General features: G+C 42.2%; 1 protein-coding gene and 1 pseudogene across 3 annotated transcripts; one reads left to right on the top strand and one right to left on the bottom strand.

Annotated features, from left to right (window-relative positions):
* Positions 1-27317: 27317 nt before the first annotated feature.
* NIPAL2 (NIPA like domain containing 2) lies at positions 27318-100853 on the bottom strand. Of its 3 annotated transcripts, XM_022584721.3 has the most exons (11): positions 100457-100674; positions 80875-80943; positions 79684-79855; positions 63671-63730; positions 50920-51041; positions 42007-42103; positions 36661-36796; positions 34630-34718; positions 30699-30762; positions 29487-29581; positions 27318-28132 (listed from the first exon to the last, which is right to left on the bottom strand). In XM_022584721.3, exons 1-11 carry the CDS (start codon positions 100589-100591, stop codon positions 28020-28022), a joined length of 1152 nt encoding a protein of 383 aa, XP_022440429.1. In that variant the 5' UTR covers positions 100592-100674; the 3' UTR covers positions 27318-28019. The 3 variants fall into 3 exon arrangements, with proteins under 3 accessions (XP_022440429.1, XP_089754992.1, XP_089754991.1); XM_089898866.1 differs by lacking the exon at positions 29487-29581 and having other exon boundaries at positions 100457-100676; XM_089898865.1 differs by lacking the exons at positions 79684-79855; positions 80875-80943 and having other exon boundaries at positions 100457-100853.
* Positions 100854-101257: 404 nt separating this feature from the next.
* On the top strand, positions 101258-105854 carry LOC149746941 (EF-hand domain-containing protein D1 pseudogene; annotated as a pseudogene).
* Positions 105855-123924: the final 18070 nt, after the last annotated feature.

The raw sequence follows: 123924 nt of genomic DNA, 5'->3' as shown, positions 1-123924 counted from the left end.
TGCAAAACAGTGTGACAGAATTTGCATAAATAGATAAACAGGAAAGTGTCCATTTCTGTTGTGAAAAAGACTGATAGGAATGGTCTTATTCTCTATAGCAATGAAATGAATGGACGTGTTTATGGTGACCCTACTAGGTGTCTGCCGAGCACCCGAATAAGTACAGTGTGGCTCCCGCCCTCTGGTTGAGCAGTAGAGATTTCATTCAGTCAGGAAGTGTCCTGAGACAGCCAAGTTGTGAGCTGAGCACCTGGAGACCAGCTACACGCCTGAATTGTGCATGAAACAGAATTCTGTCTGTGTGATTATGCTCTGCTTTTTAAGAATATTACATAAGTAATGTTTTTATGTTAATAATCCACATTCATCATAAAAACCTAGAAAATGCAGATAAGCAACAACAATCACAAAACTTAAGTCACCTGGATTTTCACCATCCAGGTTGTAGGCACAGTTACCTTTCTGGTGCATATCCTTCTAGGCATTGAGATGTATGTCGGCAGTTTTCTTTTAAGGAAAATAGCATCAGCAATATATAATGTATTAAAAACCCATGCAGGACATGCACCGCTTAAGTGCGTGTTGTCAGTTCCTTATGGAGCTTGATTATCGTGACCCTGATGTTCACTCTCCTTTTATCGGAAGTTAGTACTCAATGTTGCATTGCTGTCTTGGCTGCCACCTGCCCAGGGTGAGTTCTTTCTTCCCGGCCAGTGGCAGGTGATGTTGCCGAAATCTCGGCTTCTCTGTGCACCGATGCCGAACAGAAATAGGGAGACAGAGGTTTTGGAGGATGAGAGAGATGGCTTTATTTTTCTGCCAGGCAGAAGGGAAGACACAGCAGGCTAGAGCCTCAAGAAATGCGCCTCCCTCCTCGGGGAATCGGAGAAGATTTTATACGCGGGGCTTGCAGTCCGGGGTATGTGATAAGGATCAAAGTAGTGAAGGCCTTGTATTCTTTTTCCTTTGCATTATTTCAAAACAGTCATAGCTGGCATCAGGCAGCCCGGTAACTTGGGTCTGGTATTCTGGTAATTGGGTCCGTTTGTCTCTGGTTTATCGGCCGGCAACCTTTTCTCTGAAGTGGTGACCCTACAGGGGGTGATTTGTTAGAAGGGGGTCATTTATTAGAAGGGGGCATAGGGAATGTAAGCACCAGGGTGTAGTAAGGTTAGGGAGTGATATGCACAGGGTGTAACTCACACAGAGTTAGGGGTGATAGGTGCAGAGTGTAATTTACAGTGTCAGGGAGTGAGGTTAGCTTTGTGAAGTACAAATCTAGTTACAGACACGACGGATTATTAACAGTCTGCCTGCCAATGCAGGGGACACAGGTTCGAGCCCTGCCGGGAAGATCCCACATGCCGCGGAGCAGCTAAGCCTGTGCACCACAACTACTGAGCCTGCGCTCTAGAGCACGTGCTCCGTAACAAGAGAAGCCACCGCGATGAGAAGCCCGCGCACCGCAACGAAGAGTAGCCCCCACTTGCCACAACTAGAGAAAGCCTGCGTGCAGCAACAAAGACCTAACTCAGCCACAAATAAATAAATTTATTAAAAAACAAAACAAAACAAAACTAGGAGTGATTAACTCTTTCAGGCCAGGTTATGTTTCTCCCCTGGTCTGTTCGCTGTTCCCTTTTTTTCCCTTGCTCTTAGGAAAAGGAAAATTCATTTCTATTTCTGCTGCAAGAAATTCCCCACTGCTAGTTCATTCCCTCCATATCAATGAAAGAAGGGAAACGGGTGTCATTCTCGTCTGGCTGAGGACAAAACTTCAGTTTTGCTCCACTTGACAAACACCAGCTGTCTGGTCCAGGGGCCTATCTCCTACTTCAGGCCCACCCCCAGGGATGCCGACTTCACGAGTCAGGGGTGTGGCCTGACTTTAGGATTCTTATGAGCTCCAGGTGACTTGCAGCCAGGATTGAGAACCCGTGGTCTAGACTTTAATATGAGGTTCAATGCAATTAGCCAAGGACACAGAAACTTATCAGCTTATCATGCAGGGCAGGAGCAGATAGATGTAGGCTTGTCTTCAGCAGGGCATGCAGCTGTCACTGACGTCCCCGGATGGGGTCCTGCTGCATTGGAGCAAACGGCCAAGTTCACATAATGGCATTTTCCTTCTTTTTTTAAAATTAAAATTCAACCAGGTACTGTTCTGGAAGAACCCACCTTAACCACCCGTGTGCTTTCGCTTAAGGAAGTGTTTACAAACGTGGACCACTCCTAGGTCCTTGCCCCAGCCTCATTGCACCCCGCTTCGTCCTCTTCACTTTGCACTAAACACACTGATCTTTAGGCTCCTTGACCAGCCAGGCTCTTGATGCCACCAGACATGTGCTGTGCTTTGCCTTCATGGAATGTTGTCACCCCTCCCCCATGCTTTCTGCACCCCTGTCCCTCTCATCCCATCCTGCTGAGCTTGGCCTAATGTTTCTCAGGGAGACCCGCTCCTGCCTACGTTATTTTCTTTCACACAATGGATTTATTTCCTGATGACAGCACGATGTGTAATGATTATTTTGTTGTTTACTTGTTTGTTGTCTTTCCATTAGGCCGTGAGCTTCATGAAGGGGACACCATGTCTTTTTGGTTACCTTTGCACCTCAGATTCTAGCAGAGTCCCTCACCCATATCTTTTTTTTTAAAATTCATTCATTCATTTATTTTTGGCGGCGTTGGGTCATTGTTGCGGTGCGCTGTGGCTTCTCTTGTTGTGGAGCACGGGCTGTAGGTGTGTGGGCTTCAGCACGCGGGCTCAGTAGTTGTGGCTCGCGGGCTCTAGAGTGCAGGCTCAGTAGTTGTGGCGCACGGGCTTAGTTGCTCCACGGCACGTGGGATCTTCCCGGACCAGGGATCGAACCTGTGTCCCCTGCATTGGCAGGCGGATTCTTAACCACTTCGTCATCAGGGAATTCCTCACCCATATCTTGTATTTAATATATTTTTGTTGAATCAATGTCTTAATCAAAGAGGGTGTTTGTGTTCAAACTACAATACCATCTACCCCCAGTATATGTTGTAATGGACTAAGGAGCCACTAGGTGGTGCCAAGACCTCATGAGAAAACCGCCTGCTGTGGAATAACATCAGAAGTGGAATACAATTCAGGTGTGTGTGTGTGTGTGTGTGTGTGTGTGTGTGTGTGTTGTCGGACTGGGGGAGTTTATGAGGTTACAGATCAAGCAATGTTCTCTCTTCTGGGGCAGACCCCTACTCCCAAGATCCTACTTTGAAAAGGCTCCGTGATTTTTAAAGAGGGGCCTAGAGAAGAAACAACTTGAAAAGCTCTCATCTAAAAAATAAATCCCATACACATTATCCCCAATAAGTTTGCTGGATGCCTCCCATGACGGGGAGCTCATTACTTCACCTGAAGATGCCAGCTCCCCCTTGGCAGCATGCTGATGGGCGACCTAGCCCTTTAGCCCCAGCTTCAGCCTGTCTCCCTTCCTCCCTGCTTCCGTGGGCTAACATTGAGAACAAGCAGTTTACTTTTAGGAAGTCAGTTATTAACCTTTTTGCTTTCTCTTCTCCAGTCTAAACAAGCCTCATTTCTTTTAGCTTCCCTTCTCTTGTTTCCAGCATCTCACAGAGGACCTTAAATTATTTTTTGGACAAGACATAATTTGTTCTCAGAACACCCCTGCACTGCTGCATGAGCCTCAGGCAGGGGCTGCTGGCTTTAGGGAGCACCTCGAACATTCTGGCTCACTGTGGGTCCTCTCTGAAGTCTCCAGCCTTCTCCTCCCTTGCCCTGCAGGATTTAGCCGCTACTGCTTGAGGCGTGTGTGAGCCTGGTTTTCCTCAAAAGCAGAGCCTGGATGGCTTACGGGCAGGTAGTTTGTTTTAGAAAGTGACCTAAGGGAATGGGAATGCAGAGCCGGGGCAAAGGGAACTGGAGAAGGAGTGAGAGCCGATGAAGCGTGCATTATTCAGCTGGTCACCCGTGGAGACATGCCCTTACAGCTGGACAGTAAGGGCACCCCGCACTGTCCACGTGAGGCCCAGGAGAGGGGAATCTCTGTATCAGCTCTCATTCCTCCTGGGCAAGGGCTACCCCAGGGAGTCTTCATTTCCTTGCACCTCCAGGTTTGCACAGGGGCTAGAACGGCAGAATCTGCTCGTGGGCATCCCAGGGAGGCCTGTGCAAAGCCCCGAGGCAGAAGAGGTGCAGCTAAGGCAAGGTTGCAGCAAGCGCTGAACAAAAGCTGTGTCCCGGGGGTAGAGCCCTCGGAATAGGTGACTCTCTCATGGTGCCACTTTTGAGAAGCCAAGGGGTGTGTGTGTGTGTGTGCGCACGCATGTGCACGCTTGTATGGGGAGGTGCTTGATGAGTTTTCTGGAATAAGTTCCAGCAGTTGGCGTGTAGACTCTGAAGCTGATCTTGCCAAAGTGGGGACAGCTATGGTCCAGCCGCTGCCACCTGTCCTTCCGGGGGTGGGGTGTCTCTGTGGACAGCCTTTCTCCTTCGGTGAGCCCCTCCTGGCATGGTTCTGAATATTGCCCATGGTACGCCTGCAGCCATCGTTAGGAAACAAGTCCCAGGACTCCTGTCTGGTAAGGAAATCCCCCAGTGGAGATGTTCTGCTGGCTCTAGGGCTGACTCTCCCGTCGTTTCTGCCCAACTAGCTTCCAGCTCCCTTTGGCTCGTCCCCACCCACCTCATTGTTTTCCTCCGAACTCAGGGGTTCCTCTCTCAGCCTCCCCCATGCCTGCAGCTCAGTGTATCCGTTTCCTCGGTAATATTGATAGGGACAGAGAAAAGGGCCAAAGTAGGTGATTAAATAATTAATCCCACTGGGGGATTGCGAGTAGACAAAAAAAGTATGGGAGTCCCCTGTAAATGAATGATCACTCAAGAAAGCAGGCTTGCTTAGCAACAAAACATGCAACAGAAGCATGAGACATGCCCCCAAACAACAACACAAGGGTAATGTGAGACCCACATCCTGCCCAGTGAGGTCAGTAAGTTAATGAATCCTAGGACATGCTCTTCTGCGCACACTAAAAACCAAAATACAAGGAAAAGATGAAATTAGACTGAAACCTGAGATGGTTTATCGTATATTAGTATACGTTACTTGCCTTTTTGCTTATTTCCGTTGTGCCATGACAGTCCCAGCTTGACCATGTAGGGACCAAGAAAACTCCCCTGCCCGACGTGCGGGAGGAACCAATGATGAAACGGTGACGTCTACTCAAGAATGAGGAAGAAGGTGGTCTTCCCCTCCCCCCAACTTTTCCTTTGATTATAAAACTGTAGCCCACTAAGTTCTCAGGGCACCACTCCTTTGCCCGCCCGCTTGTATCTCTCACAAGCATCCTGTACTAATAAATTCTTTCCTTACCCATGAATAGTTGAAAGGTACATTTCTACCTCGACATGTCTTTTCTGTCTGAGAAATACACACATTTTATCCAGTCTTGCTACTTAGAATGTGGTCCTGAGACCAGCAGCATGAGCATTAGAAATGCAGGGTCTCAGGCCGTACCCCAGACCTCCTGAAACGAGTTTGCATTTGAAGAAAGTCGCTAGGGGATTCACGTCCACAGGAAAGTTGCAGGTGCAGCAGATCGATTCAGTGGTTTCTAAACCTGGTTGTCATCAGAAGCACCTGGGGAGTTTGATAAAAACACAAATTTCTGAGCATCGGTGGCCCTGAAATCTGTAATTTTTATTAAGCTCCCTTTGTGATTCCAACACAGGCCATTTGTGGGATCATGTCTGAGAATCACCATAACAGGCATCTTTTGGTTTTTTTCCACTTCTAAGATTCTGACATTTTTGCCGCTCACTGACTTTTCACAAATTTGAATGCCGCTCTTTTTGGGTGTTATGAATTAGCAGGACCTAAGGTTTTTGTGTGTATGTGTGTTTGTGTGTGTGTTTTAAACAGGCCTGGTTTCTAATTTCTGAATATTCTGGTCAGGAACTTGTCTTTCTTCCAAGATCTAATGGCCCTGGAGTCCCAGTGTCCTGATGTCCCTTTAAGTAACTCATGGGTACTTTGCCAAGCCCTGCAAGCTCCCACTGGAGACGCTCCAGTGGCGCCTGGGATGGCGTTTTGCCTCAGCCCCTTAGGCGTTAAGCGCTGGATGCCGTGCCTGAGATGCCCGGTCCAGATGCCCGGTCCGGACTCCCTGGTTATGCTATTGAGAGATGGAGCCCAAAGCGTCTACCGAGAGAAGTCAGAGTGTCTGATTGCATTTGGCCTCATCAGGCGTCTCGGATGCCCCGAGTTGGTCCTGTCCACCGACTTCACGCCCACGCAAGCCTGAGCAGCCTTTGAGAAGCAGCTACAATCCTTCACCATGGGCGCCTTGGCGGGGGCATCTGTGGTGGCACCTCATGTGGAGAGGAGCTTGGCTGGCTTGGCACTAACTGGCCCTGGAGCGCAGGGCACTGAAGCGGCTGAAGACCTCCGGGCACCCCAGCCGGGTGGCAGGAGGCACCAAACCGAAAGAAAGATTTCCTTCGAAGGTGCTCCTGGAACTTGGGCTCTCATGCAAAGCCTAATATCTCACCCCATTAAATTCCTTGATGTGTCATTTATGGTTTTCTGCCTCTCTGTGGCAGTCAGAGCTATCCCTTTGGAACAGAGAGGAGAGAAGGTAGGAATTGTTTTTTCCTAAGGGCAGAGCTTGGCTCCCCCCAAAGCTTGCCATTCGTTTAGCTGAACACACTGGGGACGGGGTACCCTGGACGGGGAAGGAAGTGGTAGCCAAGGGGAAGCTGGCCTTCAGCCTGGGGTCAATGCGGGTTTGGGGTCTGGGGTTTGTTTTTCCTGGGCCAGCATCATCACAGACAGCTCTGCCCACCCCACCCTCCCAGAGGCCAGAGTTGAGGGGGGCCGTGGGCTGCGTTGCGTGTCTGCCACGTTTGCAGCCTGAATCGGCGGACACCTCCCCGAGTCTGAGGGGGAGTGCAGAGAGGAAAGAGGGGAACAGGGGTGGCTAGGGAGCCCCAAACCCCAGCATAACACCTCCCTCATCATCGTCACCAGTGCTTCCTCAGCCTGTACCTCCCTGTGGTATGAAAAAACTTAATTTATACCAGCGTGGCATGTGGGATGGATTTTCAGTTTCCAGCTACTTCCTTCAGTCATTAGCAGTAACAAAGAGGCACTGACACTGTGATCACTGTACACTAGGCTTTGTGTGCGATATTCTATTTACTATTTACAACCACACTCTTATTACTGTCTCCATTTTACAGATGAGGAAACTGAGGTTTAGAGAAATTCGGTAATCTGCTAGAAAGATACAGATTTGGGGTCTGGTCGCCAGGCTTTGCTGCCCCCCGTCCTTCACCCATTTGGACCATCAGAGTGTGTTCTGTGCCAGGCACCGGAGGGCCAGACACAAGCGTGAATCAGACGTGGGCACGTCCTGAAGCCATTCAAGGTCAACAACTTGCTCCTTTGGTGCCACGTGAAGAGAGTTCAGAATTCTGGCTCTCGGTCTGACATAGGAATCAAGCCTTTCCCATCCTGATGTTTTCCTAGGAAAGATGGCCCTGGAGTCCCAGTAGATTTATTTCACTTGCTTTTCTCTCTCTTCATTTTGCCCCAATATGCTGCTGTTATTTATGATTCGAGCACCACCCAAACTGTTCATCTTGCCATTGATAGGCATGTATGAAAGGCCCGTGATTACATCTCCCAGTTGGCCTGCTCGTGTTTGAAACATCAGCCAAAAAGCAAGGCAATAAAAAAAAAACAGCCACTCTTCCTCCCAGAGAGGACTGGGTACACAGCACAGCATGGTCTTTCTGAAACCAGAGAGGTGGTCTCCCAGCACTTGCCTCTCCTCCCGCTCTGCCCAGTGCTGGTCTTCGAAGCCTCAGCTCATCCGATTCTTCTCATCTTGCCCCCCAGTCAGCGGGCCTGGCTCCCCCGCCTGCATCCGAGCCCTGCTCCTCCCCCGGCCGCTTGTGTGGGCCTCTTCGGGCCCAGCCCTGCAGTCCCAACGAGAATTAATGTTAACCTCCTGTTCATGAGAGTGAGTTGAGTTATTCTTTCCACCTGTCACCCCCCCAGGCCAGAGCTCTGTGTCCTCCTTTCCTTCCATCCGAGGTCTCTGAGGGCCAACGGTGATGACCCCCGACCCTGGACACATACAGGGTCTCTGCAAGGCAGGCTGTCCAGGGACAGGTTGGGAGCTGAAAGGCCCTGAGAGACGTCTTGGCCAACCCCCTCGCTCATTTTGCCGAGGAGGGGACGTCGCACTTTCACCCAGTCACAGCTGGAACCAGAGCCCAGGTGTTCTGACAGGGCCAGGTGCTTCTCAGGACCATCTCTTCAACTAAAACTTTTTCCGGAAAGAGTCTAACATCCACAAGAGAGTGGAGCAGGCCTATGCTGCGCTCAAGTTCTGCAGCTACTCTTTCTTCCTCTCCTGTGTTGCCCCCAACTTTTCTTTGGCGGCTCTGCCCTCTGCATCTCTTCTTTCAGAAGCTGCCTGGAAAGCTGGCGAGAACAACAAGGCTTGGGTTCAAGTCCTGGCCTTCCCTTTGCCGAAAGGCCCCGGGCAGGTCCCTTAAGCGGTTGGATCCACCATTTCCATTTTATTTCCGTTAAAATGGAAATAATATCAGCGTCCACCTCACCGTCTCGAAGCAAGACTCAAGTGGAGTTATAGAAGCACAAATGCTTGTGTTTATATTTGTCGAGCACTTGCCACGTGCCATTCACAGATCCTTGGCTTCATTTACACGGCTTATGTTCTGTAATCCTCACAGCAATTCTGAGTTATATAATCCGCATTCTATAGAGAGGCAAACTGAGGCCCCGTGAGGTGAGGCAATGCCCAGGGTCACACAGCTAATTAGGATCAAGCCCACATCTGTCCAAGTCCTTAACTGGGTTGTCACAGTGACCTCCCTTTAATAGGCCCTTAGCAAACAGGGGCTTAAGGTATCAAGGACCAAAACAATGGAGGTCAAAGCATTGCCCTGTCCTTTCTCAGAGACTCATAGGGGGAAGGAGGTGGGGCTGAGGCTGACCAGCTCAGGATTCCTATTTCCCTCAAAACCGCGGGAATGAGGATGATCCTACTGGCAAGGTGGTGGCGGTGGTGGGTGGTGGTGGGGGGTGGGCTCCCACAGTCCGAGACGATGAAGTTCCCGGGTCTGGCCGCGGGGTGGCGCCGTGGACCGACACAGGCGCTCCCCCAGGTCCCCGGGAGAGGAACCTCAGTTCAGCCTCTGACACGTCCGCGGATGGAGATTCAGGAAAGCAGGCCCTGGAGGGGCCTTCAGTTTTGTTGTCCAGCGCTGCAGCCCGGGAACCAGGTGAGGTTTACGCTCCTTTGGATTCAACAGGGTTTGAGGAGCTCTGGCCACAGACTAGGACCTGGGCTTTGGGAACCCGGTGGCATACATGACCAGGTCTGTCCCTGTCCCCTAGGAATTCACAGTCCACCTGGGGAGGCAGACACGGATACCGCTGGTCCCTTCAAAGTGAATACAAAAAAAAAAACAAGACAGTTTTTTATGGCCTTAAAAAAAAAAATTAAAACTTGTATTTTCTTTACCACCAGCAAATGAGAACTTCATGCTTTCCCAGACCTCCGCCAGCCCTGCCTGCTCACTGGGAGTGACCCATCCCCATAGGAAGTGGAATCTGGGAATCCCAGGGCTTAGATGAATGTTCTAAGGACCAGTAATGGGCCTTCCTCGCTAAGCACATCCCACCATTCATGACCAAACCCATCTCACCTGGGGCAGGCCTCTGCCTCTTCTAACCTGGCAAGCTCTAGCTCTTCCTCAGATAGCTACCCATCTACCCTTTTGGTGTCACTTTTCCTGAATCCTCCGGAATTAACCACTCCCTCCTGTGTATTGTGTACCCTCCAATGACTGGACATTTGCCACATACTGTAATCTGTCTGTTTACAGGTCTGCCCTGCTAGACTAAAACGTCCCTGAGGGCAGGCTTTTGGGGCTTGAATCTCTAGCATCCAGCACAATTCCAGGTAGGTAGAATGTGCTATTTAGGGACTCGTTGAATTTGAGTTACTTTTCTTTTAACAGTGATTATCTAATTCAGTCCTAACAACACCCTGTACACTTGGTATTATCTGCATTATTTTAGAAGTGAGGTGATGCGAGTTGCTGCAACAGGTCAACCCTGAAATCTAAATGCGTGACACGCCAGAAGTTATACTTCACATCGCAGCCATGGCCTTCTTCTACCTCAAAGCTATTTCATCTAGAATACATCTTTCCAAGACTGCTGCTCTGGCTGCTGTAGTAAAATATCGCAGACTGAGTGGCTTTAACCGTAGACATTTATTCCTCACAGTTCTGGAGGAATGGAAGTCCAGGATCAAGGTGCCAGGAGATTTGGTTCGTGGTGAGGACTCTCTTCCTGACTTGCAGACGGCCACCTTTTTGCTTGTGTCCTCACATAGGAGAGAGAGAGAGAGAGAGAGAGAGAGGGAGAGAATGAGATGTGCTGGTCTCTCTTCCTCTTCTTAGAAGGACACTAATCCCATCATGCGGCCCCCACTCTCATGACCTCATCTAAGCCTAATCACCTCCCAAAGGCCCCACCACCAAATACCATCACACTGGGAGTTTGGGCTTCAACATAGGAATTTTGGGGGAACACAAACATTCATTTAGTAACAGCTTCCACTACACAGACACAGGGGCTGCCCTGGACCAGAAGTGTACCCACCTATGAACTGTGCTCTGATACAAGTCCTAAATATGAAACCACCTCTATAGACACAGAGAGTCTGCAGAACACTGTGTGTCCCAAAAGAAAGGACTTGTGTAAAAGAATCTGCATGTTGGGAAATTAAAAGGGCTGCATTTCTTAAAGAAGCTATTTTTCCCCATTGTTATTTAGCAAAGTGTTATGCTTACGACAGAAGACAAAAATGAGGTTTTGGGAGAAAATTTGCAGAGCAGCAGACAAGCAGGTGAAAGCAAGGATGACACAGAGAGATGAGGATGTTCTCTCTGTTTCTGAAGATAACAGAGTTCTGGAGACAAGCCATTCCTGGGCGGTTTACAGAGGGAGCAGCAAAACATCATCTCTGCAAGATTTAGCTTGAGCACCAGAGACAAAGGTTTTATTTCTGATAATTCTTTTGCATATATATAGAAACAGGAGAGGCAGGAAGAGGGGGTGACTATACCTCCCCCTCCTCGCGGCTTTGTGCTGTGCCCGCCTTGTGGGTGTTGATGGCTGACGTAGAGGTTAAAAGCGACATCTGGGAGGTTACCTGACGACATTTTGACGTTACAGAGAATGGAGGTGACGCGTCTTTGTGGGAATTAAGATACTGGGGCCAATTATAAAAATAAACCTGGCTTAAAGGGAAAAAAAAAGAAAAGCCAAGGTTTTAAACCCTCGGTGTTGATTGATCCCCTGTTCCCTCTCTCAGGAGAGGCCTGAAATTAGTGTCTGGGACACAGAGACATTCCTTCACCCTGGCGTTCCTGGCCCGGATCAGGCGATAATGAGATTCCCTGGGAGCTTTGGATTTCACTCCAACAACTCAATCCAGTTTGATAAACATTCCTGGAGCGAGTGCTGGGGGCCTGGCACGTCTCTGGACACTTAGAACACAATGTTCTCTTGGTTTCTGCCTGCAGGGAGCATGCAGTTTGGTGAGAGAGAGAACGCATGTGCTGTAATAACTGGAAGACAAAGAGGGGTGAGACCCTGTGGAAGGGTGTATGCGTGTGTCTCTGTGCGTGTGTGTAGAGGGTGCATGGGGAGTGATGTGGGGAGTCTTCACACCAGCCCTTGGAACATGGTACTACTTAGCTCTGACGGGGAGGAGCACAGACTAAGGCACACGGGAGCTCGCTCAGCATTGCCCGAGCAGCTGATCCCTGATGGGAAGTGCACAGAAAGGTTGGGAAGGAGGCTGGAACCACGGCCAAGGCCACCCTGCATCAGCAACACCTGACTTCCCTTGGCCACCAGAAGCCCCCATGTAAGCACCAGCTGAGGAAGCTGCATCTTGCAGTTGGGCCATGGCTGATGGGAGTGGGAGAGGGTGGAAAGGCGACACAACAGTTTGCAGTGGTGGGCATGGCTCAGGGATGGGGGCTTGGCCCTGCGGGGTCTCCCACAGCACCCAGGCAACAGTGGCCGGGCAGCTGCCTGAGGGAGAAGGAAACCACGGTGGTCAGCAGTGGCTGCACTATTGTTTGCTCTCCCGTTCAATATCTCTCTGCCTTGTGCTGGAATCACACCAAGTGCTTTCCATGTGGAGCCTAGAGTTGGGGAGCCCAGACTGACAGCCCAGCTCACCCCTCTGGCAAGTGTCTTGTCTTCTTTCATCTCAGTTTCCTTATCCAGAAAGTAAAGCAAATAATGACAAATACTGGTTGGCACATTCTGTATGCCAGGCGGGTAGTTTCTGAGCTGGGCTGTTAGCCATGAAGCTGTGCTGCCTCATGCCACCCTGCTGGGGTGTAAGGAGGGCAGAAGGAGGTCACGAGGGCCAGGGAATTAGTACCTGGCACACAGAGACTCCTCAGTGTACGTTACTGTTATGGACTGAAAGTTTTTGTCCCTGCCCACCACCCTCCCATTTGAATGTTGAAGCCCTAACCCCCAATGTGATGGTATTTGAAGATGGGGCTTTTGGGAGTTAATTAGGGTTAGATGAGGTCATGAGGGTGGGGCCCTTATGATGGGATTAGTGCCCTTCTAAGGAGAGACACCAGAGTGCTTGCTGGCACTCTCTCCACGCTCACACAAAGAGGAGGTCATGTGAGCACACAGCAAGATGGTGCCACCTACACACCAAGAGAAGAGGCCTCAGAATGAAACCTACCTCACTGACATCCTGATCTTGAACTTCCAAGCCTCTAGAACTATGAGAAATAAGTATCTGTTGTTTAAGCAGCCCAGTCAATGATATTTTGTGAGGGCAGCCCAAGCCAACAAAGACAGTTACCTAACTTAATCTTGAATCCCCAGGTCAATATCATTAGACCCACATTCCAGATGAAAAACAGAGGCAAAGGAAGTTTAAGTAATGAGATCTGGGCAACACAGCTACACAAGCTCCAGTTCTAACTCAGGCTTGGAACCAGAGACCCATGTACCCCAACTCGGGGAGATGACTTGATGTCACAAAACGTAATGTGCTAATTAGCTTCCAAGAGAGCTTCCAGTGACCTTTATTCCCAGGTATTCATACCTTGTGTAGCCCCTCTCCACACTGAATCAGGGCTGGCCTGTGTGGTGAACAGACAATGGTAGAAGTGACAATGGATGACTTCCAAGGCTATGTCAAAGAGGCATTGCAGCTTCTGCTTTGGTCCTTGGATCACCTGCTCTGGAGGAGGCCAGATTCCATGCCAGGAGGAGACTCATGCAGTCCTGTGGAGAGGCCTACATGGGCGGGAACAGAGACCCCAGGCCAACAGCCCAGCACCAATTTGCCAGTCATGTGTGTGAACTACTCTGGAAGTCGACCCTCCAATCCCAGCCAAGCCTTCAGATAGTTGCAGCCTTGCCTGGAACCCAACTGTAACTTCATGAGAGACTCTGAGCCAGAATTGTCCAGCCAAGTGGCTCCTAAATTCCCTACGCACAGAAATGATGAGAGAGAATGGATGGCTCTTGGTGTTTAAGTGTCTAAGTTTTAGAGTGATTTGTTATGCAACATTAGCTAACTAATACAGACAGGACTCAAAGGGTAGAATTTCAGACATTAAGACCCTTCCTAGAACTGAGCTGCCCACTCTTGGAGCAAGGCTGATGCCATGCGGTCTGGGAGCATTTTAAAATCACCTTGCGGGCTTCCCTGGTGGCGCAGTGGTTGAGAGTCTGCCTGCCGATGCAGGGGACACGGGTTCGTGCCCCGGTCCGGGAAGATCCCACATGCCGCCGAGCAGCTGGGCCCGTGAGCCATGGCCGCCGAGCCTGCGTGTCCGGAGCCTGTGCTCCGCAACGGGAGAGGCCACAACAGTGAGTGGCCCGCGTACCACAAAAAAAAAAATAAATAAATAAATAAAAAATAAAATCACCTTGCTGCCACATGTGCTCCATATTGTTGCCCCACTGCTAGCCCTCCCCTTCATGGCCTCGGTGTTGCTCTGTGCTCCCCACGCCTGGGTGTTGCCAACATTCCTTGGTGGCTGCTCCAGTGCTCAGCACTGCTAGCACAGTCGGCTCTGCTTGCTGTCAGCATTCTGCCCCCGCCCCCAGGCCAGCTGGTTTGGGTGAGGAACACAAGGCAGCAGATGACTTTCCTCCTGAGTCCCTCAGAGTCTCCATCGTGGGCCACGACTCTTTTGGAATAAAGGACTGAGATCAACGGGATTTTCTGCCTGGAATCTGGAGGGCAGGGCTGCAAATGTTGACACATTTTTAAACATCTTACAAGAGAAATGAGTTTGTGCTCCTCCTAAGATGTTCTAAGCAAAAGAACCTACCCAAGCAGACAGCCAGGGCGTTGGGGCAGGGACCATGTGACATTTCTCCCTTTCTCTCTTTTGTTCATTTGTTCATTCATTCCTTCCACAATGACTTGTAAGTCCTAAGCACTCGTGAGCTGGCGGGAACAAAACAGTAATCCCTGCCCTCGGGGGAGCTTACATTCTGGTTGGGGAAGTGGACAATTACCCAAATAAGTAAAATAGATTCTGTTGAATATTTGCCAGCAAGAGGTTCTGCGAGGGAAATGCAAGAAGAGAAGGGGAGAGCAAATCAGGAGGTGGCTGCAGTTTCAGCCGGCAAGCCAGGAAGGCGTCACTGAGCAGGTGACATCGGGTAAAGGCCTGTGGGAGGCGAGGGCTGAGTCCGGTGACTCCAAGGGGAGGAATGTCCTAGGCAGAGGAGCAGTCAGTACAGGGGCCCTGAGGTGCAAGTGTCAAGAGTTTTCAAGAGACAGCAAGTGGCCTGTATGGCTGGAGCAGCGTGAACAAGCAGGGGAGTCGTGGGGACAGGCCACGGGGGCAGGGGGAGGGCACGCACTGCAGCTCTTGGTCATAGGTGTGTACACTTCTGGTCCTGAGCAGCCCGGGGAGGGGGGCGGGCTGGGGTCTCAAGCACCGGGGCTTTTTATTGCAGAGGCCCCCTGCCTGAGTTTGCTTCCCCTCATGTTCCTGGTGGCTCTAAAGCTCCAGTCCCCATCCACTCAGGCAGGGCCTTCAACTCCTCCCTCCCAAGGGGACATCAGGTGAATATATACACCAGGCCCTTAGCCAGGGTCGCAGGTCACAGGTCCTGTCCCGGACATGCGCTCCCTGAGGGCCACTTGGAGGAGCCTCACCACTGCTCTGTTGCTGCAGCCCCACGTGGGAGCATCATGTAGCAGCCGCTGAGTCCGTGTAACCCTGGGAGCTGGAGCAACACAGGATCCATGCAGGCGAGGGAGAGAGGCCACCTGCCTTTGTCAGTGACAACTTTGGCAACTCTGTGCACAAGCCACGCTGCCGTGGGACCCAGGTAACCTAGTCTCCCGACCCAGCAGCATTCCCGGGGCTTGGTGCTCACCTATCTGAGCATCATAGCCAGAAGCCAGGACCTGCTCACGCTTATCCTTCTTTTGCCCAACGTGAACTCCGTCCTCCTTTTCAATACAAAAAGTCCTGGATTCTGGTGGGGTTGGAGGTGATGGAGTGCTGTCAACACCCGCAGCGTCCGAGGGCCAGCTGGCCAGATGCCCCGGGATCTCTCCCTTGGCCATTGGCGTTACTGCCCTCTGAGATCCTGTCCATTCTCTTTCCTCTTGTCACACTGCATGTCCCCTGACTGGTTTGCACCTCTTGGAAGGTGGCTACTGGGTCCTGTTCTCCTCTGTAGGTCCTTCTTGTTTCTTCAGCGCCTACCAGTGTTTTGGGCCCCGGCGGACCTTCAATTTAATGTTTAATCTTGGAGTCATGTAATAGGTGCTTGGTCACTTCTGGATATAGCCGGAGACAAATTTGTCGGATCATCTTCGACACACTGGGTGTTCTCTTTGTGTACATGTCGTGTGGATGCCGGTGACAACGTGGTCTCCGCGTCCCTTTCCTAAGCAATTTCCAAGCTGGGCTGTTATCCCTGTGGCTCTGGTCTCCTTGCTGTTGTTTTCTTCTTTATTCCTCAGATTTCATCTGAGATAAATCTTCAAGCCCTCCACCCATCCCAGAGCTGGTCTATGACTCACCAAGTCCCATCCTTGAGAACAAACAGGCTGTCCCAGCTCTCCCGTCTCCGCCCTCCATGACCCAGCGCTCTCTCTCCAGCGATGATGGACCTTTACTGCAGCGATGGGTCGGGGTTTGGTCTTGAGTTGGCGACGTTATTAAAAACAGATTTAGTAATGTTCAAAACAGTGAGTCCCCCTGTCCAGTAATGGTTCATCATAGTCATAAAGCTAAACGGGACGATTAGGCTGATCTCTGCTTTTAAAAGGCATGACCGCACCTACGTCATTCCAGAGAGAAGGAATTATCTTTTACTTGTTATTTTTTAAAGACCGCCAGAGAGAGCTCAGCCTCCCGCAGAAAAGCACTCCGGTGATACAGTGTTCCCTGGGCCACGCTGAGCTGAGTGTGCAAGCGATGTGCACACTCCGGGGTTTCTGCGACCGTTCCTGCCCCCACCACTCGCCCTCCGCCCCCTTCTGCAGGCACAGGGTCTGAGACAAGGCGGCAGCCAATAGCAGAGAACAGAGAAGGGGGGGAACAGCTGGGCGTGTGAAAAGGCTGCAGGCTTTGGTGCCTGGATTCGATACCACCTACCATTGACTTGCTCTGTGACCTGAGGCGAGGCTGACTAGAATCCCTGAGACTCAGTCCCCTCGTCTGTGACAGGGGGAGTAATAACTGGTACTTTGCAATGCTGTGAGGCTGGAAGTAATATATATAAAGTGCCTCTTCCCATAGTAGCTGCTCCACAAATGCCTACTAGTATTGGGGATAGAGAAAAACGATGCCTGGGCGAGGCTGTGGAGACATTTGGAATTTGTGGTCTGCATGGACACACTTCAGTCAGGGCTGAATCCTCCTGTGAGTCTCCACTGCTCACAGCATGGGGCTCCCAGGGAAATCCTAAGGCTGTCTGCTGAGCTGGAAGGGGCGCTGGTCCCATGGGCATCCTGGGTACTGCCAGCTGACTGGCCAGTGCATCCTCGCCCCAGGTTGTGGAGGTCATGGGCCCACATCTGTGGGTACTGTGGGGGGTGATACACGTTGCCTGGCTTGACAAGAAGCAACCTGTCCCTGGGCTGTTGGTTTCCATGGCAGCACAGGGGAGAGCAGCCAAGCAACCAGGCAGTTATGCTTGAAAAAAAAAAAAACATGATTTGGGAACCTAGTGACTGTCATTGCTCTGTGTATGCAAAATACAGAGATTCGATTATGAAACAAATGTTTATTCAGAATCTACCACATACCAGGCACATGGGATATATCCGTGAGCATAACTGAGATCCCTGTCCTTAAGGAGCTCACAATGTAGCAGGTAGGGGTGGAGAGGCAGACAATGAACAATAAGCGTGAGAAATACATACGTTGTAGAGTGTTTTAGGAGGTGAGCCATGATATGAAGAGAAAGAGGTATGGGAACTAAGAGTGCTGGGTGGAGGTGGGGTGGGTTGCAATATGAAATAAGGTGGTCTGAGTAGGCCTCCTTAAGGAGGTAACATTTGAGCAAAGACTTAGATGTCAGGAATTAGCCTGGCAGAGAGACAGCAACATGTGCAAAGGCCCTGAGGCAGGAGTGTGCAGGGGGGGATCAAGGAGTAGGGAGGACTCAGGAGGGGGGGCTCTCGGGGCAGAGAGGTTGTGGACATCAGACCACATCAGGTCATCTGACTTGGGCTTTTCTACTGAATGGCCAGTTAGAAGTCTATGGTGATGATCCAGTGGGAGATGATGGTGGAGGCAGTGGAGGTAGAGATGAGTCCAGTGAATAAAGAGCTGTAGTTGAATACGAGAAATGGGACGGTGCACAGATGACTGTGACTCAAAGTGGAATAACCCGAGAGTTGCACACACACACAAATCAAAATCAAATCAAATCAAATATAAAAGGGATTCTAAGGAGGGAAGGAGCACATCTGGCTGATAAAATCATAAAAGTTTTCAAGTATTAAGGATGGGCTTTGAAGCATGGATAGATTCCATCTGGGACCAGGACCCGGAGGGCAATGAGGGCAGGTGTTGCATCTGGGCAAAGCATGAAGGTGGGAAAGGTAGGGACAGAATCAGGCCTTTTTCCATCTATGCTTCCTCTCCTGCCTTCCCCGGCCCACCCCAGAGCAAGCACAGAGCATGCAGGGCAGCAGAGAGAGTGGAGACAACTGGCTGACTAGTGGGGAAGCTGGGGCGGTATTTCAGGTGGGAAGTAGGGAGGATCTAAAGCAAGCGCTGCAGCTGGGGGTCTGGGGAGACGGGAAAGGTGGGATGCTGACTGTCGAGTGACTCGCTGTCGGCCAAGGTTGGAGTCGGAGGTGGCCCTGAGGCCCAGCCGGGAGTAGGCAGCACAGGGGTGCCACTCAAAGGAGTAGTTGGTGGAGAAAAGAGGAGACGAGAGAGGCAAAGGGTTTGCCTTTGAACACACTGACAGCAAGATGTCTGGGGGGCAGTGGTCAGGCAGGGGCTGAAATGTCAGTCAAGGAGTTGTGACCACACTTGGCCCTCTGTTGATTTGCACTGATCTGTTTGTCGGGGGCTCCCAGGATCAGTGGAGAGACTGCAGGATCAGGTTGGGAAAAGAGGCAGCATCCAAGTGAAACCAAATGGCTGGACCTACGGCCAAGGTCAGGCTTCTGGCAAATGCTGGATGGTGTTGCTGGCGCCTTTACAACTAGATGTTGGATGCCGCCCCTGCTGGTGGCGAAAGAATACGTTTTAAACAGGTCCGTGCTCCAGACTCAACATTCTGGGAGGAAGTGTCAACTGCCAGGGCTTGGGGACAAGGGGTCTTGCCTTTCAGCTTCCAGGGTGGATGTGTGGGAAGGGTCTGCTTCCCCGCAAGGTTCTTACCATGGTCGATTCCCCAGTCACAGCACACGGGGCACATGCTGGGGGCTGAGGGAGACAAGAGTCCCTGTGTCAGTTTGCTAGGGCTGCTGTAACAAAGGACCACTGGCGGCATTAAGTCAGAAATGTATTGTCTCATAGTTCTGGAGTCTAGAAGTCCGAGGTCAAGGTGTAGGCAGAGTTGGCTGACTCTGAGGGCCGTGAGGGAGCCTCTGTTGCATGCCTCTCGCCCAGCTCCTGGTTGCCTCAGGCGTTCATTCCTAGACTTGGAGATGGCTGTCTTCTCCCTGTGTCTTCACACTGTCTTCCCTCCGTGTGTCTCTTTGTGTCTAAATTTCCTGTTTTTATAAGGACACCAGTCATACTGGATCAGGGCCCACGCTAATAACCTCATTTTTAACTCGACTACCTCTGTCAAGACCCTATTTCCAAATAAAGTCCCATTCTGAGGTAGCGGGGCTTAGGACGTGTATGTATCTTTTGGGGGGGGGCACAATTCAGCCCATGACAGTCCCCTCCAGTAGCATGTGGGTTTGGCTTTTTGTAACGTCAATTCACTTCTCAAGAACAGGATGGTTTTCATCCTGATGGTTTTAGGAAGATATTTGTGTAATTGTCAATTTTTAAATTATGGAAATTAAATAAATCTGCTTTGCTGTTTCAGTCATTCGTAAGAATCAGTTAACAAGCTTTGGTTTGCTCTCAACAATTTCTGTTGATAGGTTGGAGATTCAATGCGCTGCTTGCGGAGTGTCCCTGGCCGTGGGATAAATGTTTTTTCCATTATTAACTTTATTGTTGTGGTGCAAAAATCAGTCAGGACAGTGGGGCTGTCCTCACTGCTTTTGGACGGAGAAAACATTTTCAGCAAGTGGGCTGCATCAAGGGGCCAAATACCAATTCACAGCAGAGACCCGTCACCCCAGGCCCACCCGGGGGTGGCTGCTTCACCAGTCAGACCTTCTCCCCACACGTATCTGATGTCCCCGTGGTTTCCAGAAAAGACTCAAGTCGCATGTGTGTTCAGCCTGACGTCTGGGCGCTTCTGCTCCAGCCAGCTGGATTAGCTTTTCCCGTCTGGTCACCTGTGCCTTCGCTGTTGACTCCACTGTCTCGGGAGCATTCTTCTGAAGGAGGATGTAGGGCCTTGGTGGCGCCAGATCTCAGATCCCCTCTTTCTGCTGTCCCTTTACATGTGTCATCTGCTCTTTCTTCCACATCTTCCCTCTGGGCCCAGCAGGCCAGGGAAAAAGAGCTCTGCTCTATAAACAGGAAAATGGGGCATCAGAGGCAGACAAGCACCCAGCAATTGGCATCCCTCTAAACAGGGAGAGAAAAGGGAGATTTGGCAATGGACCGGGCAACCCCCCAAAATAAACATACGTGCAACTAAAGGAAGGGAAATGGCAACAGGGGAGGAAAAAACTCCTCACTTTCAGTGTTCTTTGGAGGGGGCTCCGTGCCCAGATGTCCAGCGGGGCCCTTGGCCCGGGCTGAGAGCCGCAGTGCTGAGTAAACAGGAAACGCCAGGAATCTATTTTTATTTGGTGCTGTCTTTACTTTCCCTCGTTTCAGTGGAAAATGAGTCTGCATTCCACAGACTTCTGAGTGCCCAACAAATAGAAGCGGAGACAGTGCCAAGGCTAAGTTTCCTCTGCGCTGGTTTGGACCCGGTTCTCCTTCGCGGCGACCTTGGAAGGCTCGGCCTGGCAGGAAGCAGGTGGTTTGCTTTAGTGAAGGCCCGCGGGAGGCAGCGGAGAGCGCCTGCTCCCGTGACAGATTTCTGTCCTCTCTGCGGCAGCCTGCTTCCCATCCGCCGCTGACAAGGGTCAGCCCCGCTCCTGGCCGGACACCATCTCCGGGGCTGACAGCGGAGGAGGCCACGCCACAGGGAGAGGATGGCCGTGGCCGCGAGGTCTGTGAGGACACGCAAACTGTTCCTGGAGGCAGAGCGAACTTGGCCTAGGGGTGCGGCCAGATACGGGGCTGGGGGTGGGGGCTGGGCGGGGAGCGGGTGGTGCATTGCGGAGTTTTGCCCTAAGGCCCACCTGCTCAGATCTGCAGGCCCTGGAGACAGAGTCGAGGAATGAGGTATTTAAAGGGCTCCTTCGTGGTTGAGCTCCCTGGTTTTTTCCCTGCCTGTGTGACTGGGGGTGACTGATCTCTCTCTCCACGTTGAGACGGCTTCACGTGTGTCTCCAGCTCCCCACGGCATCCCTTTCTTCAGACCCTCTCTCACTCAGCAGATGCCTCGGGCATCCTTAAATCACCACATTTCAGGATTACTACACCTTTAAAAACACAAGGGGAGCTTCCCTGTGGCGCAGTGGTTAAGAATCCGCCTGCCAATGCAGGGGACACGGGTTCGATCCCTGGTCCGGGAAGATCCCACATGCCACGGAACAGCTAAGCCCGTGCGTCACAACTCCTGAGCCTGCGCTCTAGAGCCTGCGAGCCGCAACTACTGAGCCCATATGCCACAACTACTGAAGCCCGTGTGCCTAGAGCCCGTGCTCCGCAACTAGAGAAAAGCCCGCGCGCAGCAACGACGACCCAACGCAGCCAAAAATAGATAGATAAAAACAAAGTTATGATGTCATCAAGCCTGGGATCTACCCGGGACTTCAGGTCATTTTCTTGGGCCCATCTTCTTCTGCCTCCTGTCTGAAGACTCCCATTGAACGGGTCTACATTATAATTTGAATAAGCGAAAGAAAGTCCTCTTGGTTTTCACGAAGCGTTTCTCCAGTGGGCTCATCCTTTCCCTTTCTGTGCCAGCAGCTCCATCTAACGCATGTCTTTTGGAAACTCAATGAGCCCTGGGAAAGTCAGGTTATGGTGGTGGCCGGGCACAGATATGCTCTGCAGCCAGCTGGGAAGGGCTTGGCTGGTGTGTAAGTGTGCTCATGAGCGGAGGTGAGCCTCAACACATCTGGGCTTTCCCGACACAGGCCTGGGCCTTGGCTTTCTCTTGGTCAGCCCCTCTTGGGTCTCTGCTTCTCTTGCAGGATCTGCTTACTTGCCTTCCTCTGCTAGCAGATTTGGCTTTTAGCTCTTTTACTCCACGATTCCCTCTCCCCTATAACTTTAATTTACTAATAACTGGGGCTTGCTCATGGCCCTTAGCTGTCATTCTACCTTCACACCTTTCTAGGGAGCCTTCCAGCTTCAGCTCCCACTCCTAACTCCTTGGCTTTCTCCATGTCTCCCAATTCAGGTTCCGGAGGGTGCAGCTCTGGTTGACCCAGCTCATCCTCCCCTGGGCACAGCTTTTGTGCCCGCAGGCCATCTCAGTGGTCACTGTTCTAGCCTACGACCCTGATGCACTTGGTCATTTCTCATAGGACCTGATGTGCCACAAACGCAAAACTTGAATTCGATCATTATTTCTTGAATGTTTATTATGCCATCTGATATCACTCGTGAATGACTAAGAAAGATACAGGGGAAATGTCTTTAAATTCTGATAGATGAGCTTTTGAAAAGACACCGATGATGTCCTTAGGTCCACCCCACACCCCCAGAAATGAAGTTAGTGCCATCAATTTACTTCCCAAATCAAGTCCAAATTCTCGAGTCTCTATCAGAGCTGGCCACTCAAGGCCTTCTTAGCTGCCTTTCTAGTCCTATCAATCTGTCTTCCTCTTCATGTGACCCGCGTTCCAGATGTTTCCCAAGCTTGCTTTGAGCTATTCAGCTTCTCTTTTGCTCACAGGTTTCCTCTAATGTCCAAATTCTACATGTGCTTCAAAGGCCAGCTCAGTACCTGTGTTCCTTTCCTGTGGTTGTCCCAACAAATTACCAGTGTGTGGCTTGAAACAACAGAAGTATATTCTCTCACAGTTCTAGAGGCCAGAGCTGAAGTCAAGGTGTCAGCAGGGCTGCGCTCCCTTCAAAGGCTCCAGGGGAGAATACTTCCTCACCTCTTCTGGTTTCTGGAGGCTCTGAGCGTTCCTTGGCTTGTGGCTTCTGGCTGTACGCTCTGTCTCTGTCTTCATGTGGCCTTCTCCTTTGGGTGTTTGTGTCTTTTCTGTTTCTTACAAGGATCCTCGTCTTTAGATTTAGGGACCACCCAGGTAATCTGGGATGATATCATCTCAAAATTCTTAATTTAATTACATCTGCAAAGATCGTTTTCCCAAATAAGCTCACATTCATAGGTTCTAGGAGTTAGGAGGTGGACATATCTTTTCAGGGTTGGGGGCCCCATTTGATCCACTATAATCCCCAATTCCCTTGAAGACTGTCACCTAGCCAAAAGTGACCCTTCTCCCTTTTGGGCTCCCATGCCCTTTATTCGAGACTCTTAAGGCCCTTTGACATTCTACTGTGCAGTTTAGATATTTTGGTACTAGTGGTAAGCGTGTGGGTGGCAGAGGCGTCCCGGGTTCAAATCCCAGCTCTGCCACCTGCCACCTGAACGGCACTTGTCAAGTTATCTAACTCCTCTTGCCAGGGTCAGGACGCAGTGAGGCGCCTGGGGTACACAATTTAAAGGGGCCCTTATTCACAGGGCCTGCAAGTGCAGGGTTGGCCCTCTCTCTACCCTGAGGGTGAGATTCCCATGAGCTTCCTTACATTTTGTGCCCTAGGTGCCTCTCTTGTCTTACCCTAGTCCCTGCCCTGCCTCTTGCCCTGGTTTTTAAATCTGTAAAGTAGAGATAGTGACCTCCCTGAGAGAGAGAGAGAGAGAGAGATTATAAGGACTAAATGAACAGCAGAAGTAAAAGACTTACACAGTAAGGGCTCAACAGATGAAAGCTATCGGTTCTCTGACCAGACAGTAAGTTCCTGAAGAGCTAGTCTTCATGTCTAATTTGTTTTTATATTTCTAATAACTTTAAACATATTACACTGAAAATAGTATGTGATCAATTACGTTTGAGTACATGAATGCGTATTTGCTGTTTGAGGCATGTGGTAATTGGGTTAGTGTCTATAACCAGGCAGGCAATTCAAGCTTCAAGTCCCTAGATCAAAAGTTCCTGAACTGATTCATTTCCTTTAGTTTAGTGTTTAGAAGATTTAGGTGAGGTGCGTTGGACAGAAGGAGTAGAGCCCAAGACTCAGAAAATTTTCGAGGCTGGTTTTCAAATTAGAACCATGAAGGAAGAGGCTCCAAAAGCAGGATGCGTGCATGCTGGAAGGATTAGCTTGCGTCTGGATAGCAGCAGCTCAAATGTGCAAAGTGGCTTGTGTCCATGCATGCTGGTCCTTCAGGAATGGATGGGCTCCTTCTCCGTTATGCATTTGCCAGCTCCCTGGGAAGCAGATTCTTTCCTGGAACACGGAGACTATCTTGCATCTTGCCTGGAACTCTGTGAAACTCCAGCTGCGTGCACCCCAAAACACCACATTTATTTGATATTGGGATTGATATTCCTCTTTTACATTGCGGTTGGGACTCATTAACTCTCAATAAGGACCGACACTGAAGGCGGAGTTTCCTCCTTTTGTAGCCAAAAAAAAAAAAAAAAAAAAAATGTTTCCTTGGATGGGCCACAGCTCCTGTAACTGATTTGCTCTCCTGGCACAGGACAGCATGTTGTGTGGTACCCTGAGGCTGGTGAGAAAGGGGAGAGACTCAAGAATTCCTGGGTGGGAAGGTTCTTCCCTGCATTTACCACAATTACTAAAACACTACATTTAATAGCCCAAGACTGGTCTATATTTGCATGGAAACCACATATATGTGGAATTTTATTTTTTTACTTCAAGATGGCCATAATAAGAGCCAGATGGTTGATGAGTCTAACAATTAGAAGCAGCTTCTAAATTCCCCACACAGTCATGTTGGGTTCAATTCTGAGATCTTGTTCTAAAAGTTCAAACTGTGTGGTGTTTATCTAGCAACCTCACTAAAGCACTCATACTGGCTGGTGCCAGACATGTGCATTAGGTTTGCAGTTGCCCAGTTCAAGGACTGCTCTATAACCAGCCTTGGAATTTAAATAAAGCAGTCTGGAAGGGTGTTGGAAAGGTTCATTTTAATAACTGGTTATATTTACGTCCATAATATCACTATTAAATTGGCAAGCAGGAGGCAGCCTTCGGTGTGGCCGAGTGTATATAGTCACCACCCCTGGATGAGCTGTGTGCTTTGAAACAAGGAGCATAAGGAGGTTCTTGGCTTCAGGAATTTGGCTCAATGCTTCTATCCATTTGAGCCATGTCCATCCACCATTGCACCTGCTTCTTCTGGAGCCAGACTTACACATTATCACCATTATTCTTCAATAGCACTGAAATTGCACTAATGTATGAAATCTGTCTCTTCCCTTTCTTTCTCTGCCACAAACTTGAATCTCCAGGAGCTTGTGGGAATGGGTTGGGGGGTTGAAAACTACATTCTGGAATCACTGCTTGAGACATTTTTTTATTATATTGTTTTCAAGTGATTCTGGTGACGAAAGTAGTATAGTTACAGGGTAAGCAAACACTTAAACTGATAACAATCAGATGGTAAGGACCTCTGCTTTAATCTGCTACATGAGAGGTAACTGCTACTCATTTCTGAGGCAATTATCCACTTAAGAGTGTGGGATTGGAGAGGCCCTTCCGATACAGTCAGTGGTGCTCATAAAAGAACTGCTACCTTCAACAGAGAAGAATTTGGGCACCAGTGATGAACTCATTGCTTTCATTTGTATCTTACATAAGCAACAAGATCCTAATGTAAATATCAAGACATGGCTAACACCCCCATTGTATCCAGTTTGTTTTTTAAACTCTTGAATGCCCAAGAAATAAGGAAGAAGCAGCACGGCAAGAGCAGAGGAGTCTAGACCAAGGGTTGGAAAACTATAGCCCACCAACTGGCCACCTCCTGCTGTAAATAAAATTTTACTGACACCAGCCACGCTCATTTGTTTATATACTGTCTATGGCTGCTTGCATGCTACAATGGCAGAGTTGAATGCTTGCCACAGACACTGCATGGCCAACAAACCCCAAAATACTTACTTTCTGTGTCGTTACAGGAAGAGTTTGCAGACCCCCTGGTCTAGACAGTCAGATGAGTCAAGTGTTGGCTAAAGGTCCCCAACTCACAATGCCAAGAGAAGGACAGGGTTGGCTTTGGTTGTTGTCGTGCAGTGTGTAATTTAAAAAATCTTTACAAGTCAGTACAAGTAAATCTCCTATTCACCTTACTTTGGAGACGCAATATGGAAAGTAAAATTAGGTCTGAATATATTTTATATGTTACCTAAACTCCTGAAGCATTGCTGGATTGTGCAAATGTGCATGTCAATGTCATTTCTTACAACTTTTAAAAGATGCAAATGTTGGCGACCACTAAAGTATTGGCATTATGCTTGTCTCTGTGCAAAACTCTACAACGTGCAAAACCACGTGCTATAGCTATAAATATAGTCCCACTTCAAGTAAAACTCTTCTAATTATTTCCCAAATCTTTGAAACCAGTTTTAAGAGTCACCAGAAATCTGTAGTTTAAGACACCAGACACATTTCTTAGCTGAGCCTTCCAATGCCAACATGTTGGACCAAGTTCAGTAAAACATGCCATAAATTATATGACTGTGTTATTTGAATTAATGGGATACTTTCCACAATGGCAGGAATTGTTACCAGGAGTTCAAAAGCCAGACGTGGGCTCTAGGTTATTTTTCATACATTGGTGATGGATTTGAATCTCACCTTTGTGGGCCAGTTTGGTTGGTCTGGTCAGGAATGCAGGTCATGACAAAGAACAAAGACAAAAGACCCAAAGCAGTTAAGACTATAGTTTCAATAGTTCTGAGTTAAACAACCAAACAAATGCAAGACAATTAGCTGGAATAATATTGGACTGGCCTGTCAGAAGTGATCTGAAGGTTTTGAAATGTCATTAAGGATGGGGCCTATTATTTGGTGCTGGTGATAATGAAAGCTAGCTCTTTTCTTCTCATTTAAATATTAGGAGATCATAAATAATAACAGATATGATTATGGACTCTACCTGCAAATGTATCTTAGTAGCTATGTCACTATGGCAGCGGAAGAGCCATTCAGGGCATGGTAGCACCTGGGTTTCCTCCCTTGACTTAGGTTGGACCCCTTGGCTGTGTTCTATGTCTACAGATTTAAAAAGGCTGAAATCCAGTTCTCTAATCATAACTGTTCTTTTACCTAGAAGAATTTTATTCTAAAGCTTGAAGTAATGCCTTGAGGAAGAAACAGAGTGTTAGTGAAAATATCACTAAGAACTTAAATATGATCTTTGAGACGTGTTAAAAGTTAAAACATAAAAACCCACTTGATAAATTATAAGATCTCAACAAATAAAGGCATAGTATATGAAGTTTGTCTTCAGTTTCAATTCAAGTATAATAGGATCGTACAGCTGAAGAAAACGTCACCATTCTATTACATTTTTATTTAAAAAATTGGTACTAATTTTTACATTTTTCCTTTCTTAGGCTTAAAAAAGTCCACCAGTCAAGGTCTTTTGACTTTGGTATACCCCATCATAGAATGGGGTATAGATTCTAATTTAAAGACACCCTTAATTTTCAAAGGATATTTGTGATAGGGCTAGTTTTCAGAAAAGATGATTCACCACTCAATTTGGGAATAGGAAGGTGAAATGTTTTGGGGGAGGTTCATAAAAGATGTCTTAGGAAAAATGAATGCTCTCAAACCTTTGGTTTAGGAGCGAGGTGGTGGGGCTAAAGTGTCCCTTTAAAACAAAGCAACTGGCCTTGCAAGCTGTATGGGAAAAGCAACCGATGTGTTCTGCAGCCAAATCGTGAACGCACATTTTTGTGTGACATTCCTGTTTGGGCAGCCAGGCTCTAATTAAGATCTAGCCAGTTCGATGATCACTAGGGAGAGGTCCAGGGTGTGGGGAACACTTCAAATCACATTCCATGAACACATTAGACTGTCAAAGCTTAGGAAGGCCCTGATAGTCCATAGACATGGAGGTGGGGTAAAGGACTCTGAAACAAATGGGAGCACATGTCAGCATAAAATAGTTGCTGACACAAATTGAACATGTGCAATTTTTTAAAAGGTGGTATCGAATAACAGGCCAGCAGCCATCCCTCTCGGCATTTCAGACCTCTTTCTTCTCTCCACTCGGGCTCTTTGTGGAGTCACTTCCATCAGGCAAAGTTCCATAGGATAAGCCGTTTGAATCTGGCTGTATTTTGTCCAATGTTTGTTTCCCTGTGGAGATAATAATCACAAAGAATCTTTTGAGCTCTTTCAGAAGAATAAGTCTTAATAATTTCTCCTCTATCTAGGCCACATTTTATTCCCTTTAAAAAATACTAGGTGGTCACCCTCTAAGTAGAAGAGATAAATGTCAAGGAAGAAAGGCCCACGGAACTCCACGCCCCTTGATGTGTCATCATTGCTGTCCACATAACCGAGCTGTCTCCCACCCAGGGTCTACCATGCTGAGCACGGAAATCAGGTTGGATCAGTCAGGAGATTAACATGAAGCATGCGCTCATCTCCAAACCTCTCTCCCCAGTGTTCTGTCTCCTTGTTCATGTTTAGTCTAATGCATGTAACAACAGAGAAAAACAGTCTTTCATAGTGGTTTCTAAAGCTGTTACTGATCCTACGTATGGGGCTGTGTGAAATGAAAAATAGAGTTAAAAAGAAGTAAACTTTATTCCCTACCAAAGAACCCCTAACCATACAAGGCATCTCTAACACACACCCGTGCCATGAATGCCAATTCTTGCACTGAACGCTCTTAGCTGATAAGATGGCTGGAATGCAAAAGAGAACACGGAACTCATAGGGCCATATTTTCTCAGTCATAGGGATGAGGCTTTAATGGTGTTTGCTTCAAAGGCTTGGTCCTAGCAGAATGGTGGAGGAAGCTGGGAGAACATCACTGCTGTTTGTCTAGAGACCTATTGGTCACCCCAGATCCCTAGCAAAACTGGAGATTGTTGGGGGTGGTGAGCAGGGGAGGAGGTGGGGACACTGCAGCCCGTTTCCTTTGTTCTGGTTATGGCTTGTGTTGTCTACGTGACAGAAGCTAGTTATTCTCGGTGAGAGTGGAGAGCTGGGACAGCGATGCATCCGCTCTGGATGAATGAGGTAAGGAAGAGGGGAAGAAGCTCACGTTCAGGTGATCGAGAAGAACGTCTCTCTTGGCCCTACAGTGCACAGGCCGCCTCCGTCTGAGCACCTGACTTTCTGGCCTTAGATGTTCCCTCAAAGGCTCTCCAAGCAACAAGGGTCTGTTCTTGCCACTCCTACTCCTTTCCCTACCCTTTTCCAATTTAAAGAAACCTAAAAAGGAGATTTGCAACATCACCCAAATCAAGAAAACAGGATCAGTTCTTTTCTAACCCCAGTGTTCTGTGGAAAGCCAATATTCAAGTAAATGATTATTAACATTTACAGTTAAACTATCACCTCTGGCTTCATCATTAAATGTACATGTTTCTGAGGGTAAGAATTATGTTTTATATTAATTTTACACCCCAAATCATACCAGCAATGATTAATTTAGAAGGATAAAATTTTCTATTCTAAATTAAGGAATATACAGTTTTACCAGGGACATGTCCAATATCAATGTAAGACTGTGGCAGATGTTCCTTTCCTCGATTTCTTGTGACCAAAACCACACCAAGGAATGACAGAAAACACCTGTAAGAATAATGGTAATAAAGAACACAAGATCGCTGAAAGAACTCACAGTGTTAAATAACTGAATTCCATATTCTGCATGATGACATGCATTCCACTGGTTTTATTCTTTCTGTTTCTCATGGTAAGCTGCCTAGAACTTGTCTTAATTGCCACAGCCAATAATATTTGTCCCCAAAACCAAGACCTGGGCAGCTTCCAGTAAGTCTCTGCTTCAGGTTTTTACCATCTGGAGGCTAATTTAGGCTCTAAACCCTTTGGGTAGACACTAGGTCTCATTTTCTATCCATGCATGCCCAGACTCATTACTGGCATGCAACACGAGCAAAAAATAATTTATTCTTTAATTTTCTAAGATATTTTGTTGTCCTTGGCCATAAGAATAGTCATGGTTTCCAGATCCCAGAAGTTTAGCCTCGCCCAAAAATCTTATGAGATTGAATTCTCAAGATAGATGATTTTCTACACTGAAAAGAGTCTGGGCTCAAGTTTGCATAACAATGGTCATGCAGGATACCACATCAAGAAGCAACTAAGCATTCATAGGGTGCCAGCTGGAACCAATGGAAGAACTGATACATTGGCGATATTCTGTCAAAGTTCTGCTCTCTGTTTGCCACAGTGCCAGCAGTGACTGTCCTCCAAATCTCTAGGCAGGGTTAAAGCTGGGCACCCAGACACAGGAGAGGGATGGCACCAATCTGATGTTATTAGGTCCAAAGGTAGGGATCTGCCCCAGTCTCGGCCTTTTGTTCTAGGTGATCCTAGAGGCATCTGTGGTTCCCTGATTGAGATCTAACCTAGGGGTTCCCAAGGGTGGGGTAGGTCTGATAGAGTATAAAGATGTGGAGTAGCTACAAGGGCCAGTGGATTTACCTTGACTTTGGCTGGAACAGAAAATCCCCAATGTTTCAGAATCCTCAGAGAGATACTTAAATCACAAAGACCCTGAGCCCTGGGTAGGGTGTTAAGTTGAAAAATATGTTTCTTTTAGGAACTCGGGGAACTGATGTTTCTTATATAATTTTCCAATTTTCTATGCCTCAGGTACAATGCCAAAAATCTCACATAAAAGTAATAGGATTTCACATACCTTACTTCTGAGACATTTACTCACCCAAAAAGATATATAAATATAGTGAGAAAAGCTGCACCAAGGAATTCCTTATAAAATATGATACCTACCGTAGAAATAGAAGATAACATTAATTTCAGGGTAAGAATATTTACAATAGCTACATATTGTTTTTCAAATTAATATATTATTTTTTCTAAGTACAGTTACCCTTAAAATGCACATCCTGTGGTTTAAAAGTATTTGCATGCCATACTAACATTTTCGGTGATTCCAAAAGAACACAGATTTGTAGACTTTATATCATGTAAGTATCATTATTAAGAAATCAGCACCATTAACATAATTTTGCCAACAGAAATTTCTTATCCAGTCCAAGATTTGTCCCACTGGCATGTGCAAGAAAACAAAACTCGAGTGATATTTTCCACCTACAGTTTTAAGCCTGGGGTCAGCAAGCCTGACCTGTGCATCTGGGTGGACTCTGGGCCTTTGACACAGCGCTCGCACTTCAGGCCAGCTGCTCCCCATGCTGTCAGTCTTGGCAACACCCTGCGGTTTGTGGGTCTGGCATATTCTCATTCAGGCACTGGAGGTTGCAGATGTGCTACCCCAGCTCCATTTCTCACTGCCAACCCCTCTCCCATCTCCTTCATCTGGTCTTTCCTTCTGGGTGAAGAGAAATGTGGATGTGTCCTTTACTCTGATGAGCTTTTCTTCTCTCCTTGTTAGTCTCAATGATTTCCTCTTGGCCTATGGTCCCAAAGCCTTCGTAGACTTTTTACTAAATAAGTTATCTTTAAATTATATATTACTTGGAATCAAATTTTGTGTGTGTGTGGTGTTGGTCTTGCTACCCTGTGGACAAGTATTTATTGAGAGTCCTAAGTGCCAGCCACTGCTTAGGTGCTGCACATACCACAGGGAACAAGACAGGGGCTTTCTCAGTCTGAAGTCTATCTCCTCACCTAGAGGATAAACTTCCTACAGGAATAAGCCATGTCCCATTCTGATGAATATTTGTTGAATGAATCAACACTTCTGAAGCACTTTTCCATGTTATTACACATTTCCTTGTGATCATTTTAATGTTTTCTTGTTATTCTGAGCTGGTGCCCCATAATATTCATTTCTTGAAGGACATTTTAAATTGTTTCAAACGTTTTGCTTTTGTAAAGTGTCAGTAAACTTCTCTACATATTTTTTTCCCAGTATTTTAGGATTTTTTGTTGTTGTCGCTTTAAGAGGAATTTCTGTTAAAACAGAGCAAAAACTAAAAAAAGTGTAGTAAAATACACATAACATTTACCATCCTAAACATTTTAAAGTTTACAGTGCAGTTGTGTTAAGTATACAGTCGTCACTCGGTACCCACAGGATTTGGTTGTAGGACCCCTCCGCGGATACCAAAATCTGAGGATGCTCAAGTCCCTTATATAAAATGGCATAATATTTGCATATAACCTACACACATCCTCCACAAATACTTTAAATCATCTCTAGATTACTTATAATACCTAATACAGCGTAAATGCTATGTGAATAGTTGCTATCATGCGGCATATTAAATTTTTGCTTTTTGGAACTTTCTGGAATTTGGGGGGGAGGGGATATTTTCTATCCACTGTTGGTTATATCCACAGATGCAGAACTGTTGATATAGAGGGCCAGCTATATTCATATTGTTGTGCAACCAATCTTCAGAACTTCTTATCTTGTGAAACTGAAACTCTATACCCATTAAACAACTTCCCCATTCCTGCCTCCCCCCAGCCCCTCGCAATCACCACTCTACTTTCCATTTCTGTAAGTCTGACTACTCTGGATACCTCCTATAAGTGGAATCATACAGTATTTGTCCTTTTGTGACTGGCTTGTTTCACTTAGCATAATGTCCTCAAGGTTCATCCATGTTGTAGCATGTATCAAAAATTCTTTCCTTTTGGATGGTTGAATAACATTCCATTGTATGTATACATCACATATTCTTTACCCATTCGTCTGTCAATTTATGTTGCTTCTGTCATTTGGCTGCTGTGAATAATGCTGCTATGAACCTAGGTGTACAAATATCTGTTTGAGTCCCTGCTTTCAATTCTTTCGGACATATACCCAGGAGTAGAATTGCTGGATCATATGGTAATTCTATGCTTAATTTTTTGAGGAACTGCCATAGTGGCTACACCATTTTACATTCCCACTAACAGTGCACAAGGGTTCCAATTTCTTCATATACTTGCCAACACTTGTTATTTTATTTATTTATTTGCTAGTAGTCATCCTAGTGGGTGTGAAGTGGTTTTGGTTTGCATTTTCCTAATGATTAGTGATGTTGAACGTCTTTTCATGTGCTTGTTGGCCAAGCACAAGTACACCTTCTTTGAAGAAATGTCTTAATCAAGTCCTTTGCCCATTTTTTAATTGGGTTATTTGTTTTTGAGCTGTAGGATCAAAGAGTGGAAACATTTTTAAGGCTCTTGATAAAAACTCTGAAACTCAGTTCTAGGAGGGAGGTACCATGGTACCCGACTCCACGAGAGTGCCCGCAACACTTCAGCCTTGTCAGCATTGATTATTGAGATAAAAAGAGCAAAACAAAAGCTTTACTAATTTAGCAGGCAATATATGGTATCTCATTTTCGTTTTAAGCTATACTTTTTGATGGGGGCAAAGAGGAGAAGTAAGTCAAGAAGCTTCACCTCCATTCCACACTTCAGTAACATCAGGTGAACTATTATCATTCCCAGAAAGTTCCAGCTTCCCTGATTATCAGTTACTTGGTTTGCTAAGTATTCAGATCCAGCCCTGTTGGTCCTCCTATAAAACCTTCTTTTCAGGGGAACTACATGTTTTACACATCTTTAGCACAGTCATCTTAATTATTATGCTGTACGTCACACCTATAAATGTCCTTGGCCTTGCTCTTTTCCTTTTTCAGTATTTCTAGGGCACACAAGTGTACAATCTTTTGTTACTTACTTTTGTCAACAAGCATAAAATGCTAAAAAAAAATTAGATGTTTTCGGATATAATCTTTCTCCTTAAAAGTATGTTTCAATTTTGGGAAACAGAAAATGCATTAATTACATTTAAAAATTGGCCCCCTGGCAGTCACCCTGTTTGCCATGAAATAAAAAAGATGTGTCCATTAGGCAACAGATAATACCTAATTACCTCCCAAATACATAAACTTTGCATTGGGAAATGAAGTCCCAATATGACAAGGTAGTAAATACATCTAATAAGCCAATGAACTAAGGTATACCAGTACCAAACTTACAAATGATATACCTGAATCGACTGTATTTTTGTTTGGACCAAGTTTCAAATTTATACTTTTTTAACACTACTGTGTCTGACACATTTAAAAAGTTGTCCATAGAAAGAAAAGAGGTACAATAGTAGACAAATAGAGGCCAGAACAGTAAAGGTAGTAGTTTCTGTTCTCATCTGTCTGGCCTTCCCTGGAACACTGGATTCACGTTTGGATCCCTCTCTCTGATGCAAGTGGTGAGCACCAGGGAGGGGAGAGTTCATCGAACTGGGGATGTTTGGTCCAGAGACAGGACACAGGAGGACCTGCGCTTTGATTATCAGAAGGGCTGGCAAGGAGAAGACTCCAGAAAGCAGAACTAAGATGAGCATCTGGAATTCACAGGGAGGCTTATTTCAGTTCCAATACAGGGGAATACTTTCTAATAATTAGAGCTCTCCAAATTATTAGAGTGATTCAAACCGGGACTGAACTGTCTCGGGGCACAGAGAGCACTGGGGAACATTCACACAAAGTAGAAGAACCTCTCCTAGAGGATGTTATGGAGGAAGTTCAGACACTGGGCGGTAGCTAGGAGGATGTGGGCTATACATTCCTTATAACCAAAATGTTCCTTGATTTTCTCATTACTCTGAGGGAGACTTCATTTATGCCTTTTATGGGGATAGAATCACCTAAGCATAGAAAGCCAAAACTCACCTGCAATAATGGCACTGATTGTAAAGAAAGTATGGTTAATGGGCACCACCGTCGCTGTATTGTAGAGTTTTGTGGCTTGATTCAGGAGCCTAGAGCAGAAGGCACTTACTGAAGCTCTGTCTTTAAGAGACGCTCAACAATAAGTTAACAATAACATCGAGAAATGCATGTTCTTTAGCTACAACTACAAAGGGAAAGGAAGTGCAGTAAAAGGGCATTTCCAATCAGCAGTCATAGCTTATATGCATCTGATGTATGAGATCAGATGTCAGGTTTTACGGTCTGTTTAAACCAACAACAGTAACAATGAAAAGCAATTAATCATATTTGGAGGCCACAGAAGTTTGAGTTGGAAGCGATTCAAGCTGCTGGACCAGTATCACACTGGGGCTGATTCATTAGGATAGACTTTAGAACCTGTTAAATATCATATCGGGGAATGGTATAGCTATCCCTTGACATGCCACGTGCCAAGAAAGAAGATGGAGAAGTAAAGGAATGTTTAATGTTTCAAAAACAATGCTCAGCCCTCCAGCTGCAGAGCACATGTGGGAGCTCAGCTTCCCACTTTGGCCGCCAACATGGTTCAGGTTCCCACAACTGCACGGTGCAGCCCTGTCAGGGACTAGACCTTTTCTGAAGCAGTGCATTGCATTGACATCACCTGGGCACTTTAAAAAGCACTAGTGTTTAGGTCCTATTCTAGAGCAATTGAAAAAAAAAATTTGTGAGTAGAGCCCAAGTGTTCCTCTATGTGTGTGTGTACATGCATGTACACACACATATGCATGTACACAGGCATGTAAGTATATATGTGCATGTATACATATATGTACAAACAAACCTCCTCAGGTAATGAATTGTAATGGGAAGCCAGGGCTGAGAACCATGGTTCTACAGTTCTAGTGTGGTCACATAGTTCTAGGGTGAGAGGTGCAGGGACTGAAACAAGGGTGATAGGAATGTAGTTTACCTTCAGTTGTATCTGGCTTTTAAATTCGTGAAGCAGAGTTTAAAGATAATGATGCTAATCACTAAATTCTGAAAGCTATTGTAACTGTACTGATTAATTCAGAAGAGAGGTGAAACAAAGCAGTTTCACGATTCAAGTGTTAGATACACACTTGGTCTTATAAACAAACAAAAGAAACAGTTTGTTTATGACAAATGAAACAGTGACAGAACATTGGATTTCTCCGGTAACACACTCCTTGTAACAGGGTCCATATTCAACCCGTAACAATTAGACCTGACTTCTAGCACCTAAGGAAGGAACCACTCTCCTCCAGAATTTGGGCTTTGTTTCCTGGCTGGCACTGGGCTGGCGCTCCTGCATAGCATTTTGGGGTAAACAGAAAACTTTCTGGTGGACTCAGGAGAACCTAGCAGCAAAGGCAAAATCATGATGTGAAATGGAGGGGAAGAGATTGGAGCAGATGGAGGTGGGGGGAGAGAAGAGCAGAAATTAAAAATGTTCCATATCACCACTGTGAGGCCCCAAGAGAAATGTAAAACAATCATTCTGCAATCACGTGGGTGCAAGGAAAATTCTGGCTAAAGATGCAAAGTTTGGGGGAAAGGATTTCCCTCCCGGCCAAACGTCTGGTTTTGTCCATCTCTGGGCAATTAATGAGTATGAGCTAAGAAATGAAGGTGAAGGGTTCATGTATTTCCTATATTTAGAATGAAATCCTGGATGTGGACCTGCCCCTTTGATTTATTGCTAATGACAACCTGTGTGCGATGGATATTAATTACAAGCAGAAGAGCATCAGGAAAGTATCAAAGTGCACTTAGCTGGATTATGGCCACACTTTAGAACTCACAAAACATGAAGGCAATGCTTCGTAAAAGCTTATTATTGGATGTGAAGGATAAAGCCAGGGATATTGGCTGAGGATAAGCATAGACCCCTCACCCTTAGAAATCAGTTACATCTAATTTTAATTATCATCTGAGGCCAATAAAGATTAATGCTCAGAGAAGCACAGGAATGTTGAAAGGGCAGTGAGTATGTAAGAGCTAACTTACTTGACTTGGAAAACACAAGACGCTATCATGATGATAAACATGATATAGAAGATAGGATAAGTTAGCTGCATTTTATCCGTCACAGAAAAAGCGATCATGCCTGAGACGGCTTTTACTGAAATAACAGTCAATGAGGCTGAAAAAGAAAACACAAAACACAAATAAAATACATATCTGAGATAGAATTACAAATAAGTATCTTAACTTTACATGGTAGAGTAGTAAATACCCCTATTATGCTTTAAGAATGAAGGCTGCCCTGAGAGGTGTAGGGTAGGTTGTGATGCCAGCCAAGCAGTAGTCCTGTTGCTCAAGCTGTGGCCTTTCCATTTGCTTAAATCAGCTAAAGATCTGCTGTGTGACTGAGTGCTTATCTTTGGAGCAAGATGCTTATTTTCCAGCCCTCACTGTTGAAAGGATGCTGTGGAGGTTATAATTACTAGTAGACGGGAAAGGAAGAAAACAATGAAGGGAGGAGATAAGAAAAGGCAGATTGCCCATGTGACATTAATGGGAAAAAAACTATACTGAAAAAATTTAAAGCCAAATAGATGAGAAGACTGGAAAGTGAAAAGCAACTCACTCAGTGAGTTTACTAACAGTTGTACTAAGTCTACGTATGAGCCCTTTTGTTAGTAAACGCCTAGAAGTTTTCATTAAAAATATTTTTTGACAAGGACGTTAATAGTAAGCAGGGCAGAGCTGAGTATTCATTTCTCAGAGTCAACCCTAAATCTAAGATTTACATAAGCAATGTCTGTTTATTTTCTATGCTAAAAGAGGAACTTACCACTATGAGAACAAGTTTCTCATATGTTTCAAACAGCAATGAGGAAAAAGTGATTTGATAAGGTTATGGTAGAATGAAAGCAAGGAAGAATTTTCTGGAAACACAGTGTTTCTGTAGGAAGAAGAGGGTGTTTTCTTTTTGTCTTAGGTCTCTTGAAACTACTGTTGCATATAATTCCATAATTTAGCTGAAACCCACAGAAAGTTAAAAAATAATTTTTACATGAAATCAAATATCTGTAAGTCAAAGGCAGTGTGAAGAAGAAATACTATCTTTGATCTACTTGGTCATAATATATCTGAGATTTATTCCTTTTAGCTTTTGAAAAGGATATATATATATATAATGTTTAAAATAGCAGGTGATGGCCAACTAGGAAAAGCCTAGTTTTCTAAAAAATAAAAATATACTTTGACTTGAAGGTTACCAGGGCACACTTCCAAATTAGACATTTTCTTTCTGTTAAAAGTCATAATTAACAGAGGAGACCAGGTGATAAATTCTAAAAACAAACTCCCGATCTGAACAAAGAGGCCCTTACAGCTGGGCCCTTCTTCACCTTAAATGTTTTTTGACTTGGTCATTTTACATATTTTCTATAGATTATGAAAATAGTCCTATTTTAGCTAATCTCGAAATGTAAAACATCTATAGACATGTATGTCACTTGATGGTTTACGTTTATAAGGTTAGCTCTTGAGGGACCCTGATTTCCTCCTAAACACTTGGCTTGAAATTAGAGCACGATGTGGTGATGGGCTTGTGGTCTGAACAGCCAGGTTTCCAAAAGAGATCATTCACAGAGAAAGAGTTGAACACATTGTTCCCTTCGCCTCAGAACCTCAGGGTTGCAAAGCCCACCTAATTCAACCACCATCTGATGTTAAATTTACTTAAATACAAAACAAGAACAAAACTAGAATTCTTTATTAAACAGCTAAACCAACTACCAGTTGCTAGAGTTAATCGCTATATTTTCAAAGCACGCACAATCACCACCTATTAATCACCATTTATTGTATTTCTAAGCTGGTGTTGAGTACTTCTAAGTTTTTCTGAGGGCGGGGGTGGTTAATGAGGATGGGTGGGAATACCAAATTGTGATGCAGTATCATTCTAATGATGTAGATATAAAAGTAGAAAGTACTTACATATGCACAGAAAAAATGGCTAGAAGAAACTACATCAAGATACTATCAGTGGCTATCTCTAGGCAATGGGATTATGAATAAACTTTAAACTCATTTTTTTAAACTATAAAATGTATACATGCCCATTTACAAAAATATGGAAAATGCAGAAAAGTCTGGAAAGAAAAATAAAAATCACCTGTAATCTCAACACTCATCCCCAAATCTTTTTTTTTTTTTTTTTCCCTGCGGTACGCGGCCTCTCACCGCTGTGGCCCCTCCCGCTGTGGAGCACAGGCTCCGGACGCGCAGGCTCAGCGGCCATGGCTCACGGGCCTAGCCGCTCCGCGGCGTGTGGGATCCTCCCGGACCGGGGCACGAACGCGCATTCCCTGCATCGGCAGGCGGACTCTCAACCACTGCGCCACCAGGGAAGTCCCCCAAATCATTTTTAACATTTGAGACTCTTTGTAGTTATTTTTCTATCGCTAAGCACAAATATATTATAACATGTGAATCATACAGTATATACTACTTAGGAACCAATTTTCCATCACCATTAAGTATTTTCTATGCCAGTAATTATTCTTCTAAAGTATGATTTTTATTGGCTGGAGAGTAAGCCTTTGTATGAATGGGAATGCCTTTTGGGAACTCCTTACTCTTAGATATTTTGATTGCATCCATTTTTTTGGTATTAAAAATGAAACTGTGATGAATATCCTTGAATACAAATCTTTGTATATCATTCTGCCAATTTCTGTAGGAAAATCACCTAAAGGGCAACTACTGTGTTGACAGCCACTGTTCTTCTGAAATCTATTGGTAAACTATCTTCTACAGAGGACCAGACACACTCCCGTAATATCATGCGGCAGTGCTCAATTATATGAATTTTTATATTAAAATATTTTATATTTTATAGCTTCTTTTTGTCTTTCTCTGTTTTCTTAATTCTCAGCAGTAGACATGTATTACTGTCATCATTTTAACAGTACGATTTTTGCCCAGCATGAATTATGCTGACCCATGTTTAAAAGTCAGCCTTCTCAGTTTATTCCTAGTTCTTCCTCAGAACTGATTCTTGGGTTTATTTATCGATCCATTGCTTTTCTGCCTTCTATTTCATTAATTTTTGCCTTTATCTTTACTAATTGTTCCTTTCTGCTTGCCTCAGCTTTATTTCTGTGCTTTTTTCCCCTAACTTCTTGAGTTGAGTACTTAATTGACTTACATTTAAAGCAATGAATTTCCTTCTGAATACAGCATTAGTCATAAACTATAGGTTTACTATTAAGTGTTTTCATAATAATTTAAGAAATATATGCTGTGATGAAATGGTGGTTTCTGCTTTGGCCCAGCTGCAGTTTAAGCACAGTGTTTAACATTCCCAGGTGGTACGGTTTTAGTGGTTCTATTTTTGTTATTATTTTCTGTTTTTATTTCACTGTGATCTGAAAATGTGGTCTGTACTATTTCAACTTCCTGGAATTTATCAAAAATTTCTTTGTGGCCAATTATAAGATCAGCTTTTGTAAATGTTACACAGGCACTTGAAAGAAGGTGTATTCTCTGCTTTCTGGATTTAGAGTTCAACCTTAGAGCTGCCAGATCAAAATTAAGCATTCAGTTTCTCTAATTTTACAGATTTTTCTGTCTCCTTATTTCCATGAGCTAAGAGAAGTCTCCTACTCCTCTTATATTTATGCTAATGTAGTTTCTGAAATAGCTGCTGCCCAGTCTACTGAGGGCCCCTGTCCCCTGATGCCGCCTCCTTCCAAGCCCCAGTCCTACCCTGATTAGCAGCTAAATACTAATAGGGGAGCCTCCAGGATCCTCTGTTTCATTTACTGCTTCTGCCTTGATTTTAACTTAGATGGTAATATAATGACCTTCTGCTTTCTTTTACTTTCAATCTGAGTTACCTTGTTTAGATGAAATTGATGTATGAAGTCAAAATATTTCACAACCAGCAGAAGCCAGTCAGAAAGGGTGATGTTTCAATGACCCTTATAGAGCTGAACCAGAGGAAACTGGCTGAATCCAATTTCAGAATCTTTTTCAAAATCAATACGGGAATTTTTCTCAAGTACAATTTGGAAATCTTTCTTTTTCACTTGGTAAACTTACCCCATTTACATTTATGATCAAAGCTGATATGTATGGTCTTAATTCTGTTATCTTACTTTCCTATTTAAAATTTCCTTTATTTTCAATATTTTCCTACATAATGTGCATCTTTTCTCTTAGTTTGCTTTTGTTCTCCCTACCTGGTAATTTGGAAGAAAAAAATATAAAGTTTCTTTTCTGTTCTTTTGATTAACCACATACCTGAACATGTTCTAGAGTAAATTTGTTTCTATAAGTAACTATCACAAATGCAACTCTTCCAATTCAAAGGAGAGTTGATGAAATGAAGAAATGAAACCTCCAGCACCTCATGAACATGGAAGCTGCAGCTGCCTCAAAGGTATAAATACAATGTACAAAGTTAAGAGTTAACAACATGTGATGGATGGGTCATCTTAGGCAAAGAAAGAATTATCAATAAATTTTTGAAAAGGGAATTTCCCAAATGATTAGTGAGATCTCCTAGTGATTTAAAAAGATATAGAGGGCTGGGCTTCCCTGGTGGTGCAGTGGTTGAGAGTCCGCCTGCCGATGCAGGGGACACGGGTTCGTGCTCCAGTCCGGGAGGATCCCACATGCCGCGGAGCAGCTGGGCCCGTGAGCCATGGCCGCTGAGCCTGTGCGTCCGGAACCTGTGCTCTGCAACGGGAGAGGCCACAACAGTGGGAGGCCCGCGTACAGAAAAAAAAAAAAAAAAAAAAAAAAAATATATATATATATATATATGTATATATATATATATATATATATAGAGAGAGAGAGAGAGAGAGAGAGAGAGAGGGCTTATGTAAGCATCAGTGTTCAAATCTTATAAGGTGCCTCTGGAGAAAAAGGAAACGGGTAGTTAAATAATGAATGAAAGAAGTGTATTCAAGAAAAATCATACTGCTTACATTTGTTTCATATTAGCCATGTTTTAAAGTTGTTTTTTTTCTAAATGTAAATAGGATAGGCCTAGATAACTTCTGATACAAAAGTTTCATTTGGGTTTATTCATTTGTTTCTCTTTTAATATTCTTCAATTATTTACTAAGAAGAAAACCCCCAAATTGTCAGAGAGCAAATAAAATTATCAAGAAGTAAAAATCCTTAAATCTATTAAAAATTAAACATATATCAATTGCAGCAATGGACATGCAAAGTATAATTTGCGTAACTGAGACTCAGTTTCTATAGATCAGAATTGAAAGGGAGAAACAATGAGAAAAAATAGAATGCTCAAATATTTTCCTTGAAACTCTTTTAGGACTTAGCATGGCTACATTAGATAATTAGAAAACAAAAAAATATCCTTACCTAGAAGTGCCACCAGGGTTAGCAGAATCACAATGTGTTTCATTCCTTTCCTTTTATGGAAGTATAGGAGAATGCAGAAAATTAGTATTTCTAAAATCTAGAAATGAAAAAGATGAAAAAGAGTAAAGTGTAAATTATTCTATACGAAGTCTTCAGAATGGCACACTTCTTTTTTTGATTTTGCAACAACTATCATATGAGGGTTGAGGATGACTGGAGCTCCTAAGGACAATTATAAATATATGAGAACAGCATAAGGAGCCTTAGTGATCCAGACCCAGAGTTCTAACATCACCTACATGGCAATGATGCCCAAATCTAGATCTCCAGTCCTGACCTCCCAACTCCAGTCTCATTTATCCAGTTGTCTACCAGACATTTTCACATGCTTTTTTTTTTTTTTTTTGGCTGCGTTGGGTCTTTGCTGCGCATGGGCTTTCTCTAGTTGTGGTGCATGGGCTTCTCTTTGTGGTGTCTTCTCTTGTTGCGGAGCATGGGCTCTAGGCACGCAGGCTTCAGTAGTTGTGGCATGTGGGCTCAGTAGTTGTGGCTCACGGGCTCTAGAGCACAGGCTTAGTAGTTGTGGCACACAGGCTTAGTTATTCCACAGCATGTGGGATCTTCCCGGACCAGGGCTCAAACCTGTGTCCCTTGCATTGGCAGGCTCTTAACCACTGTGCCACCAGGGAAGTCTGACATGCATGTTTAACAGCCATAACACACGAATATGGGCAACACTTAACTCTTTTTTTGTTTTTGGCCGCATTGTGTGGCATGCAGGATATTAGTTCCCCGACCAGGGATCGAACCTGTGTCCCCTGCAGTGGAAGCACAGAGTCTTAAACACTGGACTGCCAGGGAAGTCCCAACACTTAACTCTTTATTTTTTGGCTGCGTTGGGTCTTCATTGCTGCACGTGGGCTTTCTCTACTTTTGGTGAGTGGGGGCTACTCTTCCTTGCGGTGCACAGGCTTCTCATTGTGGTGGCTTCTCTTGTTGTGCAGCACAGGCTCTAGGTGCACAGGCTTCAGTAGTTGTGGCCACGGGCTTAGTTGTTCCGTGGCATGTGGGATCTTCCCGGACCAGGGATTGAACCTGTGTCCCCTGCATTGGCAGGCGGATTCTTAACCACTGCGCCACCCGGGAAGTCCCCAACACTTAATTCTTGGTGGCCTACCTTCCCTACCTGTTCCTCCCGGGCCTCCACCCCATCAGAAGATGGCATCACCACATGCCCTGCTGCACAAGCTGAAAACTCCTCCTTTTCCCTCATTCCTCGCCACCCGCTCTGACTAGTGCAACAGCTTCTACTTTGTCTCTGATTTGACTCTTGCCTCTTTACAATCCAGACATTCAGCAGCAAGAGGAGTCATTTAAAAATACAGTTTGGGGGCTTCCCTGGTGGCACAGTGGTTGAGAGTCCGCTTGCCGATGCAGGGGATACGGGTTCGTGCCCTGGACCGGGAAGATCCCACATGCCGCGGAGCGGCTGGGCCCGTGAGCCATGGCCGCTGAGCCTGCGTGTCCAGAGCCTGTGCTCCACAGCGGGAGAGGCCACAACAGTCAGAGGCCTGCGTACCACACACACACAAAAAAAAACAAAAAACGATTTGGATAATGAAATATTTCATTCATAGAGAGTATATATGAATATACATATCAGGTATTTACAGTAATGTGACAACTACCATTGTGCCCTCTACTCAACCTGAGAAACAGAACCCATCAATCCCTGTGAAGTCTCTCGTTCCCAATTGCACTCCCCTCCTCCTGCAACCTCCCCAGGAACCGCTACATTGAGTTTTGTGTTTACCATTCATTTTCTTTATACTTTATCACCTTTCTACGTATCCCCAAATGACGCCGTTTATTTTTGCACACTTGTTCTTTATACAAGTGGAATTATACTTGCTTTCACTCGCTTGCTTTTTTATCACTGTGCATTATGTTTATGAGATTCATCCAGGATGATACATGTAGTAAAAATAGAAATTAGATCTAGTCATCCCTTTGCTTAAACGTCCCAGCACGTTAAGAATAAGCTCCACACTCCCTCCTGGATTACAAAGCCCCAGTTAACTTCTGGGACCTCATCATCTTGTACGGCTGGCTCCTGGATGGTCCAACCTGCACCAGCCACAAATGGCCTACCCCTCCCCGCCAACCCCTGCCACCCCGCTGAGTCCTTTGGGGTCCTCAGATTGCTCAGCTTTGGGACCTTTGCACTAAGAGTTTGCCCTGCCTGGAATGCTCTTTCCCTGAGCTATTGTTTGTACAATGACTCCTAGTCACTCAGCTCCCCGGAGAGATCTTCCCAGATCGTTCTGATCTCACAGAGCCACCCAGTCATCCTATCACAACCCCGACTGCAGGTGGCTACTGTAGAGTATTTTATCATGACCTGTTCGTGTGGTTATGTGTTTCTTGTCTGTTTCCCACTAGCACATCTGCTCTATGAGAACAGGGACCTTTTCTGCCTCCAGTGCCTGAAATACAGTTGGTCACTCAATAAGTATTTTTCGAATTAATGAGTAAATTACACCTCAAATTTATTATGAACCACTTGCCAAAAAAACAAGCCTAATGTCTAATAAATTGAGTGTTCAATAAGTATTAATTGACTGAATGTCTAAAATTTTCCTACCTTTAAGAGAATTAGTATAATTTTGAGTTCTCAATTTTATTTTTGTTTTAGCTTTTTTTTCTTTTTTATAGTCCTTAAGATAACCTGAAGCATAGCTTTTTTTTTCTCCCCCCCCAAAGAGACAGTATCTCTGGACTGAACTCATAAATATGAATGTTTACATTGGACAAGTGAAAACACCAGCATTAATTTTTTTCTTAAAAATGACTAGAGTTAGGGACTTCACTACTTTCAGGGCTGCATTTTACTTATGGAGCCCTAAATAAACATGCCTCTTCTGTTCTAACTCAAGCTTTTGCTTGTTGGTTTGTTTCTCCCTTTAATCCTCTGTGGTCATGGAAAGCAGCAGGACCATATCTTCCTCATTTAAAAACCTTTTCATCTAATATGGAAGATTAACTCATCCCTTAGTCTTTTCTTTTCCTGGCAAATTAAACCAATCGTTTTAACTCTTCCTTATAGCACTTATTTGCCAGACCTTTAATTTAATCAAGTCATGCTACAAAAGCTATTCAACTCCTATCTATTTGCTTTCCTGAAAGCTGCCATCGAAACCGAAACATCCCTCTCGGCTTGGTCTCCCCTCCACCACAGTTGTCCATTTCTCACGTGATACAATTACAGACAGCTCCCAGCAGCTTTCGGGACCACTGTTATTTGTGGCTGGAGGGAAGAAAGCTTTTCCTGCACTAAGGTACAGAGCATGTTAGCTAAATCTGTTAGCATGCCAATTATTAACATGTTTTGGGGGGATGATGGTAGTTATAAGTTTTGAAAATCATGTATGACTTTTTTTACAAACTCTATCTCTGTGGCTTCAGATCTATAAAACATGAGTTCCTATTATTCACAGAATGACTGCAGTTGCCCTGGGTTCTGTCCTGTGGCAAGAGATCACGGAGCTCCCGGGAATAAAATATTCAAGCAGCATGAGTTAATGTTAATTTTTTCTTTTCTAGTAACATTTTCTCTCCTCTCTGAAAAAATCAATATCAAAGAAGCTGTGACCTCTGCAGGTTGTTGCGACCCAGGAAGAGGCTGCTTTGCTGATTGCGATCTCAGAGGCCAGAAATAATAACAGCACCTAGTGCATGCTTGCCACATGCTTTACTTGTACTAATTCATTGAATCCTCACAACAACCTCAGGAGGTGGGCACTATTACTGTCCTCGTTTTACAGATGGGGAAACCAAGGCTCAGAAGGGTTAAGTGGTACAGCTCTGGAAGGCAGAATTATGCCCCCCCTCCCACCCCAAGATGTCCACGTCCTAAACTCTGGAACTTGTGTGTATGTTACTTTACACAGCAAAGGGGCTTTGCAGATGTGATTAAGGCTATGGACCCTGAGATGCGGAGATTATCCTGGATTATCCGAGTGGGCCCAGTGTAGTCACAAGGGTCCTTAAAAGCAGAGAACCTTCCCAGCTGTGGTCAAAGAGAGATGTAACATGAGAAAGACCCAAGTCAAGGAATGCTGGCTGCCTCTAGAAGCTGGAAACGGCAAGGAAACAGATTCTCCCCAAGGGCGCTCTCAAGGAATACAGCTCTGCCAATACCTTGAGTTTAGTCCATGAGACCTGTGTTGGACTTCTGACCTTCAAAACTGTAAGAAAATTAATTTGTGTTGTTTTAAGCCACTAAGTTTGTGACAATTTGTTATGGAAACAATAGGAAACTAATTCAGGTTTGGGTACCTGAAGTCTTTCCAGAGGAACAGAATTTTCAGGATGAGTTTTCTGAATTATTCTGGGTTTTCTGGATTCATTCTCCAATTTGATTTAAAGGCACGCATCATCCTGTTTTCAGTGGTAAAAAGGGCACTGGCAGTCCATGGGATGATGTGACAAAAGAGATACACAAAATTTCATCACTGGAAACCCTAGTCTTACTACCAGAATCTGAGCCTGTGTTCACCTCTTTTTCTCTCACCGAGTTCTTTCTGAAAGTATAGCCTTTGATATAGCTGCCTTGTCCAAAAGAAATGAGCTCTGCAAAGGTTCTCTCTGAGGCCAAGCATGGACAAAGGTCTGATACTCGGAGGTCAGCTTGTATTAATTCTGCTTGGAGAGCTGTGTGGGGAAATGAACTGGAGTGTGCACCCCAGAAGTGGATGACCCGGTTTTGAATTCTGGCTCTGCCACTTAGTATTTAAGTGACCTTGGACAAGTTACTGAACCTCCCTAACTCAGTTTCTCCATCTGCCAATGTCTAGGGCTGTTGCACAGATGAAGGACAGACCGTGGTCGGAGTGGGCATAGGGCTCAGACTGCTCGGTGAGGTTGGCTACTGCGGCCGCAAAGTGTATCCTAGCGCAGACCTGCGAGTGGCTACTTCCATTCAGACAACAAAACAGATGAACCTCGTGCAACAGACATGGAGGCTTTGTACACACGTAGTTTTCTCCCTTCAGGTTTTAACACCTGCTGGTGGGTTGCTGAAGCAGCTTTTGCCAGAAAGGCCAACTTAATAATCTGCTTCGGGGTAGAGAATTACACCAATCGACAGGCTGGGTCCCTGCTTCGGCTGATTTAATTTTTGGTCTCGTGGAGAGGAAATGAGCGCCATGCAGATTATTTTGTGAAGGATTCTATGTTCACAAGAGAGGCTTCCATCTGAATAGTCTATGGGGAAATCTGGGTGGGCAAAACAGCCACAGTCAAGCCTGCCAAAGAACACGAATTAACTGAGGCTCAGAGCCACGTTCCCTCATGCGGGTTCTGCAGAGGCATTAATAGCTGCTACTCAACGAAAGGCCCTTCAAGAAGAGGGCCTCGTGTCATATAAGCCTGGGCAGGGCAGGATTCACAAGGTTAAGCCTGTCTCTTTCCTAAAGGACTTCTAGTTTTTAACTTGCTGATGGAGAAGATGAATTTCTCAGGGGGCCACGTATGTTTTATAGCATCTCTCCAAGCTAGTTTGACCTTGCAAACTTGATTGCTCTTTGCTTTTTGGCAAACAGCAGGTGGGAAAGTCTGTTTTAGTGGGTGAGCAAAGGACACTTCATTCCTCTCTGGCCAGTAGACACCAGGCTCCTCAAATCCTCTTCCTGCCCAAAAGAGTCCCAGCTCAGAGGGTAGGCTCCCGGGCCTTGTTTCTGAGGCTCTGACTTCATGTAAGCCTTAAAGGGAAAATGGATATTGACCTGGGACAGGTCAACACATGATACAAGGAGATGCTATTAACTAGTCCGTAATATGACTTTACAATCCCCTTTTGAGATATGTAAAATTTATTCAGACTTAAAATATTTTTATTCATTTTATTAGTTATTTGATCAGTCCCAAAAGGCAGTTCAGGTGTTGCATTTATACTTGGTGTAATACAAAAACTGTTAGATGAACATACTTCAAAGAATCGTCTTAATTACCGTAATTATGATCTTTGCAATTATGCTTTGCAGAAAAAGCACAGACTCTGCCACGTTGAAGGATTAAATATTAATTATGTAGATGTTTAACAGATTTAAACCAAACTTCAGCTCAAGTTCTTAGTATGTAATTGATAACTTCTAGAGTCTTTAGAGATGCAACATATAATGGATTAAATTCCAAACTGAGATAAACTAAGATAATATAGATCTATTCCCCTAAGAGTCTAATGCCAATAGTGCTATCCAAATGTGACTTTATTAAAGGTTTATTTTATGCTATCTTATAAATATCTGGAATTATTTACATTTTTGGCAACATTTACTTTCAAATATACTTTCATTATTTTACAGGAATATGGGTCTCTCCCAGGACTATAAAATTCCTGCTTCAGGGATTCTCCTCTGTATTCTAGGTGGCTAATAAGTTGAATGGATTGTGAATAAATGAATGAATGAAGAGCTAACTTTGGAAAGTGGAAAAATGCAATTAATTTCATAGTACTTTTTTCGTGGAACTATAAGGTTTAAAAAGGTAGTTTTGTTCTTTTAAAATGTTTTCTATGGTGTTAAAATGATATAACATACATCATCATCAAACAGTGCTGTTTATTCCAGGAAATAAGTCTTGATGCATCTTTAATCTCCAAAGGATTCAGCTCAGGCTTTTAATTTTCTGGTCATAGACTCTGTGACCCTTTTCTTACCGGATGAAGAATCTGTTTTGCTTGTAGGCAAAGAATAATAATGTGTTGGTAGGACATCAAGTCTAGACTACCATGACATGCTCAATGAGCCCTTCTAGTGCTTAGATTTGATTGATGAAAGCCTTAATAGTTAAAGGACTGGGTATGGTGGACAAGTAGGAAGATAAAATAGGGGAGGGGGAGACACAAAGTATGACGGACCTGAGGAAACCTACTCTGAATTGGGAAGACCAATCCTAAAGTTTGATGGAGGGCAGGGGTAAGGGGAACCTTCCAATTTAAGAGAGGAGGGAGTTTAGGGGAAAAGATATTGAGTTCAGTTTCTGAGATGTTACTTTTGCAAAATCTATGGAACATCCAAGCAGGGACGAGTAATAAGTAGACAGATGAGAACACAGCTTTGCAGCTTAGAAGAGATCTGGGAAGGAGATGCAGGTCTGGATTTGGAAGTCTTTCTAAAGAATGATGGTGGTGGAGTGGGCAATGAGATCACCTTAAAAAACCCTGGACGAGTTTGTAGCACAAATAGATAAAGAGTGGATGGAAGAAGAGAAGGAGTTACCTACCAAGAGCCTGGGATGGACTGATCAGAGAGGAGGAAGAGAAACAGGGAAAACAAACCAAGGAAGCCCGGGAAGAGAGAGATGCAAGGAGAAGAGAGTGGACCATCAGGAAGTGCTGCACAAGGCTCAAGAAGAATCAGGACCAAAAAAAGCAATTCCACTTGGTAATTCGTGGGGAGGGGGCTACTAGCTTAGGACGAGTGAGGAGTGACCAGGAGCTGAGAAAGTGGAGGGGAATAAATCTTTGGTGGTGTTTAGAAGGGAAATAGGATAGATTATTAAAGGGGGTGTGGAGTGTGAGGAATGTTTTTAAACAGAGTGTCTCTGTTGAGTAAGAGAAAGAAGTACAGTGAGAGACTATAAAAAGAAAAGCCCTATAAACACTTGTGTCCCAGTGGTCAGAATTGTATATCAGAGATGGTAAAATATATAGGATTCTTGTCATACGACTAGGAAGGGCCACACCATAGTGTAATACCATGCAGTTCCTGCTGTAATATCCTGAGTTACATCACACTGAGAGCAAAGCTCGCCGTGTCTCTGCAAATGCCAATGTCACACGTTTAAATAATAGGTATACAGCAGGATCATAGTATTTTACCTGTTTCAATGGCAGAGCACTGGACCAGATAGTTTTTTGAGGTCACTTCTAACCCTAGAAATGTTTGACTCTGTGTGCTTTGATTATTTTTATTGAATTCACAACTCTTGATATTTTACCAATTCGGTTCTTGGTTAAATGCTCATTTAGACAATCCCAGTTTTCTTCTTACTGCCTTCCCTTCCTAGAATATTTTTATTCTCCAATCTAAACTGACTTCTGTAACAAGTTACATACCAACCATTTCAATCACATTCTCTGTACCAGGGGTCCCCAACCCGCGGGCCTCAGACCTCTACCTGTCTGCACAGCAGGAGGTAAGCGGCGCGAGAGCGAGCGAAGGTTCATCTGCCGCTCCCCATCACTCCCCATCACTCACATTACTGCCTGAACCACACCCCCACCCCCCCTCCGTGGAAAAATTGTCTTCCATGAAACGGGTCCCGGGTGCCAAAAAATTTGGGGACCACTGCTCTATACCCACCGGATACAGCCATTGCATCAAATAAAATATCCCAATTAGTGGCTTCCAATTTCTACATCAGCTCATTCTGTTCTCTCTTTTACACATCTCTCAGTATTGTCCTACCCGCTGTTTGCTTCTCCTAAGACAGGCTACTGCATTGGTCTCAAAGAAAGCTTTCTTGAAGGGAATACCTATCTTGGATAAAATTCAGTGAAGTAAAATGTGTCTTCAGGTACTTTCCTTTGACCTGGGAAAAGAGTTTTTTTGTTTGTTTGTTTTTACTCTGAAATGTCCTAAAATATGTTGCTCTGGAATTTGCCAGATTAAATTCCATTAAATTGTGGAAATTGTTCCAGTGATAGGTCACCCCCAAGGACAGAATGCCAGGGAAATGGGGGTGCTTTTATTTAGTGTTTGAAATACTTTAGTACTGGTCAAATATATTTACATTTTAATGAGATATTAATGCTGAGAAGAAAAGATTATATTAGTTTTCCAGCATCTGCGTGTACCAGTGGTCTAGATAATATTGCCTCTGTAACAGTAAAATTTTTAGAATTCTTACCCCGTAGGTCATGAATTGCCAGCCAACAAAGGAATACTGTACTGTTCTTGCAGAGATATCCTGAGTTATATTTGGAGCAAAGTTCACCAATAAATATGTTCCTGCAAATGCCAGTGTCATACCTTTAAATAAAATTGAAAAGATAAACAAGTTGAAAAGGGACATTTTAAGCCTTTTTGTTTATGTAAACATTACCTATAGACTAAGCATTACTCGTAAAGGTCCATGTCTATTAAAATACGATTCATCAAACCATCCCCAGATAGCATCATGCATTCACCCGACGGCATTACCTTTAAAGGGGGATAAAGGCTAGGGAATGGATGCGGTAGGACATAAATTCTGATTTTTCTGTGTTGTTCCAGATGAATCCTGGCTTCTTCAGAGAAGCTTTCCTCAAAGATGGGGAAGATCAGAACGCATGCATATGGAGACATGAAAACACATCCAACCTGGCTGTTTGTTTCCACATGGACCAGTAAGTGCACGATGAAGCTAGATCCATCTAGATCTAGATGGCAGAGCCCAGAGAGTGTGGAAATCCATCACCTGATGATGATCTACTCTGCACCTAGTCATCTTTGGGTCCTTTACACACACAAACTTAGGTATTTTACACTTTGAAACTCTGGTAAATGAATACCTTGATCATTGCCATTTATTGGAGTCCTTTTAGCAGAAATAACGAAGGTGAAAGATGACTCTGCTGTAAGATTTATTTGATCCAATTTAAAGTCTAGAATTCCAGGGATAGCTTGGTAAAATACCACATAATAAACCTATGTAGGAATGTGTTACTGTCATCACCTTAACGTTACTTATACTGTAATAATGGAGGAAGGGAATGTGTGGGGGAGGAGTGGCCACAGAAGAAGGGGACTTGCCTTTCCAAATAACATGGAAAAGTGCTTATTTATTAATAATTAGCAGCCTGAGAAAAACTGGTTTATGTAGCATTTTTCGGATAGCACACATGAAAACATAATTCAACCTGTTTCACCATTGAGGTCAGCATTGTTGTGTATATAATTTACAACCAGCATTCACTCCAACCTGAAACAATTTGGTGTGTCTATAAAATCTCACAATTTGAAGACATCAATTTCCTGTTGCTCTTAACCAAATGACTTAGAGTTTTGAACTCTAGTTTCTGAGAATTCATTTGATTTTCTACACAAGCTGGACAATAGCTATTCATGGTATTGTAGGACCTATAAAATAAGCTTACTCTAATGCAACAATTTATACTGTAATACTTTGTGAAGACAGAAATCATATACACAATTTTAAAAGCTATTTTCTAATGAGAATTTTTAAAAAGAAAACAATATACATTATTAAGCATTTCAATGAAAGGAAAATAATAAACACCATACATAAGAACCTGGAAAAAATTATTGGTCAGCTCTGTCCTTTCTTAGGAAAAAAAAAAAAGAATTTAGAGAAGAGCTAACACCTATCCTTCTCAAACTCTTCCAAAATATGGCAGAGGGAGGAACACTCCCAAACTCATTCTACGAGGCCACCATCACCCTGATACCAAAACCAGACAAGGATGTCACAAAGAAAGAAAACTACAGGCCAATATCACTGATGAACATAGATGCAAAAATCCTCAACAAAGTACTAGCAAACAGAATCCAACAGCACATTAAGAGGATCATACACCATGATCAAGTGGGATTTATTCCAGGAATGCAAAAATTCTTCAATATATGCAAATCAATCAATGTGATACACCATATTAACAAATTGAAGGAGAAAAACCATATGGTTATCTCAATAGATGCAGAGAAAGCTTTTGACAAAATTCAACACTCATTTATGATAAAAACCCTCCAGAAAGTAGGCATAGAGGGAACTTTCCTCAACATAATAAAGGCCATATATAACAAACCCACAGCAAACATTGTCCTCAATGGTGAAAAACTGAAAGCATTTCCACTAAGATCAGGAACAAGACAAGGTTGCCCACTCTCACCACTCCTATTCAACATAGTTTTGGAAGTTTTAGCCACAGCAATCAGAGAAGAAAAGCAAATAAAAGGAATCCAAAGAAGAAGTAAAGCTGTCACTGTTTGCAGATGACATGATACTATACATAGAGAATCCTAAATATGCTACCAGAAAACTACTAGAGCTAATCAATGAATTTGGTAAAGTAGCAGGATACAAAGTTAATGCACAGAAATCTCTGGCATTCCTATACACTAATGATGAAAAATCTGAAAGTGAAATCAAGAAAACACTCCCATTTACCATTGCAACAAAAAGAATAAAATATCTAGGAATAAACCTACCGAAGGAGACAAAAGACCTGTATGCAGAAAATTATGACACTGATGAAAGAAATTAAAGATGATACAAATAGATGGAGAGATATACCATGTTCTTGGGTTGGAAGAATCAACATTGTGAAAATGACTCTACTACCCAAAGCAATCTACAGATTCAATGCAATCCCTATCAAACTACCACTGGCATTTTTCACATAACTAGAACAAAAAATTTCACAATTTGTATGGAAACACAAAAGACCCCAAATAGCCAAAGCAATCTTGAGAACAAAAAATGGAGCTGGAGGAATCAGGCTCCCTGACCTCAGACTATAGTACAAAGCTACAGTAATCAAGACAGTATGGTACTGGCACAAAAACAGAAAGATAGATCAATGGAAAAGGATAGAAAGCCCAGAGATAAACCCACACACATATGGTCACCTTATCTTTGATAAAGGAGGCAGGAATGTACAGTGGAGAAAGGACAGCCTCTTCAATAAGTAGTGCTGGGAAAACTGGACAGGTACATGTAAAAGTATGAGATTAGATCACTCCCTAACACAATACACAAAAATAAGCTCAAAATGGATTAAAGACCTAAATGTAAGGCCAGAAACTATCAAACTCTTAGAGGAAAACATAGGCAGAACACTCCATGACATAAATCACAGCAAAATCCTTTTCAACCCACCTCCTAGAGAAATGGAAATAAAAACAAAAATAAACAAATGGGACCTAATGAAACTTCAAAGCTTTTGCACAGCAAAGGAAACCATAAACAAGACCAAAAGACAAACCTCAGAATGGGAGATAATATTTGCAAATGAAGTAACTGACAAAGGATTAATCTCCAAAATTTACAAGCAGCTCAATAACAAAAAAACAAACAACCCAATCCAAAAGTGGCCAGAAGACCTAAATAGACATTTCTCCAAAGAAGATATACGGGCTGCCAACAAACACATGAAAGAATGCTCAACATCATTAATCATTAGAGAAATGCAAATCAAAACTACAATGAGATATCATATCACACCAGTCAGAATGGACATCATCAAAAAATCTAGAAACAATAAATGCTGGAGAGGGTGTGGAGAAAAGGAACACTCTTGCACTGTTGGTGGGAATGTGAATTGGTATAGCCACTATGGAGAACAGTATGGAGGTTCCTTAAAAAACTAAAAATAGAACTACCATATGACCCAGCAATCCCACTACTGGGCATATACCCTGAGAAAACCATAACTCAAAAAGAGTCATGGGGGCTTCCCTGGTGGCACAGTGGTTGAGAGTCCGCCTGCCGATGCAGGGGACGCGGGTTTGTGCCCCAGTCCGGGAAGATCCCACATGCCGCGGAGCGGCTGGGCCCGCGAGCCATGGCCGCTGAGCCTGCGCGTCCGGAGCCTGTGCTCCGCAACGGGAGAGGCCACAACAGTGAGAGGCCCGTGTACCGCAAAAAAAAAAAAAAAAAAAGAGTCATGTACCACAATGTTCATTGCAGCTCTATTTACAATAGCCAGGACATGGAAACAACCTAAGTAAGTGTCCATCATCGGATGAACGGATAAAGAAGATGTGGCACATATATACAATGGAATATTACTCAGCCATAAAAAGAAATGAAATTGAGCTATTTGTAATGAGGTGGATGGACCTAGAGTCTGTCATACAGAGTTAAGTAAGTCAGAAAGAGAAAGACAAATACCGTATGCTAACACATATATATGGAAGTTAAGAAAAAAAAAAGTCATGAAGAACCTAGGGGTAAGACAGGAATAAAGACAGACCTACTAGAGAATGGACTTGAGGATATGGGGAGGGGGAAGGATAAGCTGTGACAAAGTGAGAGAGTGGCACGGACATATATACACTACCAAACGTAAAATAGATAGCTAACGGGAAGCAGCCGCATAGCACAGGGAGATCAGCTCAGTGCTTTGTGACCACCTAGAAGGGTGGGATAGGGAGGGTGGGAGGGAAGGAGACGCAAGAGGGAAGAGATATAGGAACATATGTATATGTATAACTGATTCACTTTGTTATACAGCAGAAACTAACTCACCATTGTAAAGCAATTATACTCCAGTAAAGATGTAAAAAAAAAAAAAAAAGATAAGATAATTGTTCAATATTACATTTCTAGGAAGAAGGGATTTAAAAAAAAACACTTTTCTAAACTTGGTATAGTAAAGTAGAATAAACGCATTGAATACAATTTCAAAGTCTCAGAGATTTCCAATTTACTTTTGTGAAATCCAGATTTCTTATCTATACTGAGTTCCTCTGCTAGTCATTTCTTTATCTCATCTAACTGTATCTACTGTCAATTAAATTTCCTTTTTAGAACATTTAGTTTTGAATGGGTAACACACGCGTATGGTAAAAAATTCTAAAGACACACAAGAGGGATCAGTGAAAAGTTAAATCTCTCTCACACCCTTGGGGCTCACTAGGTCCCTTCCTCAAAGTTAGCTACTGCTGCTGGTTCTTGAGGTTTTCTTTTCAGAGATGTTTTAGGCAGGTGTGTGTGAGAGTGCATGTGTTTTGGTTTTTTATGCAAACGATAATAGCATATTATACACACTTTTCTGTATCTTGCTGTTTTTCTAATTAACAGAACATCTTTGGAGAATGTTTCACATCATTTTATGTCGGGCCGCCTCATTCTTTCAGAGTCTGCATAGTATTCCATTTTGTGGAGGCAGTGTTATTTCCAATATGGTCTCTGTTTCACATCCTGACACATCCCTCCCTGTTTCACATCTGCTTCCACATTTGCATACTGTGCCCATTTCCACCAATGTAGATCTTCACTGCATTCCAAAACTCCTTAAAAACAAATAAAATGACTGACGGTTTTCCAATTATCCTTTCAAAGTACTTTTTCACGTGTATTATCTCATCTGTACCTCATGTCACTGCAAGACTAGTGAGTAACTCCGTGGCAGCTCAGGAGGTCATACATTCTTTCTGCTTAATAATTTTAATTTCAGCAGCTTCCGACATTTACAAAGGCAGTTCTGGATAGCTGCTACCTGTCATTTTCTTGTTTCTTTGGTGTCAGTTTTATTTTTCTGTGTGATTTACTCTCTGCTTCATGAGTCATGTGCACATTAACGTTAACTGTTTAAAAGTGTCGAAGGTAGCCATTAGCAAGTCCTTCACTAAATTTCTGTAAAACATATTTGCATCCCACCTTTTTCTAAAAGCGGCATGAAACATCAGTTCCTGTTATTTTTATTTCAATAAAGCCACAAATATTCCCTCTTTTGAAAGGCGCAGATTTCTGACTTAGAAAACTTGCTAGTTTACCTTTTGTTGGCCCATTTGACCAAAGGAGTACTCTGGAAGTATAAGATCCTAAAGGAAAGAAAGCAGCACTTGACATGCCCTTGGCCCAGGGAAATGGTTAACTGTCAGGTCAAGACCTGGATAGGAGAAGTCTAATCCAAGCTGAGACCAGCTCCACAGACTTCAAATTTCACTGCTACCGTTAGCTGGAAGGGCCCAGGCAAGTTGTTTATCCCTCTGTGATGCAGTGTCCTCATTTCTAGGTACAAATTAACTTATCATACCTGCTAGACTCCAGGAATCTGGCTCTGCAAGAGGCCAGTCTGGGGAGCTGAATATGTTTGAAAGCTCATCTGGAGACCTGATGTGACAAAAGACCCTGGGACAGATCCAACTTAGGATGCTGACTGCCAAGGGTCAAAGACCATCTGAGTCAAGCTTCAAACTTAATCCAAACTTGTATCTCTAATATTGTAGTTTAGGGATGACTAGGGACTGTCCCTGGGGCTGTCTCTACAGGGTTAACAACTCAATTTGAGAATAGAAGGGCAGGATAGGAAGGACTTGGCTGGCATCTCCTGACTGCCTAGTGAAGACTTCTCTCCACTGGTCTTAAAAGAAGGCAAAAGAAAGCAAAGGACATAACTGAGAGAACACAGGGAAGAAGAAACACTACCAGCACTATGTTTGCTACCCACTACTAGCCTCAGGGAACTGGCACACAAAGCACCAAGAGCTGGCTATTGGAGGGGACCAAAGGTGGAGCAGTCGGGCAGCAGTGGGTAAGCTGCAGGTGGGGGTCAACCATGGGATGCTGGACACGACCCACGATACAGGGATGTGACCTCATCTACTACTCTCATGCCCAGACCTGCAGCAAATACATTTTCTCATCAAATATGACTCAAGTCACATAAAAATCTATAATGATCTGATGGGAGTTTCAGATTTAGCTTGATACAGTACAAAGTATTAATAAAATCTCTTCCTATAAACTTGTCATATGTACAAAGCAGGGAAACAAACTCATCCCTGCTCTTTATAGTAGATAGACTAGGTATCCTGGGAGGGCAAAGGAAGGTATCATTCTTTTTTTTTTTTTTTTTTTTTTTTTGCGGTACGCGGGCCTCTCACTGCTGTGGCCTCTCCCGTTGCGGAGCACAGGCTCCGGACGCGCAGGCTCAGCGGCCATGGCTCACGGGCCCAGCCGCTCCGCGGCATGTGGGATCTTCCCGGACCGGGGCACGAACCCGTGTCCCCTGCATCGGCAGGCGGACTCTCAACCACTGCGCCACCAGGGACGCCCAAGTATCATTCTTTTTAAGTGATGTTCTTAAAACTATAGATTTCATAGACAATTGTGGCTGACATGAGAGTTATATTATGATCACCGTCATACAGAAATGTGATGATAATAAAAACTAAAATAGTAATAGCTAATACTTAGCACAATTCTAAATGCTTTATACACATATAATAATTCTTACAAAAAAGCCTGCAAAAAATAACTATACCACCATGTTACTATACTAACATATACTATATGTATATTATGTATTATATAATATATAACATTGGATACTGTTAAAGTATTACTAGCCACATTTGACATAGGAGGAAATTGAGTCACAGAAGGAATAACTCTCTTGACTGGGATTTCCTAGCTAAGTGGAGAGCTTGGATTGGAACCTAGGTAACTTATTCTCAGTGATTACACTCTTCTACCTCTTGTATGCACAATGGACCAGAGCTGACGAACGGACAACTCACGGCTGTCCTTCACATTGTAGTCTCAGTGAGTGGCACCCAGGAGTTGTACTGACCATAACCTGAGGCTGGATGAAGCATTCCCACTGGGGATAGAAGGAACTGACTCCTCCTGGCAGTGGTCCCTGGGTTCCCTGACTGGCCCTGAGGTTCCTTTAGAACAGCATCTCCAAACTGGTGTTCCCTAGAACCCAGTTTCATAAGATGGACCCTCCACCAAAAAAGGTCTCAAGTCAAATCTATTTGGAAAGAGGTGAGTTAAACCAAGTTAAATGGTTCTTTTACTGGAAGACCCCTGAGATCCTCAGTGTGTTAGTGTTCATTGTGAATCTCCTTCGGGAGGATATGGCTGTAATATTTTCTAAACATATTTGACCATTTATATCATCCTGAAGTAGTGTTTTGAGGAATGTTTTATACTCTGAGAAATGCCTGACATTTAACTGGATCCAGCTGTGAGAATGCAGCCTCTGTTTCAAGAGGCTACTGAAGTTCTGTTGCAAAAGTCTCCTATAGATACTTGTGGACTGAAGTTGAAATATAAAAGTGGTGGAAGGGAAAACAGCCTAGAATCAGGCTTCTCCTTATGCTTCTGTTCACCGGCATCTCCAACCTGCTGAGTTCCTCACCTGTGCAAGCCTTGGATTCTAGGGTCTACTTGCACAGTTCTTCCTCAACTGACATCTGATTTCCCAGCCCACCCTTCTCCTTAAGTAAAACCTGAAATCTCCTTTAATTTTGTCCCCACTCTCTGGCTCAATGCCAGCTAGTGTTAACCACCTTTTAGCTAGCTTCTGGAATCTGGCTTGACCTGACTTCTGGTAGCCATAAGAGTTTTAAAAATTCAGCTAACCTGATGTCAACCAACACTGCTGGCTGGTTCTCTTGGAGCCTGCAATATGCCTCCTGATCAATGGGGGTCCAGCTATTGCTTTTGTGGGTTACCAGGAGTCACAGCATAAACTGGACCTCTTAACACCAAAGGATGCCTTCCCCTCAGTACAATCTTTCCAGATTCCCTAGGCTGAAGGCAGCTAAATCCTGAAGGAGCCCTGGATTGGGAAGTCTCAATAATATAGTGAATCCAAATGGTTCTGAATCTAGCATCAGAAAGTCTACCTTTCTTGAGGCAGTTTTAAGACCAAATAGCCAATCTGTCCTCTCAACCAGAAATCATGGTTCGTTTGGCTAGATCTGCATTCTAGATACTGGCTTCAAACCAAGCTGACCTCTGGTGTGGGAGTAGGAAGGAAGGAGGTGGTTTTTGTCTCACTATTAATCTCTTGACGTTCTATCTGGGGAAACCATTTATAGGTGACTTGAAATAATCAAGTTACTGGTCTTTGGAGAGTGCTGATGAACTGACTATAATTTTTCTTTTTATGATGACGCTATCTGGATTAAATCAACTAGGATCTCACAGACTATTAGATTCAGGATTTTTGATGACTAAGGGCGAAGAGGGGGAAAATACTATAGTTCTGGCTGCTTGAAGGGGAGAGAAATTTGGTGCTTTTTAGAGGAAAAATAATCATTAAAATAATTTAAAATTATTAATCCACTAAGAATCAGAGCACAGTCCAAAGCCTGTCATTGAGTTAATAATAGTTGGCGATTCCTTTCAGACATAGCTTTTGTGAGGTCATTTTTTGAGGCTAGTGCTGAAATGCTTCATAGCCACAGAGCAACATTTGGCAATAAATTAATTCAGCTTGTTTCCACATGGTCCAAAAAAATCTTCATTTGTTCCATCATGAAAAACAAACTTTCATTTGCTTGAAGCAGGGAAAAGTAAATGATTTTCTTTTGCACATTTTGACGATTTAGTTTTTAGCATGCTTATACGTTAATCTTTCAAAAAATGCCATTAACTACTCTTTTCCCTGTTTGATTTTAGTCCCTGTAAAGAAAAAAAAGCATTTTTAGCTTTTAACGGAAAAAGCCAAAATTTCTCAAGGCAACAGCAATACAGGCCCAAAGAAAATACAGGTGACTTAACACATTACTGAGTACGGTTGGGGAAAAGTCCTTCCCCAAGCATGAAATGGGTTATTACATCTTAGATCATGATAATCGTATGATATTGCTGTTTGGAAGCATGGGTATGGAATCGGTGACTAAATCCTTTCTTATTCCTGTGACTCTAGTTTCAAGTCAAGAATTGATCACTTTTAATTACAGTATGAAACAAATGTGACATCAGACATATCCCTGCTCAAAAAGCATTAAGTTAAAAGGCTAAAAAAACTCAGCCAGAGTTGTGCGAAATGTCACCTGGATTGCTCAAGTTCGTTAGAATATCCTAGTCAAGGTTTCCTCTCATGAACCAGTAGTGGTGGGTGGTGGTGTTAGTAATAAGGATAATAATAGCTGACATTATTGAGGACTTATTACATGACAGACCCCGTTCTCAGAGATTTACATACATGAACTCATTTAATCCTATGAGATAGGTAATACTTCATTTTAAGGTTGAGGAAATGAGGCTTAAAGAGACTAAGTAACTTAGCAAAGGTCACATAGCTCTCTGACACTAGAGACTTACCCTCACCCATTACGCTATAGTTAAATCAGGCTGCCATTATTAGAACACTGGTCCACCACTGACTAATTATTTGACCTTGGTTAAGTTATTTAACCTAAGTATCAGTTCTATAAATGGATTGTTCCTACATTTAAATGAGGTGGTTCATGTAAAACACAGTACCTGAAAGGGGTAAATATTTGATAAATGTTGACTGTTATTAAAGTAAGAGAAATTAGCAAAGAATCAAAGAATTAATAGAGGGTTTTTTTTGTTTGTTTGTTTTTTGCGGTACGCGGGCCTCTCACTGTTGTGGCCTCTCCTGTTGCGGAGCACAGGCTCCGGACGCGCAGGCTCAGCGGCCATGGCTCACGGGCCTAGCCGCTCCGCGGCATGTGGGATCTTCCCGGACCGGGGCACGAATCCGTGTCCCCTGCATCGGCAGGCGGACTCTCAACCACTGCGCCACCAGGGAAGCCCTAATAGAGGTTTTTGTTTGTGTTTTTTTTATGTGTGTATGTGTGTGTGTTTCCTATTTCTTATGTTTTAGTATTACCTCTTGGTAATGAAGTTGATCACAGAAATAATGCCAATTTTATTAACAGGGCTTTACATTTCTCAAAGTGCATGTATCAATTATCCAATGTGACCCTTAAAACAGCCTTCTAGGGACTTCCCTGGCCGTCCAGTGGTTAAGATTCCACGCTTCCACTGCAGGGGCGCGGCTTCCATCCCTGGTTGGGGAACTAAGATCCCGCATGCTGCGTGCCGCGTGCCAAAGATTAAAAAACAAACAACCCCCTCCCCCCAAAACAGTCGTCTATATTTGTCAGCAAACTGAGGCTTAGAGAAGTTAAGTAATACGTTGGCCACACAGTTGATAGCAGAAGTTGAATACAGATTTGAACCCTTGAGAGTGAGTTTAATTTATATCCTTTGATGTCGAGCTAGTATACTGCTTTTAGCAACGTTTAGTTGGTCGGGTTTTCTAAGTATAAAATCAAATCATTGGCACCTATTGATATTTCTGTTTCTTCCCTTTCTATAGTTATGACTTGCCTTAATTTTTTCCCTAATCCTCATTGGCAGTGGTTGTAGTACAGTATTACATAGAAACTTGCCTTACTTTTTTTGTACCTTTGTCAACACTTCTCGTGTTATTCCCTCTGTATGTCTTTCTCCAAATGCTTGGATGTGGCCCATGCCTGTCCTATTCAGCTGTCAGAACTGATTCAAATGGTACCTCTGCTGTAGAAAATTCTCTCTGAGCTTCCCAGCTAGAGTAATCTCTCTTTATTCTAAACCAGGGGTTCTCAACCGGAGGAAATTTTGCCTCCCAGGGGAGATTTGACAGTGTTTGAAGTCATTTTTGGTAGTCATAACTGGGGCAAAGTGTGCTACTGGCATCTACTGGGTAAAGGCCAAAAGGGATGCTGCTGAACACCTTACAACACATAGGACAGCCCCCTAGGATGAAGAATTATCCAGCCTAAAACGTTAGTAGTGCTGAGGTTGAGAAACCCAGCTGTAAACTAAAGGCTCAAGGCATTATGATACATATTATCTTCTGCTTTGAAAAAAATGTGTTTTTGTATATATTTTATCATTGACTGTATTATCTGAAGGCAGGGATTCTGTCTTAATCATCTTTTTATCACAAGGGTTCACGATAATTGGCAAGTTTTCCTTTACATCCATCTGTATTACCTCATTAAATACCTTACATTTATTTAAACATTAACCAACCATTAACTACAAAAGATGACATATGTTAGATTAAATGATTTAAAGTTCCCTAAGACTTTTGATAAATGAGAAACATAATGTAGGACCTAGTTGTTTTAATCTATAAAACTCAGGCATTGCTCATTCTTATTTCTGATTCCATACAACCTCCCCAAATGAGTCCATAAACATAGTACGAAAAAAGAGTACAGAAAAATAATATATTTGAATTCACATATGAATGCATTTGGAAAAACATTTTAACCATGAAAATTTGACAATGTTGACTAAAAACTCTACTAGCAGAATCAAACCAAGGAGGAAAAAGAAAAAGTGAAAACTCTTTCAAGACACTAGGCTCAAGGGAAACATGATCAGGGAAACAAATGTTCAACATACCAACACTGGTGTCACATTTAAGCTCAAAATTTTTTAAAAATGATCTTTTTGGAACTGAGTAGACATAGATTTATTTAAAGTTTCTAAAGTATTATACTCATTATCATATGTCAGCGGTAATTCAGACAGGATTTTGTCAAGGAAGAAAATATGAAGCTCTATAATTCTTCTCACTAATGATATTTCCAACTAGAGGTAGAAGATACGATCAATATGTGATGCCTTTGCCATATAGCGGAAATCTTTTACAGCCAGGAAGGCTACTGTGATTTTCCATTAATAGCTGTATTTCTAAATAAAAATTTGAAGATCAACATTCTATGTTACTTTTGGAAAGGGCTAAATAGAAATTAGGCAGTTATTTGGTGCATCTAATTTTTGTATGTGGTTTTCATTTTTATGTAGCACTTTCATACAACAATCTATCAAATATGTCCTATGAAGTGGAATACTCTATTAGGTAACACAGATGTTTTCTTGGATTTTATTATGTTCATAAAAATTTCGTAACATTCATAATAATAATACTGTAAAATAATGATTTGCTGTGGTCAATGGCATGGGCAGAGGGTATAATGAAGGTGCACGTATGTCTTGTCAAAGAGCAGATGGCAGTTCCAAGATAGAATAATGTTCGCCTCTAGATGAGACTATATCCATTTCAGTAATTTGTTGCCTGTTTTTAAAACACATATTTTTATTGGATAGGATTATTTATTTCCTCATCAAGCAGTGTTTTAATTACATGAATTAAATAATTACTTACCTAGTAAATCTGAGGCTCTCAAATTTTCTTTCAGAAACGTAACAGAAATAATGGCACTACCTAGAAAGAAAATGGCCATTAGTGGTGTTTCCAAATATAAAAACATATATTATGCAATGCCATTTGAAAGGAGTTAAGTAGTCTTAGGCCTGACTAGCTGTGTCCTGGTCAGAGACACCTGGCGGCTGGGGCTGTGAAGATGGCCTCTTGCCCCTCATGGTTGAGGATTCATGGAAATTGGCGTGGATTACAATGAACCTACAACAGTGACTGGGATAGTGCATGGTATACAGTGAGGGCTTAATAAGAGTTTACTAAATGAATGAATGTAGAGAAAAGGAAGGAAGGAAAGAAGGAAGGAAGGAAGGGATGGAAAGGCAGAAAGAGATAGAAGGGAAGGAAAGAAGAAAGGATGAAAAGGAGGAAGTCTTAACTTTAAATATATTCCAAACGGAAACATTATTTCCCATCATCTCCTCCCATAATCCCTATTCCAGGGATACCTCTATTGAACACCAGGATCCTAAGACTCCTCCTGGTATCCCCTCTCCTTCACACCACACATCCAACAGGTTACTGGGTCTTTTAAGTCTGGATTTCATTGTCTCTCAAGTCCATCCCCTCTTCATTCCCTTGTCATGGTCCAGGTCAGCTTCATCTCAGGCTTAGACCGTTAAAGTAGCTTCCCTCTGGAGCCCCCCATTTCACTACCCCTTCCCCACAGCACTAGGAGTCGTCTTTCTAAAATGGAAATCTAATGTAAAACCACAGCTTTAAAACCTCTTAATGGCTTCTAGCCATCCAGAGACAAAGGCCAAACTACTAAGCATGACATTCAAAGACAGCTGTGATTTTACTCCTGACAATTTCCTTGCCACGTTTGCCCTTGATCTCTTTTATATTCTATGTCCACTCTTACTAAAATAATCATAATTCCCAGAACCCCTAATGAGTTTCATGCTAAAGGACTTTTATATAAGCTATTCCCTGGGCAACTCTGCCTCCATCTTTCACCCAACTCTAGACTCAAGCATCACTTCTGGATTCCCCCAGACCACTCCACCCATATGTGTGATTACCCCTTATAATATATAACTTTTTTGTTACACTTAGGATATTTTTTGCCTGTCTCCTGCAAAAGGTTATCAGTTCCTTTTACCCTGAGATATGCCTTATTCTTTGAAGATCTCCCATGTGTAGTTAGTACTCAGCACATAAATAAAAGTGTTGGTGGGATCTCCTGCATTTGCTGACCCTTGTGATGTTGAAGACCCTCTTTCCCATTATTGATGCTACTGAAACCTCAGCCTTACAACTGTGCCATGACCTACTGCTATGGCCTCAGGTGTGTGTGGGGTAAGCTGAATCTGAGCTGTTCCTCTTATGGAGTCATGAGTAGAGGCAAGGGAAGATCCAAATTTGCAATAATACAAAAACAAAAAACAATTATCTGTATTTTAAATATTTGACAAAAACTATTCGTTGAATTTCTTATTTTTTTTAAAGCAAAAATACAGAAAGAAAAATCATTATAAAATAATCTCATCATCTAGGAAAGAACCACAGTTAATATGTTTGTGTGTTTATTTCCCTCTGGTTGAGATCAAACTGTAAGGCAAAATTTCTTTTCTCAGTTTCCTCAGTTACTGTATTACCATTTGCCATGTCATTAAAAATTCTTCATAGATAAAATTTTAATGAATCTGAATTATAATACATTAAATCAGTGAAGCTTGAATGTAACTATATCTGGTGCTCTGGGAATTGATTTAAAACAAAATAAAATCCACGCCAGAACACTCATTCAGGATAAGCTGGAATCCACATATGTTTTTTCCATCTTTTTTTCAACCTAGCTCTCTCTCATTCAAGTTGAGCTATGTCCTTGCAAAGTTTTCCTGAGCAGGTTATTTATAGGAATGGGGGCTTCACACAAAATAAACAGAGCATGGGAAATGTCCACCAAGCATGAGTTTATTGTGTGGCATGGCTTTAAAACATTAAAGCAATATCTTCTGAAGATAAGTTAATGTAGAGCTATGTAGCCTGTTACATTAAGAATTGAGTTTGGGACAAGCATAAAAATGTATGATAAATTTCTATTTCAGATTTGGACCACATAATTCATGGAAACTAATTTCACTTAGAGCATTAGAAAAGTATAAAAGTGTATACTAAAGTATAAAAATCAAGACCTCACTCCCAACTCCCATTACTGACTTCTTGTGTAATTAGGTAAGGAATGTTCCCAAGCGGAGGGAGATAGATTAACAACAAAAAATAGGTGAGGTATCATTACACTAACACATACCAAACGCATCCCATTATAACAATACTTGAACTGACCATTTCACAGCAAAGGATTCCAATAAGAGGGTAGACATCGCTTACATGGAATAATGAAATTTTAGAGCTAATAGTAGACAGAGAGATAATCTACTCTAGGTTCTAAACTTTATAATTGGGAAACTGAGGTCCAAAGAAACTGATCCATTCATCTAACAAACATTTATATAACAGCACAGCTGGAACCAGCATGCATATTTCCTCATTCCAGTCCAGAGCTCTTTCTAGTACACGACACTCCATTTCTCTCTTGGAGTAAGAAAGGCATCATTTTCCTTCTCTTCTTTTTGCTAAGCCACCATCTCATAAATAATTTCACTTTCAGAAGGAAGAGGGAAGAATGTTATGTAGGAGATAATTTCACTGCTGAAAGCAAAAAGGACATGACTGGTAACAATAAAATTGAAATATACCATAAGCATCAAATTATATCAATTGACATAAAATAGAGTTTTATGAAACATAAATACTCTACCTTTACTTTCTGAAAGAATTTATATGTCTGATGCATTTTTTTTAAGTTTTAAGAGAACGTGATTTTCTACAAAATTTTCAGATAAGAGAATAAGTTTAGCTATCAAAGAAAGTAATAAAAAAGAACATTCTATTAAGATACATCTACTTATAACTCATTTATCTTGCAAAACATGGTTAAAATGAGAGCTGTGCTGAGAAAAAGACAGTTTCTGAGCAACAGCTAATAACATGACTTCTAAGAACAGAAGTAAATTTTTTAAATGAGAAAAGATAAATAAACTGAAGTGCTCCCATATATATTTGCAATCAGAGATCTGTCAAACTCAACCCTGTCTAGTTGCTGCTACATCAACAACCATTGCCTAATAAACATGTACAACGGGGGAAAAACTATTACGCTTTTATTCCTATAGCAAAATTTAATATTTAAAAATAGAGTATTTCAAGATCAATAGTTCAAAAGCATTAAAACAGAACACACTTGTAACTTATTAAACTATAGTTTACCACTGAGCGCTAACTTCAGCACTCAGAGTTTTGTGTACATTTTTGACTACAGGCATATTTGGTCAGAGGTTCGTGAATCCTTTTCCATCCTGGCCTTCACAGGACGTGGGTCTACACAGAGAGTGCTCCCAGACACTGGTCTATACAGCGTGATCCTGGACACTGGAGTTAAATTCGTTACACAGTGAACACAGTGACTCCAGAGGCATTGTGACCACAATGATCATAATGCATTAAAAAAAAAGGTAAAAGGAGCATATGAAAGATAACATACCAAAATTCAAACAGTGGTTATGGGGAAAAAAATATAGTAGGGGGACTTCCCTGGTGGTCCAGTGGTAAAGAACCTGCCTTCCAATGCAGGGGACACAGGTTCGATCCCTGGTTGGGTAACTAAGATCCCACATGCCATGGGGCAACTAAGCCCGTGCGCCACAACTACTGAGCTCGTGCGCCTCAACTAGAGAGCCGGTGTGCCGCAAACTAGAAAGCCCATGCGCCCTGGTGCCCGTGCGCCACAACTAGAGAGAAGCCTGCGCACCACAACAAAGAGCCCGAGCCTCGATGAAAGATCCCACATGCCTCAATGAAGACCCCGCATGCCGCAACTAGACCTGATGCAGCCCGCCCCCCTAAAAGAAAGTAAATAAATAAAATAAATAAATATAAAAAAAAAATGATCAATTAAAAATATATAGTAGGAATACTCTGTAAGAGGAAAGGACAAAAAAGTTTTTTCTAGTATTTTCTTTGGTTCAAAAGAGTGCGCCCATGGGGCAGTGTATTAAGGTAGTCACTTGGCCTTCATCATAATACTTTATGGTCAGGAGAATCTCAGCAACAATTATAATGGACTGACTCCTACTGGTGAGTCATCTATACTCTTTTCAGCCATTAAATGTCACTTGGTTTAACAACCAGGATGGAGACGATTTCCTGACAAGGTTGATGCAAGGAAACTTACACTTGGGCATTCTGATTCGGATTTCTAGATGAAAACAGATAGAGGCCTAGCAAGATCCCCGTGGCTTCAGCTGAACCAGGTCTAGGCATAGGGGAGGTGCCAGTCCCAAGGGTAGACATGTGCCCTGATGTTGAGCTCCCTAATGCTTCCTGATCTACGTAGGAATAAACTTTCGTTTCTTCTTCATTCACCTCCACTCTGACATCACAAGAGCTGGCTGTAATTATGGAAGAGTTACTTACATTAATGTGGTCAAGAGTTGGCATATGAGAGTCCAGATAGGATGTACAAACTGGATTTAGATTATCTTCTGTAATAGCTACTAATGGGGATTAGTAAACCAGAAGTTAAGCATCAACTTTCTATATGTTAGCAATTAAACTCAAAGGTAGACTTTTACATGTGAGTTTAGATTTTTGTGTCTGTAGAGTAACAGGTAAATTGGCATTCCTTTTTTCAATTTTCAACATTAAGATATATGTGCACATTTTACTTAAATTCCCTTTCTCCCCAGATAATAATTTTTTTATTAAAGGTTTAAGAGCACAGAAGAGACTTCAGTAACTATTTAAATGTGTTATGGTATGGCTATTTTTAAATGAGTTTGTTCACATTTATTTACTTCCCTCCATTTTTTACCCTTTTATGACCACCTCTAAAAAGACAAATTTAACCCAAAGTTTTAAAAATCAATTACACTTTACTTAAATGTGATTATCGATATGATATTCTTATCTGATAAAGCTGGAAAGAAAAAAACCTTTGGTCCACAGGTCAGGAACTCAAATGCCTCCAGGGGCCAGTTAGGTAATCCTCTAAAGAAGAAAGAATAATGAGGGTGGTGGGCTGTAGCGATGAGGGGCTGTGGAGCGGTGGTGACCTGGCGTACACAAGATTAGTGAAAGGTGGCAGTCAGAATTCAGCCCTAGCCAACTGCAAGTCCAGTGTTACCAAATCTGATACTTTAAGACAAAAATCCAGTTTTTGTGTATCACTATCCAATTTTTAAACATGGGAAATTAATTTGTATTTTTAAAATACATTCTTTGAGCCAAACAAAACACAACAGTGGCCAGATCTGGTCTACAGGCCACCAGTTTGTAAACTCTGATCTAGTCCGCAAATGAAAATGTCATCAGTTTTCCTGCCTGGATATTCAAGTTATTGTTTAACCTCTATGATCTGAAGAGAAAGCAGGGTATATGTTTATAATATAGGAAAGTAGAAGACAAAGTAGTAAAGAAAGCCCTCTTTTATAAAAAAAAAAAGAACCCATGACATGAAAAGAACATATTTATATAATAATGCTACAAACAGATCCTCACATGTAAATATCTGGCTTGTGGTTTCTGACCACTTATAATAGCAACTTTATTGTACTGCTAAAAAGCAAACCACAAAAGCACTTTCATGTCAGTCACAATCAAGCTTCAAACACGTGGACGCGTTGAGTGTGCTCATGGGCTCAATCAACTCTAGCTGTTTTGAGGTACTGACTTCTCCAAAACGACCGTTCCCCGTTAGTTGTACAATTGGAGGGGAAAAGTATGTCAATTACAGTGAATTCCACGGAATTAGGATTTGAAAATCTGAGGATGTGACACTTTGAAAAATGTTTCTTTATAGAGAGAAAAGTTGTCCCACCATCCATATTGGCAGGAATGAAAGTGTCCAGTAATTCATGTTAATTAAAAAATAGCTAGAGGGTGTGGAGAAAAAGGAAGCCTCCTACCCTCCTACACTGTTGATGGGAATGTAAATTGGTGCAGCCACTATGGAGAACAGTATGGAGGTTCCTTAAAAACTAAAAATAGAGTTGCCATATGATCCAGCAATCCCACTCCTGGGCATACTTCCAGACGAAACTATAATTCAAAGAGATACGTGCACACCCATGTTCATAGCAGCACTATTCACAATAGACAAGACGTGGAAGCAACCTAAATGTCCATCAACATGAATGGATAAAGAAGATGTGGTATATATATACAATGGAATATTACTCAGCCATAGAAAGAATGAAATAATGCCATTTGAAGCAACATGGATGGACCTAGAGATTATCAAATTAAGCGAAGTAAATCAGACACAGAAAGACAAATATTATATGTTATCACTTATTTGTGGAATCTAAAAAAATGATACAAATGAACTTATTTATAAAACAGAAATGGATTCACAGACATAGAAAACAAACTTGTGGTTACCAAAAGGAATAGCAGGGGGCAGGGGGTAGGAGAGATAAATTAGGAGTCTGGGATTAACATGTACACACTACTATATATAAAACAGGTGAACAACGAGGACCTACTGTACAGCACAGGGAACTATACTCAGTATCTTGTAATAACCTGTAATGGAAATGAGTCCGAAAAAAATACGTATATATTATATATATATAACTAAATCTCTTTGCTGTACACTTGAAATTAACACAACATTGTAAATTAACTATACCTCACTTTTAAAAAGGGAAAAAATTGCTATTGTCATTTATTGAAGATAATGAAATTGTAGGTAAAGTGCATAATTTCAAATGAGGAAATTGACCTGGATTATGAACAACAATCTTTTCTTTTTTCTTTAATAAATTTATTTATTTATTTACTTTTGGCTGCGTTGGGTCTTCCTTGCTTTCTCTAGTTGCAGCAAGCGGGGTCTACTCTTCGTTGTGGTGCGTGGGCTTCTCATTGTGGTGGCTTCTCTTTGTTGTGGAGCACGGGCTCTAGGTGTACGGGCTTCAGTAGTTGTGGCTCGCGGGCTCTAGAGCGCAGGCTCAGTAGTTGTGGTGCACGGGCTCTACAGCGCAGGCTCAGTAATTGTGGCACATGGGCTTAGTTGCTCTGCAGCATGTGGGATCTTCCCGGACCAGGGCTCGAACCCATGTCCCCTGCACTGGCAGGCGGATTCTTAACCACTGTGTCACCAGGGAAACCCAATCTTTTCTTTTCTACATTTTTCTTGACGTACATTAGTGATTAAATTGAAAGGAGTCCAAAAAAGTAAAACTACTGTCACTGACAGGATTAACTCTGTATTATAAATGTAATAGTGCATTACATCATCATTAGCAATTTCTTTAGAAATACACTGTGGCGTTCTCAGAAAATAAGGATGGGTGGAAAAGATGTTTCAAATAAAGTTTTTTAGGTTTTAGGAATGCTTTCAGCTGAGAGTGCATGAGCAGACACAAAATGAGAACTTCAGAGATCTATTTCACACATCTTATTTAGGCTGGTTTTGAGACAAATGTGCTAAGGCAGACAACCCAGCAAGCCACTGAGAAAAGGGATATTTTCTGCATATTTCCAACATTAAAATAAACGTCCATGTAAAGTGCCACTATCACAGGCAGCCCGTGAGGTTTAGAGCTCCAATGACTTCATCCAGGCTGGCACCAAGCACAGGGCGCTAAAGGACTGAGAGAATCCACAGCATCGAGGTTTGTGGAACACTACAGGTCACTCGCTCATTGGCCTGTTTATGTTTTCTTTCATTTGTTTCTAATAAAAATCTTGGAGACCAAAGTTTCTGCTTGAGATGACTTCTCTGGAATTCCAAAAGGCCTCACCAGGGCTTTCTGGCTGTGCTATGACCATCATTTAATGGAATACAGACACATTTCAGCTTACAGCTTTATAATGGCACACAGAAATACACGAAACAACGTATATTCCACATCATGAATTTCAATTTGAGCAAAAGCCAGCATGTTAGGGAAAATGAGAGATGGAAAAGACTTACCAGTCATCTGCCTCATTCTCTCAGTGCAGTCAGCTTTCCAGCCTTAATCCAAATTAGCCCAGTCACAGGGTGACTACTTCTCTTAGGAAATTATTCCAGGGCCAAGGAGATCTCACTGCTATTAATTTTATCATTCCATATAAAATTCCAAGTGTTTGATCTCATATAATTCATCTCAAATTTAACCTACTTATTACTCACTTCTATTCATCTGGGCAGTAATTAAGTAAAATAACAAGGTTGTATGTTTCATACAGTACCTGGCAAGGTGGATGCTCGTTCAATATTAGTTTCTTATCTTTAACTATTTCTAAAATGTTGCCTGAATTTAACTTGGAAAAAGGTGATATATTCTCTGAACTCTTTTCTAATTACTTTAAATCAATATACTCAGAGGTATAGAACTGAAAAATGTCCATCACATTTGTTTTGTTTTGGTTTTTTTATACATTTATTTATTTATTTTTGACTGTGTTGGATCTTCGTTGCTGCGTGTGGGCTTTCTCTAGTTGCAGTGAGCAGGGGCTGCTCTTCGTTGTGGTGCATGGGCTTCTCATTGCTGTGGCTTCTTTTGTTGTGGATCATGGGCTCTAGGCACGTGGGCTTCAGTAGTTGTGGCTCAAGGGCTTAGCTGCTCTGCGGCATGTGGGATCTTCCCGGACCAGGGCTTGAACCCATGTGCCCTGCATTGGCAGGCAGATTCTTAACCACTGCGCCACCAGGGAAGTCCTCTATTATGTTTTATTTCTCCCACCCTCCCTGCCCCTGCAACAATCTCCCTTCATATCCCATTCCTTTGCCACCCCTAGCCAAGTCAGTTTTATGCTGAGAAAGGTCTACCACGAACCTCCTTTAATTTTTTGTGGCTTCAACTCTTTGGACTGTTGATAACTATTATTTTTAATCATCTCAATGCTGATGCATAGCACAGATCACAGTCATGGCGATGAACAGAAAAACGAAAACATTAAATGTAAAGTCATGTTTTGTAGATACACAAATAATATAACTCAACACCCCAAAGGACAAGCTTAATAAACCTTTAAATATTTACAGGAGTGAGTATTCACAAGTTGTTTGCAATGAAATGTTTAGCCATTGTGCTTCATTGGGAATTGAAATCTTTTAAACAACACCCTAGAACAGAACAGAACGCTTCTCGTCCAGCATCCTAGAACAGAGCATCCCAGAATGCCCAATCCTCATTTTATCATAATTCAAATTCAAACCAATTCTGTGAGGCTGTATTGTGTGATTTCCTGCACCATGCTCTCCTGGAAAGAGCAGACAGCAGGCACACACAGTCACCAGTCTCCTGGGTCTCAGCTGAATGGCCAGAATGCATTAAATAGGTCATTGTGAACACGATGAGAGTTGCCAAAGGGGAAGTATAGGGTCAAGGCTGCTACATGCAGTCGAGCAGGTTGTGCACTGCACAAATACACTACACCTGAGGGGGCATCACCCACATGTCAGATCTTGGTGACCTGTATATTTCTCAGGACAATTTTCTGACAGATGGCACCAGAGTGTCCTGCTCTAATGAAATTATTGTATTACGATAATTTGCAAACAGGAAGACAGAAATAGAGTATCATGAGAAAGGATGCCTTTTTCTAATTCACAAAAAGGCACCAAATAGCTGAGCAGAGGGCCCATGTAGGGTGCTTAGGGAGCAGAGAATAAGCCTGTTTAATTTAGTGTAGAAGCCCAGAAAGGCCTCCTGGGGAAGTGGGACAGGAAAGATTAGCAGTAGATTAAAATTTTATTACAAACTCCTCAGAATATCCAACTTATTTCTTTTTATTGGATTTCTGGTATAATAACTAGTTTCTCAGAAAACACTTTCTCAAATTGCAGTTAGACCTGAAAGCCTCTCTGAAGTTAATTAGCAAGTGAACAAAAGTGCTTTGAAGCCAGAGCAAGAAGACAGAAAGTTGCACGCATGTCTCAGACTGCTATGTTTTTCCTTGGACAAATTTCTGTGTCTGTTTTTTAAATGTATTTGGTATTGGTAGGTTATTTGGAAATTTGGGTATTTTCCAACACGTTTTGGTGGGGAATATGTGGAGAAGTCAAAGGGTAAATGCTGCTTAATGGCTGAACAAATGAGCTGTGAAAAGCCCACATTTCTGCTCCCTGAGAATTAATTACTGCATGGATAAGAACAATAAAAAGCATTTCTTGAAGTGGTTCATCCATTTTAGATAATTTAACCACCAGTCTCCTTCAGGGGCATGGAAGTAAACTCTGTTATAAAGAATAAAGTACTGGACTTCCCTGGTGGCGCAGTGGTTAAGAATCCGCCTGCCAATGCAGGGCACATGGGTTCGAGCCCTGGCCCAGGAAGGTCCTACATGCTGCAGAGCAACTAAGTCCATGTGCCACAACTACTGAGCCTGCGCTCTAGAGCCCATGAGGCACGACTACTGAAGGCCGCGTGCCTAGAACCCGAGCTCCCCAAGAAGAGAAGCCACCGCAATGAGAAGCCCGTGCACCGCAACAAAGGGTAGCCCCCGTTCGCCGCAACTAGAGAAAGCCTTCGCGCAGCAATGAAGACCCAACGCAGCCAAAAATAAATAAATAAATAAATAAATTCAAAAAAAGAATAAAGTAATTTGTTTCTTTTTAATAATGATTATAAATCACAGTGACAATGGCTAGTTGTCACTGCACTATGTATCCTACACCGTTCTTAAGTGTTTGTGTTTACTCAATTCTTCCCCACAACAACTTCTGAGGTAAGAACTATTTGTATCCCCACTTTACAGATTAGGGAGCTGAGGCATATTCCCATTTAAATAACTTGCCCAAGGTCGCAGAGCTTTCCAGGGGCAGAGCTGAGATCTGAAGGCTGGCAGTGTGGTCCTAGAGCTTTGCGCTCTTCACCATTCTACTGCCCTGTAGAAGAGTATCCACCCGAGGCTTTAGACGAAATTGAAAAACCATCTCTTAAGCTTTCTTAATTAATGGAAAAACAAACACAAGTCAAAATCTAGAATTAATCATACTGCCAGCATGTAACCAGCATTTTAGTCAGAATAAGCTTTTGCCCTATTATTCATTGAGGAAGCCCTTCAGTGAGAAAAAGAGGGTGAAAATATAAGGTGATACAAGGATACAAGGGCTCTGATCCTCTTTCTCCAAAAGCTGGGCCCAGGCTTGGGAATTCAGATCCGCCTACACACCAGGATCACTCCCCATTATCCACCCCCCACTGCAGGCACCGGCCAGTTATCTACCCTGTTTGAGTCTCTAGGATGCTGTGACTGTTGGTGGGCACTGCTTGAAGAACTCTAAAGGGTTTTCTGCAAAACTGTTGTCCCTTGAGATACTTCTTATAAAGGCACCTTGTGGACAATAGGTTTGGGAAAGCTGGCTTACTGCATCTGCCTCGGAAAGACTGACAGCATGCCTGGGCCCATCCCAGGGCCTCAAGAAGTCCTCCGCTAACAAAACCTGTGTCACATTTTAAATCCAATATTGCGGAAACCTGTTTGCTTACAGAATTCTTTGTTTCTTAGAACACCTATGAAGCCATCAGTAAAACTAGTGCTTGAGAAATGCTGTCTCCAGGTAAGCATGTCAGTGTAGAGCAGCAGGCCACACAGATAGAGGGAAAGAAAGAATAGAAAGGAAGATGGTTCAAGGCAGGAACGTGGGTAGAGTGAGAACTGAAATATCCATGGTGCTTACTGTAGTGCTAGTCCTAAAAAAAAAAAAAGACAAAAAAAAAAATCTGTTCCACTGAAGTGTACAAAGGGAGGAGGAATTTTGATTATGTAAGACAAAACAGTGGGACTGACAATATTAGCAGCCTGGATGTAGTGAGATAGTGACTCACACAATTTATCCTTACTTCTGGAGAGGAGAAAAGGAACACAGTGTGTTGGTATGAACCAGGCTGCCCAAGGAGAATGAGGAAAATGGAAGAAAGTTCCTTAACTCAGACTTAAGAGCTAAAACTTTTAAAAAACTGTTCTGGACTTCAGTTTTCTTCCTTTCTTATTTTTTTTCCTTTTCAAAATTTGAAAGCCAGAAAAGAATATGCAATCCCTCATGCAACACTGCAACAGACATTATCTTTAAAAAAAAAAAAAAATTCAAAGAAAGGTTTGATTTCTTTCTTGAAGCTCCCAAGAAATAATAGGGAAAATAAAATTTCTAGCTCAGTAAAGTGTAGACACTCTTCTGCCTCATCTGTAGACATAGCCATAAGATAACGTATTTATTAAAAAATACTGTCCCTTTTGCTTCAAGTTTTCTAGAGTTTCTAGAATCTTTATAAAGAATTATAAAAGTGGTAGGGGGTTGTTCTGGGGAAAATTCTCAATCACCAGCATCCCTCACCCTCCCACAGCATTGCACAGTGACCTAAATTCAGTGCAAGAGTGCTGTGAGAATATTATGTATGAGCATATATTACTGTTTGCAAAGATTGTAAAGCAGGAAACAATCTATGTTTGAGGCTATAAGTTTACTTCTTGGAATCATTTTAAATGGGCAGAGAGGGAGGTTGCTAAAAATGTTCTAAAGTTGAAACATTAATCCAGGCTAGGAGCAGACAAAGAAAAATGATCTGTAGCATTGAGAAAATCCCATCTCCAAGTTTGAAGGTGGGTGGACTGCCCCCTCCCCTCAGGGAGTTTGGGGAGGACAGGTCACTGTCCAAGGGGAAGGTGGTTAAACTTAAAACTTCCCATTATTAATGAGAGTTTCGAGCAAGACATGCCAAAATGAGCAGCTTCACAGGCGTCTTCATTGAAGGTCTATGAGGAGTATCAAGGCTGGCCCTTCATCTCCGGCAATTTCCGAATTCTCACTTCAGGTCCCAAGAGGTCTGGCTAATATTTCATTTCTGTGAGATCGCTGATCTTTATAATAAATCTAGCACATCCCCCTTTCTTTGTGTTAGTTGGAATGGCTCTTTTCTTCTCATTCCCAGAAAAAAGTTTTCCCAGGACTGGGGGACTAGAGATAAATGGAGAATTTCAGTACAATGTGGCTCACACACTCAACCCTCCCCGCCGAGGCATCTGTTTGATCTGCACGGACACTTTTGTCTTTGGACATTGCATAGAAACTGAGCATGAAGCAGAATAAGAAACGAAACTAAAGATCACCTCTAAACAGATACTCACTGTGAAAAATAATACAACATTTTCAGAACAACTGGGGCCTGTAGAGGTCCCAAGGTGACAATGTAACAATACCTTTTATCTATTATTTCTCAAATTTTGAGAAGAAAAATACATCCAGAATGTCCATGTACGTGGTATGTGCAGTAGTAAATAGAAGATAAGATATCCTCAAATTGCTGATTTTATCTGAATGTTAAAAATGTCAAAGAAAAAAAAAAAGAAAAAAAAAGTCAAATGATTACATAAATTGTGTGCCTATTCAGAGTAGGGTGATTTTAACTGAACAATTTCTTGAAAGCCAAAAAAGTGTTCTTTGCTAACTATTCTACTATTGTACATCATGAAAGTATTTTAAATAAGATATTTTAAATTATTAAGAAGGGGACACTACTTTCAAAATGAAATAAAATTCTCTTTGAGTACACATTATTTCAGTTTAAACTATGCTTTTTTTTTAAGATTATCATATAATTTTTAGGAGAAATATTACAATTGGGATATGTGGGTGCACATTATGCTTGATCTAGTTGCTACCAGACAATAGCCATCAACTTGTTTCTATTTCAATGAAGATGCCAAATTCACAGAAACATAGAAACATGCTGTTTCCATAGCAGCAGATGAAGGGTGAAACTCAAAAGATTTTATTGATTTTAACATGGCTTAGAGACTTTGTTCTCTTTTTTAGCAGTAATTTTTGCTTTTTTTTTTTTAGTCTTTACCAACATCTCATATTTTCTTTTCTAAATGTATTTAGTAAGTCATACAAATTTTGAAAGTAGGATAATTGTGACATTACTGTAAAAATACACATTCTTTCTTTTTTTAAATTTATTTATTTGTTTTTTTTCTTTTTTTTAATTTTTGGCTTTGTTGGGTCTTTGTTTCTGTGCGCGAACTTTCTTCAGTTGTGGCAAGCGGAGGCTACTCTTCTTTGTGGTGCGCGGGCTTCTCTTGTGGCGGAGCACAGGCTCCAGGCACACGGGCTTCAGTAGCTGTGGCACACGGGCTCAAGTAGTTGTGGCTCGCGGGCTCTAGAGAGCAGGCTTAGTAGTTGTGCACAGGCTTAGGTGCTCCATGGCATGTGGGATCTTCCCAGACCAGGGATCGAACCCGTGTCCCCTGCATTGGCAGGCGGATCCTTAACCACTGCGTCACCAGGGAAGCCCTAAAATTACACATTCTTATAGTAACGTAGAATAACCAATATTGAATTCTTTTTTTTTAACATCTTTATTGAAGTATAATTGCTTTACATTGTTGTGTTAGTTTCTGCTGTATAACAAAGTGAATCAGTTATACATATACATGTATCCCCATATCTCTCCCCTCTTGCGTCTCCCTCCCTCCCACCCTCCCTATCCCACCCCTCTAGGTGCTCACAAAGCACCGAGCTGATCTCCCTGTGCTATGCAGCTGCTTCCCACTAGCTGCCTATTTTACATTTGGTAGTGTATATGTGTCCATGCCACTCTATCACTTCGTCCAAGCTTACCCTTCCCCCTCTCCATGCCCTTAAGTCCATTCTCTAAGTCTGCGTCTTTATTCCTGTCCTGCCCCTAGGTTTTTCAGAACCTTTTTTTTTTTTTTTTTTTAGATTCCATATATATGTGCTAGCATACGGTATTTTCTTTTCTCTTTCTGACTTACTTCACTCTGTATGACAGATTCTAGGTCCATCCACCTCACTACAAATCTCAATTTCGTTTCTTTTTATGGCTGAGTAATATTCCATTGCATATATGCGCCACATCTTCTTTATCCATTCATCTGTCGATGGACACTTAGGTTGCTTCCATGTCCTGGCTATTGTAAATAGTGCTACAATGGACATTTTGGTACATGACTCTTTTTGAATTATGGTTTTCTCAGGGTATATGCCCAGTAGTGGGATTGCTGGGCCATATGGTAGTTCTATTTTTAGTTTTTTAAGGAACCTCCATACTGTTCTCCATAGTGGCTGTATCAATTTCCATTCCCACCAACAGTGCAAGAGGGTTCCCTTTTCTCCACACCCTCTCCAGCATTTTATTGTTTGTAGATTTTTTGATGATGGCCATTCTGACTGGTGTGAGGTGATACCTCATTGTAGTTTTGATTTGCATTTCTCTAATGATTAGTGATGATGAGCATCCTTTCACGTGTTTGTTGGCCATCTGTATATCTTCTTTGGAGAAATGTCTGTTTAGGTCTTCTGCCCATTTTTGGATTGGGTTGTTTGTTTTTTTGATATTGAGCTGCATGAGCTGCTTGTATACTTTGGAGATTTTTCCTTTGTCAGTTGCTTCATTTGCAAATATTTTCTCCCATTATGAGGATTGTCTTTTTGTCTTGTTTATGGTTCCTTTGCTGTGTAAAAGCTTTTCAGTTTCATTAGGTCCCATTTGTTTGTTTTTATTTCTAATTCTTAATGTAAAAGAGATGCTAACCTATGGATCAGGCATCAAGGACTCTAACTACGTGTAATGTCAGTTTAGCATATGAATAAAACATAACATTTTATTACAAATGCTTTAAGATAATTCATTAATGATTAAAAAGCATGGTATAACATTTTCTGCTACTGTTAATTTCATGTATTAAGACTCAGACACCGGGAATCAGGCTTTGAAACAGATGTTACAGCTACAAAATGCAAGTTTCTTTGTGGTTAATGTGGCACCATGACAGTGAATAACTGAAATTGGTAGTATAATTGTTCCAAGTTAACATGCTAAGAAAACAGGAAACGACTTTTTTCTTTTGTGCATGTGTTGTTTAAGTTGCATTTTTTTTTGCCAACTATTTTGATCTCTTAAAATTTCTATTGGTCAAAACACAGAAAAATGGCTCACCTGTAACAGACATACAGCCTAATGGAGCAATGAGAGTAATGGGGGCAAATCCATAGGCTGCAAAGTTTCCTGTCTCTCCCACAGCCATCAGTATGACGCCGCTCCACCACAGCACGCTCTTGAAGTACGGCCTCGGGTGTTCTTGGTGTGCCAGCTGAAGATGCGAATATTTCTGGAAGTACATCACGATGTAAATAAGAAAATATTTCCACCCAACCAAAACTTGGCCTTGAAATTTTTGGTCCTATAAAATTGCTTCATGGCTTTTAAATGTATTTGCAGATTATTACAGAGCAATTATTATGGTTTTCTGTTTGTCCCAAACATATTAACAGAAGTGAATCATACTGATATAGCATTGTATAGTTTAAAGGGCCTTCTCACATATTGCTTAATTCTCGTAACAGCTCTGTGAAGTAAATATCATTGTTACTATCTAAAGACGGAGTGTGTGTTAAGGAGTTAAGTGACTTTTTAGTCCACACCAAAATACTTCTTTTAGATTGTCAAAAAAATTCAAATGCTGAAATAAAGATAATAAGTTACTAAAGAAACACCTTTGGAAAAGGGATTCAAATCTATGAGTCGAAGTTGCTACCACAATAAACATAACAGGGCAGAAAGCTCTGGTAGCAGAGGGATGGGGGAACTCATTTATATCTGGTTTGAGTATTTCTTTGTATTGGAAATGTATGAATTCCTGAAAAACTGGCCATTAAATAAAGCTCTATTTCCCTATTGATTTTATGATAACTGAACTTACTTCCTTAAGAAGTATGTACAATTCTAGATTACTTTAAAATCTTTTCTTTAAAATTTTTTTAAAATTTCAGAAGTTATTTAGAAAATAATAAAAGTACTATAAGAAAATGTAGAACATTAAAATAAATCTTGGCTTATGCCAAGATATGAACATCTTTTTAAGTGTGATACAAATTCACAGGCGCCTGGTCTGGGGTACACAATACTATTAAGAGGCTCACAAAACATTTAACTTCTCTTAAAATCAGAAGAAAAAAGATGGACACAATCTAGCCTGGATTATATTTGTCTTTATATCAATGAGGTCATAAGATATACTTTCTTTAATGGAGGAGGAAGTCCAAGAAGGCAAAAGTGCCTGAGGCTCACTGAAGTCATAATGTGTCCCTGGATCAAACTACAGAGTTAGGAAAATAAGCTTCTTCTTACCTGAATATTTAGGGAAACGCTGATTACCAAGTTTCCTAAAATGGCCAGCAAAACTCCAAAAAGGTGAATCTATAGAAGAAAATGTTTTCTTTAAATGGTACTTTAAATAGCACTTGTAAGATATTTACCAAAAAAACTATGAAAATTTAAGTTGATACATTCATTCATTTGTTCATTCATTCAGCAAATATTTACTTAGCACCCGTTTGCCAGGGTCACCTGGAATATGAATAATGGTTTTATTAGGATTAATTTTTCACTTTAGTCAAATATTATTTTTTATAACTAGTTCAGTCATTTACTGAATTCTCTAGATATGTGCTTCATTCACTAAAATAAACAGTCATCAGGTTCTGACTTTTTCCCACTAAGATGCTTCTATTTATCCTGTCTGCCAATTTCCTCAGCAACCTCTCTGATTGGGGTGTTCATTGCCTCAAGTATGGACTATATAATTATTTCTGTTCTCCCTCTTTTCTTTCTCTTAAGATATTCTGGAAGACTGTGGTATGAAAGAGAGATCATTGGCTTTGGGGTTAAAGGATGAACCTGAGATTCAGATCTGCTATTTTCTAATGGGCGACACTGAGTAAGTTATTTCAGCTCCCCGGCCTCAGTAAACAGGGGATGTTGGATAAGATGTTTCCCAAAATCCCTTTAGCTCTAAACTGCTATGAACCTCACTGGAGACAGACTAAATTTTCCCGCCACTCTGCTGGTCAAGAACCCACAATGTCTCTCTACAGACAACTATATTAAATACAAAACTACTGTACCAGCTCCCCATAATCGGTCCTCAACCTGACCCATCCAATTGTCCACAGCACACTTTAAGGTGCTCCCTCTACCTTGGGTACCTGGTTCCTGACTTCTCCAGTCAGATGTCATACTTTTTCTCATGTCATTCCTCTCACCCAGACAGAGTATCTTCTTCCCTCAGCCCATTTCAATCAGACCTCACCCTCCTGGCCATCGGAGCTCTACCTCCTTACGACCTTCTCAGACACCACAGCCCATCTTTACTTTCTCAGACTCTAAATGGTGAACATCCCTTATTTCTTCTTTTATATTGTCAGGTGTATCATTAGGCTCTATAAATAGACGGCAAATTCTCTGAGGGAAGGGAATCATGTCTAAGACTTCCATTGGGTCTTCTACATCATCTACTATAAAATGTAGAGACTTAAAAAAAAATGAGGGGCGTAAAAAAATACTTGCTTGAGAAAGTATAGAGTGGTTTAAAACAAGAACTACAGAGGTTAAAAAATTAGTTCTGACACATTGCCCAAGATCTTTACTATAGATAGCATATGTATTATTTGATGACTTCAAGAGATGCATATTCTGCTCCTATCTAGGTACAAAGATGTAATATCTTCTAGCAGTAAAAATTAGCAATGATAGAAGGGCTCTTCCCCCTTCTTCTTCTACAGTACATAACTTCTAGCTAGCTTCAAATTCCAAGGAGTTATTTGAATTTCAAATGAACATTACAACCACAAGGAACCCTTTTCAGAATGCAAAATGTCTTTGAAGTTTTAGAACTTCATTATATGTGCTGAAGTGAAATTCAGTATTTCTAAAAAATGAAGCAGAAAAGTTGAAAACCCATTTAATAGTTGACATATAATATCCATGGCCTTTAATCAGTTAAGAATTTTCTTTTCCTAATAAAAGCAGTTGGCACTAATTTTGATCACTATTCCTCATGGGGAACAATTGTATCATAATATAATGTGCTATTTCCATGCTTTCGATTTACAATTGACTGACTGCATTTGGCAGTAATCAGGAAAATAAAAATCCAGAAGAAGTTTGGGATTGAATGGATAATTATGAAAATCTTCTATAATTATAAAAGTAAATTGTTGAATAGAAATAAGTTACTTCAAAATTCTTTAAATGATTCACTGAGTAGTTTAAACACCACCAGGCCAAGTGTTTAGAAACTGGTTAGCAGGATTTCGCAATGATTTCTTGGATATGACATGGAAAGCACAGGCAACAGAAGAAAAAATAGATAAGCTGGACTTTATCAAGATTAAAATCTCTTGTGCACCAAAGGACACTATTAGCAGAGTGAAAGGCAACCCACACAATGGGAGAAAATATTTGCAAATCATATATCTGATAAAGATTGATATATAGAATATATAAAGAATCCCTACAACTCAACAACAAAAAAATAAACAATGCAACTGAAAAATGGTCAAAGAACTCAAATAGACTTTTCTTCAAAGAAGATATATAAATGGCCAATAGGCACATGAAAAGATGCTCAATAGCACTAATCATTAGGGAAATGCAAATCAAAACCACAGTAAGCTACCACTTCAAACCCAGTAGGAGAGCTACAATTTTAAAAAAAACAACAGAAAATAACAAGTGTTGGTAAGGATGTGGAGAAATTGAAACCCTAGTTCATTGTTGGTGGGGATGTAAAATGGTACAGCTGCTGATCTCATAACATATACAAAAATTAACTCAAAATTAACCAAAAGACCTAAATGTAGGAGCCAAAACTATAAAGTTCTCAGAAGAAAACATAAGGGTAAATCTTTGTGACCTTGGATTTGGCCATGGATTCCCATAGATAAGACATCAAAAGCATAAGCAACAAAGAAAAAATAATTGGACCTCATCAATATTAAAAAACTTTCTGTTTCAAAGGACACTATCAAGGAAAGTGAAAAGATAATCCACAAAATGGGAGAAAATATTTGGAAATCATATATCTGGCAAGGGACTTATACCTAGACTATATAAAGAACACTTACAACGCAATAATAAAAAGACAAATGACCCAATTAAAAATGGGCAAAGGATCTGAATAGACCTTTCTCCAAAGAAGACAAATGGCTAACAAGTACATTGAAAAGATGTTCAACATCACTAGTCATCAGGGATTGCAAATCAAAACCACAGTGATATACCACTTCATACCAAATAATATAGCTATAATCAAAAAGTCAGATAATAACAAGTGTTAGTAAGGATGTAGATAAATCAGAACCCTCTAACACTGCTCATGGAAATATATAATGGTGCAACCACTTTGGAAAACAGTCTGGAAGTTCTTCAAAAAGTTAAGCATGGAATTTCCATTTGACTCAGCAATTCCATGCCGAGGTATATATCCAAGAGAAATGAAAACATATATCCACACAAAAGCTTGTACACAAATTTACATACCAGTATTGTTCATATGACAGCTAAAGGCTGGAGGTAATGATTGTACAACTCAGTGAACTGTACAATTTAAATGAGTGGATTATATGATATGTGAATTATATTTCAATAAGTTGTTATACAAAAATAATTTTAAAAACACAGAGCATTTACATCTTTTTTTTTGCCCAAAGAAATAAAATGTTACAAATGTAACTAGCTCTATTTCAGTCTCTTCTTCCTCCCAGAGGTAAGTGATTTTTTTTTCTGAAGTTGATACAAATATATTTCTTTCTTTCCTCGATTTATTTTTATTATTTATTTTGTTTACTCAGCTTTTCTTTTTTTCATCTTCTTCATTTGGACTCTTAACTCATTAGTTTTTTCTGTTTCTTTCTATCATGCAGATAGGGCTTTACATTTCCCCCTAAGTACACCCTGTTTTAGCTGCCTGCATAGTTTTGGCATGTACAGTTTTCATTGGCATTTAGTTCTAAATATTTTCTGATTATCTCATCATTTTTATCTGAGCCTTATATTATTCAGAGATGTGTTTTTTAATATTTCTAAATGAATGGGGTGTCGACTATCACTTCATTACTAATTTCTAATTTTACTGAGTCGTGGGCAGAAAATACACTGTGGGTATATTAACATTTGCTTTTGACCTATTATACAGTGTAAATTGGAATTTGTTTTGTGACCTGCTGGTGTAGGGTCAAGTTTATAAGTGTTCCATGTATGTTTGAAAATAAAGTATTTAAAAGTTGAGTTAATACATTTTATATATCCTTCCTATCTATCCATTCATCTATCTATCTCCATTAAGTCATTGTTCAAATCTTTGATATTCTTACTAAATTTTGTATTGCTTTGTCTATCAATTGCCTAGGGAGGTATGTTAAAAATCTACTCAAACATGCATTTATATATTTTAAGACTATAGTCCTAGGTGTATACAGGATCAGGATTGTTTTATCTTCCCAGCTAATTGTTCCTTTTTAAAAATTTTATATTTATTTATTTATTTACTTATGTTTATTTTTTGCTTATTAGTCATCCATTTTATACACATCAGTGTACACATGTCAATCCCAATCTCCCAATTCATCACACCACCACCCCCCCCCCAGTAATTGTTCCTTTTATCATTAGGTTTTTTCTTTAAAATCTATTTTAGCTGATATTACTGTAGCTGCTTTCTTTTGATATTTGCTACTTTCCACATCACTTTAACATTTCTGCATCATATTTTAGTCAAGTCTCTTATATATAGAAAATAACTAGATTAAAAAAAAATCCTGAGACTTTCTGTCAGATGGGGAGGTTAGTCCATTTTGTTTATTGTGATTATAAATATATTTTCCTTTATTTCTATATTTTTTGTGTTTGTAGTTATCTTGCTTTTTCTTTGCTTTCTAATTTCTCTTTTCCTGAATCCTGTTGAAACGATTGAGTTTTCTTTATTCTTTTCTTTCCCCTACTCTTCTGGCTAGGAAGTTACACATCTTATTTACAGTCTTTCAGTAATTACTGTTAAATGTTTTTAATTTTGAAATAATTATGGACTCACAGTAGGTTGCAAAGAAATGTCCAGGTAGGTCCATGAACTCTTCCCCCAGTCCTCCCCTTGATGTTAACATCTTACACAACTACAATCCAACATCTATGGTTCTCTCTATTCTCTCCACGTGGAACTCCTCTCACAAGTATGTTGGACTTTTAAATTCTTGTTTCCTAAAATAGCTCTCATATTTTCCAACTCTATCTCTTTGTACTGAGTTATGGATAATTTCCTCAGATCTATCTTCAAGTTTAGCTTTTCTGGCCTCCTTTTGAATTGAGTCTTTATACATGCCTATCAGTACATATATTAAACTGTACTATAATTATGTTTTACAAGTGCATTTCCCCTCTAGACTATAAACTCCTTGAGGGCAGAGCTATGACTTATCAACTCATCTTTGTAACCCAAATGACTAGTAGAGGTCTTTGGCACAGAGAAGTTGTTTATTAAATGCTATTTGAACTGAAATAGTCTCAGATTGATTATACACTGTCTAGAAATAGTAAATTTTGACCTTTGGCCCTAGGAAGATGTCAAACAGTATTTTATAACCAACTGGGGTTTGAATACAGCAAACACTCAGTTTCGTGAGAGAACAAGCTTGTCCCAGAATTCAGATTTCAACAATTAAGTGTCCACTAGTGTGCAATAGAAAGCTGCCTGCTGGGGCTTCCCTGGTGGCGCAGTTGTTAAGATTCCGCCTACCAATGCAAGGGACACGGGTTCGAGCCCTGGTCTGGGAAGATCCCACATGCCGCAAAGCAACTAGGCCTGTGTGCCACAACTACTCAGCCTGTGCTCTAGAGCCCGTGAGCCACAACTACTGAGCCCGCCTGCTACAACTACTGAAGCCTGTGAGCCCAGAGCCCATGCTCCACAACAAGAGAAGCCACTGCAATGAGAAGTCCATGCACCGCAATGAAGAGTAGCCCCCGCTAGCCGCAACTAGAGAAAGCCCGCACGCAGCAACGAAGACCCAACACAGCCAAAAATAAATAAATAAAAGAAAGCTGCCTGTTGACTTTTGTTTTTTTTGATGTGTTGGGTCTTCATTGCTGCGTGTGGGCTTTCTCTAGTTGCGGCGAGCCGGGGCTACTCTTCATTGCAGTGGCTTCTCTTGTTGCAGAGCACGGGCTCTAGGTGTGTGGGCTTCAGTAGTTGCAGCACGTGGGCTCAGTAGTTGTGGCTCGCGGGCTCTAGAGCGCAGGCTCAGTAGTTGCGGCGCAGCCTTAGATGCTCTGCGGCATGTGGGATCTTCCCGGACCAGGGCTCGAATCCGTGTCCCCTGCATTGGCAGGCAGATTCTTAACTACTGTGTCACCAGGGAAGCCCCTGACTTTTAAAATCTAGTGAATTCATATATACTAAAAACCAGAAATATATAGTATAAAGCAGGTGTCAGGAACAGTTTCCTGCTAATAGGGACATACCTCATTTTATTGTGCTTCACTTTATTGCACCTTGCAGATACTGCATTTTATACAAATTGAAGGTTTGTGGCAACCCTGCATCAAGCAAGTCTATCAGCGTCATTTTTCCAACAGCATTTGCTCACTTTGTGTCTCTGTGTCACATTTTGGTAATTCTCGCAATATTTCAAACTTTTTCATTATCACAGTATTTGTTACGGTGATCTGTTATCAGTGATCTTTGACGGTACTATTGCAAAAAGATTATGACACATTGAAGCCTCAGATGATGGTTAGCATTTCTTAGCAATAAAGTGTTTTTTAATCAATATACCTTGTTTTTTTAGACATGATGCAATATGCAATATAATTGTACATTTAACAGACTACTGTAGGTGTAAATATAACTTTTACATGCACTGGGAAACCAAAAAATTCATGTGACTCACTTTGTTGTGATACTTGCTTTATTGCGGTGGTCTGGAACTGAACGTGCAGTATCTCGGAAGTACGCCAGTACACATTATAAACTGGTATATCTTATTGTTCGTTTTTCTGAAAATTTACCTAATTATTCAAGGTTAATTGCATGCTCATTAAATTCATTTGACACATACCTGTAAAGAGTAGTAATTCAGTAAATCCTCATTAATGCCCCTAATTGTTGGGGAGGGAAGGTTCAAATTTGCAATGTTTCTTAAAAAAGGTGGTTTAATTACCTTCAAGGACATAGAGTGACTTGAGGCAAGCATTACTAAATGCTGTTTCCAATTAGAGGCTCCGGTAAATGTGCTTTAATGACTACAAAATCCTCACCTGCAATCAGAAGTGTCATTTGCATACAGTGAGCAGCCCTTATAAACTTGCCATTTAAATTAAAGACATCTAGTCTACTTCATTACTTTATTCAGAGTGTTATCTGATTTCTAGCATATTAGAATTAGTGGAAACTCAGAGCTTCTCTCTCCCCCGCCCTCTTTTCTCCCCTCCCTGTTGATCTGGAGGCTGGTGGTCAGGAAAGAGAACAGAGGGCCAGAGAAGGAAAGTGACTTGTGCAAAGTCACACAGCTAGATAGATACCAGGCAAATTCTGGCCCCAAGGCACCCAGCTCATGTCTGAATCACCATTTCTTCGCAGACTGCAATAGGTAACCATCTGGCTAGTCAATGCCAATTTACCACAGTTTTAAAATTAGCAGGATCTGTTTCTTTTTCTCAGTGCAAATAAAATAAAGCAAAGATAATAGTTAGAAGGAAAGGTTGCTCCACACCTTAACAATGCAGCTAGAAGTACAGACCAGAGACACAGAAAGATGGCCTTAATTTTTGCCGTGCTCACTCCTGTCAGTACTGTAGCTCAATTTCTGGCTTTTCCAGGATGGCTTGACAAATAGATGGTGGGAGCCACAGCAAACAATTTATGGAGAATGAGGTTCAAAATATCAGTACAAATGAGTACTAAGAATGTTTTTGTTTTATTTGGAATAACAATCTTATCTCCTACTTTTTGGTGCCAGAATGTTCTTTAGACATTTCACATAAAGTCATTGACCTATAATCCATGGGTGGGGCAGTTTGGCCAGATGGCAATGGGGTATGATAACAGGGATGTGTGGAATTGGTCATAGTCTATCCCAGTTCTGTCTTTGAACTCAACCATATTCCTGGCTCTGCCTTCAAAACATAAATCTGGAATCAGACCCAGTGGAGCTAGTACATGGTTCAAAAGAACCATAGATTCAGAGCTAGTCTTTTTTTTTTTTTTTTTTTCTTTTGTGGCATGCGGACCTCTCACCGTTGTGGCCTCTCCCATTGTGGAGCACAGGCTCCGGACGCGCAGGCTCAGCGGCCATGGCTCACGGGCCCAGCCGCTCCGCGGCACGCGGGATCTTCCCGGACCGGGGCACGAACCCATGTCCCCTGCATCGGCAGGCGGACTCTCAAGCACTGCGCCACCAGGGAAGCCCCAGAGCTAGTCTTGAACACTGTAATAGTCATATTCAACTCACAACTAGAATAATGCTACCTCCTGTTCCAGGCAGTAAAATATCCCTGAACATGGACGTGAGCGATCCAGTTTCGAATACCAGAAATACCATAGGTTAAGTGATTTAGGTCAACTAATCACTGCAGGAATGATCTTAAGAGCCTGAACCTGAAAGGAAATGATATACCTGAGAAATGAACATTCAGGTCACTTCATCTCACAGGAAACTCTTAGGAATGAGCTGGGGTTGTTTTTTATTTGCACCTAGTAAACAGGTAGACACAAATCTACTTCCAGAAAGTTGGGAGGGGATAGGAGGACATCCAAAATCTTGGCGATACATCCTTAAGTTTCTAGGAGTGAAGACTCATAATGTGTGCAACTTACTTTCAAATGATACATGACAATATAAGATGAAAAACAGAGGGAGAGAGAGAACAAACAAATATTTCACAATGTTAACTGGTGAATCTCCACGTGAAGGACATATGGTGTTTACTGTATTATTCTTCTTAATTATCTATAGGTTGGAAAATTTTCAAACTAAGAAGTTAAAAAATTCTGCTTTATAGACTCAATGAAATTAAAGAGAATATGGATTCATTGAAAAAGAGTTAAAAGAGGAGATGATAACAAGGAAAGAAATAAAAGCAAGAAATAAAAAGGAAGCTGGCTGAACCAAGGAAAGAGATTAAGTAGAAAAATAAAACCACTGCACAGCTTAAAACCACAGGTAGACACTGCTTGGGAAAAACACACAAGGTGGAGGAAAAGGACATAAAATGGAAGTGATCAGAGAGAAGATGGTAGATATGGGAGACAGACAACTCGAAGCCCACACCAGAAGCTCTTCACTCAGTCATGCACCCATTTGGTATTTATTTAGTAACTGCTAAATATTAGGTCCTATTTCAGGAACTAAGGATGCAAAGTATCCTCGATAAGCTCAGAAGAGGTAGAAAAAGCGACCAATAACAGACTACCACCTGTGACATCTATAATAGAGGTATGTCCTGTAGAACCCATGGGAACAGAAGGGACAAAGTACAAATTTGCCTAGGTTGGAGAGTATGTTAGCTTCCTGTGACTGCTGTAACAAATTAGCACAAACCTGGTGGCTTAAAACAACAGAAATTTATTCTCTCACAGTTCTGGAGCCCAGAAGCCCCAAATCAATTTCACTGGGGTGAAATCAAGATGGCAGGGCCCACATACCAAGAAGTTCAGTTGCTAGCTCATAGGGTATGCATATGTCTGGGTTTTATAATTACTCACAATGATTTTTCCAAAATGTTATATAGAAGTAAATAACATTTCCAGGTGCCTCTCTCCCCCTCCAACACTTGGTATCTTGGTATTGTAATTTTTTTTAAGTTTAGCTATTCTAGAGAACCTCACATCTCATTATGGTTTAAATTTCCATTTTTATAATGACCAATGATGTTGAACCTTCAGATAATCTTATAAACCACTTGGCTCTCTTGTTTCATTAAATGTTTTTCCAGACTGTCCAATTTTTAATTGATGGTGGCAGTCTTTTTGTACTTGATGTGTAAGAGTACTTTATCCCCAATATGATTTATTTTTGAATATACGCATTCTGTACAACTTTTCTCACTCTGTGTCTTGCCTCTTTTTGCATAGAAACTTTTAAGTAATAAACGGACTTAAATATACTCTATTGATGGAGTAAACTTACTGATCCTTAACTTCATGTGTGGTACCCTTTATATCTGGGTTAAAAGGTCATGAGAAAACTTCCTACATTTTTTTCTAGAAGCCTTATTTTAAAATAACATTTTGCATACAGGTGCACAGACTGGAACTTGTTTGCCTATACTGTGATATAAGGCTCTTTTGCTGTTTCCAATTTACTGTTTACCTAATCTGTTTAGTTATTAATTTCAGTCATTAAAATTTTTATTTCAAGGATTAAAGAAAAAAAAATGGCAGGGACACACTCTCTCTAGAGGCTTTAAGGGAGAATCCATTCATTGCCTCCCCCAGTTTCTGGTGGCTGCTGACATATCCTTGGATTATGGTTATATCACTTTAATCTCTGTCTCTGTGGCCACATTGCCTTCCTCTTCCATATGAAATCTCCCTAGGTCTTCCTCTTATAAAAAGATACATGTGACGGCATTTAGGGTCCATCCAGATAATCCAGGATAATCATCCCACCTCAAGATCTTTAACTTAATCACATCTGCACGACTCCAATATAGCTGGACTGGAGAGGCAGGCAGGAGGCTTTTCGTGCCACGGATCTGCTGGTGGTGCTACAACATGCAGGACTCTAAACCAGAGAATGTTAGGTCCAGCCGTGACTTTTAGAAGACTCATCCTGGCTACAGTGTGGAGGCTGGACTAGGAGGGAGCAAGACAGGGAATAGGAAAGCCAATTAGGAGATACTTCGGGATCTCAGAGAAGAAGTAGGGGAAATGTGGAGAGTTAATTACAACAGGGCCATAGAGGAACAATATTCATATTCATCACAGCAAACATTGGAGGCAACCTGAAATATGAAATGCTTTTTAGATTACCGAATGGGTTGGACTATTCTTACCACTAATCTCCTTTGCCCTTGTAGATAATTATGTTGTCTGCAATACTAACCCAAGCTAAGTTAAAACTATAATCCCATACGTGAAAAAGAAGAAAGAAAATTTTTCAGTCAGGAACAGAGTTTTAATTTGTTATCTTGGTTTTTGTATGTTATACGGTTATTGCCTTTCTATCCTGAGAAACTCTCATGACACTGGATCCAAATCTGGTGATTTAGAGCCAACAGAAAAGGTCAGGGTTACATACCACAGTATATCGTTGCTATTCTACAAGCTGTACCATGCCAATTTTTAATCAACCTTAAAACCTAGGCAGAAAAGCCCAACATATTGCCTTTCCATACAATTAAGCACTATTACATTTTGTCTTTTACTCGGGAACACATTTACTTACATAACTGTACATTCATTATTTTAAAAAACTGAACTCCATTAAGGATAAGCCTTACTAAGCTTACTAAGAAGCCACCATGTTTTTTTGCTTTTGAGAAATTTAAGTTGCAGCAGAGCAAATTTATGGGAAAAATTTAATAAGACATCCTTTGGGGGCTTTTAACACTTGGTTAAAAGGAGAGCAACAATAGTTAAGGAAGGTGTGATATCACTTAAGGAAATCTTAAACTTGGTTCTATTACAAAACAAATCAACCCCGTTTAACATTGGAAAGGCGAATCTTTGAAACAAGGACAGACATGCTGAACACAAAGAATGCGATTGTTTGCATCCAGATTAAGATGAGGTCCCATTACTTTCAAATTTTTCAAGAACATATTCATAATAATAATTTAAAAAATCTGTCATCTTCTGTTTCCAAAGAAGCAGGATTGCAGGCTGCCTCTTGCAGGGCCAGCCCAGGGTTTGCGAGAGGCTTCCTACCCTAAAGTTGGAAACTTGGGACCTCACTGAATGACAGCTCTTTCCCCAACATCTGCTTAGGTTTCAAGAGTACATGTCTGTTTTGAGAGCAATGCCTGCCTTGCACTCTGGCTGTATTTTGCCAGCTCCATCCTCCTGGAGACTGAACTCTATTGTCTATGTCAGGCCCCAGCCACTGGGTGAGTTTGTGCCTCAATATGGGGGAGGGATCATGACATTGCCACTCACTGACCTGCCAGGCCACCCACCAGATCAGATCTTTCTGACATCAAGGCAGGAATCAAGTTCAAATTTTCTCCTCTGGGACACTGTGACTTGGACTCTTCATTGTCTCTAAAGGGTCAGTCCTCATAGCCAAGATAATCTCCCCCATTCCTGGCAAAATTCTCGCATCCCACTGGTCCAGCAGGCAGGTTCCAACATACTTTATGATAATCCCACATATGATACCCCTAGGACTCATTGATGGTGACTGTGATTTGGGTCTGCAAGTATAGTTCAAAAGACTAATAAAATGCTGTACATGGAACTCAGAATTATTCTCTATTTTATGGCTGTGGCAGCTGCTTGTAACATGAGGTCTGCTCGTACCTTGCTCACAAACAATCACTCATTTCTCCACTGCTGTGACTCAGGCGGCCATATCCAAAGGTACATCACACTATTTCCTCTTCTGCTTTGGCTCTCTTTATTTACAATTACATAACTGTACTATGTTAGTCCTGGAAGCACAATGGAAGCAATCCATCAGATTATATAAGCAAGGGTAGCTTCACACCAGCCCTTCAAATGTTGTTTTTCAAGTATTTCAAAAGCAGTCTCTCTATCTCACTTTCACACATACACATTGTACATTGTATAATGTACACGTGATATAATTTATGTATATCACACGCATATGTATGGCTACAGTTTGAGGACACAGTCCATGTTTTCCGATTTGTTTGATATCACTACCCAACCCTGTTCTGTTGAGAAGGACCCTCTGCTTGTGATTTTTATTGAGTGGAATGTTGGTTGCATTCTGGGCCCTCATTGTCAATTAGCTGATCAAGATTAACGTGGGCTGTGACAAGAGGGAACATAGTGCTGCTGTCTCCCAAACAGCCCCAGAACAACCAGAGCCCTGCAAGTCCAAAGGCTGAAGAAGAAATAAAGACCCCCCAGAATTCACGGGATTCTCCTCAAGCTTGAATGACATACCAGCAATGCTGACATGGCTGGTGTGGACCCAGAGTTCTTCCGGCCTTCCACGTCATTCAGACTGATTAATTTCCTCTATTACTTAAGCCAGTTAATGTTAGGTTTCCTGTGACTCAAAGCCTCTTAACTTACAAAGCATTCTTGGTAGGGAAGCCAAGTTCAAAAGCCAGAAGAGAGATGGACTCCCGTTGCAAGCTAAAGAAGTCAGGCCAGGGGTCCAAATTACTGAAAGGAGAAAATTTGAGAGGTGCCGAGAAGGTGAGGGGGTGGCTTAGGAAACAAGAGGTGGGGCTGTTGGCAGGCCTTAAGACGACCTGCCATGGCCAGGGTGGGTCTCTGAAGGAGTCACGCCAGGACAAACGCAATATTTGGTGGTGTGGAGCTCATGACTAAACATCTACTAGCCTGTGTTTACACGAGCCTGTATTTACTCCATGTCTCCCGATGGGTGCCAAAGATGACAGGAGACCGTGCTGGGAGTGACCAAGGACCAGGCAAGTGACAAGGTGAAGCAAATGTACAGGTAGGTACATGCTGAGAATTATGTGGAGGGGAAGTGGAGTGTTATCTGCCAGCCTCCAGGCAATTAGGACACTCTGGTGGACCAGGACAGACCGGCCAAGAGCTCTGACTTTATGTAAAATGTAATTCTGTTGGACGGAACACGTGGGGGTAGGTTAGAAAAGGTGTAAACTGAATAATGTTGGACCTTCGGAAAACAAAAAACAAAAAACACTCAAGCTAAAATAAATAGCATTTAAGTCTTAACGCTAACACGGCATGAGCCTTCCCAAGCTGGGGTGCTGGTCCTGCTGGGTGGTTAAACTATAGTCAATGTCTGAAGACGTCATCACACTACTGCCACCAAAACCTGTCAGCTGTTCCCAGGGCTACACACCCATCCACCCCAACCCTGAATTCTGGAAAGTGGCATCAGACATGGGAGGAATCTTCACCTTAGTACTTCAAGATAACAAGTGTTCCAATTAGGAAATTACTGCAATCAGGAAGTGTTCTGTAATGTGAATATGTTTGGAGAGTGAAGGGGAGGCAAACATCAAAGGGAGTGAGGAAGGCAGTGGATGTAGAGAAATCAGTGGTTTTAGATTAAAGAAAACAGAATTACATCACATAACTGACATGATTTCTCTTATTTCCACTTATAATGAGTTAAGTACAATAATTATTAATTATTAAAAATATGTATTTTATGACATTTTCTATAATATAGGTTGACTGTAATACTTCTAATAATAGCTAGTGTTTACTGAGTGCTTTCTATGTGTCTGGAACTATTTGATATACATTATCTTATTTTATTCCTACATCAACTTTATAAGGTATGTAGTGTTATTACCATTTCAATAGAGAAAGCCAAGATTTGGAGAAATTAAGAAAATTGCCAACGCACCTAGCAAAGAAGCTGAGCTTTTTAGACCACACTATCCTTGAACAAAAAGGATAGCTTAGGGGAATGTCATCCTTTCCATGGTAAACTCTCAAATGCCACTTTGAACAATCACCAACATTTTAAAAAGAAATTGTTTAAAAAATTCTCCTAAGGAAACAAAATGAATATGGCATACCACTTCCCACACCATCTGGGTAAAACATGCAAGTTGAACAGTCATAGCAATCCTAATATTTTTTAACATCTTAAAATTGTAGAATATAATAGATACAGGCAACTGTAAAGAAAATGATATAGATGAACAATTTACTAAAATGAATTATTATAAGGCCAATACCCTCATAACAGCAACCAGATCAAGAAACAGAAATTGGGCGCCCACCCAAAGACCTCCCTTTGCCTCATCCCATCCCATCCTCTCCTTTCCCCAAGGAAACACTGGCCTGACTCCATGGCAATCACTTCCTTGCTTTTCTCTATAGTTTTATGACCCAAGTGTGCATCCCTAAACACTGTGAACGAAGGCTGTCTTTTTTCCTAATAGGTCTTTTAGGTGTATTTTAATCTACAGGTTCTCCCTCTATCCTTGCTCTCCTTTTTTTTTTTTCCCTTGTAAAAATGATTTTTGAAGAAACCGAGCCACAGAAACCTGTAAACTGAAGTTTCCCACAGCCTGAACTTAGCTGATTGCATTAATGCAAATATTATAGCTGGTTAATATAAATCAAGCCGTAAAGAGGATATCAGGTAGATTTAAAGGCAAACACGTGGTGTGACAAATTCACAACAGCATTAAGAGTCTGTTCCTCTAATAAGGACCACGGGATGATGATGATGATAATGGTTAAAAAAGCTTTGATACAGTTGCTTTGAGGTAATCATTTTCTTCCTTCCTTCTTTTTGCTGCCTTATACATATATCTCGAAGAAAATGTAGTAAAGGGAAAATGCCATGTTGGATACATAAGGATGGCAAAAAAAAAAAAAAAAGAGAAAAAGAAAGAAAGGTCAGTAAGTATAAACAAAACAAAAAAGGGATTTTTCTTGGGAAGGAAATGGAAAGGACCAGCAACCTCTACCTGGCCCTTTGGTTATTTGTAAGTTTTGGCACTTTTCTTTCTCTAAGAGGCAATCAGATGCAGCGACCAGCAGAAAGGAGATAAACGGTAGCAAAGCAAAATCAATAAAAGGGCAACATAAAACTCAATGTGATTTTTCTTTAGTACAGTGAGACAAGCCATGTTCATTTTCTCCTACCACGTTCTTTTCAAGCCTTAGTTTCTAAGCAATGGCCTTCAGGCATGGAATAAAAATAGCTTTGCAGTTAAATCTACTTGCTGTAAGATCTGGGGGCAAGTTATTTAACACAAGTTTCCTTACATGAACAGTGAGGATAATATGTACCTTACGAGGTTGTTCGGGGCTCCAATGAGATAATAGCTATAAAGTGTCACATAGTAAATGCGTAACAAATGTCTCTTCGATTCGCCTCTTCCCTGCCAAGTTGTATCAATTTTCCTCTAAATATGTTGACTTTAAAAATTCAAGCCATTGAACATCAAAAGTTCAAATAAAGGACATTAAAAAAATCTAAATTTTTCATTTCACCCTATGCAGAATAAACCTTTCTGACAGTGTCTTTGTGAATTTAGATATTTAGCAACATGGATAAACTTAAAGAAACAGCCACAAAACCCCTCTTTCACAATATTCCCACGTTCATCCTTTCCTGTCCATTCCCTCTACAGCCTTGCCGGATTGGCACTTATTTATTCAACCAGATAGCATGAAAGAGTCTGGGGATCTTCTATTCTAAGCCTAATTTTACCAGTAAGGAAAACTGAAGCCCAGTGTGACGCCCATGTGAACTCCGCTAGTTGACAGCGGAAACTAGACAACAGCCTCTAACGCTGGTTGCAAATTAAGTGCCTACAAGGCGAGTAGGTAAAAGAGATGAGAGCAAAGAGAGGGGCCTAAGTGGGGAGCACAGTTGTTCTAAACAGTGAACTCCCCCTCACAGTTATCACGTGCGAAAGAGGGCCAAGTTGCTAGCACTTCTAATATTTAAACAGTTCATGGAAACTTGAAACCTTATATATAATCTACTCATTTTTAAACACTGGCAACGTATTAAGCATTTTCTAAACCTCTCTGCAGTTTCACACAAGATACGTCTACGGGCTGGATTCGGTCCATAGCTAGCCAGAGGCCTCTGCATCCTGCTAACCCTAATTTGTGTGTCCGTTTTTTTTCTTTTGGCTGCATTGGGTCTTCATTGCTGCACGTGGGCTTTCTCTAGTTGTGGCGAGTGGGGGCGGAGCACGGGCTCTAGGTGCGTGGGCTCCAGTAGTTGTGGCGCACGGGCTCAGTTGCTCCGTGGCATGTGGGATCTTCCAGGACCAGGGCTCAAACCCATGTCCCCTTCACTGGCAGGTGGATTCTTAACCACCGAGCCACCACGGAAGTACCTGACCCTAATTTAAATGTCTTTAATTTGCTTTGATCCTTTTACTCCCTCTTTGAAAAACCTTCAATGGCTCTCCACTGTCTACCAGATATAGTCCAAACTTCTTTACCTGTTGTCCTTCACGGCAATCCATGACAATATCTAAGACCCGAAATTGTATTTCCACCTTCCAGTCAGTATCAGTTTTCCACTGCAACCAGAATGGCCACTGACTTCTACTCTAGGTACAAAAATGTTTAGAAGGGCACCTGCTCAGACAGCGTGGGCTGCTCCTCGGTCTCCAGACTTTTCCCTTTCTTGGAATGCTTTCCACCTGTGACTCCCATCAATGAAACTCTGTCTTTAGGTGTCCAGCTCAAATACTACCTCTCCACAAAACATCCTTGATGGCCCCTGCTAAAACCCACCTTGCTCTGAATTCCCAAAGGACTTTATATTCCTCACACGACACTTAAAACATACTGCCTTGTTTCACAGTTACCCGCATAGCTCGTTTCCCCAAGCACCTAATAACATTAGGAAGGAAGGAAGGGGTTGAGTCTAAAGACTATGTTGAATATCCCACAGTGATTTGTACAAAGCACGGAGCTCAGTAACCATCTTAGAAACATTATTTTTTATACTGAAAACTTGTGGATGAAACATAAAGAAAATACCTTTGTAGAACTTTATTGCATCTATACTTGTATGGGTAGACTCCTAAGAGATGCAGATGGCGCAAAGGCCTCACTTCCCTGATTCCCTAAAACATTTTCCCCACTGAACTTCTACTTCCTACTTGTTTTGGGATTTCTTCCTCTAGAAGCACTCACATCTTTGCCTTAGACGACACTGATTCTAAGCGGGCACTGTTAAATATTCATCTGTCACCTGAATGTGTTTCAGGGAAGTTGGTCTTTTTCTGTGAGTAAGGTTAATTTATCAGATCTCATGGTTGTCTCTTGGAAAGACACAGAAAGCTGGGCTATCAGTGAACAGACACTGTTCAAACATTTCAGTAGTGATAAAACTTATTAAATCCTGGCTATCCAGCAATCAAGGTTAGTTTCGAGCCCTAAACTTTCATCTCTCATTTTGTTTTCCTGGAGCCACTCCCATTTTCAGCCATCTGTATTCAGTTAGTGTCCAAAAATAAAAGAAAAATTAGATTCCATTTTATTTCTACTGGCCTGCCCAGCACTAGAGGCACTCCATAAAATGTTTGCTGAATGAATTTTTAAAAATCAATTTTTACTTTTGCTTAAAAACAAATGCAGTCGCTGAAAGGATAAAATACCACAATCTTATAAGATAGTCTAAGTTTGCATAATAATGGGAAAAGCTGATATAGTCTTACCTCAAACTAGCTATGCTTGGGTGTCAGCTGGGTAGTTTCAATTAGCATATCCTGGATACACCCTTTCTAACCTGTACAATTCTATATTGTCAAAGGCAAGTTAAGCCTTGCAAACATAAAGTTAAATTCTCACATTTATGTCACATGATAAGCTGTGTTTGGTGTCAGAGAGCCAAGATGATCTTGAATTCCAGGAAACATTAAAGAAAACTAATGACTGCAGGAGTTTCCACTCTGCAAACAATGTTTTCTGTTTTGGATGATGCCATGGTAGGTCACATTTACTCTTTGATTCCTTTACCAAAAGACAAAATATCATTCTTAAACTTTTATTGGGAGTGCTTCTAGCATAAGCATATTATAATATGCTTTATAACATATGCTAGCATAAGCATAGTGTAACAGATATGCTCAAAGAACTTCCCATAAAAAGCAATTCTTGTCTTTGTAACTCCTGTGGGTGGAAGCAAGGAGAAATGGAATCCAATAGGCTCTGTGCCCCCATTTTTCCTATTTTAGTATGTTTTGTGGTAAAACAGACTCAGAGTGATACTGTCTCCTTTGTTGAATACTAATAACGTGAACATGCTTGTTTTGTCTTTATATAAGTAAATTATCTTCCGTGTTGGTTTTGAAAACAAAATTTTAACATTTCAGAAACTAACATTCGAAACACTTTTCAAGCATAAAAGGCTTCTAGGCCTTTGATTATTGGTAAAATCCCTGATGTAGAACAACAGCAACAAATATTTTATAATTATATTGTTGTAAAATAAAAAGAACCATTGATTTGTTCAAGAACAAGAACAAAGCAACACCCATATGAAAACAGAAGGAAGCTTGGAATCGACCATATCAAGATCACTTGCACCCACTAGAAAGAACAGAAATACGGCTAGAGGAAGGGCTTTTTTTCTGATCTTAAACCAAGCCCCAAATAAATGGGCAGCTCTAATCCTCTTTGATTCTGTTAAACGTGTATTTCCAGCGTACACGCACGTTGTTGAGGCTCTCGACGTTTCCCCAAAGGGCCGGTGAAAAAGGAGTCTGGCAATCGCAAGCTGAGAGCACCAGCGATCCTCTCGCCGCAATGGAAGAGCTGTGCTGACACACTGGGGACTCACACACACGCACACGCTCAGAGCATCCGCACAGAGGTGACATTTGGCGGCCCTTAACGAGTTCTCTGATTCGGGGAACACAGTGTCACTTATTTTTTTTGAACTGTAAAATGATCCTGGCGGGTGGGGGGGCGGATATGGGTGGAGGAGATTCGCCCCGCACTCCTAGAATCATTCCGGGAGAAGAAGGCGGATTCAGGCCGGAGAGGCGGGATGGTTGGGGCCCCAGAGGCCCATGACCGCAGACCTGTGCGACCCGCTCCCAGGGATGGATGCCCAGGAGAGGCAGACCAGGGCTTCCCGCTCTCCCAAACGAGGGGCAGTGAAGTCAATGTGTGGTAACATCATGTCAGCTCTGCCCCACTTGGACAGCGCGGTGTCCTTCTGAGAGTCGGCGGGAGAGCGGCCGAGGAGCCGGAGGCGCCGCGGCACCACCCCGGTCCCCACCAGGCGGCGGGGCGGCCGGCCCTTACCTGGTTCCGGCGGTACCAAGCGCCCGACAGGGAGCCATTGCCGGCGCCCAGCGCCCCGTACGTGAGGTTCCGGGACAGCTCGTCCAGGGTGGCCGAGGCGGCGGCTCCGGGGCCCCTGGGCGCAGGCGCCGCCATTAGCTCTCGCTCCCCGCGCTGGGACTCGGGCTCCCGCCTCCTCCCAGCCCGGCCGCACAGCACGGCGCCACAAAGGAGGCGCGCCCTGCGGAGGCCGCGCCCGGGCTGCGCCGCAGCCACTTCCTGCTCGGTGCCCGGGCGAGGCGGGCGCGCCTGGGCCACCTGGCTCCCGCCCCCGCGCGGCGCCAGGTTCCCGGAGGAGCCCCGCGCTCTGCGGCCTCCTGGGGCGTCTCGGCTCGCTCCGCATCGTCCCGCCGCCGGGCACGGGCGAGCAGAGGCCTCACGGGCCCGAAGAGGGAGAAGAGCCGCGCCCCTCTGCGCGCCGGGTCCGCACCTGTCGGGGCCAAAGCCCTTCCAGCCCCAGCGGCGCGGAGTCAACACTTATCGAAGTGAATAGGTGTGAAAGGAGACATTGGCGAACCCAAAGCAGCCACCTTCACTCCGCCTGTACCTGGCAATCCAGCTCTCTATCTCAGATGCGGTGTTTCTCACTTGTATTTTTAAAATGGTTCGCATATGGAAAAGTCCCGAGTTCCCGGAAAATATTGTAAGCGACATGAGAATAAAGATCGGAGAGATTAAATCTCAGTGCCAACACTTGATAGAGCCTTAGCAAATATTCCTAGAATGAAAGAAGGACTCTCCAGTGGTAGTCTCCAGTGACGTGTTTTGGGGATTGGATGGGGTTTCCTTCAGATGCAACCAGAAGGACATGCTGAAAAGTTGCCAGCCGCTGCATATAAGAATTTAGGTTGGGAGATAATTGTTAATGGTCTTAAGGAACTCTAACCAGATGTTCCGGTTTTATCTGTATTCAAATTCTACTGCGATACTACAGATGATGTTAAGTACCTCTCACCTTGAGCACTCTGTGATTCTGTATTGTTGCCTGAAGCCCTGGAACTTGCAGTTCTTTGTTCGCACGATGCTGAGCTTCTTCTTAAATAATGTGCTATGACTCCCGTGACTTCATGAAACAGAGACCTTCAAGAAGAGAGAATTGCTGCCTAGCGGGGAACAGCGAGAAATGTTCTTAGGGAAATGTGCAAATGAGAGAAGAAAATGAGAAAAAAATCATTTCAGATAGAGAAAAAATAAGACATCTCCGAGATTGTATAGTTTCTTGCTTGAGCACCCAAAATGTTCAGTGAACAGTTAATATGGTAGCTATTTCCAATTTTCAAACTGGAAATACTTATTTGTATTTCAAATAAGTATCTGAAGGAAAAACAGTCTATTTTTAATATTTTCTGTAACATTATATTACGTTGTATGTTGGAGGCTTTATTAATGCTTCTTTCCTTGAGATGGTGTAGGGTACAAGTAACAGAATATCCAAGTAAAAGTGGCTTGAACAATAAGCATCTGTTATCTCCAAAGGGAAGGTGGCTCTGTGTGGTTCTATGACGTCGTCACCTCCATCTTTCTGCTCTGCCATCTCTGAGGTATTGGCCGTGTCCCTATTCGCGGTGGCAGCTCCAGGCATTACATGCAAACACGATCATAGTTAGAAAAGAAGCGGGGCTTTTCTTCTTACGCATCTTTTTATTAGAGAGGGAAACCTTTTCCAGAATCCCCTTAGCAACCTCTCCCACCAGGTCCCATTAGCCAGGACTGGGTCACATGCCCGTATTCTACCTGCCAGGGAGGCTGGGAAAGTGATTGTCAGGCATTTCCAGCCTTCGGAGCGGGAGGCGAGCTCTGCCGGCAGGGAAAAACCGGGCTGGGGTAAGAGGGCACCACCGGCAGAGCTTGTCACAGCCAGTCTTTAGGGTATTCTATCACCCATATTGTAACCAGTCATACAGTCTGTAATGAGCAAAATAATAAACGGTTTGTGTTACTTTCCTGTTTTTTTATTTATTTTTTGCGGTACGCGGGCCTCTCACTGTTGCGGCTTCTCCCGTTGTGGAGCACAGGTTCCGGACGCGCAGGCTCAGCGGCCATGGCTCACGGGCCTAGCCGCTTCGCGGCACGTGGGATCTTCCCGGCCCGGGGCACGAACCCGTGTCCCCTGCATCGGCAGGCGGACTCTCAACCACTGCGCCACCAGGGAAGCCCCCTACTCTCTTATTTAAAAGACTTCCAAACCTGCTCACTGACGCAGTGAAGTTCACACTTCTTAAGTCTGTCAATATGAGACCCTTTATGATCTGGCCCACATTCAGCTCATTCCCATTTTATTTTTTAATTAAAAATCATTTTCAGTTTCTTGGCATTTGTTTAAAAACCTTTAATTTTGGAGGAAGATGGCACTCGGTGCAGAATAGGTATGATGTCTAGCCTGTGATGTGCTATTCTCCAGATTCCAAGATGTCGCTGCTGTTGCTGTGACTGTCGTAGCGTGTGCGGGTAGTTGAAACAAAGAATTCGTGACCAGTGTTCCTTCCCACACAGTTCACAAGGAGGCGGCAGGAAGGCCGTGTGAGCTATTTTGGTCCCAGCAGCGTAGGCAGAGCTGGAGGCTGTTCCGGGCATTGTGATGGCCTCTGCCTTTTGCAGGGTTTCTTCAGGGGATGTTCTGTTCACTTTACAAGATGCCCAAAGCCTTTGATCAATCTTCTGTCCTCAACTCTGGAACGGTGGAGGTCTGCCTTCCTCAGTTAATTCAAAGAATTCTATTCTGGGGCACATCATTTGAAGCTCAACTTCACTGCGAACTTCGAGAGCAGGGTTACATTTTGCTTGGGATCACTCTCTTGCAGTCTCCACGAAATAGGTGTTTTTTTTTTTTTTTAAGTTGAGAATTATGTTTTATTTTTTAAAGTCTTTATTGAATTTGCTACAATATTGCTTCTGTTTTATGTTTTGTGGCCCCGAGTCATGTGGGATCTTAGCTCCCAGCACCCCCTGCATTGGAAGGTGAACTCTTAAACACTGGACCACCAGGGAAATCCCTAGTTTTTTTTTAAAATTCATCTTTAGCATGAATCAGTCAACACTAGTTTCACTAATGATGAATGTCTAAGGGGATAAAGTAGTTATTAAAGATTAATTCAGGTATCTTACATCATATACAAAAGCCAACTTCAGATTAAATACTTTAATGAGAAAGGTAAAACTCTAAATCTTTTAGACTAACCAAATGATCTCTACAACTGGAAGTATAAACAGTCTTTAAAGTGCAAATGCTAAAGGCAGATGGTCTGGGTTCAAATCCTGAGTCCACTGCTTATTTACTGCGTGATATTGATCAAATGGCTTAATTTCTCTGTGTCTTACATTCATCATCCATGAAAGGAAATTAAGAGTACTGAAACACAGATAGTACTCAGTAAATAGTGTTTACTATTTATGACCTTAGGATAGAGAAGGATTCCTTAAACAAACAGAAAAAATGCAAACCACAGAGGAAAAGACTGACACATACAATTACAATAAAATTAAGAACTTTTGGAAGTGTCACAGAGTCGCTAGCTGGCGAAGAGCGCACTGTCCACCCAGTCCCCGTGTCCCCGCATCCACCGTGGCCATGGCCAGCGAGGAGCCAGCGAGCAAGCTGCAGCAGTGACTGAAGTGGGAGGAGGTGGACGGTGGGCTCCAGCCTGAGCCCCGAGCCGCCCCAGTCCCCGAGTCCCAGCCGCGGGCGTCTGCCTGGGCACCCACGGCCAGAGCCCACGCCGAGCTGAGTGCACAGCTGAACCGACGGCTGGACGTCAACGAGGGCGCGGTGCGACCCCGCCGCTGCAAGGTCTTCCACCTCTACTCCGAGTTCCCGGAGTTCAGCCACCGCCTCATCAAGGACCTGGAGAGCATGTTCAAACTGTACGATGCCAGAAGGGATGGCTTCATCGACCTGATGGAGCTGAAGCTGGGGGCCCCCAGACCCACCTGGGCCTGAAGAGAATGATCAAGGAAGTGCACGAGGACTTTGATGGCAAACTCAGCTTCTGTGAGCTCCTGCTTATATTCCACAAGGCCGCAGCAGGGGAACTACGGGAGGACAGTGGGCTGATAGCACTGGAGAAGATTTCTGAGATCGATGTTGCCCCGGAGGGCGTCAAAGGTGCCAAGGACTTCTTTGAAGCCAAGGTCCAAGCCTTGTCCTCTGCCAGTAAGTCTGAAGCGGAGCTAAAAGAGCAAGATGAGTGGAAGCGGGCAGAAGACAAGAGGAAGCTCCACCAGGCAGCCTTCCGGGAACTCAGGGCCACTTTCAGTACATAGCTGGGCTGAACTGGACCTGTGTCCACAGCTGTGCCTCACAGATGCCCCAGGGAGAGCTGGCCAGGCACCCTCGCTCCTGCTGACCCTTTGCCCCAACAAGCCTCCACAACCACCACCCAGTGCAAACACCTTAACCTCATCGGGGTGGCGGGGGGCGGCTCTCGCCTTCATTTGGGAGCCCCTCCCAGAGGGTCCAACTGCCCCCCTCAAGTCCCTCTCCTGCTCGCCTTCCTTTGTCCTTCTCCGTAGCCGGAATGTGCCTCTACTTGGCAACCTTTACTTCTTCCTTTTATCTTTCCCCCTCCACATCAAAGAGTGGCCTGCTGTGTTAATTTGCACAGATACTTCTTTCTTTGGTGGTCCTCAGGGGAGATAGTCCCTGGAGGCCTATGATGTTAATGTTGCCCATTTTCTTGGGTAATCCTTTTCTGTGACTCTTCCTGTCATGCCCCTCTCTCCTTTGTTTCCCATCCAACTTCCCTGTTCTCGTTCTTAGCCTGATCCTGCCAGGTGCTTTTGCATCTTCTGTCCTTCGATGACGCTGAGGTTTAAGTCAGGCCAGGCTCGACCACCGCCTGTCCCCTCTCCAATAGGAGGAATGGCATGCTGCTGAGATGACACAAAATAGTGAAAAGATAGGAGATTCTGTTCCCTCCCGTCACCTTTCTCCTGTCCTCTTAGCATTCTCCCTAGATCTATTCTTTTCATTCTTCTTCCCACTTCAGCCTTTTTTTCCTACCCCTAAATACTGTGCTACTTAACTGTAAGAATGATTATAAGTAATGTTAATGAGTAGAAGAATTCCCGTTAACTCTGACTTCATGCAAATTATATTACAGTAGACCCCTGACATTCCCAAGTGACAAATCCAGAGCCTTCCAAAATCCCAAAAGTCATGACCCTCTTCACCATCTAGCCAGTTTCCAACATCTGCTCTAAGGTGCTGAGGTGAAGCTGTTTTTCAGCATAAATTTTTATATGTTATGAGTTCTTGGGATTTCTCACAAATAACAGGGGTTTGTTGTATTTTATAAAATAATTTCTAACATCGTATTTATTTCTTCTCTTTTTTAACTGCTGTCTCTACAAAAAGAAAACATCTTTTTGTACCACCAAATGTTGGTAAAGATGTGTAGCATCAGAAACTACTATTCATTGCTGATTCTATAGACATTGGAAATAGTGTGACATTGTTTGGTAAAGATGAAGGTGCACATATGAATTTCACTCTTATGAATATATCCCAGAGAAACTTCTATATGTGGATAGCAGAATTGTACAAGGATAACAGCACTCTTTGTAAAAACAAGTAAACAAACAAACAAACCTGGAAACAGCTCAAGCATCCATCAACAGGAGTAGTGGACAAATGAACTTTGATACATTTATATGATGGAATACAATACATTGTTTGAGTACATCCATACGTGAGAAAATCTAAAGGAAAGTAAGGGAATGATAAACACAAAATTTGGATAGTGGTTCAAAGGTATTGGCAATGTTCTATTTCCTAAACTGGGCAATGGACTACATGGGCATTCATTGTATTATTATTGTTAAAGATATGAATTTATGTGTAATATGGCATAACTTTTGTACTATTATATATTTTATAACTAATACAAAAAACTAATTCAGGAATAAAAGCACGGTTTTGTGGTCAGAGTTTCCAAAAGTTCAAGGTCCATAGACCTAGATTTAAGTTCAGTCTTCTGCTCTTTATCAGCTACATGGCTTTGGACAAATTCTCTGAGATTCAGTTTCCTAATTCATAAAGTGAAAATAATCATATTTATCTCAAAGTCTGTTGCAAACTTTCAGTGACAGGTAATATGAGTAAAAAATCTTATAGTTCAGTTCAGTTCACCAAACATTTACTTTGTGCAGGAGCCAAAGACACAAGGATAAATGAAACATGGGCTCTGTCCCTGGGAGCTTGCATCGTAGTGAGCAGATAGGCAGGTAAACTGGTAAACTCAAGTTAACTTCTGCCTGAGAGCTAGGAGAGAGCAAAGAAGATGCACTCAGCTCAGCTCAGGAAGGCAGGTGCAAGCCTGAGATGGCTACCTAGAGGGAGGTGATGTCTGTCGCGAATCCTGAAGGATGAGTTAGCCAAATGAAAGAGAGAGGTAGGGAGTGAACAGGGCTGGAACAGCATAAACAAAGGCCAGAGGCAAGAAACAGCATAGTTTGTATGTTTTCACTTTAGTCTTGGGTGAGATGAGATATACTCTAAAATAAGGATAGAGAGACTGGGAGGGCCAGGAAATTGAGGATTTTGCCAGGTAGGTTGTCAAAGTTGGACTTGACTCTTTTTTTTAAAAATTAATTTATTTATTTTTGGCTGCATTGGGTCTTTGTTGGTGCACGCGGGCTTCTCATTGCGGTGGCTTCTCTTGTTGCGGAGCACGGGCTCTAGGCGCGCAGGCTTCAGTAGTTGTGGCTTGTGGGCTCTAGAGCGCAGGCTCAGTAGTTGTGGTGCATGGGCTTAGTTGCTCCGTGGCATGTGGGATCTTCCCAGACCAGGGCTCGAACCCGTGTACCCTGCGTTGGGAAGTCCCGGACTTGACTCTTAATGGGAGTCATTGAGTACTTTAGATAAGGGAGCTGCAGGACAAGATTGGGGCTGTAAAAGATCCCCTGCTGGAGGGACAGGTGGAAAACAGAGATAAAGAGACAAGTGAGAAGACTGCAGTGGCTCAAGTGAGGATATATGAGGAAGGCTGGAGAGAAGGAGAGAGAGTTTAAGAAAAGTTTAGAAGTAAAACCAGCACAACCTGTCGATGGGGCAGGGAAGGAAGGCAGAAGGAATAATCTAGCTTGGGCTGCTGGGTGCAAAGCCAGCACCATTACTGATGGGAATTGGAAAGAGGAAAGGGTTTAGGGCGAAAGGATGAGTTCAGTTTAAGTTCGATACTCATTGAATTTGAGGTGCTTGCGGGGCATCCGAGCAGAAAAGGGTGTGCAGAATTATCCCAAGATGCAGGGTGAGGCCAGGGCCAGGGAAATAGATTTGGGAGTCCCCAGCTTGCAGGTGGATGAGACTGGCTGGGAGAGCACATGGCCTCCATCTTTTGGGGTAGGGCTCAGCACAATTTTTCTGTAAAGGGCCGGGTAGTAAATATTTTAGGTTTTGTGGACTGTATGGTCACTATCATAACTATTCAACTCTGATATTGTGGTGTGAAAGCAGCCACAGACAATACATAAGTAAATGCATGTGGACGTGTTCCAATAAAACTACGTACAAAAACAGATGGCCAGCCAGATTTCGCCCATGAGCCATAGTTTGCCGACCCCTGTTCTAGAGAGAGAAGAGCTGAGTGCAGAGCACAAGGTCACAAAGGACCACTCGAGAGGGAAGAGACTATATTTTCTAGGCCTCTTGTCATGTGAATGATAGAATCCCAATTCAAAGGGAAATTCAATAATTCATAACTAAAATCTGGGAAGGCAGGGATGGAGCCAGACCACTGGATCTAGGGACTTGATTTTTTGGATATGGGCTTCATCCTCAGATCAGCTTCACATGGTGGGGGGTAGGGCCACAGCAGCTCCCAGTGTCCATCTTTAGAGCCTGGGTTCAGAAAGGTAAAGGGAGTGTAGCAGATTGGTTATTGTTCTCAGTTCTTCACACCCCTCCATGCAGGGATATTTGCATAACATAGTCCCTCCCATTGCTGAGTGACTGCAGTTGCTCCCACCAGAGGCATCTTCCCAGTGATGTTGGGTGTGGCCACATGACTTGCTTCGGAAATGTGGACAGAGGGACAATGTGACAGTTCTGGGCCAAGACTTTAAGAGGTATCACATGTTTCTGCTTGCTCTGTGCTTCTGTGCTCCTTCCTGAGAAGAGTATGTCCCCAGTAGCCACTGGTCCAGAGAGAATAAAGAAACCTGTGAAGCATATCTGAAGCCAATCCTTGCCACTTCTGTCCTGTAGACTCACGCACAAGAAAATAAATACCGGTTGTTATAAGCCACTGAGATTTTGAGAGTATTTGTTACACAGCAAAACTGATTGATTAAGGGTACTCCCAACCAGCTTCATTTAGAAAATCCTAGTGAAAAACTGATTGGCCTGATTTGGGACATGTGACCCATCTCTGGACCAATCACTGAGGACAGAGGGATTTGATATTATGATTGGCCAACCTGGGTCATGTGCTCACTCTATTCAGGGAGGTGGGGCACTTACCAAGGTAAGGAAAAGGGACGCTGAGGAGACGAAAGCATGTCGTGGAGAACCAGCAGGTAACAGTGCCATGAAAACGAAGGCAGGAGAGAGTAACAAAAATGAGGGTATGTTGAATAATGCCATCAGCAGCAAAGAGGACACCAAGACAATAAATGAAATGTGTTCCTTGGTTTTGGCAATAACGACCAATAAAAGTCATTGGTGATCTTTGCCTGAGCAGTTTCAGTTGAGTGTTGGGATAACAGCCAGATTATAGGTAACAAGAATATTTCAGTAAACTCTCATCTGCTATAGGAATGTTAGTTGTAAGTAAAAAGGGCCTTAGATAGGAGCAGGTTAGAAGTCTGTTAAGGGAGAGCTAGGAGTTTTACCTAATTGTGCATCACTTTGAAGCCACAGGAGGTTTAGGAGAGGGAGTGTTGGGAACATCCACATTAGAGGGACTCGATTCCCAAAGTGGGAGAGGTCCCTCGAGGGTGGAACCAGGCTGAAAGCTGGAGCACGGTCCTGGTGTGACCCTCAGGGCCTGTGGCAGAATTGCATCTTTGGGAATCAGACGTGAGGACATGATCCAAGCAACAAGGAGTTTAAAACAGCAGAGTTTAGTGAGAAATCATGAGGAGGTGGGAGAGGCCAAGGGAGGAGAGAGCTGATAAGAGTTTCTGGTCTCTGGCCTGGAGAAACAGGTACAGAGCCAGTTGCTGTAACACTAGTGTCCAATTGACAGAATGTTCATCCAGTGCCCATCCCTTTGGAGGAGCCTGACCTTTCCTTGACTCCTTTCAAGACCTCTTTCTTGGTCCCTCCCATCCTCTGTCCTCCATCTGCACCCTGTCCCTCCTGCTTTTACTGACATCTGACTGTGTACAACTTCCCAAGGCTGTGTCCCACTTGGGCCGGTCCTCCCCAGACAGTCCCCCAGCATCTCTCCCTCTGCCTCATCTTAAATTGTACCATCTTATGTCTCAGTCTTTTGCTCTCTACTTTCATCTGGGAAAGAATCCATGTCAAGATATTAAAGTAATAGATCTTTTGTGGTTATTTGCTTTCTAAATAGACCCCTGGCAATGTGATGTCTTAACCCAAAGGAGTATTTCTGTCAAAGGAATAAGAATTGGGGCCAGTGGAGGTGGGACATGCAAAATTGTCCCTCAGATCTTACCACGAGAAGAGTTGATTTTGCAGTTCAAGTTTGAAGACAGGAAAAAACTGATGTCCCAGCTCAGCAGTGGTGTGGCGGAGTGGGTAGGAATTCCCTCTTATTCAGCCTTTTGTTCTACTGATTGGATGAGGCCCACCTACATTAGGGAGGGCAATCTACTCTACTTGGTTTACCAATTCAAATGCTAATATCACCCAGAAACACTCAAAATAATATTTGACCAAATGCCTGGGCATCCATGGCCCAGTCAAGTTGACACATGAAGTTAGCCATCATAGTGGGCTCCTCAAGGAAGGGAATAAGAAAGATAGCCCTGTGTTGTTCTTAATACTAATAAAATGGCCTGTGAAACCGGATGTGGCAAATGCGGCAGGCAGAAGTTTCACAGACATAAATTTGATGATTTCTACCATTTTCCTTTGGCCTGGAGTTTGATCTCTATAGTAATCCAATTTGTTTTGTAGGCTTCTGTGAGCTTTCTACCTGAATAGAATTTCTTCTCTAGCTTTGTCCTCCTCTCCTCCTCCAGCATCATTATCATCATCACAGTCGTCATTGTCATCAACATCCAAGGTTTCTTGAGTGCCTGCTGCTTATATGGCTCTGTACCAGGAAGGAATTTGGAATTTGCAGGGGAAAGTAGATCTGTCCCTTGTTTCTTTTTTTACATCTTTATTGGAGTATAATTGCTTTACAATGGTGTGTTAGTTTCTGCTCCATAACAAAGCGAATCAGCCATACATATACATATGTTCCCATATCTCTTCCCTCTTGCGTCTCCCTCCCTCCCACCCTCCCTATCCCACTCCTCCAGGCTGTCACAAAGCACCGAGCTGATCTCCCTGTGCTATGCGGCTGCTTCCCACTAGCTATCTACCTTACGTTTGGTAGTGTATTGTCCCTTGTTTTGAGTGGCTAAATTCCAGCTTAGGAGACAGAACATGTACACAAAGAAGTACAAATCAAGCATGAACTAGATAACTAAGTGCTAAATGAAGGAGGATATTCATCTTAGATTCCAGAAAAAGGAGCGATTAGCAGGCTGACCATGGTCTGGAATAGCTTCAAGGAGGTTGGGAACCTTGGGTAGGGCCTGAGGAAAGAGTGTGACCAAAATAAGTGTCGGGAAGGAGAAAGACTATGACAGGAATACAGAATGCCGGGTGCAAGTGGAGAGTGCAAGTATGTGCGGGGACAGACAGTGCGCGGCGGCTTGGCGGCACCTGTGCCACTGAACAGCTGGACGCCTGAAGCGCAGCACCCAGGAACAGCTTTAGGCCCAGATTGCTCATTAAAATTTTTTGACTGTGTGTGAAGTTTTCCAGGATCAGCATGGAGCCTCCAGTCTGCATCTCCTGGAGGCATCTCCTCCCAAACACGCCTTCCTAGACCTGCCCAGATGGTCAAGCGTCACTGCTGCACCACTGAGTTACGCACATGTCCTCTGAAAAGCCTGGATTTGCACATGATCAAAAGAAAGAAAAGCAATTAAAGCAAAAGCCTCAACTTGTTTTCCTGTGCGCAGTTAGTGCTGGTTTTATACTGTTAGTCCTGTGTATCTGGGTCCACAGCACTGTAGGTTCTTCGTGAGTGCTTTGGGGACATGATAGAAACTTCGTGAGCTAGGAGACGATGTAAACTTTGCTTCCTGCCGCCACTAGGGCAGCCCTGCACCGCCCCTGAATTTCCCCCAGGCCTTCCTTTGTCCTCAGGAGGCAGTGTGGGTTGTGGAGAGAGTCAAGTTCTGTGAGAAACCACATGCGCTCCAGTTCTGCTCTGCCACTAACCAGCTGCATGACCTTGGGCAAGTCATTTGACCTCTGTGAACCTCATTTTCTCATCTGTGAAATGAGAGGTTTGGACCAGATGATCATGCAGAATGTTTCCAGCTCTGAAGGAGGAGTCTAGGAGAATTTTTATCTTTTTTGGATTATATCAAACTGTTTTTTTTTTTTTTTCTCCCCTGTCTGCTTAGGGGAAGAGAGAGCAGCTTTAGAAGGGACTAATCCCTCTCCCTAAAATGTCTTGAGATGTCTGACAGTCTCTAATCAAAGAGGGTTGGCTTTTACCTACCAGCCACATTTTAAAAAATATCTTTTATGGGTAATTTAGAGAGATGGAATATTTAGAGAACTTTAAATGTAGGAGAACTAAGATTCAAATAATGCCCTAATTTAGTTGCTATATGATCTTGGACAGGTTACTTCACTTTTCTGAGATTCAGTTTTCTTTTTTGTACAAGAACCACATTCCTTAGGATTATGGTGAGGGTTAAATATGTAAGCATGAGGTGCTGAGGGCAGCGCCTGCACGTAGTAGATCTCCACAAGCTGAAGCCATCAGGGTGACTGTTACCCGTGTATTTGTGAGGAAATGAGGTGTGATGTATAGTGGTTAGCAGTGGGACACTGGTGCCACGCAGATCTGAATTTCACTCTGCGCTTTGTCCCTTTTGTGTGTCCTTGGGCAAGTTAATTTTACTTCCCCAAGCCTCAGTTTCTTCCTCTTTATGGGAATAATAATAGTTCCTGCTTTGCAGGATTATTAATGAACATTCAGCGAGACAAGGCATCAAAAGTGCTCAGCCCGCCTACAGAGTAAGCATTCAACAAATTTAATCACAGTAACAAACAAAAGTAAAAATAACAAATGTCGTGCTTCCCTCCTCCACTGGCTTTCCTCCAAGGACAGCAGGAGTGGAAGGAAAATCTCCTGACTGGGGAGAGGACTGAATCATGTGGCCAGATAGCAAGGTTCATGAGTGTAGGGTCATGTCCATCCGGTTTATCCTGAAGCTCCAGTGCCTAGCACAGAGCCCAACAAGTAGCAGGCACCGGCAAGAAGCCTTTACTTATGGTGGAAACAAGACAGAGATGCTCGTAAATCATCCTACTTTTACAAGACAAGGCTTAGCTGCCAAGCTTTCAGGCCTATCCCATCCGCTGCCTTAATGGCTCCACCCAGGAGGACGTTCAGAGATGTCTAGATCTTCTCTTAAGTCTAGACCAGCACTGTCCCAAAGAACTGTAAGGCGAGCCACACATGGAATTTAAAAAATCTTAGTAGCCATGTGAAGAAGGTAAAAAGAAATTAATGAAATTAATTTTAATAAGGTATTTAACCCACTATATCCAAAATATTATCATTTCAACATGTAGTCAATATAAAAATATTAATTAAATATTTAATTTTTTCATACTAAGTTTAAGATCTGGTATGGATTTTACGCTTGCACATCTCAATTCAGACAGCATAGTTCAAGGGCTCAATAGCCACATACATCTAATGGCTGCTGTATTAGGAGGCATAGTCCAGATTAAGCAAGATGAAGCCTCTCCTTCCACCACCCTCAAGCCCACCCCTCAGTTCTACTTCCTGTTCGAGGACCCAGTTCTTTCCCAGGTGGCTGCCCTGGAGAAAGGCTTCAGGCTCCTTAGAAGACATGTCCACCACCCACATGGGTGTGCTTTAGCCTTACATGTCTTACCAGAAAAATCACATCAGAATACAACACCATAACCTTAACATCCATTCCACAAGATACAAGCATGCCACAGGAATTAATTTTTCAAGGCACTTCAAGCTTGTTACTTGAAGTATCAACTATCAATCAACCTCTTTTTCAGACAAGTTTTGGAGCTTTATCTACTGTGATGTTGTCCACATTCAACCTTCTCTGAAAATTCATTTGTTCATTCAGTTTTTGAGTACCTACTATGTATAATGGAGTTAGGAATATAACCATGAGCAGGAAAGATTCAGTGCCTGCCCTTGGGAACCTTAAACTCGAGTTGAATGGACGGATCAGTAAGCAGGATCTTATAACACAGAGCGGTGAGGGAGATAATACTAAATACCCTGAAAGCTCATAGAGGGGCAACTAACCTAACACAGGAGTCTGTGTGTGTGTGTGTGTGTGTGTGTGTAAGGGGGCAGTCAGGGAAGAAACATCTAAAGTAAGACCTGAAGTGTGGAGAAAAGGGAACCCTCTTGCACTGTTGGTGGGAATGTAAATTGGTACAGCCACGATAGAGAACAGTATGGAGCTCCCTTAAAAAACTAAAAATAGAATTACCATATGACCCAGCAATCCCACTACTGGGCATACATCCAGAAAAGATAAAGTAAGACCTAAAGGTTGAGTTGAAGTTGGAGTGTGAGTTATTGGGGTGTATGGGGCTGTGGAAAGGAAAAGAGCATTCCAGATAGGTGAGGAAAGAGTAATCACATGTCCCAGAAGGTGCAAAGACCAAGTAGGGGGTCTGTAAATCACCCCATTCAGCTCGAGTCCAGGAAAAGTACACCTTTGGCTAGGGTAGATATAGAGAAGACATAGTCAATAGTTTGGACTTTATTTAAATTCTATAGTAAAGATCCTGGAAATTTCAGCTTTGGTTCTGATTTCTCACCTACTTTCTTAAACTGTATTTCTAGCTGTTTCCAGTGTAGCTCCATGTTTCACTTAAAATCAACATGCTCAAAATTACTCATCACCTTCATTCCTCTACTAAATATTCCAAACTGGTTCTCTGTCTTAATTTCTCTTCTCTCATAATGAGATTAGCATAATTCTAGTCTCCTACCACAGCTAAGACATCTTTTGTCTCTTCCATATCCTCACCCCACCCCGTTCCCAAGCTGTCACTAAATTTTGCTAATTTTTTGACTGAATAGCTAAAAGCTTTTGGTTCAAGCACTTTCTGGCTTCCTTGAATTCATCACTCATCTTTCTATAATAGCTTTAAATTTTCACCAAGGCTATCTAAACTCCAAGTGGTATAACTTATACTCCTTTGAGATATCATTTTGGAACAAACCAGCAGTTTTAAAGCTCACATCAGATTATAATGTAGGAAAATAATTTCTGCAGTCCAGAAAAGCCTTAAGTAATTTTTACTGGAAAAAAAAAGACAATTCTTAATGTTTTATTTATTTTTGATTCTGTCTTCTTCTATCTTAAAAAAACTCAGCAACTTTCCTCCTGGAATCTCAAGGTTTTATTACTTGCATAGAGAATCCAGAAACAGGGATTTTTATTCGTCTAATAGTGTCCCTCCTTTTCTATTCAAGGCCTTTCCTGGATACGTTACCTGGATGGTCACTCACCCTAAAAAAATGTTCAACACTGTTTAAACTTGCCCTGATTACCAAGTATCTTACTTCATACTGGCTCAGCAATTCATTATAACCACACCCTGAGAACTGGAAAATTTAAAATACAAGAACCAGATTGCATTTCGTGTCTCAGGAATAAATGAGAAGAGAAATGATAATTTCCCCCAGTTGTATTTTGTCATATTTTAAACAAAATGTCCACTGGCTGGAAATTCCATTTCAATCAGTTAAGTATTTAGTGAGGTTTAAGTACTGTGTTCAGCATGAAACTACTTGTTAGAATTATGGTCACCATGTTTTCTACAATTTAAAATTAGGACACATGGTGTGACAATGGGACAGAGCGTTTGAAATCAATACTACCCTGGAAAATTTGAGTTATGTGATTGCCATAGTTACAGAAAATGCAAAGGAAATATTGTCGCTCAAGTTTACAATTTTATTGGAAACACAAGTCTAATACACATTCATTTATTTCACCACTGAATAGTTAGTGAACACCTAGTATAGGAGGTACTTTGTTAGCCAGTAAGATTACAAAGATGAAAAATACAGTTGCTTTAAATGCTTTCTTAGGACTCCCCTGGTGGCACAGTGTTTAAGAATCTGCCTGCCAATGCAGGGGACAGGGGTTCAAGCCCTGGTCCGGGAAGATCCCACATGATGTGGAGTGACTAAGCCCGTGAACCACAACTACTGAGCCTGCGCCCTAGAGCCCATGAGCCACAACTACTGAGCCCACGTACCACAACTACTGAAGCTCACGCACCTAGAGCCCATGCACTGCAACGAAGAGTAGCCCCCACTCGCCACAACTAGAGAAAACCCATGCACAGCAACGAAGACCCAACGCAGCCAAAAGTTAAAAAAAAAAAAAAGCTTTCTTAAACAAGGTAGGCCCTTGTGAGGTTAATTATATGTGTCACCTTGGCTAGGCTATGGTGCCCAGTTGTTTGGTCAAACACCATTCTAGACGTTGCTGTTACGTATTTTTTTAGATGTGATTAACATTTAAATAAGTAGACTTGAGTAAAGCAGATAATCCTCCATAATGTGGATGGGCCTCATTCAATCATTTGAAGGCCTAAAGAGCAAAGACTGAGGTTCCCCCCAAGGAGAGGGAATTCGGCTTTCAGACTCAAAACTACAAGATCGGTTCCTGGGGGAATTTCCAGCCCGCCAGCCTACCCTGCAGAGTTTGGATTTACCATCCCCCACAGTCATGTGAGCCAATTCCTTAAAAATAAATCTCTCTGTCTCTGGAGAATTTTAATACAGCCCTCATAAGAATTGTTATTTAAATAAATAACATTCCTGAGGTGTATTTTTAAGCATACTTGTATAATCTTTTTTTTCCCACAAACAGTAACATTCCCCTTCACAATATGTCTTCTAGCAATGTTTTTAAACATATGGCATTCACTTTCAAGGCCCAACTTGCTGCTCAAGAGAAAATTTAGAAGCTGATGTGTAATTATCTGATGGAACAAAGTTGCCTAATTTCAAGTCGAATGGAAATAAGGGAATGCAGAGAACTTGAGGAAACCCGAGAGCGTTCAAGTCAGCGAGGCAACAGGAACAAAAGCACAGAGAAGGCAGCTTTCTGATGACAGAATTTGGAGGCAAGAAACTGTCTCGATGATAGGGTCAGTGTCTGTGAGTATCTTTACAGGGGAAAAAGATACTGCGGGGGGAAAAAGAGGACAGTAGAGCGAAGCTGGCCAAAGCAATTGGGATAATAATCAAAATTGCTTGTGGGTAAAAAATGAGCAAAGAATGTCATTTAAGGTACAGAACTATGAGTTCAACACTAGATTGCTTGGGGGCTTTGGAGTTTCTATGAGCCTTTCCAATGGAAAATGGTACAGGTTGATCTGTTCTAAAAGGAAACGTGGGTACTTTATAGCAAGACAATTTTGGATAGAATAAGTGATAATTGATTTCCACACCTGATTTGAGCACGTAGCGAGCCCACTTCTCTGAACTGGCGATAGAAACCTCTTGGAAGGGGGAAATCTTATAAATAATTAGACATCATTAGATTGTCAGCTCATATATCATTATGTCTTGCCTCTCAGGGATGTTTTGAGATTAATTAGTTAATGTTTGTAAAATAAGCTCCAAGTGCCATGTATCATTGGCATAGAATTTGATTTTCGGTGTGATGAGTGTTATTAAGTCATGCTGATTTCATATGAACTTTCATTGCAGGGTAACGTCTGTTCTGGAGTATTCTGAGGGCATGGGTGCACTGGTTCTCATACTGCCATTTCACCAAGAAGAGCTCTGACACTGGGAGCGCTGTGGCAGGCATTTTGCATCAAGTGTGATACACATCTCAGGCGAGATGAGGCATTTAAAGTGTCAGATGAGAATTGTGGCTTCTACTGATGAATAAATGTGTTCGTAATGAGACCCAGCTTGGCAGTACAGTGAATAAAAGCAAACACTTTATTTATTTATTTATTTAACATCTTTATTGGAGTATAATTGCTTTACAATGGTGTGTTAGTTTCTGCTTTATAACAAAGTGAATCAGCTATACATGTACATATATCCCCATATCTCCTCCCTCTTGCATCTCCCTCCCACCCTCCCTATCCTACCCATCTAGGTGGTCACAAAGCACCGAATTGATCTCCCTGTGCTATGTGGCTGCTTCCCACTAGCTATCTATTTCATATTTGGTAGTGTATATATGTCCGTGCCACTCTCTCACTTCGTCCCAGCTTACCCTTCCCCCTCCTCGTGTCCTCAAGTCCATTCTCCACGTCTGCGTCTTTATTCCTGTCTTGCCCCTAGGTTCTTCAGAACCTTTTTTTTTTTTTAGATTCCATATATATGTGTTAACATACGGCATTTTCTTTTCTCTTTCTGACTTACTTCACTCTGTATGACAGATTCTAGGTCCATCCACCTCACTACAAATAACTCAATTTCGTTTCTTTTTATGGCTGAGTAATATTCCATTGTATATATGTGCCACATTTTTATCCATTCATCTGTCGATGGACACTTAGGTTGCTTCCATGACCTGGCTATTGTAAATAGAGCTGCAGTGAACATTGTGGTGCATGTCTCTTTTTGAATTATGGTTTCCTCAGGGTACATGCCCAGTAGTGGGATTCCTGGGTCATATGGTAGTTCTATTTTTAGTTTTTTAAGGAACATCCATAGTGTTCTCCATGGTGGCTGTATCAATTTACATTCCCACCAACAGTGCAAGAAGGTTCCCTTTTCTCCACACCCTCTCCAGCATTTATTGTTTGTAGATTTTTGATGATGGCCATTCTGACTGGTGTGAGGTGATACCTCATTGTAGTTTTGATTTGCATTTCTCTAATGATTAGTGATGTTGAGCATCCTTTCATCCGTTTGTTGGTGATCTGTATATCTTCTTTGGAGACATGTCTATTTAGGTCTTCTGCCCAGTTTTAGATTGGGTTGTTTGTTTTTTGATATTGAGCTGCAAGAGCTGCTTGTATATTTTGGAGATTAATCCTTTGTCAGTTGCTTCATTTGCAAATATTTTCTCCCATTCTGAGGGTTGTCTTTTTGTCTTGTTTATGGTTTCCTTTTCTGTGCAAAAGCTTTTAAGTTTCATTAGGTCCCACTTGTTTATTTTTGTTTTTATTTCCACTTCTCTAGGAGGTGGGTCAAAAAGGATCTTGCTGTGATTTATGTCATAGAGTGTTCTGCCTATGTTTTCCTCTAAGAGTTTTATAGTGTCTGGCCTTACATTTAGGTCTTTAATCCATTTTGAGTTTATTTTTGTGTATTGTGTTAGGGAGTGTTCTAATTTCATTATTTTTCATGTAGCTGTCCAGTTTTCCCAGCACCACTTATTGAAGAGGCTGTCTTTTCTCCATTGTATATTCTTGCCTCCTTTATCAAAAATAAGGTGACCATGTGTGCGTGGGTTAATCTCTGGGCTTTCTATCTTGTTTCATTGATCTATATTTCTGTTTTTGTGCCAGTACCATACTGTATTGATTACTGTAGCTTTGTAGTATAGTCTGAAGTCAGGGAGCCTGATTCCTCTAGCTCCGTTTTTCTTTCTCAGATTACTTTGTCTATTCGGGGTCTTTCGTGTTTCCATACAAATTGTGAAATTTTTTGTTCTAGTTCTGTGAAAAATGCCATTGGTAGTTTGATAGAGATTGCATTGAATCTGTAGATTGCTTTGGGTAGTATAGTCATTTTCACAATATTTCTTTTTCTAATTGAAGAACATGGTATATCTCTCCATCTGTTTGTAACATTTTAAATTTCTTTCATCAGTGTCTTATAGTTTTCTGCATACAGGTCTTTTGTCTCCTTAGGTAGGTTTATTCTTAGGCATTTTATTCTTTTTGTTGCAATGGTAAATGGGACTGTTTCCTTAATTTCTCTTTCAGATTTTTCATCATTAGTGTATAGAATGCAAGAGATTTCTTTGCATTAATTTTGTGTACTGCAACGTTACCAAATTCATTGATTAGCTCTAGTAGTTTTCTGGTAGCATCTTTAGGATTCTCTATGTATAGTATCATGTCATCTGCAAACAGTGACAGCTTTACTTCTTCTTTTCCAATTTGGATTTCTGTTATTTCTTTTTCTTCTCTGACTGCTGTGGATAAAACTTCCAAAACTGTGTTGAATAATAGTGGTGAGAGAGAACAATCTTGTCTTGTTCCTGATCTTAGTGGAAATGGTTTCAGTTTTTCACCATTGACAATGATGTTGGCTGTGGGTTTGCATATATGGCCTTTACTATGTTGAGGTACATTCCCTCTATGCCTACCTTCTGGAGGGTTTTTATCATAAATAAAAAGGGTGTTGAATTTTGTTGAAAGCTTTTTCTGCATCTATTGAGATGATCATATGGTTTTCTCCTTCAATTTGTTAATGTGGTGTATTACATTGATTGATTTGCGTATATTGAAGAATCCTTGCATTCCTGGGATCAACCCCACTTGATCGTGGTGTATTAACCTTTTAATGTGCTGTTGGATTCTGTTTGCTAGTATTTTGTTGAGGATTTTTGCATCTATGTTCATCAGTGATATTGACCTGTAGTTTTCTTTCTTTGTGACATCTTTGTCTGCTTTTGATATCAAGGTGATGGTGGCCTCATAGAATGAGTTTAGGAGTGTTCCTCCCTCTAAAAGCAAACACTTTAATATCAAGATGAGCATGAGAGAAAACACTAAAGGTCTTAGTTGGGGCCTTATGTTAACCTTGCCTATTATATGATATGTACTTTAAATATTCTTCAGTTAGGAAATTCATTTTTTAAACCCAGAAATGGCTTTAAGTATTCCCTCATCCATACCTGTTGTAAGCTCTTTTTACACAGTGTAATTGATTGTTGATTCAGAAGCTCAAATGTGTATTCATAGTTTTGGATTTGAGAGACGAGTCAAATAAGGTCTAGGACAGTGTTTTTCAAACATTTTGGTCTCAGGGTTCTTTATACTCTTAAAAATCATTGAGGACCTAAAAGAGCTTTTGTTTATATGTGTTCTGTCTATCAATGTTTATTGTATTAGACATTAAAGGCAAAATTTTTTTTAATTTATATATTCATTGAAAATAATAAGCTTACTATATAATAACGTAAGTAAGAGACTTTTAAGGAGTAAAGGTGAGAAGAGTGGCATTGTTTTACATTTTTAATAAATCTTTTAAATGTCTATCTTAATAGAAAACAGCTGTAGCTCCATATCTGCTTCTGCATCCAATCTGATATGGTACATCATTTGGTTGCAATAGATGAAGAAAATTTGGCCTAACACAAATATGTAACTGGAAAGGGAGGAGTATTTTAACAGCCTTCTTAGATAATTGTGGATATTGCTTTTTGACTTGACACCATAATGCAAAAAGTGATAGGTTTTGTTTTGTTTTAGCTTTTAATTTTATATTGGAGTATATGTTATTAACCATGTTGTGATAGTTTCAGGTGTCCAGGAAAGTTATTCAGTTATACATATGAGTAATAGTTTTTAATGGTTGGTTTCTTAAAAGTTGGTGGATTCTAAACCATATTAATGACATTTTATACTCCATTCCTCTTAAAACCATTGGTCTATCATGCAATGGTCATTTGGAAAACATTGATTCACTGAGTTATGCAGATCTTCCAAATGTTGACACATTTCATTATACAATATTAAACAATCACTTTGGTCAATATCACCACCGATTTCATCCTAAAATTCTTTAAGTATTGGTATACTGTCAAGTTTTCTAAAATTTTCATTTTTGCTATAAAGCTGGAATTTTATTATTGGTAATAAATACTTTCAGTTGTTTTCCTTGAAGTGATAGTCTCACTTTGTTCATTTTAGAAAAAAATGTCTGCTAAATACCCACATCTGAATAAGCATAGTTTGTTTTCAAGTAAAAATGGTATTCCATTAAAAAAGCAGCTAGCTTAGCTCACAACCATCATAATTGGTATGCATCGAGGTCTTGTTAGAACGTCCCATTTCTCACACAAAATATTAAAATGATATGTGTTCAAGGGTTGACATTTAATAAAGTGAATACTTTCTACTGCCTTATCAGGATCGTTGTTAAGTGAAATTGGCACTTTAAGAAAAATCCAGGAGGGCATGGCAGTGCCATATACACTGGATGTTACAATTTGGTGCCACTGCCTCAACTGGTGCTAGGGCCCCAGCTGTTTTATCCATTTTGCCTTTGCTGCACCAATGCAAATGTCAGCACAGTGAAAATACAAATAAATCCTCGTCTTAAAATGAACTTGTAGACTCTTTTCAGAGATCTCCAGAGTCCATGCACAGCACTTTGAGAATCACTGGTATAAGAAATGCACAGAAGGTGGAGCAGAGGAGAGAGACAGGGTATTTTTTAAAGCAGCTACTTCAAGAATAGGTATGATGATGCAAAGCAATATAATTTGATGGAATTTGCTGCTGTCACTGTTTTTTATTAAGCAGCAGGAAGTATAATATACTGCGCTAAATCAGTTTTTCAAGCTTTTTTTACTGTAATACACAAAAGATATATTATCTACACTGTAGCACAGTGTACAATACATACAGATATATTATATTTACTGAATAAAGATATCCTTACAATTTGTGATGAACTCTAACATTTTATGTTATTCTATTTCATTTTTTTAAAAAATGTTGGTCATGACCCACTAAATTAATCTTGCAACTCACTAATGGGAAACCATAGTTGGCAAAAATCTGGTTTAAATAAAGATGCTTTCCTTTTGTAATGTATCAACCCTCCTAAGGGTTGATTACCTTTGGTTGGAGACTAAATGTATCCAGGAGTTTTTAATGGTTGCTTACTCTGCCATTTCTTGATTCAGTTGCAAATGAGTTCAGATTTTAATGTGTAGTCAAATGAGAAACACTTCGTTTTAAGGATGCAGCATGTATATTATTACATTAAATACCTGTTTGATTTTTTAAAAAAATAAATTTATTTATTTATTTTTGGCTGCGTTGGGTCTTCGTTGCTGCGCATGGGCTTTCTCTAGTTGCGGCGAGCGGTGGCTACTCTTGGTTGTGGTGCGCAGGCTTCTCATTGTGGTGGCTTCTCTTGTTGTGGAGCACGGGCTCTAGGTGTGCGGGCTTCAGTAGTTGTGGCACACGGGCTCAGTAGTTGTGGCATACGGGGTTAGTTGCTCTGTGGCATGTGGGATCTTCCCGGCCCAGGGCTCGAACCCGTGTCCCCTGCATTGGCAGGAGGATTCCTAGCCACTGCGCCACCAGGGAAGCCCAATACCTGTTTGATTTTGTTTTCTCTGATAAAGTTTAAATGTTTACCTGGGGTTGATAAAACCTAACACTTTCCCTCGAGTGTTGGTGGTTAAATATACTCACTACAGTCTTATAAAAGATATTATGTTAAGACTGATACAGTAGTAACTATTACTCTCATAAAAAGAACACTTTAGTACATTCCCAGGATCTAGGTTTATATCCTATTTAATACTGCTCTGACTTCCTACTCTGCCAATATTTTGAGAATCATTACTTTGATGGGTGCAATTAATTGTAAATACCAAAATGAAGTGGCTATTAATTTTGGGTTTTTGCTTTAACAGAATTATTTCTTGTTGGTGATATAAGAATGTAGATGGTAAGAAAGTAGAATGTACCAGAGTTTGGTGATATAAGAATGTAGATGGTAAGAAAGTAGAATGTACCAGAGGTAAAGAAGTAGCTTCTTTGACCTCTTCAGTATTTGGTCCCTCCTTGCTTCTCCTCCTTGGCTTTCAGGATATCCCTTCAGAATCAATCAATCTCTCTCTTTCCCTCATTCTCCCTATATTTTCCAATAGTTTTAAAATACTGATCTATTGATCTATTCTACCTCAGTCTTTAAAAGTCAGTTTTTAAAAAAATTTTTTATTGGAGTATAGTTGATTTATAATGTTGTGTTCATTTCAGGTGTGCAGCAAAGTGAATCAGTTATACATATACTTTTTTAGATTCTTTCCCCATATAGGTCATTACAGAGTATTGAGTAGAGTTCCCTGTGCTATACAGTAGGTCCTTATTAGTTACCTATTTTATATATAGTCACGTGTATATGTGAATCTTAATCTTCCAATTTATCCCTCTCCCCCCTTACTCCCGTAAGTTTCTACATCTGTAGCTCTATTTCTGTTTTGTAGCTAAGTTCACTTGTACCGTTTTTTTCAGATTCCACCTATAAGCGATA

The sequence above is a fragment of the Delphinapterus leucas genome, chromosome 17 (assembly GCF_059928025.1).
Source record: "Delphinapterus leucas isolate spDelLeu-1000000601 "Yukka" chromosome 17, BTC_Dleu_Yukka2, whole genome shotgun sequence".
Classification (NCBI taxonomy): Eukaryota; Metazoa; Chordata; class Mammalia; order Artiodactyla; family Monodontidae; genus Delphinapterus; species Delphinapterus leucas.
The sequence above is the reverse complement of the archived record's forward strand: the minus strand, read 5'-3'. Positions and strand labels throughout refer to the sequence as shown.

What these genes read in the sequence shown, in the direction of transcription:
- NIPAL2 (XM_089898865.1), bottom strand. Translation starts at nt 100,838, where the DNA reads ATGCGGAGCGAGCCGAGACGCCCCAGGAGGCCGCAGAGCGCGGGGCTC. An exon ending in AACCCTGGTGGCACTTCTAG is followed by an intron (nt 36,797 to 42,006) that starts GTAAGGATATTT and finishes TTTCTTTTTCAG; the next exon opens with CCTCATTGACTGTTATTTCA. An exon ending in AATCAGTGCCATTATTGCAG is followed by an intron (nt 30,763 to 34,629) that starts GTGAGTTTTGGC and finishes TTTCTACGGTAG; the next exon opens with GTATCATATTTTATAAGGAA.